At 41.1% G+C, this 144,179-nt stretch overlaps 4 protein-coding genes across 5 annotated transcripts in view; 1 reads left to right on the forward strand and 3 right to left on the reverse strand.

Annotated features, from left to right (window-relative positions):
• Positions 1-2,374: 2,374 nt before the first annotated feature.
• Positions 2,375-66,521, reverse strand: AFG1L (AFG1 like ATPase). The gene is made up of 13 exons (XM_059468986.1): positions 66,434-66,521; positions 59,783-60,006; positions 52,626-52,677; positions 51,929-52,030; positions 50,544-50,674; positions 45,270-45,369; positions 42,589-42,647; positions 27,094-27,176; positions 23,645-23,715; positions 23,288-23,388; positions 10,409-10,549; positions 8,567-8,680; positions 2,375-7,847 (listed from the first exon to the last, which is right to left on the reverse strand). The coding sequence occupies exons 1-13, from the start codon at positions 66,519-66,521 to the stop codon at positions 7,716-7,718; spliced, it is 1,398 nt and encodes a 465-aa protein (XP_059324969.1). The 3' UTR covers positions 2,375-7,715.
• Positions 66,522-73,119: 6,598 nt separating this feature from the next.
• Positions 73,120-90,701, forward strand: SNX3 (sorting nexin 3). 2 transcript variants are annotated; one of them, XM_059468025.1, is made up of 4 exons: positions 73,120-73,378; positions 85,981-86,076; positions 86,454-86,578; positions 90,019-90,701. In XM_059468025.1, exons 1-4 carry the CDS (start codon positions 73,217-73,219, stop codon positions 90,122-90,124), a joined length of 489 nt encoding a protein of 162 aa, XP_059324008.1. In that variant the 5' UTR covers positions 73,120-73,216; the 3' UTR covers positions 90,125-90,701. The 2 variants fall into 2 exon arrangements, with proteins under 2 accessions (XP_059324008.1, XP_059324009.1); XM_059468026.1 differs by lacking the exon at positions 86,454-86,578.
• A 2,923-nt stretch (positions 90,702-93,624) lies between these two features.
• Positions 93,625-110,968, reverse strand: NR2E1 (nuclear receptor subfamily 2 group E member 1). The gene is made up of 9 exons (XM_059468024.1): positions 110,944-110,968; positions 105,963-106,108; positions 105,195-105,282; positions 104,683-104,918; positions 103,233-103,379; positions 98,371-98,467; positions 97,836-97,985; positions 97,466-97,571; positions 93,625-95,078 (listed from the first exon to the last, which is right to left on the reverse strand). The coding sequence occupies exons 1-9, from the start codon at positions 110,966-110,968 to the stop codon at positions 94,916-94,918; spliced, it is 1,158 nt and encodes a 385-aa protein (XP_059324007.1). The 3' UTR covers positions 93,625-94,915.
• A 1,041-nt stretch (positions 110,969-112,009) lies between these two features.
• The window catches only part of LOC132070689 (collagen alpha-1(I) chain-like), a 38,368-nt gene continuing 6,198 nt past the window's right edge, over positions 112,010-144,179 (reverse strand). The window contains exons 6-7 of the mRNA XM_059467675.1: positions 143,995-144,032; positions 112,010-112,609 (exon numbers count right to left, since the gene is read on the reverse strand). Coding sequence (XP_059323658.1) covers positions 112,010-112,609; positions 143,995-144,032 — 638 coding nt within the window. The remainder of the gene's footprint in view (positions 112,610-143,994; positions 144,033-144,179) is intronic.

Below are 144,179 nucleotides of genomic sequence, written 5' to 3' on the forward strand. Positions count from 1 at the left end.
GCTTTGGACTGACATAGTGTGGTTGCACTCAGAGAATTTGAAGTCTTTGCTCTGGCAGCAGTACTCAAATCTGGGAATATAGGATTCGCATTGGAAAAGAGTGGATTTTTATAACTATTTAAATGAACAATTTCAGCTAGAGAGTAGATTAACAGAGCCAACTAAACCCTTCACCCTGACAAAGAACTGGCGGGAGGATTATAGAAACACATCCAAAATTTTACCAACATGAATGCAGAGTACTAGGTCAGTGAGAAGCATTTCTGTATTTTAATGGCTCTCTTAGAAATCAATTCAATTTTAAACAAAAGTTGTTTTACAAATATGTGGAGAATGCAGAAGGCTGGAGAGGGAGCAAGTGGCCTGCATCCTCCATCTGCTCCATCCTCCCTCTCCTCTCATGCTAGGAACTGCTACTGCAAGTCCCCCTTCTGGGCAGACACAGAGGCAAAAGCAGGCAGTGCCCTGAAAACAAGGGTCAGAAATGTCTCCCATTCTGCAGGTGCATGGATGCACCCCCAGACCCCACACCCTGTATTTTATGTGTGCCAGAGCTCCTGAGGCCCCAAGCCAAGCAGCAGGGAAGTCTAAGCCCAGGGGTCTGGAGGAAGCTGAGACACAAAAACCTGTGCTTCTCCATCAGAAATGAGGTCACAGAACAAGAGAATATTAAGTACCCCAGGATGAGGAGCAATCTTCATTGACAAGAGATGGACATTGGGGATTGCTCATTTCTGAGAGCAAATGGATCAGGGAGCATCCACTGGACAAACAAAGCTGCAAAGGCAGATTGGCAAAACCTGTTCTTGAAGAAATTCAGAAGAGGCAGCAAAGCCTAGAGACTTTTTTTGAGCAAAATTTCTAATTAAACCCTGACATCTTACTGCTGCAGGATGTTTGAAAGAAAAACAAGATCTTAAATTGATCTGGAGAAGGGTCCAACGTTTCCATGAGTGGCAAGGCATGCAAACATTTTTGGGGATACATCTTTTTCCTTCACAAATCTGTGTGAATCTGTAATGGGAGAGTAAGACATCCCATTCTGGATGCTCTTCTCAAACACTGGATACCATAATGCTGCAAGCAAGATACTGGAGCAAGTTGGTTGCTTGACTTTCAGTATTACAATATCCCTCTTCAAAAAACGGGAAAATACAATGTTTGCAGTAAAAGGTGTAGAAATAGACCCAAAGTTCAACCTAAAAATTTTACAGCCTGGTTTCCAAGTCCGAACTGCTTGCCATCTGCCAGCAGGACCTGTGTGTGTGCCCCTGGCATCCATGGAGGAGTGCCATGCTCAGCAGCGCTGTCCCGCTCCCAGCACTCAGAGGTGCTCCTTTGGGACACCTGCACTGGGGAGCTGCAGTGATCCTCAGACCCTGCTGTCAGCCCTTCCGTGTGGGGGCTCTCTGCCAGCCTCCATGTTAGCCAGCTGCTTCCCCAGCAATTCTCTAAGCTGTGCAGAACCTGTAACAACTAACCACAGAACTAACTGGCTGACAGCACAAGCACATCTTGTACAGTAATTAATTAATCCCCTCAAATTATGAGGGGAAAAAAGCACTTTAATTGTGGTTTGCATACAGTTATTTTGTCTCACCCTCAAGTTGTTGGAGGAAAGAGACAAAGAGGTAGAAAAAAGGGTTCCAAACCCAAAAATTACAGCTGCTGGCAGCAGTAACTGAGGCAGACAAATCTAAACTACTTCTGGAGGAGGACCTTTCTGACAAGGCCTGGGTATTCCAACCCAAAAGCTGAACCATGTGTAGGGCAATGGCTACAGCTTGTGCAGCCAACCACATGGCCAGAAACTGGCAGTGCTGCCAATCCAGGTTTCCCCCCTGGATACAGAGATCTAAGAAAAGCCATCACACTAAGTCATGAAGACCAAAGGGCTGGAGCACCTCTCCTATGGAGACAGGCTGACAGAGGTGAGGTTGTTCAGCCTGGAGAAGGCTCCAGGGGGACCTTACAGCACCTTCCAGTACCTAAAGGACACTGCAAAGACCTGGAGAGGGACTTTTTACAAGGGGTGTGTAGTGACAGGACTGGCTTTAAACTGAAAGAGGAAGGGCTTAGAGTGGCTATCAGGAATAAATTCTTTACTGTGAGGGTGGTGAGGCACTGGAACAGGTTTCCCAGAGCAGCTGTGGATGCTCCATCCCTGGCAGTGTTCCGAGACAGGTTGGATAAGGCCTTGAGCAACCTGGTCTAGTGGGAGGTGTTCCTGCCCATGGCAGGGGAGGTTGGGATTAGATCATCGTGAAGGTCCATTCCAACTCCTTAATATTCTGTTATTCTAATTAACAGTGGGTCTGTCTATCCAGAACACATATCTAAAATTAGCATGAGTAAGTGACAAGTTTATAACATCTGGTTTTATTAATTTTTATTACAAGATAAATTCTTCTCAAATAGCAGATGGATTTGACAGTGTTCAGTTTGTAATATACTAGATTCAAAATGACATATTTAAAAAAATATTCTCTATACAAGGAAAATCCCAACAGAATTTACAAAGCCACTGTATTTCAAATGTATAGGATCTGAGGTTTTTATAAATCTTATAGGAAATTCGTTATTACAAGTAAAAGAAAAACTACACAAATGGTTTACAGTTTTAATCACAAAAATCATTTTTTTCTTTAAATAGATTCTTAAAATAGATGCATTAATTAAAACAAAATCACTACAAAGAGGCATGTGGTGTTTAGTGGATGACATTAATTCTGTAACCCAAACAAGGAGACTAATCCACTCTGAGTAGCTAAATTATTTTTTTGCACTATTTACATACTTTACTGAAGTATTTTCATCCCAGAGCCTCAGCAAGGATCTTAGAATATTAATGAGGGAAGCCTGGCAGCACGCCAGAGTTAGCAAGTGAGAAAGTAACATCATTCCCATTTTATCAACAGGGAAACTGAGGCACCGGGTGTATTCAGACCCAGGAAACTGCAGAAAGAAAAATCCTGAACCTTAATTCTGTTAGCCATGTCATGATGGAGAGACTGTTCTTCCTCCTTGCTATGTGGCTGGTGACCCTGCTGGGCACTGTTTGAAACCTGCTCAGTTGCTTTTTTTCATGTTTAGATTGCTGCAAAATAGGTGACATCTATCCAGCTGTGTTGTCATCACAAACACCTTTACTAAAAGAAAAGCCATTAATGGTTTTCCTTTTCAGATCAAAACCCAGCACCAGCAAAAAGTGCCTCTTCACTCTCTCCAAAGCCTTTGGAAGACTGTCTTGTTCTACCCAAAATACTCCAATTGTTCCCTCAATCTGCACAGTAACAAATACTGAGAACCAGCAATTCTGAAAGACAGAATTGCGCTATTTATTATTTTGTTTAAAAAGCAGTTAAATTTTTGGGCATTGTGAACATTCTTTGGTCAATCAAGTATTTGAAAGAAGTTAGTTGGGAGATTCTCAGCCAGGATGTGACCTTTAAAAAACATGAAGTGTTTCACATGGTCCATAATCCCCAGGATTTTACTTCCTATGACAGCAAAATATTATACCACATCAATAAAGGTCACTTGAAACAACCTTTAAAAATAACTTGTCAAAAATGTTTACTGAACGTCTAAAGGAAATAAAAACTTGTTTCAGATCTGAGATGACATAATTTCACAAGGAAAACTTAAAAAGCCAGGACTTAAACTCTGGATAGAAGCATTCAGCACAAATCCAGCAATTTTTAAGGCGATTATGGAGCATGCATAATTTAGTCACAGGCATCTCCCTGTTTACATTTTGGGTAATACAACATCTTCACGTGGAATAAAGTCATGGACTGTTGCTGTCTCACAGCAGCAGGAGCAGGCCAGGCAGCAGGGGACAGGACAGCTGGGAGCACAGGTGGCCCAGCACCCTGGGGCACAACAAACCACTCTTGTCCATGGTGTCCAGTAGGATTCTGGCCAGCACCAGTTGCCTGGGAGGTGTCTGACCCCAGAAGCACACGCCCAACTCAGCACTGGAAAAAGGCTTTATACATGCTACAGCATCATCAAATAAGCAAATTGTGCCTCACTTTCTTCAGGGAGGTATATGGGCATAAATGTGCTGCTTCTGTGGTTACAGGGGCACCCTCTGCCCTGGGCACATCTGGGCTGGCTGAGAAACAAGTCCAATAAATTTTTCCTTGTGGACCTGACCCAAAAGAGGCAAACCTCCCTCTGCAGCACAATCACAAATACAGCACAGTGATTTAGGCAACTTTTCTTGTTTTCAGCCTTAAAACACTCTGGAATCTTCCCCATTTCTTTTCCTTGATTATTGCTAGTACCTACCAGGGACTCCCAACAGACAAATTCCTTGCTGGCCAAGGAAAGACTGCACTATGGTGTTATTTAGCAATAGGTCCCAGAAGTAGTGCTGGCTCTGGAAGCTTTTGGGGGACTTCCCTCCTGTGTTTTCACAGAGCTCACCTATATCCTTAGAGGCTTTCAGTGGTACATCAGTCCCACTGCAGTTAGGAGCTTTCAAAAACCTGGGGCATCTGAGTTTGGGGTGTGCATTCAGACTGCAGAAAAGCCTCAAATACCAATGGGCAAAGCAGCAGCAGTTTGAACACAAACAGGGATCCTGTGGGTAAAGGAGCTTTGTCATCACCCACACAGGCAGTGGAGAAACACCTCACTTCCCTGGCCTGAGGCAGTCTCTGTGGGAATGAAGAACCTGCCAGGACCTCCTCTCCCATGTGTCCCAGACATGTCTTGTGTTCTGCAAGATTGCACATTTCCCCTATACCACCTGACAGAGGAGGGCATACAGGCAAAACACAGTTTTAAAGCCAATGTAAATAAATATCCAGATGCAAAGTGCCTTAGGTTATCTACCAGCATCTCCCATTTTTCTACAACACGTTTTAGTTCAAGGCAGGAAGCATTTGAATGCTACTCAAAAAAAGTCAAGGCTGAAGCTTCAAGAGAGTTATCAGTCCCAGGCTGATAAGTATAGAGTGCCACATATAAATACAGAAACACACACATTTAAATTATATATATTAGTTTTATCTAGATTTATATGTACATGTATAAATTAAATATACATATGTATTTGTATATACAGACACACATGCATGTCAATAGTCCCTCGGCTGAGAAACCTAATCCAAATCTCTGAAAGCACACAACAATTATTTGGATAGTCTTAAGTATAAACAATGTATTCTGATTGGAGTTTTCATAAATATGCATTAAAATTCTCCATGGTAGACACCATTGTGGGAATAATAATAAAGTTCCATTAGTTGCAAACTATAAATATAGGCTTTAAAAATTATTTGAAGAGCAGGTATAGCCAGAATAAGTAACTTCCAGGACAAGCAGAAGGGACCAGAACAGAAAACTAGAATTGAAGATGTGGCTCCCTAACACAAGTAAGTGCACAGGACCTCTCCAGCCCTCTCTGCTGCCCAGAAGGCCCTTTAGGATGCTTTTTGTAATTGTGATGGGAGACAACTTGGTAACAGACAGAAAAAGGTCATGCTGCAAAATCCAAGAAAACCTCCTAAAGCTGGGGACAGTGTGTTATGTATCTCCTCCCTAGGACATGAGTGCAGTCTTTTCAGTCCATCTACATGCTTTTTTCTACTCAAAGTTTCTAAATATGCTCTTAAGATTACTTTATAAAAATACACAATAAGCCAATACACACAATATCATGTTTTGTTTCAGTTAGATTAAAATCAAGAATGACACCACTGCATCTTCAACTAAAATAGAGTTTACAACCAGAAACATGAGGATGGGTGATGTGTCTTGAGGTATCAGTTCCTATCCTATCTTTTCCATGAAACACTTTCCTATGGTAACATGATGAATTGCCTCAGTAGTAGTGAGTACTGCTCCTCCCAGACCAGGGCAGGTGTGTCAGCAGCAGTGGAAGGTTTGGTGTAGAAGAAGCACAAGGAAATTCAGGGTAGAGATGTCACTGGTGTAGAGGCAGCATATCCAGGCTTGCAAGAACCACAGCATTTAGGAACAATATGAACTTGCACTTATTGTTACAGCATACCCTGTCTTATCAAGGTCTCTTTTCTCATCCATTACTTAGATCTTAATCCTGTGCAGCTTCAAGTACCTTAAAGCTCCTCCTCAGGATTCTCTCTTGGTTAAAACCATTAGCTTTCAATAAGCCAGACTGAGCAACAGTCTGATTAAAAAAAAACAAAAACAAACTCCTGAAGCGTGAATGTCAACACATAGCTAGACTCAGAGAACAGAAAAAAACCCCAAACGAAAACACACTACAGAGGAGTTCCAGGATTCTAGCATGAACACTATCAGGAGTTTCTTAAAGAAGCATTTGATTTTTCTTTTGTGAAGCAGCATTATACACGACAGAAGCAGTGCATAATCATTCAAAGTGCCCACTTCATGTGACATCATAAAATGACTCTGCATAGCCCATTAACTTTGTCTGTAGACCAATTCTTCAGAAAAATTCTAATCCCATCAAACTTCCTGAACATCAAAGGTATATTTTAGAGAAACATTAAGGTTGGGAAAACACTCCATGATCATTGAGTCCAACTTCTGTCCAAACCTCACCCTATCAAATAAACCACAGCACTAAGTGCCATGTCCAGCAATTACTTAAACACTTCCAAGGATGGTGACTCCACCACCTCCCTGGGCAGCCTGTTCCAATACTAGACAACACTTTCAGTGAAGAAATTCTTCATCATGTCCAACCTGAATCTCCCCTGCAGCAGCTTGAGGCTCTGTCCTCTCATCCTGTCACTGATTGCCTGGGAGAAGAGTCCAACCCTCACCTCATTACACCCTCCTTTCAGGTGGCTGTAGAGAGCAGTAAGGCCTCCCTGCTGCTCCCCACAGGACTGATGCTCCAGAGCCTTCACCAGCTTCACTGCCCTTCTCTGGACTCACTCCAGCCCCTCAATGTCCTTTGTATAGTGAGGGGCCCAGCCTGGACACAGCGCTCAAGGTGAGGCCTCACCAGTGCTAAGTACAGGGGGACAATCCCTGCCCTGGTACTGCTGGCCACACTGCTGCTGATACAGGCTGAGATTCCATTGGCATTCTTGGCCACCTGGGCACAGCTGGTTCGTGTTCTGTTGACCAGCAACCCCAGGTCCTTTTCCCCTGGGCAACTTTCCAGCCCCTCTGCCCAGCCTGTGGTGCTCCCAGGGCTGTTGTGACCCAAGGGCAGGACCTGGCACTTGGCCTGTGTAGAACCTCATACAACTGGCCTCAGCCCATTGATCCAGCCTGTCCAGATCCTTCTGCAGAGCTTTCCTGCCCTCCTGCAGGTCAACACTCCCACCCAACCTGGCATCATCTGTGAACTTATCCCCTTGTCCATACCATGCATAAAGATACTGAAGAGGGTTGGCCCCTATACTGAGCCCTGGGGAACACCTCTGGTGAGCAGCCACCAGCTGGAGGTAATTCCATTCACCACCACTGCATGGAGCCAGACATCCAGACAGGTTTGAAGAAGAATAAATGAAGGCAGAATTTCACATGTCCACACACTGGTGGTACAGACAAATAATTGAGACCTCATGTCTTAAACTCAAAAAACTATTGATGAAAGAAAACATGGTCCAGATGATAAAGTGCAATTATTATTCAAGTTGTGCTAAAAAGCTTTCCAGTGCTTTTCTGAAGTTTTTTCAATTTTTCTTCTTGGTGATTTCATGCTGTAGTTTTACTTCTTGGTGATTTCATTCAACTTTTAATTATGTTTTTTTGCTTCTGTCCCCATCATTCCAGTACTGTTCAGTTTGCATTTCTGTGAGCCGTGAGAGAGTACGCTGAAAGGCAAAGATTTCCTCTTCTCCTGTAAACACGGAGAGTCCTTTGGCAGAATCCTACACCAAAACAGCACCACACACCTATGAGACTCATGGCTGTACTGAAATGCTTCCTGCCTAACTCCTTAGGCTCAGTGCTTTACAGGCTTTGACAAAACAAGACAGCAGCATGGCACCAAAATATTAAAACTGATGTCCAAAAATTAAAGAAAAGCACCTCTTTCAGCTAGGAAATCCCCTGAAGGAATACAGCAAAAAGAATAATTTGGTTTTAAACCAACACAATAACAGGTTAACTGTCTATTTTTCCTTTTTTTTGACTAATTGTACACCAATTAAAATATTTTAAAAGTCATTAGCAATAGCTGAGCTACAGGGAAAAAGAAAAACAGAATAAGCAACATGCAAAGCAGTACTGTTTGTGAGGATTCATGAGGCTGTTCTGTGGTCTAGGAACAGGTAGAACAAACTATCTTTTATTTCTGTATTTTAAATGTTGGTGCTATACTTAAATAAGCATTTTCATATATGACTGAAATATATGGTTAGTATTCAAAATAACCCTAAAACTTAAACAAAATGGTTCTACATATAGTGATGTTTTCTTTGACTATGAATAAGTAGCACAACGTGTAATTATCAGAGTGACAGACACTGCAAAAAAAGCAGCATACCAATAGTTAAATGTTTCCTTATTGCCCCTCTTAAAATGCTGTGCAATTATGAGACCAAACCCAATTTTGTTACAAAAGGGAGACAATGTTAAAATCATGTACCTGGCTCAAGTCCAAATCATCCATCAACACTCTGTTCTCCTGCAGTTCAGCACTGTCCTGTTTCACCTGGAACAAGCTTTGGAGAGGAGCTGCTGCAGAACAGATAATGCGCACCTGAGAGGAGAGAGGCAACAACGGTGTCATCCCTTGGGCTTTACAGGAATGGGGTAAAACACACCATCTATGCACTGCAAACTTCACATTAAATTGGCAGTGGTTTTTCCCCAATGATTTTCCTTTCTCTTATTAGCGCTGCTGTTACAGATTTACCTGACTTAGATGAACTATTAACCTTCCAGGATCTTTTTCTCAATAACAACTGATGGAACTTTTACTCAGAGAACAGAAGAACTGTGCTAGCAAATACCCAGAATATCTGCTACACAGGCAATGAGTTCACCACAAACTTTACTTTCTAAAATAACAGCTGTACAGTAAGCAATGCTTACTTTTCATCCATAGTGAGACTCCTCTCAGTGGGTAGATACACTGCACTATTTAAAAGAATACTTAAATTCCAAATTTCCAATTTCCATATTTCCAATTCCAAAATTCTAAGTTTCAGAAGACTGAGTGAAGCCTTTCCTGCCTCCATCTGTGCTACTCCAGTAAGTTATTTGCTAGTAAAATGAATGATGCTGTTTTCATGTCTGCTGGGAAGAGATACAACATGCAGTGTGAGATGGGGGCTGCAATGAAGACAGACTGAAATAATACTGTAGAAGGAGACTCTTGTTGAGAGTATGCAGGTAAGATGTTTGTGCTGTGGACAGGCACCCACAGATATACTCAGGTATTTTTCCCAACTACTTTTGATGGGAGTTTAACCTTGTATTTTTCCTATGGAGGAAGTAATAGAAAGTGACTGCTTGCAATTCTTACTGACAGCCCAAACACAGAGCAGACCATCCCCCTTTTCTAACCCATTAGTTTAATATTAGCATATTGCCTTAGCAAATATCCACTTCCCAACCTAAAGAATAAAGAATCTGGCTAATTTCAATGACACTGATTTGAATCTGGCTGATTTGAATGAGACTATTCATGCACTGAGTTAGTTCAACACCTTGCTGAGCCTTTCTGATCAACGACCCATGCCAGAACATCCTTGATAAGAACCAACCTCAAGTGACACTTCCCAACTGCATAAATGTTTAAGTGTGTTCAAATATAATCACATACAAGATAGTGTTTCAAACCTTCCATCACTTTAAAAAAAATCACCTTAAACAGGAACTTCCCTTTGTTTTAGTTATGCTGATTTTGCTTCCATGATTGAAATCTCTGTAAATCCACATGAAGTGCTGCATTTATCATTATTATTCCATGATCAATTCTGCAATCTAATGTAAAGCGTGCAGTGACTGTTTCCTTTAAACCTTATGATGTAATTGTGCTATTAACTCCTCTTTCTTGATCAAAAAGGCACTGATTCCTGACCAACTACCCATACAGATTAAAATCTAAAAAACTCAGTTTCATTCCAGCACATTTGGCAGCACAATCTTTCATTATTAAAATAATGACATGGCTTCTGTTGTTTTCTTCGGTTAGGAAAGAACATCCCCATTCAAAAAAGGCAAATGAGCTCAGGCTTATATTTATGCTCATGCTTAATACTCACAGAAACAAAAAAAAATCTGTTTATTTGCCTTTATTGAGATAGGACCCTTTTTTTTTTTTTTTGTGAAGCTGGAATGATGTTTCTTTGCAGTGCTACTTCATTCTGCTTATGTTTTCCAAACCATTACTATAGAAAGCCTTATTTCAAACCAATAGTAAGAGTCAGTTTTAGGAGTCCCAATATTATTCCTCTGCATATAGGAAAGGCTTGGTTCTCACCTTATGCTCATAAAAGGTATCAATAAGAGTAATGAAACGACGAGCTTGTGTCCTTTTTGCTACTGAAAGGAGTGGTATGTCACGAACAAACACTGTGTCAAAATGCTTTGATATTTCCAAATAGTCGCTGGCTCCAAGAGGCTGAAACAAAACAAACCATAAGCAATGGAAACCCATGACAGAATGACACATAAACTCTATATCTTCACATACTACAGAAACAGAAGAGAGCCTTAAAGTCCTGGTCATAATCTTATTTTTATTCCTTTGTATCTTGCTTGAGGAATGCTCGATTGCCCTTATGGACATAGGTACCTGGGGGTGTTCATACTCCTGGCTTTACACGAACACTGAGAGTGAAAAATGTGGCTCTTCTGCACTCAGACAACATTATGATCTCTCTCTGACAACCTCAAAAAAATATAATCACTATAAACCATAATCCATAGAAGACATGTGATTTCAACCTAAAGCATAAATAATTTGAATAGCTCTTAGGATGCTTTCTAGATCTTTAAAGATTTTTAAATGCAAATGTATAGGCTAGTTACTAAATCCTAAGCAGACCTGCATTTAGTTCACCCAGGACTAACCCAGACTGAATAAGTATCTTATTTTTTAAGTACGGAAAACAAGAGGAAACAGACAGAAATACAATTTTGCAGCAGTTCCTTTGTTCATGGTTTCTCCTGTAATGATGAAATAAAAATCTTCAAGAAGAACTCATTAGTTTCTCTTTCTGTATCTAAACCATCAACAGAAAATATGCACAAATAGTAGTAGTTCATTCAAGTACATTCCTCTAAAATTACTTTTTCATTACATGGAAGGTATTTTTTTCTGCAAGATCTGTCCTATCAGTACCACAGGCAGTACTTTATCATGAGCTATTAAAATCTGTACTCCTGAACTTGTTCCAGTTTTACTTGTACAAATACTTCAGAATCTTGTCTGCAGCTACTGCAGAGAACAAGTTCAGCAGCATTTTGGATGGTCACAACTCCCTTCCCAGGTAATCACCTGCACTATGTGCTGTACCAAGTATAATACTGTTATAAAGCACTACAATACTGCTAATACCTTAAAACAAGTAAATATAAAATATTTGCTTTAACTGAAATTATGAGACTAATTTGTTGTAGGCCAAACATAACTTCTTAACTAGAACATTTCTGCAAGAAGTTACTTTAAGCAATTATCGATAGCTGCTCATGAACAGGACTTTGGGTTTTGTTTAGATATAGAATAAAAAAAACTTGTAGAAATGGTCTCTACACAAGCACAGCAGAGAGAAGCCCTGATGGCACTCCAAAAATTCTTCTGAAAATTAATGGGACTAAGCTATACTTCCAGGCAGGTTCTAAAGCCTGTCACTCTCCACCAGTTCTCCCACTTGCAGTCGCAGGAATCACCCTGCTTTCCCATTCCAAGCACTCAACTTCCCTGTAGCATCTATGGAAAAGAATTATTACAAAACTTTTCCATTCTTTTGAGCAGTGTTTAAGAGTAATATATGCTGTATTCTCCCCTTAGAATTATATTTAATGCTTATTTTCTCCCTCCATTTAAGTCCCCTAGTTACTACTACGGACTTGGTCATTGGAAACCAAAACCTCATCATCATGAGGGTCACCAGCAAAGCTTCATGCAACACCTCTGAAAAAACCAAAATCCTATCTGGATAAACCAGAGTAACTGAACTCAAAATGTTCTGATGAAATAAAGCAGGAAAAGGTTCAAGAAAGCAGAAGGAACTGATGGATGGAAACAACACAGAGCAAACTCACTGGACACCTTGCCACCAGATACAAGTGATACATCTGATGGACACCCAGAGTATCAAGTGCAAAAGAAAAACAATGGAAGCACTAAAAGCAACACAAACAGGATTAAGATTAATTAATTAAGATTAGTGAGAAGCAAATAGTTTCGGTACTGGTAATTTGATTCCATACTTGGGACTGAAGCACTGTTAAACACAGAGGAGAGTAAGTATGCCTGTGTGATGAGTACCTGTGAGGGAGAACACCAGTGATCTCATTGTACATGAGAAAGGTAAGAATTTCTCATGTCTCCCCCTAGGTAAGAAATTAGAGAAATCACTGCTGTGCTGATTCATTCTTTTATCACATGAAGAGCCCAAGTAGTCTTCTGCCAAAACCCAAAACCCTGAGGAATTATTCTGTCCTCACCCAATGTGACACACTTTCTCAAACAAACCATACCAGTACACCCTCCCTATCTCAAAGTACCAGCTATTAAAAGGTGATTCCTAAAACAAATACATATATAACTAAAAATTGAAGTGTACAAACTTTTGCAAAATGGGCAAACTGAAGTGCCCAACTAATGAGCTATACAGCTAAGAACTTGGTGGGTATCTTGTTTGGAGGATATTCAAACAGGAGATTAAAAAACCTGGGTAGTCAGAGGGAAGAAATAGGTGGAAGACAAAAATAAGGCTAATGCATTTCAAATGGGAAGAATGGAAGATGTAATACTTATACTGCTTTTCATACAGACATAAAATCATGGTTCATAGAAGGTTACAATATGCATCTTTATCAGTCAAACAGGAATTCAATCTACTTCAGCAGTGCAAAAAGCAAGCAATTCAAGAATTCCTCTAATTAAGGGCATAAAAAGCAGAACATTTCAGCCTTTAACAAGAACTTCTGAAACATCTACAACACTAAGTGACAATATTCTGTGAATATTGGCAGAAATGTGCCTTTGGAGACTCCTAAATCTTACACTCAGAAAGATCTGACTCTAGCAGCCCGAGTACTTTACTAAAGTAAATTTGGTACCTCCCTGACAAGACTCAAGTCTAGTGAGACACAACTGAAATGCCAAATCAGCCATTCTGCTGTTACATATGGCTCAGCTGATACCAGCTGAAGTCCCTTACACAGAGGAGTTCTCAAAACTCCCTGCTTTTGGAGTTTAGAGACAGTCCTGGAGATGAAAGACAAAGCTTTTCATCTTGTTCCTAACATGACTTACTCTTGTCTTGGGAAGTCCTCTAATTTCCCTCTTACTCAGTGTAAAAAGAAGGAACCACCAGCAAGTTTGCAAATGCTCTGGTGACAGGTTAGAGCACTTTTATGTATCCCCCTGTCCTTGCTATAGGCCCAGTTTCCACGCTCCCTGTAATTGCTTCAAAGCTGGTCTAACCCACCAGCTAACTCAAAATGCTCCAAATGCAAAAGACCAGGGGCACCCTGACAGATTCTCAACTCACATTCTCACTGGCCTGGTGCCCCCCAAACCAGGCATGAGGCTGGCACAAGCACCCACGTACCCCCTCTGCCACACAGGAACAGACAGGGAAATGGGTTCAAGGCCAGATTGTGCCACTGCCAGAGCTCTGGCTGTGCAGTCCATATACAGAAGCCCCACCAAGGAGCAAATTCCTGCTGTTCCAGCAGCCCAGAGCCCTCCCCTACCTTCACAGCACTGCCTTACTGCCTTCAGGCCCTTCTTCCCTCACCTTGCAGCAAGCACTCTCTGGGTCCCAACTGGCAGCAACACCAGCTCAGACTAGGTTACAGGACTAGAAGCATGTGATTTTAGACACATAGCACTGTCCTCTGTATAACTTTCAGACTTTCCAGGTCTGAAATTTATTTTGTGAATCTCAACCAATCACAGAAAGTATTTCATTTTAGTTAGCAGCATACATGAAGGTATTTCTTCCTCTGAAGTTGCTAATGAAGCCACAAATCCTCCTAATACTGATACATATATATGTAATCCTCTTACTAAAAGTTTAGCCTGATTAATCTCATCCTCTGAATAAAATTGTAAAAATAACTTCATTTGGTGTGTGTTTCTGTTACTGTCTGATCTCTTTTGTTTCATCAATTATTGATCAAAACTCAATAGCAGAACAATAAGACATTTATGTAATGACTGTCACTTACCATTTGTTACCAGTTCCTTCATATGCTATATTATTTTAAAAACTCAAAACACTAATAGGTAAGAATCTTTCTTATGGTATTATTGTTTTTGCATGGGTATATATTGTAAAATTGTTGTGAGTTTTTGTCATTAGCTCTGATGCCAAGAGTCAGTATTTTACAAGCATCATACTAATGCAAAACACATTAGCCCTAACATGGTCTACACTCCTGACAATGTGTTTACTCCACTTCAACCTGCTTGACTGAGTTCTCACCTTTATTTATTTTTGTTTCTCTGTCTACTTAATGCATTTTCAGCTATCATCATCTCAGTTCAAGTAGGATGTTTATTATTTGGAGCTCTCTGTGTGCTGTTTTGGAGTTAGTCGTCTCCTGTTTCTATTATAGAGTTCATTTAATTATAGTATAAAGCATCTTTTTTCTTTGTTGACTCATCAGTGGCCCAGTATATCACCTTTAAGAGATTGTCTGAAGAATACAGAATGTTTTACATATGATAGAAGAGGATATGTCATCTCAATATGTATTTTTTGTTGATGCTGCAAGATATTCCAGTACCAGTTCCAGCCAATCTTGATGATGCATGACTGACAGTAACTATAATTTTGTGCAGACACTCCTAACTCTCCAAAACTTCTCATTGACAACACTCAGTTTAAGACCAGATAATATTTACAACTTAATGATTAAGTATAAACAAACAAAAGCTCTGTTGTTTCCAAATGAACAACACACTATCATTAGTGAGGCTCATAAAACAGAGCACTGAGATAATGTGTTAAGATCATAATTCCAAGAAAGGAACAGAAAAACCCAAGGCATGATATATGATGCCACAGCATGCTAAATTTTAAATAAATATGGGAAGAGGTAGGGCATGGCTAACTTGGTTTAAAAATTTAAGCTACTGATTGCAGTTAAAATCACAGAACCATAGAACAGTCTGGGTTGCAAGATCCCTTAAACATCATCTAGTTCCAACCAGGACAGCAGGAATATAAGATCTGTAAACCCTGGAGTGAAAGCCATTTTCTGTACCAAGCACAGCCCCTTGCTATCTCAGGTTATCTCACCACAGAATCCTGCTAAGAAGCAATTTTCCTTGTTCTTACAACAAAAGTTTTATAGTCACAGTTTTCATAGTGGAAAGTTGTTTCAGATCCTTGCTTTTCTGCTTAAGAAGATGCTTGTAATTTCCCATTCTTTTATTTATTTATGTATTTTTTAAAACAATACACTCAAAGCTGGTTGAATACTGGAAGCATAGAAAAGGCATGTTTCTGCTCTAAAAGCTCTCACTGCTAAATTTCCAGTTCCAACTCCAAAGTATAGCATTATCAATGAAATGGGCTCCAAAAATAGTTAAGGCTTAAAAAAATTATAGGGCTATTTAAGTGTTTACACTTACTGTTAAGATTTCAAAACCATGATCAAAAAAACTTTGAAAAAGAGAGAGAAGTACATTCAAGACTTTAAGAAACAGAAAAATTAAATTAAAAAGGCAAACCCTTAAAACTCGAATGAGCTTCAAAAAGCTTGTATTACCTGGTCTACAAAGTATAGGATATAAACCCTCAAGTTTTATGCAGCTTTCACTGAAAGGAGTGCTCTCTAAAAATTAAGCTCTGATACACATCAAATATAAAACAGAAAGGTGGTTTGACTAACAATGTAACTGTATTGCAATATTTCCAGCTGAAATAAGTTTCTTGAGTTTTTTTATAAAAATGCACGTGAATAAAATAAGCCAAATTTTTGGGGGATAGAGAGCCTGATTAAATCCTTAAAGCAAATGTAGCTAATAAAATACAGATAATAAATAATAAAATAAGCTCTCAATCTAGAGCTTAAGCTGCAAAAGCTAATCTCTTAGGAATAAAACTAAGATCACAAACTAAGGAAGACTATGATTCTAAGGTTATTGGAAATAGTGCCTATCTATGGTACATTTATTTACACCTATACCTGACAATCCTACAATCCTAAAGATGACACCAAATTATACTGTGGATACATTCAGCAGCTTTTAATGAAGATAAAACAGTTCCCTCAAAATTGCTCAGAATCATTAAACCCCAAATGCAGCTGAGTTATGTTGTCATGTAGGGCAGGTGCTCAGCTGACTCAAAAACAGACACTTGCATTTCTAATCACTTGATGCATTTGAAAATTGTGAGTTTTTTATTTTCTTTTCTTTTTTAAAAGGTTAGTTACATCTTTTCCTTTGAAGTGCAAGCTATTCAAGTTAAGGACTACATCTTCCTCCTGGTTTATACAATGTGCCTATTGCAATGGAACAACAACCTAATAGAAACTGTTCACCACTAATTTGTTGTGTTAATCTACATGAAAATTCTATTTTGCCGCTTTCAGAAACATTGAATAACTACTAGGAAAAAAATTCAGTCTGATAACCTTTTACAACGTAAATACTGATATTAAATTTATTTGCAGATTTTTAACGTATGTATGTTAGTCAATGGTTAGCATCATGTTAAGACGCTACATTCATTGGTACTGGGAGCGGGATGCAGGGATCTACTGGATTCCGTAGCGGCAAGCCTAGAGGACCCATGCAGCAAAGCAGCTGGGCTCGGGAGGAGCGGGCTGCAGGCCCGGGCGGCCGCAGCCGGCAATCCCGGCAGAGGGCAGCAGCTGCTGCGCCAAGCCGGGAGCACCGGGAGCAGCGAGAGCAGCTCGGCACCTCCCGATCCCGCAGCTCCACCGGGATTACACACCGCTGCCCGCTGCCTTATTTACAGCACATCTAACTGCCACTACTAACAATTTCTAAAGGAAAAATTTAAAAGGGAAGTGAAGATAGAGAGTGATTTTTTCTAAGGTGTAATGAACACTGTTCTTCATGAGTGAACACTAAAATGGGCAAGACTTACATTTGCACAATTGCGTATATACACACACACATATATATGTATGTATATATAGGGATTTTAAATTCAAGTTAATATATCCATTTTATTTTTAAAGGCATCTGGTGATCTTTCATTCACACATTTAACTCAATTAACTAATAATGTTTTGCAAGAATATAACACCACTGGTAGTGTTTCCCTCACTGTATAGATGGAGAAACTGGAAGAAATGAATTAAAGGCCCCCCAAAAAATGGGAGAAGTCAACATCAGCATTAAAATTTGGGAACTGTATGTCTCTATTCTGCCTGGTGGCTGTCCCAGCCTCCTGTGGTTATGTTTTATTTTGATGAAAATCAGACAGTGCTCCTGTCTGATTACACTGGAGAAGCACATTCACAGGGCTCCATTCTACTACTGGGTAACTACTTCATGCCCATGACGAAGACCAACACGTGCCACTCTGCCACACAAACCCTGGTGTGTCAGTCTGAAAATCTGTTTCTCCTTTGCTTTAAAGCAACCAAAATAGATGAGTATCCTCTCATCCAGTTTTTTGTTGGTTTTCCACATGTTCACATAGCTAGTAAAAAAAAAAAGGCAAAGTGTATGAATTTGATATTAACTAAGTTACCTAAAACTTGGGATTGTCCTCATCTGGGAAACCAGGATTTACAAATTGATGCACACAAGAGCTTAGCAACTCAACTGCATGTCATATCAGCACTGCATACAATATATATAATCTCTGTATTTTATTTTTATGAACATTAATGGACAAGAAGTAATTACCGGTATCTGATGCATTATTTTAGATAGAAGTAACTCTTTATACCTTGACATGAAAAAGTTTGATGCTAATATATGAAACAAGAATAAAATATTGTAATACCAGAAAGGTATCAAATCTTAATTCCCAAGGTCTCCAGGTATTAATTAATAAGAAGCTATTAATGAAAATTCTACTTAAGCTAGGAGATGTTAAAAATAGTATCAAGTTACCAACTGTTGATTTGCTATTTTCATCTATTAGCTAACATCTCATGAAATCGTGTGATATCAAAGTGCAAAATGTTTCATATTTCCCCTTAAAACATAATTTTGATTTTATTTTAAAGGAAACTGCAGTAAAAATAAAGGCTGTTCATATGAAATATTGTTTTACTAAAAATGTAAATTTCAAACACATCTCCTTAATCCTACACCAGCAAATGCAGATTTTTAGGTCTGGATATTTATCCCTTGGAATGCACTGTAACAGGTACCCAAGACCAGACTAGAAGACAGATTACAGCAAGGAAGTGAAAGCAGAGTCACTTGAGTGATAAGCTATTTTGCCAACAAAAAGCATCTATCGTTTCACCTGTTGAGTCTTGCAAAACTTACTCTTTTTTCTGGAACCCTTAAGGGTAATGGACAGCCAAAGGAATCAATTAACCAAGTTTTGAGTACAGTGTTGTCCACTCATGCTCAAATGATTACCAACACCCACATGAGCAGTGGTATACAACAGTTTCAGAAAACAATTTCAAAAAATACTCCTGCAACTCTAAGATAATGCTGTAACTTTTAAGTGCTTCCATGATGCAGACCAGAAATGTCAAATTTGGAAGAAAGGTTGCGTGGTATGAGGGAAATGCCCCTTACACTTCCTGTGAAACCCCCTCAAAGCCAAGGAAGTTATAAGCCTTGGATAAACTCAGTCTGAACTGACTGCACAGACTGACTGTAGACTAAGAAGCATTGCCCACTCCTAGAAGTATGAGGGGGATAAGAGCTGGTTATTCCCTGAAGGTGGACTGGGCACATTCCCCTGCTGGCTGCTGAACTTGTTCACTGCATGTGCAGGAGCAGTGAGAGCTGCCAACAGGCAGCAGGAACCCTGACTCCCTCACATCCCTACTTTCAGGCAATTTAAAACCAGAAAAGATCATGGGGTACTTCAAGTTCCTGTATTTTAGAGATGGCTAAGCCTAAAAACTAATAATTAGCTCAAACACAAAAGCCTCCTCCTAAAATGACATCCAGTTTTGACCCAATACACAGTAGAAGGAGGCTGTGTCTACTCTTAGATGTAAAAAAAACCAAAATGAAACAAACTCTCTCTCTAAAAAAAGTAAACAACCCCAACCATTTCCTCAAAATACCAGTTCTGATAAACTGCACAAAGCATTCTTGTCTTCATTGCTCCTTCCCCATACACATAGTACTCTGTATTTACAGCAAGTTTGTATTAGCATTTATGTTATATTCAAAACTCCTGGAGGAAAAAACCTGGTACATCAGGCTTAGTATAAAAATGTGGTCATTACAAATGCTACAAACAAAAAACCTTCAGCAATATTTCTTTTTATAGGTTAGTTAACTATCTTAGGAACCCATTTAACAAATACTTTCTTAAGACTGCATAATGTCACTTTCCTAATAAGAACAGCATCTTCAAAACTCAACACTTGCTATAAAGTCAGGGAGACTGGAGAATTAAATCTTATTTCCATTCTTTAGTCATCCATTGTATGCATCCAGAATCAGCTTCTCCATTACCCTTCCTGGACTAAAATCTCACCAACAGCCTGCAGTTCCACCCATCATCATAAGCATTTTACTTGTTTGTTTTTAATACTGACACATAGAGCATTCTTCTAGTGACATGGAATTTCTCTTGCACTTTAACATTTATAAAAATAAAAAGCTAGTCAGAGATCTCAGCCTAGTTTTACAGGACTCCAATGATACAAAATGTATTTGCAGGCTCTTTTTAACATATATTAACTATTTAGAGACTGAAAATTATTTCACTATCCTTTAATAAAATTAATATTTCACTCTACTTCACCTAGAACACTTACTCTTTGCCAAACCTTTTCCTTTTTCCACATCATTATTAAAAGTTCATCCAGCTAAGAATAAGCCAGTACCATTCAGATAATATAAAACATCAAAACTCCAATTTTACTTAAGTCTTTTATCTGACTAGACATATTTGCCCATGACCTTTATTTTATAATTTTCCTGCACTTCATAACTAGTTGCCATTCATTCTGTATTATTTGATTCTGTCTCAACAGTGACACAGGAGATACTTTTACTATCTTCCTCCTCAGAGTCCTTCTTGGGTTTGTGTTGCTCTTTTTTGTTGTTACTGTTGTTTACACTTCACTTTCCAGTTAGTCACACTTCCCTTCTGCTTTTGAAAATTACTCTTCCTGAACACTCAAATATGCAACTTCACTGTTTGGAATATCTCTCGGTTTCATTAAACATTAGAAAATTAAGATTATTCCTACACAACACAAATTTCTAGATTAATTCATCACTGTAAGCACCAGCCAAATGACCTTGTACTGGATGTAGCACATTTTAGGCTAGAAAATTATCATTTGCTGCTTTCTGGCTAATTACATTTCACCTTTTCCTGTGTTTCATCTATAGTGTAACATACAATGGTGTATTTTCTTTATATGCTTCTTATAGCTCAAGGAGCAATCCACCTCATGTTCCATATGCAAGAGATCCCTACAAGTTCCAGGTTTGGTAATTAGCAGACTGATATGTACTCAAGAACCTTGTATTAATTAACTTTAAGGCAGGCACCAGTACCTTCAATGTTGCACACTGTTCTCCACCTCTGTCAGCCACTCTGTCTTTAAGCAGGCTGTAAGCACCCATTTGTATTATTATTTTATGAATTGTCCCACAAGGTTTCAATAATAGCAATTATCTCTCATTTTCCCCCATTAATGAGAATTTCCCATTTATCATGCTTGTCACCACATCTTAAAACTGTTACAAAACCAACTGCAAATCTTGTTTTCAATTCTGGTACAAGTTTAATGAGCTCCTACAACACCAACTTTAGATTTCATTTATCTACCTGCAGGTTTTGCTTAAGCTGTCAATTAAGCTTCACCCTGGCTTCAACAGGCTCCAGCAAGAAAGATTTCCTGCCCCATGTCCCTTTGTACAATCTGCTTTCTCATGGGATTTTGTCCCCATGTCCTGCAATAAGAAATCTGCAGATGTGCTCCATGCAAATCCAAAAAATTCCCTTCCAGTATTTTCTTTTTTCAATCTTGCTTTTCATTACATCTTTTTCACTTTCTACTTTCCTTCTTTTAATAGCAGCACTTATGATGCCTGTCAACTTGTCTACCATTTGGCTTCACAAGAAGTAGCAAATATCTTGTTGCTATGTCCCTTAAAGATTTCTGCTTTATCCCTCCACAAATCACTCCTATTAGCAATCTTACTGGAATATATATATATAAAAAACTTTATACTTCCTGTCATGTTGAATGTCTCCTAATTTGGGGTAATTTTTTGCTATAAACCACCAGTGCACTCTTTTGGATCTTCCCTGTGTCTTCTGTGACATGAGTGGGAGCAATTTCCCTCTCTGACTGTTTAAAAAAGATACTGCATGTTTTAAGTTTTTCCATCAAAATTTAAAAGAATTCATGAAAAAAAAAAAAGAAGAGGGTTTCAAGGGTTGACAGCTGCATTTTTCCTTTTTTGAAGTTTTCTTTTTAGCAGATTTTAATGGCAGCAGGTCAGGCAAACAGAGCAATGGGGCAGGCAAGGTCTTAAACGCAGCATATACTGAGTGAAATTTTCTACCATTGCTATAAGTCATTGCAAAAGTTTACAGTAATGGAAAAAAAAAATCACAGTGGAGGCAACTCTGACCATCTAAATTTAATAGACAATTCTGAAGTTCAATGACAATATTTTTTTGCCTATGAAGGCAGCACACTCATACCCCTTACCAACATATTGATGTAATATTTATGAAGATGCATCAGTGATCTGAAGAGAAAAATCAGTGATAACTGAGGAAGTTGTCAAAAGAAAACCATTTACTATCAGCCATGTTGCTTTAGTTTTAAGTATGTGATTTTGCCATAAGAGACTACCATAACACATCTGCAGAAGGCATCTGATTTGAGACAGCAAGATTTCCTAAGTCCTGGGCAATCCATGTAAGAATGATCTGAACCTCAAATAATTCTTGAACAGGATGAGAACCTTCAGACCACTGACATGTGAGCTAATCAAAGCACTTCTACCTAGAAGCAACTTATTATCCCATTTAAGTACATAAGGCATTTCCTGGACTAAAAATTGTACTAGTATTCACTGACAGCATAGCTTCCCCATGCTTTAAGGGGCACAAAGCAGAAAAAGTCTCAAAACCTTAAGTGAAAAGCAAGCTATTCTACTCATGACACACTTCCACTCTTACAAATGGCTTACTTGTTTTGTCTGAAACAAAAACCAACTCCAGGTCTAAAACCTGCAGTCTGAAACGCAACCAGTGAAATTTCTATCCAAATAGTTATCGACTCCATAGCTGCAAGGAAGTGAAAGCAAAATGTTATCACCAAAAGACTGGTCACCATCCTGAATCAAAAGTGCTATTGGCCAGTTTAGTGTTGTGATCATTTAACAGCAAATGTAGACATCAGTAAAGAGATCACTGAAGTGCAGTGCAACTCCTGGGGAATTGTCTTCCAACCCACTGGAGGTCAAATACAAGGAGAACTTTTCAAGATTCACATCTCACATGTTTAGGCTGAGAATGTGCCAGTATTTAGCAAAATCTGGAATATTTTGAGAAGGCCTGGGATTAAACATTCCTTGTACTCGCAGCTGAAACCAAATCATGGAACAGTGTGTTACTCTAGTGGTGCCAGGATCACTGCTCCTTTGCTTGAGTATCAAACTGAAACCCCAGATTATAAAAACACCATTTGATTGCTATTTACATATTGAGATGTTACCAGCACTCATATACCAGCAGTGACGTTAGGCCAGGCATATACTGCAGTAGGATTTTTGAAGATAATCTGTGATACACCTAAGACTGAAATTACTATATCATTAAAAAGAAAATTAGTATGGTTCTTTTGAAGAAAGGGTTTTTCCTGTTAAATTAAAAATATTTCTGTTAATCAAGTTTTTTAAAAGCCTTTTTAATTCAGTGCATCTTGGGAAAATAGCAAGTTTGTGTGGTTTGAAATTTTTTTTAACTGTGAAAAGCCTGAGCATTAACCGATCTAGATTGGACTGGGTACTCACTCTGTCGCACAGCTCTTCAAACGTGAAGTCTGCAATGGTTCCACATGCTTTATTCAGCCCCAGCTCTCTGCCTTGCACTTTTAGAATCCTTGGTCTAGTTACTATGGGAACATGAACAAAGACTCAATCTTCTCTGGATAATTACTATAAAATTCATCTCTTACAGATAGGAAATGCATAGCTTCATGAATAATAGCACATGATTCAACACATAAATTAGACAAAATGCTGATACAATGACTGCCACTTGAGTGTGGCATCAACCCATATACAGCAATGGAACTTATTAATTGGTCAGTGGAGATTGGGCATTGTGTTCTAAATGTATTCTCTTTCAAGAGAAATTAACTTACGTACAATCATTTTGTTTCTGAGCCAGCTCATCAAACAACTTATCCATGACAGCCTCCACATCAGCTTCACTTGTGCTACAGTGAAAAGAATAATAGAATATGAAATTAATAACACTTGAAGCCAACATCAAACAGCTGCCTGAGCCTGCTTAGCTTTTTGCCCATAAAAAAAGAGAACAGGATGTTATGCTCTAAATACAAACATTACATTTAGAATACACTTAAAAGTAGAGAATATTAACTCTCAGGTAGATGATTCTGCCTTATTTGCATACACTGAAAGACTTCTGTGTTTTGAGCTGTTTCCAGTAATGAGGCAATGCAGGCAGAGCAGACCCATTAACACTATGTGTACACAATGAGTAAAAAGGCTTCTGGCTCTATCTTGCATGCAAAATAAGAGCAAATAGACAAGGCAAGGCAAGGCAGTCAAGCACCTAAAGAAGTATCCTTTGAAATTTCTGAGAGGGGACTTTGTGAAATTAAATGTTGAAACAGATTTTTCTTTTTTTGGAGGGGGGGGGGGGGGAGGGTGCTGCGTCAAGTCAACCGATTATATTGACCAAACAATTTGCAAAATTAAGCTGTGAAATTAAAAATACCACTATCATCTGTTTATTAGCAGTTTTAGCAGTTTCCCAACCTCTGTTCCTAATACTGCTTGGTAAAAGATCAACCACAGATGGTAAAATGCAAAATATCTGTGCTGATAGCTGAAGTAAAGTTTGCATTCATCTTCTGGGCCACAAGAATTAAAAAATCAGTCCAATCAGAAAACTTTTTTTTTAATCACTGAATAGGGTAGAGAGCCAAACTTTCCATGTTTTATTCTTAAAGATGAATTGATAGATAGATAGAGAGATAGATAAGATTTCTACCTGAGAATAGTAAATTACTATTACAGTAGATAACAAACTAGAACTAGGATATATAATGCTTCACTGAAGTTGGTGTAAACTTTTGGTGTGAAATCTTATAGATCTTGATGCACTGAAGTCACACTGCTTTACACAATTCTAGACATCCTCTTAACTGACAAATGATATCAGTTTGTTAAACACATACTCTCCTGCTCATTAGGCCTTAAGCACCTTAAAAATGTTAAGATCAGAACTGAAGTAACTTCTTTTTAGCTAAAGCTTAGTGATGACAAACCTTGTAGATACAAAGAATTTGGGAAAAAAATTAAAAACCCACGAACTTATACAAGTGCCATTTTGAAGACATGAAAAACCTTTTCTGACTAGGAGGTTACATAAAATTCTAGAAGCTTCTCTCAATATTGATATTGGTGTGATGCATTCCTCTGACAAAACAATAAAGAACAGACAACACCAGAAAAAAAAAAGGCCATAAAAGGGGGTAAAGAGTGTGTGCACGTGTGTATAAATATATTTATATATCTGTATCTATCTCAGAGAGTATGTGCATGGGCATACATATGAGTAACAGAAATTTCAACTGAAAGGCTACCAGAAGAAACAGGTGAATATTTGTACCTAATTGCCAAGAAAGTTTGTTTTGAAAATAGACACCTGAGACTGAGATCGATGAAGTTGCTTTGATCAGGCATCTTGTAATGGTGTTACACTGACTGCTCTCAGAGGAGTATGAAACAGTTTTAAGTAACCCTCAGTTACATGTTTTAAATGAAGACAGGACTACACAACATATGAAGCATTAAGAGGATTCTTTTAAAAAATCTGACAATGATACTACAGCCATTAATTGAAGAACATATACATGTTGAACAAGAACATTTTCTTTGGGAGACAAGACTGCTAATTAAATTTTAGAATCTGTAGCAAAATACTGGATGCAGTACCTAGTTTTAAAACAAACCAAACAAAAGGAATCCCCACATACTAAGCTAGCTCCAATGAACCAGTTTGAATAGAAGAATGAATAAGATTCCCTCAGAAGAAGAAAGGATAAAGAAATAAGTACCTAATTCCATTGGCAGCTATGGGGGTTTTTTAATAATTTTTCACCCCACTGCTTCCTAATGATTTACACATCAGGTTCTGAAGGCAACCAACATCTATCCAGTAAGAGAACATAAGACAGAATTATTGCCCATCTCTGCCATTCACTTGATCAGAAGTTTTACCACAGAACACAATGAGATATTTTGGCCGGGTACTACTCCTGGAATTTGCTTATATTGCTTCTCCTCTGAGAGCTGATGCCACAGGCACCATGTTTGGCCTATAACCTGCTAGAAACCACAAACATCCTTTCCTTTCTCCAGAGTATGGAAAACAATGTGGCAGGTGCTCTCCACAGTGCCCACCAGAAGGTCACAGAGTGCAGCAGGCCCAGGGAGCAGCACCACAGGCAGGGACAGCAGCACTCAGGAGGGCCATGATGAGCAAAGGTATCAGTGGTGGCTTCAGAAAGTTCTGCTGAGCAGGTGTGACAAAGCACTGAGCCAGTGCAGCCAGGCAAAAACACAGCACAAGAGCTAATTTTCTCAAGTTCATAGAGCCACAGTTTAAGGATACAGAACTTGCACTGGACCTGTTTTCCATATTTGAAATTCTGTCACTTCCTTTCAAAAGCGGGAAAAGTTCTACCAAGCAGTATTCCTCCTTCCAGACAAACAGCTACAACATCTAACTTCATTAAAAAGTAGCATGGACATACATGATTTCAAACACCCATCACAGTGATAAAAATACCCCACCTTTCTGGAAACATGATTTTTAAATCAGTATTTTAAAGATACAACTATTATAAATCTAATATTAAGTGATTGTAGTCTGCTTTGTTCAGGTAGTCACTGAGTAAATAATATTACAAGAGAAAATACAAGACAGAAAAATGTTTACATTGCAAAGGTTTCAAAGTATTAAAGAGGATGTTCCTATTAGGCAGATTTATGCTGCAAGCAGAAACACATCTGCGAATATATTTTAAAATACATTTATTTGCAAATATAAAGTGCTAAAGAAATTTTGTCATGATTAACAGAAACAATCTGTGAAAACATAAGGGAGTTGGGTTTTTTTAATCCACAGCATTGGAAACACCAAAAATTAAATAAATCCTTCTCATTGGATTTCTATAAATACTTAATTACTTAAATACAATAAGGATGTTATTCTATTATAAGAGAATTGTGCAGTCTCTTACAAGAGGATATTCATCACTTTCTAACCATCTGTCACTTCAGTTCTCCAAATACCACACCTCCCAAAAAAATCTAATTAGTTTTTATTCAGTCACACATTATAAATGATGCTAGTGTGGTTACCAAAAATGTAGTTTAATGAAGTTAATATCAAGGCATAATGGAAGGCGGTTTGCTGAACAAAATGGACCAGAAAGCAAAGAAAGGAAAAGTCACACCCTGCTAATTCTACTATACATTTTTCTTTTCCCACTGAATAGGAAATTATTGGCTAATAAGAAGGAAGAAGGAAGCTAATACAATATCATAGATAAACTTACAGGTAGTAAAGTTTTCCAGCAGCTGGAAGCACTCGTTTCCTGTAGTCTATTCCAGAATCAAGCTGGACTGTGCTGCAGTATTTCTACGGAGAAAAAAAAAAAAAAGAAAGAATAGCTTTCCTCGAGCCAAAGCTGTATTTACTATTGTCTGTGATACACAGAAGACACACTGCTGTAATAAACCATCAGCATGAATATCATCTGCAAAACTGAAATTCAAGATCTAAAAGCTGAAGTCTCATTTGCAATTATTGAAGCAAAGAAATAAGGTGAAAATCACTCACATATGCGAAACAAAAAGGCCTATCACAAGTCCATCAGCTAAAAAATTAATATAGATTAGAAGCACATGGGATGAAATTAGGGTGGATATTACTCATTCTCTCTAGGTACCACTTTGTTGCAAAAATTATTTTCACATTAAAATATATACCTTTTGAAATACAAAATTAGAAGCACTAGAAGTTTAATGGAACACAAGTTCTAGCAACAAGTGAAATTACTTCTATTTTATAAACTAAAAATAATTTTATCTTTTCCTTTTACTAAGAGCAGTAAAGATTTTGGATCTTGATACAAAGATCAAATCTATGAACCACAAGTTTTGCTGTAAAATGGATGAGGGGGGAATAAACAAAGCTCTGTATCTAAAAGATTTTATTTCATTTTTGCAATGTATGAATTTACTCAGAAAAGGATCCTTTCTGCTCTCCTTTAAACAACCTGTAGGATTCTAAGTGTGATACAAGATGCCCCTGAGTAGTTACAATAATTGCTTCTGTTAAAAAACTTAAACCCAGCTGTACCAAAGGGTGCTTTTTTTGATTCAAGGCCTGAGGCTGAGAGCAAGATTCTCACTACTATCAGCAGGACCAAGATTTTACCCCCCTCCTCACCCCAACAAAGGGAATAGCTCTGCTTATCTGTTTTGACTATTTCCAACACACAGAACTTCTGGGTGTTATATAGAGCAAGAAGCAAAAGAAGCCATAGAAGAAAGAGAGGAAAGTATTCGTATTTTAGAAAACATAGCAGTATCAATAATTTAATTTAAGCAATAAAACATTTTTTTTAAATGTAGTTCAACACCAGTAAAATTCTTCCATTTGCTAGAATCCACTAAATTAGTCTGCTTCTTCACTGCACTGTGAACTACTGGTTTATCTTTAATATTCTTGTTAAGCATTTCATATTCTGCATGTTTGAATTTTTCAAGGCCTCCTTGAGGCCAATCAAATAACAAAATTGGAAATGTCAAACCTCAGTCACAGCAACTACATTGCAGGAAAAATATTTAGAAGAACTACCATCAGTGATTTAAGGAACAATGGCCCTTTTGAACAAATGCATTGCATAGGACACAGATCACAAATATCTGCAGGAATTACTGTGATGACTCATTGCACTAATTTTTTGCCCTTGGCTATTAGTGAAAGCTCTGTACCTACTTTTAACCTCCAGCTTCTCTGCAAAGAGATACAGCTGAAGAAAGAAGGTAAAACAAAAACCATCCTGAAAGCACAGAATCCCAAGAAAATCCATGTATCTTTAATTCCAGTAAGTGAAAAAGCCATGCTAATCAAATCATTATCTTGGACTAAGGCTACTGCAAACACAATAGCACTGGTGCTACAATATTATTATAATCTATTCCCTTTCTTCTCGTGAGAGCTCACAAAGAAAGAGAATAACAGAGCAGAAGAAAAAAGTTCCAGAGGCATGTAATAAATAATATGCACAGGGGAGGGAGGATGTTTAAGCTTTTCCTCAGCATCAGTCTGGCAGCCAAGGCCAGAAGGAAGATTACTGAAATTTCACAGCAAAGTTAGTTCACTTAGTTTTTCTTTGCCAGCATCTTTCCACCTAATGGTTTATTTTTCCAAAGTAGTAGAATAACTTAAGTACTATTTTCTTTATGTTAGATGGGGAGAAACCCCACAGATTACTACTACAGATTTGAGGATGATGAAATTACTTAGGTTAACTTTAGATACTTGCAAGTTTAGTAATGCTATTAATCAATATGGCTTGTTTTTTCCTGGAAACAAGAGATGGGACTTTTACATGAATTCAGCCTCATCTATTTGGCCTTCAAGTCAGATTTATAAACTCTACTGCTCCCTCAGGGTGTTGTGTTGCACATAGTGAAAAGTGAACACAGACTCACATATACTTGAGAGTATTCCATGGTTATGGTAGAGCTGAAAAAACAAAAGCACACCTGAACACTGTAGCTGGTGTAAATTTGCTCCCTGATATTTACAGTGGTGCTGGAGGCCCAGCTGCCAATGACAAGCAGGTGTCCTGTGCACTCAGATACAGACTTGTACTGGGCTATGTAATGCAGGTCTGTGCAGCTTCATGAAACAGAAATGGGTGCCCAGTGCTACACTGTTTTAGTCCACTTGTGTTCCACTTACAAATTTGTCACTCCTTCCATGCACTGACAGCTTTTATGGCTCCATGACATAACACTGAATGAGTTTCAGAGGTAAGAACCATGAAACTGAAGATGCAAATACCACCAATACAGCTGAAGAGAAGATGCCTTTTTTTTTTTCTTTCTTCTCTTTTCTCTGTCTTTGAAGTAATTAGTATTATCACTCTTCAGGAAAAAACACTATAATTAGTGACTCTAGTTAAAAAGAACTTGTGTGTTCAAAAAATTATTTATGTTTTTGGACCTCTTTTAAGATACAAACATTGCCTAACAGAGATATTTCCTTCCCTACAAGCTTTATTTGTTATGTCTGTAATGATGTACTATTTTTGATTCTAATATGATACAACATGATGTAGTTTATTTCAAAAAACCCTGTTAGATGTAAGACCTTTCAGCCAAAAATGCAATAGCAGAATTCAGTTCAGAGATCTATAAAATATAATTAATATAGTCCAAGTGATTTTTTGCTTCCTTAGGAGGCAAAAGTCAACTGAACCAAATGTAAACAAAATGAAAAACCAGAATTCTGATGTACAGCAGTTTTCTGTAATGCACAGTGTAAGCATAAAAGCAGAGGACAGCTAACAGGAGCCAAGAAATACTTAGTCCTTTTGGAAATATCTGGCATTTTACTCCTGGGAAGTTCCTGTTTAATTGACATGTTTGGTCTCTCCAGACTGACGGTCAGTTCAGGAAAGTACTCTGGCCATTTAGAGATCATATTCTGAATACAAATAAGAGCCACAGGAACTCCCTAATCCTTCTACACGTTCAGGTGTCTATCCATACTCATTGCTAATTATTTTCACTGAGACACTTCAAAGCTCACCCACGCCTATTGTGTTAAGACACTCTATGAATATACATAAAATGAATGGCTCCTGCCATTCATTTCAAAACTCAAACATCATCATCTGAATCACAACACACTCTCAGAAAACAGCCCTTCAGGACATGATCCCTGCAGTTAGAGTATAAGCTACCTTTGCAGGGTAGGAACAACCTTTCCTTATGTGAATACATCACAAGTACAGATCCATAGGTGCTAATGGAAAATAACATAACAAAAAAACCCCAAACCACCAAACAGAAGTGGAAAATGTTATTTACACAAACTGAGCTCAGCATAGTAGAGGAGAGAAAAGGTGGGACAGCAGCAGCAGCAGTGAACCCAAGGGCAGTAGCAGAAGGATTGCTCACACTGCCAGACAATAACACCACCATCTCTTCTCTCAGCTACGAATGTACCCTTGGAGATAGCCCTAAAGGGAGATGCAGCACGTGGTGATCTTTGCTCACTCAGAAAGGTCACAGAGAAGTTATGTGCTGAGTAGAGATCCAAAGGTCTCTACTTTTTGGGGTCTCCTTTGTCAACAAGGATACCCACCCTGGTTCTTTATTTCTGCACACATAAGCATTCACTTATCTGTTTCACAGGAAGGCAGAAGGAAAAATATGCATATTTATATCTTTTTTAGGATACATGCTTTAAATCATCAGAGTACACAACAAAATAAAATAAAGCACACAGAAAAATTGTAAATGTCCAAGCTAAACATTTAAAATACTAGATCTGGAAAAAAGAAAACCAGATGCATGGTACCATGGTATGTAAAAACAAATCCTGCTCACAAGTGTAAAAATGAAATACTGAACATCAAAGAGAGTGCCTATGTGAGTATCACCATGCATCTTGTCTACCCTTCACAGGTACCAGCAACATTATTCTCCTGCATCATGGTACTAAAAAATCACTACTATAATTTAAAGATCCTGGAAGTTTGGAGAGGGGTGAAAGGATAGGCTTCTTTACTTTTTACCTTTCAGCTTCTTACAGCATGGGGAAAACCCCTACTAAGATTACATATAGAAGTTCTTTCTTTCTGCATCTTTGGACTTCCTCATCCAGCATGGGACTGATTAAAGCTATGGATGTCATTGCATTCTCACACTCATTAATCACCATGGAATCCTAATCAACAGACAAAGAACTAACTGGAGTGCTCAGGTTGTTAGCACTTAGTTGTCAAACCCATAACTATAACAATTGGTTTCCATTTCTTAAGATGGAGTTTTAAATTTTCAAATTTCATTTTGGGCTGAACTCCTTTTGAAATACATGCTTAATACTGAAGCTACAGTCAGCCTAGTGGAACCATCCTCAGTTTCCAACAAATTTTCTATTCTATTGAGATATTTAAAGTCTGACTTACCCTATGCAATTCAAATGCATAAAATTAATTAGTTATTATGTATTTATGTATACAAAGAGTAAATGCAATTACAGAATTGAAAATGCAATTAGTAAGTTAAAAATGCAGTGTAAGCATGGACTCATTTTGAGCCACTGAGTGGCTCAAAAACTTTTTATTTCAGAAGAGAAAATAAAGGTAAAACCTCATGGCTCAACTCAAGACACTTAAAACAACCACCTTTAGACAGAATAGATAAAATTAGACTGTCAAAAGATCTATTCTAGAAAGTTATTAAATACAGACTAACAAATACTTTTTTTCCAGTAAGCATCTCTGATATTCCTTTATTGCTGCAATCAAGAATGGTAGCTATTAAAATGTTTAACTCTCAAGAAATTAAAGCACATGACGGGATAGATTATTATGAGGAAAGAAACTTCAGAAAATTTCAAAAGGTAATCTACGTTAGCTGAATAACCTGCAAGTTCTCAAGTTTTAAGTTTTGGCAGTAAATATTGCTAAATATAATTTTTGCAATCAATCTTTTTCTTACACTTGTGTCACACATGTCTCCCCTGTGTCACAAAAAGCCCTGAAATGCCACAGATGGCCTTGCAGTCCACAACGAACACCACACTAAGTACCACGTGCCCTCTGAGCTCACTTATTGTGATCAGCTTGTAGCACTTGATAATGCAGGTGAGTAGACACTTCTTAACCTTGAAGATCACCCTAAGTTAACCCAATTATTATTCTCTGCTCTGAATTTTAATGGTATTAAAACAAAAATCCAAAAAAACCAACATATAAATCATCCTATCAGACCACAAGAATAGACAAACTAATCACCCCACAGTTCTAATCAGCAGCCAAAGAATTAAGAGAAGTGTTTAGATTAGCACTTAGCTGTGTCCATCTGAGACCTCCAGAGAAGGTGTAGGGGAACAGAGATACAAGAGTGCTTCAGTTTAGGAGGACTGTCACCTTAATTCCCACACGTGCTGAGTTTCCACAGCCTTTCATGCCTGGGTCAAACCAGACACCTGGAAAATGCAGTGGCAGCACTGCAGTATCAAATGCTCATTTTCCATATGAGCAAGGAAGAGTATAGTTCTATCTCCAAGCAGGCAAAGCTGCACAATTCATACTCTTGGTCTCTGAACAAGCCCATCAGAACACCCATATTAGTAACCATGCCTATCTAAGAAGTGCAACTTCCAGCCACTCTTTCTGAGGAAAAGGAATCACAATTTTCACATAGATCTCACCCTCCTTTTCAAATGCATCCTCTGATTTGGTTACAGGATCACTAATACTCCTTTTCTCCAGCAAATCAGAAAATAATTTGATTGTTCATTTGCAATCATTCTTTTCATACATTTACATTCAGCCTAAGGTGTTCTTCCACATCACACAACATGTAGATAAGATGAGAGTCACTAGCTAACAGAGAAAGAGTTCCTCAGGTAAACAAAGCTCACTAGACTTAACCTTTATTTTTCAATATTTGACTCCATGTAGTGCTAAATTATCAACTAGAGTATTATTTCTTCTTTCTTAATATTCTTCCTTAAGCAATTTAAAGAAAAGGCTTCTCCATCCAGAGGATACCATTACAACTACATTTTCTATAACTATGGCAGAACAACAATCATCTTCAGCAAAAACATGGTATGTAACGAATAAAAATATTACTGATATACAAAGCATACCCACAGGTTTTTAATTCAGTGTACTTTCAAAGTCACCAGAATGTGTATCTGGAGCTGGTCTGTCCACAACCTGCTGAGAGAAGTGTACAAGGCTAAGTGCAGTTTCCTCTCTGGTGCAGCTCTACAAGGAGATCAACCAGACTGTTAGACAGGAGCATGCATGGTACAGGTGAGGCACCTTCAAAGGGTTGCTTCTTTTTTCCTTTTGCCTTACTTGAAAACAAAAAAAGAACAAAAAAAAAAAAAAAAGGAAATTAATCAAGTTTGTAGCACTTCTAACTTTCTGCTCCACTAATCCTTGGGATTGAGATGTACTCGGGGAGAGGAGGAAGAAGAAAGGGAAACACCAGGTACTTGGTGGTGAAGAAAAACTTGGTACAAGCATTGTTGGATGCACATATAGTTTTTGTCTCCTTGTTCAGGTGTTGTTGAAACAGTAGATTTTAAAGAAAATGTCAATGAATCCTCATAAGCACTATACATGACCTCTGGGGTAATTAGCAATCATTCAAAAGCAACAAGACTAAAGTGTTCTATTCTTTATTACTGTCAGCTCTTTTCTTGATCAGCATTTTAATAAAGATGGTTCATTGCTAAGACAGTTTCATGAATCAGTCATAATTACATTCTGACATGCAGTGAATAGTAAAGCAAAACTAAGTATCACTTCATCAACCTTTCTAACCTTTGTGCAAGTATTAACTGTAAATAATTTTTACACAATCTTACAACAAAAAATCTGCCTATTTCTTAGCTTTGTACATACTCTACCCTAACTGAATTTCTTGTGACCTATACCTGAAAAAAAACCCCAACATTACAATCAGGAATAATTACTTATCTGGCATGGTATTCAGGTACTGCCTTTCACAGGCCAAATTAACTTCAAGCAGAAAAGGCTATTTGCTCTACAAAATAGTGCAATGCTTTACGAGGTTAACTAAAGATTTTTTTACAGTCTTTTCCCCTATATTCTTCAGCAATAATTAAATATGGGAAACTATTGTAATAGCCTCAGATACTTCATGTTTATCCAACTGCAAACACTGTAACAAAACTAAACAAAAAACCCCAAAGAACCACATGAACAAATTTTGAGGAAAACTTTCTAAATGTCATCCAAGAATCCTGTACAATATCAGGGAAAGCAATCACTCTCAAGTTGATTTGGGATAACAAACATTTTGCTTGCAAATTATTTTTCAGTGGACTTAGAGCAAAAATATCTGAGAAAATAAATATTGCCAAATATAACTTTTGCAATCAATCATTTTCTTGCGACAAGAACATTAAAACTTTGAACTGAAGAGTTTAGCAGAGATAAATTGAGAGGCAAAATTCATTCAGTGGAAGTTGCACAAGTTTACATTACAGCCTTCAAAACTTTAACAACTAAGAAACCCCACCATTCTTGCAACCACAAGGAACATACGATCTATTGTACAACTTTTCAATAACTTATTTTAATGTCTAGCTACAAATCAGCTACCCCCTAAGAGGAGGAAAAATAGACAATTAACTTGTAAAATAATGGTGCATGAATAAAAAGAGAGACTCTTAAAATGTACTGTTCTGTGAATAGTATTTCAGATATTCAGACAAAAGTGAAAGAATTCAGGAGGTACAGATGTGGCTGTGCTGGCTCGGAGACAAGTAGCCTCTCCTTTTTCCAGTCAGGGAACAGAAGAATGGCAGAGTAAACTTCCATGCACTAAGAATTACACTGAACAGTGCTCCCCATTTCCCATCACTTCTGAAAAAAATCTTCCTTGCAGAATAAGAATAAATACAAAAGGAAAAAAAACCACCTGCAAACCACAAATCACTGCATAACACCCAGTTTTGCTAAAGGACCAGTAATGACTGTAACTTTCAATCTCCTAATAAGCAAGCTGTGCCTTCTGTGAGAAACAAACACCAAGAGTTCACGCTGAATTTATAACATGATGTTTTGTAAGCTAAGGGTCAAATTCATCCCAATACATGTACTTCACTGGAATTATACCCTGGACAAAGTTATTTGTCTAGATTTCTTTTATGCTGTTGTTTTTCTTTTTAACATTTGATTTGTATTTCTTTTCCCCAGTATTAGCCTTTGCTCCTGCCAGAACTGTTGGCAGGCAGGAAAAAAAAAAGGGAAGGAAAAAAAAAAGTAGTCATGATTTACGAAACTGAATTTCCCAGAATAATAATAAAAAAAAAGTGATTAAGATCTAAACAAAGGCTAAAGATGGCTTACGCTTAGCTCTGATGAGGTCCACTACCTCATTACCCACAACTGAAAACTTCTGATGCATTTTGTTTCAAGGGAATCCAAAAGTCCTTGCTGTAAAGCAGGCTGGGGGGTGCAGGGTCCATTCACTCTTTCTGTATCACAACCATTATGTAAGAAGTATAAAACACTGCCTTTATGCTGCCAAACCACAATGACTCTTCTTACATCAAAGGGTTTTTGCCACTAGGGTTTTTTTTTTCCTCTGAAATTTATTCAAGGCAAGGGCAGGGAGACAACAATTCATACACGCTAATTACACCTAATTATCTATTCCTTTTTTTTCCCCCTTTCCACCAGCTTCGGCCAGTGTTATTTGCTATCTGGGTTTCTCACAACCTCCCCTTGCCCTGTCCATCCAACTCAACAGCAAAGTCTTTGAAGAAAACAGTTGTGGCTTCTTAGAATTTTAACAATATAAGGTTGAACTCAAATTAAATTATTCTATTATTAGTTTTGACACATTTATGTGTTAAATATGAAGGCCTCTTGGTTAATTTGGCAAATTCCTCACATCTCTTCACAACTAGAATTGCTGGTAACACCCTCTCTTGTAGGAGCTTCTCCTCATGCTTTCTTTTCATGATCTAAATGAAATGTTTATTGGATTAAAGTTCTTCTCTGCAGACCTCCACGGTCGCCTGTGACAAAGAGCTTAAAAGCTTTATTAATTGGCTCGGGCTTTTCAGGGGGAGGCAGGACCTCATTTCACATTACATCACAAGCAAACAGAACTGCCACGTGTAATTAGACTAATTTACCCTGATACAGCAGGAATCAACTATTCCATATCTATGATATGCTTTCATTTACTCATTTTAATCAAGGAGCAAACAAACCAAGCAAGAGCTCAGGAAATCCTAACAATTTAAGAAAGGGAGAAGGTAGGAAGCCCGGCACAGAGTTACAGTAGCAACTATTTAATCCTAAAATAAAGTTTTGATCTGCGCCTAAATAAACTGTCTAGGAGGAAGTGCCTAAGACAGATATAAAAGGTAAACAAATTGAACTCTTCATCTCTTGAGAACACAGTAAAGAAATAGATACATTATATAATATTGTAACAGTTACATGCTCTGAACTACAGAATTTCAAATAACCCTGCTGTTTAAATTTAACACACACACAGAGGCTTAGAAGGCTGAATGCAGAAGGGATTGGTAGCTTCTAATCTGACACCTTGCTTTCTATATACAACATTTTATTACTTGATAGTCTCACAAATTTATCAAACTAAGATTTCCCAGAAATTATACTGAGGCTCAAAAATACTTGCAGCACAAAATACTTGCAATCATGCTGTATTTCCTATTTTTATTTTTTCTATGTTTAATTAGGTACACTTCACAAAAGATGAGCACTTCTATTACTTGCACAGAGAGAGAACAAGAACAAATGCTCCTTCTACTTAGGAGTTTGCTTGGTTACATACTAAGAAGGGAAACAAAAGGCCCAACATCTTCAGTAATGAAAAAGTCAATTGATAGGCGAAGCCATCACAATATCAAAGGCCTAATCCCTGCAATTCTGACTCAGGTGACAGTTCACAGGGGTCAGAGTGGCTGACACTGACCTCAAAAGCAGGTTTTAACTATTCAACATACTGAAAGCTGCTGGGCTATCACACCATTAGACTGGAACAAACTGACAAATCAATTTCATCAAGGAGATGACTTTTTTGGGAGAGGGGGGAGGAGAGAGGCAGATCCGCCACTCAACAAATCCCTGCATTTCTCACACAGGTGGTTGGACAAAAGCTGACTGCACCATCAAAGACATTTTATATCTACCAAATGCCTTTGTACAAAACTAACTCCCACAATTTCCTTAGAGGCAGCTCTAAATGTTTTTAAAACAAGTATTTTTCACGTTCCCATACTAAGCTATTGAAAACTGAAAATGCTTTTCAATTCCTCAGTTTCTTGCTTTGTAGGAAAGGGTGCACTTTAATTAAAACCACAGCCAGCAACATTCTAAATAAATAATCATTAACTGATTTGAAGAAAGACAGGGAAATACAGCGTATAAATAATGCATTGCTTTCTGTTTGAGAGAAGTGTACAATGCTTACTTACGGTTAAAAGTCATTTTAACCAAACATTATTTAAAATAAATAATTATTTGGTCGCTAATAGCAGAAGGAAAAAAAGAAGAGAAAAAAAGATGCTGAAAGTAAATTCATGTCCTACTGACAATAGATTTCTAGCTGATTCCTCCCCTTTACTCAAAGCAAAATGCAGGTAGCCAAAGCCAAAGATTTTTTTTCTAAAATTTGGCTTTTTAAAGTTATACTCAGACTATGAAGGGCCCTAAAACTTTTTGACTGTTAGTTAAAATTTAGTGTAGTGCAAGTCTATTGCATGAAGAAAACCTGACAAAACACAGAAGTTACATACTCGGTACTTCAGCACAGCTTGACATTTTGAAGCCTCATGCTACACTTCCAGGAAACCTTTGGAAATGCAAGAATTGCTCACTCGAGTTACTGACTCTACACAACAAATTATTTGAGGGGCTTTCCTTCCTGACTTTCAGAGAATGAAACATTGAACTAGCCACTGAATTAGAGTTAGACTTCAGAACAGTTAAGGGTTGATGTAAATGTCTTCATTAAATGTCTGCCAAAATTAAAATGTTGCCAAAATTACTGCCAAAACAGTAAATTAAAAAAGCATGCTTTTTTTCCCTTTTTTTTTTTTCCCCCAAGATCCTCACATAGTATCTTACACCAAGTTGTTAAAGACCAGCACAATGTTGATCTGCTTGGGAGCAGGAAGGCTCTGCAGAGGGATCTGGCCAGGCTGAATCCATGGGCCAAGGCCAGTGGTGTGAGCTCCAACAAGGCCAAGTGCTGGGTCCTGCCCTTGGCTCCCAACAACCCCAGGCAGCTCCACAGGCTGGGGACAGAATGGCTGGGAAGCTCCATAGCAAAAAAGGACCTGGGATTAACATTTCTTCACCAAAAGGGTTTGTCAAGCATCGGAACAGACTGCCCAAGGAAGCAAGACACCATCCCTGGAGGAAAGACATGCAGATGTGGCACCTGGGGACATGGTTTAGTGATGGACTTGGCAGTGATGGGTTAACAGTTGGACTCAATAGTCTTCAAGGTCTTTTCCAATCTTAACAATTCTGTGATTCCAAGACACACAGCTTTATTTGTAAATCAGCTTTAAAACATTTAGAAACTTTGTATATTTCTTTTAGGTAGAGAGTATCAATTTTTAGAGTATTTCTGGTCTCTGCATTTGAACAAAGTAACTGTGAGCAATCAATGGTTTTCTCAAGAACTGTCTTTAAAAACAATTCACAGAGGAATTCCACACACTTTAAAATGCTCAGCAAGAGATCCTGTGAGATTAAAAGCTCAATCGGAACAGACTGAATCGAATAACAATTATAGAATTAAAAGATTTTTCTTCCTAATACTTCTTTTGTCTGTAAAGCTCTATCTTTGTAAAATTTCATGGATTGAAGACGCACTCTTATCTGTTGCAGAAACTAAACTCTTTCATAAGGAATACAGAGTCCCAAAGAATCATAGCCACAACTATGAACTGATGAATTCAGAGTTTTCCCCTGTTTATAAAGCTTTGAGTTAGAGGATTAAAAAATCACCGAAAAAATACATCTCAAACTATTTAATATTTCAAAAGAAGAGAACACTGGGATAAGATCAGAATTGAACTGGAAGCATACACAGGGCAAAAAAAGCTGCCAGTGCTGTTACTGACCTGCCCAATGACACAGACCTGAGGCTTTTATGCGGCTACCAGCTGTAGGACATGAAGTTTTCAAGTGGCTCTAAAAATTGGAACTTTTCAGTTGCAACCTCACACAACAATCACTTGTCCCAGCAATTTACCACCTAGAAAGACAATATGGACAAACTCTGGAAGATAACTGTATCTTCTTTAGAGTGCTATTTCACTCTTTTGCTTATTCCATAGAAACAGCTTTACAGTTATCTTTGTAAAAAACAGAACTCAAACACAGATATTGGAATTACATAGACTGTAGAAAATAAAAACAAAATTCAAGATGAACACAGGTAACTCTGTGATCTGGGGAAGAAACCATTACTTTTGATCATTTGAAGACAAGAAAAGATATTTGTGTAACAGTTACCCAGGTATCTAGAGAGTATGTATTCCACTGACAAAAATGAAAAGAGCCTGAAATATATTTCAAGTGAAGCATTTCTTCACAGAAATATACTGCCATTAGTTTCCATTCATTCCACCTTCCCAAGAAACTTTGAAGAAATTTGAAACTCCTGTGCTGAACTTGAACTACTTTTAGTGCTCAAGTCTTATTTTAAGATTTATGATCATAAAAGTTAATTACTGAAAAGAACAAACAAAACCAACCCAACCTATTCACTCCCACTAAACCCCAAACAAAAGCCCTCTGGGAGGCTCTGAGCCCAGGGAAAACTAAGCCAGGAGTTAGTCCCAGCTGTCAAAGCCAGTACCAGGGGACAGGTCAGATGAGACTGACAGACACACATGGCTTGGATTGAGGGAAAGGTTGAGAAGACAGTAAATCAAATATTTGCCAGCAACTAATGCAGTGTTTTCCTTCATATTTTCACAAAAATCCCAGAAGAAATCACATTTACATTTCCTAGTCACAGAATTACGCACATCTGACGCAGAAGCTACTTTATCCACTCACACCAATATCATCACACAGATTCTACACATTGGGGAGGCCTAAATCTGCATTTCTCAAACCACCAAAGCCAGAGTATCAATGTTCTATCCACACCTTTGTAATGTAAAGGTCAATGGTTAAAATTGTACTCTAGAATACATTCCAGTGTGGTTTTTAAATGCTGACTTCTGCTATATTGAATTAAAAATGTAGATTTCAATATTTTTTTATTAATAATTTTAATGTCATGCCCTTATCCTTCCACTTCCCAACCAGGGTCAGAAAAGTATTTTGTGAATACGCTTTCTCTGATCCAGCTTTTGGTCATTATGTCTTTGGGAAAGAATATTGTTACACTGGTAATATTTATTAAAGTGACATTGAAGGCACATATATTTAGAGCAGTGTAAAAACACAAAGGTGCTGGGAAAAAGAACAAGGACAGGAAATCCAGTATTTGCTCTTGTGAATTACGTTAACATTTGCTTCTCCCTTCATTCATTATGATGATAATATTCATCTGCCCCTTGTCTGGGTTGTGCTACTTGTTTCTTTTTGCAGTACTCCATTCTTTAGACTAAGCCACCTTTACTGCTTCTCTCAGCATTCCATCTATTTCCTACTAAAAAATTTTTATTACCTTCCCAGTCCTGATAAGGTGCTCTGATGCATAAACTACATTTCACATTTTTTTAATTCAGCTAGCTAAAAAGACAAAAAAGGAAACTATAAATAAGCATACATGATAGATATTCTTAAAGCCTGATGATCACTGAAATGAAAAAGTCTTATGTTTATCAGGGAGAAAACTAGGAGTCAACAAAGAAAGGCATATAGAAAAGAATGATCTGCCATGGTTGCTGCATTTCAAAAAGCAAATGCATATGAAACTACTTCTATGCTTGAAAATACTCTATGATTGGGAGTTCTCATCCTATGCAGACAGCTACAAAATAAACCCTTTTCAACAATTTGAAATGGAAGTGGTTGTTAATTTGTTTTTATGTTCCTTACTTCTCTAAAGCCATCCAGTTAAGAACCACTCTCACTGGTAACATCCCTGACTTCATACACAGCCATTCTGAGATGCACCCGAGTGCCATAATCATGTGAATGGCGTATTAACTTTTAAACCTGATAATTGTAAAAATGTCAACATTAGATGGGATTTTCAAAGGTTCTTAGGCAATTAAGCAATCTTATAATTCTGAGAGGGCCCACTGAAACTGCTAGGCATTGTTAGCTGCTTTACTGCTGACCATCTGAACAGAAACATCCAGTCAATGCATCAATTCAGCAATTCCAAATCTCCTATCAAAAAGCCAAACCTACCTAAATTCAACCTTACAGCTCTTTTATCCTAGATACCAATATTATTTAACATTATTTATGTGTTTATTCTAGCAATACTTCTGTGAAGTAGGGAAATGCTGATATTTCCATTTTACATGTCATGTCAATCCAGAGCAGGATAAGAGACCTGTATGTTAGCCCCCAATAACATAACAATACAATTGTAGCTTGGGAATAAAAAATATCTGCAACTTGTCCACAACTTCTAAGTGTCATTTCAGCTTGTATTCTTTTTAACAGCAAAATAAGCACCAATTGTGTTATTCACAGAGGAAGGATCCTCCATTTTTAAATTTAAATGAAGCAATTATAGTTTTTGACCTCCCACAATACAACATGCAGACTGAAGAAAGCTTGCTGCAGAGCCACTGCTTCTTGAACATTATGTGAAGCCTCACAAACAGCCATTGAAAAAAAAATACTTACAGAGGAGAGAGACCCAGAAACAAGGTAATTGAGAAGTACAGAACAAACCCGACTTTCCTTACATCAAAGTAACTGCAAGCTGCTACATTATAAATGTAAGATACCCACAAGTACAACACAGTATAAATATTAGAGGGACACTATGTTACACAGCATACCTGCACCAGCAGGAAAATCTTATCCAAACAAACACTTTCTGCTGCCTTAGTCAAAAAGATAATTTTTTGTCATGTTAAAAAAGTCCAGCTTTAAAAACATGTTAATTCCAGAAGGAAAAAGTCCCTTCTTGCCTTACCTTCAATTAGTTTTGTTCAAAATAGCTAAAGCAGATATATATAATGTGGAAACTTGCACTAAAGCAATCCTCTACAAATCTTCTACAAATTAATTAATAAAGCAGGCAGAATTGAAAAGCATTAAACAAGTGGCTCTCCTTACCTTCAGCACAGCAATGAATGGTACAAAATTAGCCCTCTGAAGACCATTTTTATAGAGATCTGAAAGAAAGGAAATCAGTACCATTTTGCTACTTAGTCTTAATAACATCAGCTTGTCTTCTAGTCTAGCAAATAAAACTCAGTGTTGCTGGAGACAGGAGGAGGAACAAAAGGCAGAAAAGGAGAGCTAAAATTCATTTATCTTATTTTACTATACAAAAATTCAAAACACCCTTAAGGTAGAACGGAACATCCCTAGAAATGTGAAAACAGCAGGAAGCAAAAAATTACTTAGATCTCTAATGACATAAAACCAATTATAGCAGAAGAAATTAGAGCAGCATCTGTTTTAAAGTAAGGGTTTAAAAAATATTTGTAATGCTGGGTATACATTGGTATCGATTGTAAGGCCAAACTATGCAACTGCTAAACCCAAGTATTTGGCAGAGGGCAAAAACCCCACACAAACTAAAAATATACAATTTGTCTTTACTAAGTTAGCATCATTCTTATTTGATGTTCTGTAATATGCTTTATCTTCTAGCAATTCTGCCAGGTACACTTCCTCCTCAAAAGCAAGAAAAAGGATCACCCCTAAGGCCAAAAACCTGAACATTAAATTAAGATGTAAACTTAGGCAAAGTTGCTAAAAATACAACTGAAGAAAGAAAAAAATAGTATATTATGTAACAAAATGCAGACCTGCATCATCAAACAAAATACAAATTAACAAAAACGGCAAAGCAGCAGTTTTCATCTTATCTCTATGTATTTATAAACTTTTCTTCCCTGGAAATTAACCAACTGCCCAACAAGTTCACAACAGAATGACTTCTCTGAAAACACAATAATTTACAACAGTATGATGATCTGCTCTGTTTCATTAATGTTCAGAAGCCTTATAAAAAGGCAGCTTAGCACCTGTAGCTGACAAAAGGAATGAATAAAGAGAATACAGACAGCTGGCAGAGATATCACCAAAATTCCACATAAAGCACATGCCAGGTTATGATTAACCTTTATATTCCTCATAAGGCCTGAAGGCCACAGCTACACTAAAGCTTTTATGCTTTACCAACACCTCACAGTGGACAGAAGATGCTGCATCCATGAGACAGCAACACGCCACCTACAGAATGGATTTCACAAAATTGGATATGTACGTGGAAACATTGAGAAAAATTAGCAGTAAAGATAATTCCATTACCCTAATTACTAAAAAAGTTCTAGGAAATCATGTATCATGCTCATTCCCAACTCAGCAAATCAGGATAGTCATAGATTTGTTAAAATATATAGCAATCAACTGCATATTTACTTGCAAAAATTAGTGAATATGTAACAGTAATGTAAGACACCTACCCCCATTAGTTCTTCTAGCTGATAGGACTGTGAGCTGTGTGTTATGTCTCTGTTTCATGAGATCAGAAAAATAAACAGTAATTTTGGAAATGCTGTTCTTGTCATTCTCTGGGGTACTTAATATAGGCGGATGTATTTCAGGTTGATACAGTGACTTAATGTATATGAAAAACACCCATACAACCATAAAGGTCACAAAATTACATCTTGATTTAAAGCACTGGCTACAATCCTCACGTTATGGTAAAAATTCTCCTGAACTTTAAAGAGTAGTCCTTAAAAATAACCCAAGGATGGCTCTCAAGTGAGTAAAGCACCAGCATTCAGTCTATCTGTAATCAACATAACTACAGCAGTTACAATTCCATCTTTTTTGTGCAGAAAAGGAAAATAAGCCAATGGGAAATAATTTTCTTCCCTAATAAAAACATTTGGGTGGGGTTTTTTTGTTGTTTTGGGGTGTTGTTTTTGTTGTTTTTTGCCAAGATAAAGTTCATTGTAGAATTGCCCATCGTTAGTGATTGTCTTTTACTCAATTAATTTGGGTGGGAAAATTAATGGTTGTTACAGTTAACAATTAAGGTAACTCTTCAGTATTTGAAATAGATCAATCTGAAATGTTATAAAAGTTTATGCATTATGCTAACTGCTAATGCTCTACAACACAAACATTTTTCTCCTTCACAAAAAATTACAGTTACTGAATGGTTAAAACCCATACAGATTTGGGAACTTTGTAGAAGGATCTACTCAGCTAATCACTAGAAAGAACTAGTCACTGCAAAAAAGAGGTAGAAATGGAAAGAGCTCTCCACTTAACTCTCTCAGACCAGCTTGTAAGAAAGTAAAAATGGCATCTTGGTAAGTGCCTCTCCTTCAAGCTGGTGGACCACATCTGCAAGTTTCTGAGATAGAAATTGGGAAGCAATGTGATATCATTTCCCTTCTTTGGCAGGATCTGATCTTTTCCTATCCTTAAACACATTCAGAACAGGCAATATTTTACCCCTCTTCAACTGCCCTGTGCCCAAACACCCTCTCACTGGTTTGGATAGAGTGGAGGAGATCAGAAAACACAGGAGGTTTTGAGAGTGATGGAGGAAAGAACACAGAGTTCAAGATACAGGAAGGGTAAGATTAAGTGAAAAACTTTTCCTTCTTTAAGAACAAGAAAAACTAGGGGACAAGCTGGAGTATCAATGATTCTTGCAGTCTATAGAGTTCCTTAGAACTAAACACTGTATGATATAAATATAACTGTTTTGTAAGATACTGAGATTCACTGGATTTGGTTAACACTGGTAGAATGTTTGTTTTTACCTTCTGGTGGCCTGTTGGATGTTGCCACAACGACAACCCCATTTTGGAAGAGATTTTCAAAAAGCTGCTTCAGAATCATGGCATCAGCAATGTCAGTGACCTAAGAAGACAACACATTTGTTATATCTTGCTTTCAGCTTCTGCTGCAATAGATCTGCAAGTGGCTTTGTAGCTAGGAAAATGCTTGTTAGTGAAAGCCATGGAAAAAGATTCTAATTATTGCTTGGTGAGAAAAATATAAAAGGGATAATTAATAAGCAGTGAATGTACCACAGTCTTTCAAAACTTGCCCACTCTTTATTGCAGAACTCCACCATTTCTTTACCAATTGCTAAATGATTCCATGTTAACTTCTATTATGAAACTACAGGTGGGAGACACAGAAAACAGACCTAAACATTTAAGAGCCTACTTAATTAGGAACAACATGAAAAAAAACAGAAGATAAAAAGAGATACACACCGGCTGTTTTACATTTCTATTACCTTTGAGGCAAAGGTTTGCAGAGGTGAATTTAAAATGGTCATGGGACTTCAGAAAATAAAGACAAGTAGCCAACTATACATAATCAGCTGCTGTTGAAAATAGAATGATATGACATAGATACTATTGTGTGATTGTTGCAAAAAACAATTCAACAGATGGCCCATCACAAAAATAAGCAATTTCATTGTTCTTTTTAAGTGCCTTCTATTACTGTCCATGAATAATCAAAAGGCAGGCAGTCACTTCCAGCACAGTCAGCCTCTTCTAACCTTCAGGCACAAAACACGAATGAAAAATAAAAATGGGTAGAACAAGAGATACTGGGGAGGGGTAAGGAAGAAAAAATGACTACAAGATAAGCCATTAAGTAAAATTTCTTTAAGCATCTTAATTTTAGCTTAACAAATTTGCTTTATAGTACCACGAAATAAAAGGATACAGGAACAATGCTGTAAAGAAATGCATCGAGTTTTTCTGAAAAACCAGCAATTCATATTTTACAGGAGTTCACCACCTTAATACATAATCCACCTTTATGATAATTACACTTCATTTTCCTGCAGACCCTGTGCTTATTATAAAGACACTTGTTGCATTTTGGCTAGCCAAAACAGACCGCAGTTCTGAGGAAATAAACCAGTGGTGGCATGCTGGGAGTTATTCCCATTACACAAGAGATTGACAGAATATTGAGCTTTCAGCACCTTAGATGAGTATGCTGTGATATCAACACATGTGCCATCACAGAAAGTTTACCCAGCATAATGTTTTCTTCTACTCCACACCCCTCCACCCCCCATAATTCTTCCAAAAGTAATTTCTAAATTACTTTTCAGTGCAGAAAAAAAAGAAAGGTAATACTACACTAGAAACTTAGGTAAAAGACTTAGGTTTCATTTCTGGCAGCTAGTTTTGAAGTGGTAACATTCTTAATGAACGATACATAAACACTAGCTTCCTTCTTCCAAAGATTTTTTCTATTTTACTCTATTAATGCCTTAATATGGATTTTTTTCTTTTATAAAAAACAAACTTTTACATAATTACACACACCTCAGATTTGCATCTCTCTGCTCCCTAAGAGCTGATAATAAAAAAAAAATAGTAATTCACTATCATACTGTAAGTTTTACACACTTGCTTATGTTTCACTTAGCAATAATTTATTTCTACCGGATACTAAAATTTAGTAATTTCTCCCATTCCTAAGAACACAAGACACATAAGGAATCACTACAGATGTGCATCTTAGGGGTAGCTGAATTTCTTGTACCACAAAGCACACCTAAAAGCCAAATTTTAAAATTCTATTATAGAAATAATTTTGTTACAAACCTTTTTGTTTAATAGTACTACAAAGCATGCTGCCTCTAGCAAGCGGGGAATGAAAGGGTAATAATGCTCACATAAAAAAACCCAGTAGCATTCTCCTATTAATGGGAATGGTTTTTGATGCAGAATTCTGAGCCCCATTACAAAAAAAGGAAAAGAAAAAAAGCCAAAACAAAACAAACCACCAAACAAACAACAACAAAAAAAAACCCCAAACCAAACAAACCTCTTGAAAGTTCTGTCAAAAAGCAAGAGCCATTTTGAGGACCAGGATGCAAATGTGAGCTCTTTTTATCTAATACACTTTAGGAAAGATAAACAATTTCTACAAGGTAAAGCAGGTAGAAGACAGTAACTACAGGACCGTAAGTTCTTGTGTTTTTTACTGTATCCAGCATTTACTGCAACTGATAACAAAAGCAAAGACTACAAATTACCAATAAGGAGAGCCTGCTAGAGGAGAGAATGGAGAAATTTCATTAGCATTTAAGAGAAAAAAGAAAAAAAAAAGCGAAGACACTAGACTAATAGTTAATTTACATGTTTAAGTGCCTGAGACTCAGTCAGCCACTGATTGGTACAGTTCCACGTAATGAATGACAAACATAAGCATGTATTATCAGCAATTAGTATTAGCACAAAAATAAGAGCCTAATTTTTATTAGAGGCTTTTAATAGAATGTAGGTTAGTAAAAACTCCCTAAATTGTTCATTCACTTTTGTAGTCCAGATGGTACCATTGGTACCTTAAGGTTAACACTGCATCATCTCTCAGCTTCCCAAGAAGGGGAGACTCTGGTTTTATTATCAATATTAACATAAGTTACAGTCCTGTGCCAAAATTAGAGCTTCTAACTACTTGTGTATAGTTATTTGGCTACTGCAAGCCACCCCTGTGCTCTGAAATCTCATCATTAGAAATGGCTTAATTTTAGGGTTTTTCTTCAAAATGAAGATATTTTCAGAATAGCTTAAGTGTTCTGTGATGAAAATAAGACTTTAATATTTCCAGTAAACTGTATGACAAAGATCAGTAAGACACAGAAATCCTTTAAGAACTTGATAGTCTGGGGCTCAGGCAACTGCTGACAAAACCCTGCTTCAAAATGGACAAACACAGAAGCATAGTGCTGTCACTGAGGTCCTGGCCATCACACAGTATTTGCACAAAGAAACACCAAAACATAAATTTTAACACAACAATACACTGAAACACAGAAAATTACTTTTAAAATAAGTACTGAAATATTTTTCTAGATCAATTAGTCAATTCTCCATTTGCTTAATAGTTCTCTGGGTTTTGCAGAAAGATTCACTTCAGAATACTTCTGTTCTGCTTTAGCCCATAGTCAATGAGGAAAATGCAACCTCAACAATGCTTTTGTCTTCTGAAGTTCTGCATTTGGTTTCCTCTGCAAAATGAGCATTAACAGTATGTTCTGCTGTCCCTGTTTAAAATACCACTCATCTATGTTTCTGTTCTTAAGATAAATGAATAATTAATTCCAAGTTATTCTCCTTTTTTTTTGTTCAGCAGGCATCTGAAAGCAACTTGAAGTGTTTAAAGCAAATCTCAATAGTTTTCTGATGTTGTTTCCACACACTATTATTTTGCCAAAACAACCTCACTTTTCATCTGTCAAAACAGAGATTTGCTTTGTCCACAAGTCAGAGCAGTGTATGTTCTAAGCCTGCAGCTCTTTCCAGTTTCATTTTATTCTAGCAATTCTTTAAATACTAGTAAATCAGACTGCAGGGAAATAAAGCCATGATCTCCACTGCAGAAATGAGCTGCAAACATCCCAAATTAAATATGGCTCCTTATTATTAATGTTAACTGTCTCACCACGTGAGTTTCTCTCCAGTCACTGCACTACTTTATGACTATTTAAGCAGAGGGTTTCTTATCCCAAATTCATTGCCTTCTGAAAAAATTCAGAAAGCTGGAACTCTGCTTATCAGGCAGAATCTGTGTAGAGTTCCATGTTACAGAAAATCAGGCAAGAAATCCAGCCATTCAGAAACCTGTGAATGTAGAATATTAGTATATCCAAACCAAGTAGATTTTTAAAATTCTCTTATCAATGCAAAGTCTTGGAAACACATTTAAAATTTATAGTTCTTGTATTAATTTCCCAACTGCAACAGTTCAACAGAACAGATGATTTTTACAACTGAAGTCATTGGTGTACCTCAAGCAAGTCAGCAGGGGGAGCAGGCAATCAACTTGGGCACAAAATATACCACAGTCTCTCCCTTTAAAATGTGGAAATATGACAGACAGTCTGTAATCACCACAGTACTGCCACATGAAAGCAGTGAGCATTCATACAGAAAAGCAGGTATTTATACTAATACATGGTAAAGCCATTTTCTACAATTCGAGCATTTAATGCTGGGACAACTAACAATTCCCTTTCCAAACCTTCTCATTTCTTCATTGTGTAAGTACAATTGTCTCTGTATTTAGATTTTACACTCAGGTTTTGGAAGCCCAGCATAACCATATTCACTGGACAGAGCACAAATTAAATGACTGAACATCAGCAATTGCAATGACCCCACACATTCTGAAACCACCTCTGCTTGAAAAATGCAAGAGAAATTTAAAACAAGAACAACTGTTACTTGACCAAAAGTCCCTTCATGGGAGCCAACCATAGACAGTTATTTCCTCAAGTGTGGAGGTTTGCAAAGTAATAGCTAGGAGACATAAACTGCTCCATCCATTTTAGAAATGTATTAATTTAACACTATAACAGACAATTTCACTTAATAGATTATTTTACTATTGGTGATTCGAGAACTAACACAGATCTGTTCATATCTTGCTCTGCATTTTCTCTCTGAATTAAAAAAAATATCTCAGCTGGTTAAAGCTGCCAAATACCTCTAGTTTTTTTATTAAACATTTTTATAAAGAATTTTACATTTAAGTTTGTGACATTAACATTCACAAACTGTGTAAAACAAATGAAATAATCAAGTTAGCTTGGGCAAAGATCATTTTATAAACTTATTTTTAATTTTCACATTTAATTCAATAGAAGTTTCTTAAAATCCTTAATCACATTGTGAGTGTTTGTTGCATTATATGAACTACAAAAGCAACGATCAGTGGCAAGCAAGCATCAGGTGGATGATGGTCCCTGTCCTGAAGAATTCATGAGCCTCTAGACAAACTCTAATACCTCCTTGTATGATCAACGACCAGACTGGTAAACAAAAACACTGCAAGGGGACTTACACTGCTAACCTGCATCTTGTCTGTTGTGGAAAAAAACCCCAAACCCTACCATCTTCAAACCTGTAAAGTGACTTCTAGTCTTTAACTTTTACCAGTCACTACTGGCCAGTGATTCAAATACTGCATTAGCAGTAACAGGTATCCTATTTTAAGATCAAAAGTAATTTTATGAAGTTTCCCTTGAAATGGAAGAGTTATCTATGACTTACCTGAAACTCGTCAAAACACAGGAGAGCAGCCTCTCTGCTTATTTCCTCTGCCACAGGTGCAATTGGGTCATATGATTTGGCCATAAATCCAGCTTTTCTCTCTGGTAAGTTCTGCTTAAGGCGATGTATTCCTTAGATGATAAAAGGGAAAAGAACAAATATTTCTTATTTCTTTTTCTAAGACAGGAAGAACAAATTACTTAGCTAACAAATAAAAAGTAAACTGGTCCAGTAAAAATAAGAAAGCTTCAAACTTAATCCAGTTTCAAGAGGCTAAAACACTTTACAACCACATCCACACAACAGTTAAAAGCTCACAGATTTTGTGATTCTTATTTTGTTTAGAAGGCTGTAAAACAAATGTCAAAAACATCTTGAATGCTATGCACTCTATCTTCTATAAACTGATACAATTTGGAGTTTTATCTTGCTCTGAAGGTATTCTTAGAATGCATTTAGCTAAAAGAAGGCAGATGTAGCAATGCAGTTATACTTCAACACGTGAAGATGATGATAATGGCGTACGGTAAGATAATTAAATCCATACTTTACTGTCTCGTGGATTGTATTGCACCTGACTATAAACAAAGATTCAGGAAAAAAAGGATCCTGCAGAAGGAAGATTAAGCACAAACGACAAGAAATGGAAACACAATATCTCAAGTGACCCAGCAACGATTGAAAAGTGGGCACTAAAAAGTGGCTTGAGTTATTTACACCAGTGAAAGCTTCCCAAGAAAAATGCAGCTGTCACAACACTTGTAAAATAAAGTAATAGTTAACAATTTGACAGTATTTTAAGGTCACAGAATTTAGAAACAGAAGCAAGTTTTAAAATCTTTAGAACAGCATCCCTGTCAAAACTAAGTGCCTTATTCAGCTGATCAGAAAATTTTCTGAAACTTGGAATGTGCTTCTTTCTATTGCTTTTTTCCTCTGAATTACTGACAGTTATTACTAAGTTACTCAACCAGAATAGGTCCCAGTCTCCTTGGCATTTATATCTGATTTAGTTATTGCTTATTCAAAACCTTTCCATTTTCAGTTTTAGCAATTGCCTTCTTCAGATTTCAGGTAAGCTAATTGGCACCTGGAAAACATTTAGTTAAGTATTTCATTCTAAGCAATATACTCAAGTTATAGATACAACTAGGTATGTATATTTTTCTTTCAGAAAAGATACTTGAAAAATAATATGCAATTAATATCTATGCTGGTATGATAAACAATGCTAGCATGCATTAACTTTTCTTTTTTTTTTTTTTACTTTTCTTTCGGCTTAAATATTTAAATAAAATTACAGTGATTAATATGAATATGAGACAGACTTTTTAATAGATACTGTATTTTATAAAATTCTTGTCAATACCTGTGTCTGCACTTACTCTGGTGTACATCCAACATGAAGCCATGAAAATGGACTCTCCTTTTCTTTTCTACTTCTAAGTGAGAATAGAACATGTCCATCACCATTGTCTTTCCTGTGCCTTCAAGTAAGAACAATAAAAATCACTCAAGAGGTAGTTAATTTAAGAGCAGTATGTACTGATTACAGTAATGACAGTTTGTCAGCTTGGCCCTAATGAAACTCTAATTTTCTACAGGCTAAGTACAAGACCAGACTGCTGTGAGGAGCAGTTATGTTTTCTGTTCAAAAACTTGGAAGAACTACATTTTTTTTTCTGTTTTAAAATAGAGACATGGCCCAAAGGTTGCACAAATTACTCCCCATACACCCATAAAACCTGTTAGTATTTCATTTAGAAAGCAAGTATGTTTTCATGCTGCACTGTTACAATTAGAATTTATGATCTCTCTCCCACAATTAGTTCCCAAATTCTTAAATTGTGTTCTTAAATATAAGAGAATGGGTAATGCTGAAAACAACTACACACAGTAATGTGGTCCAATCAAACAGCTTCCAGCATTCAGAGTGTAATTATATTAAATAACATCATAATGTTACATCCAGTAAGATCCATTAAACCAATAAAGCTACATAAACATACAGCTTTCAGACACTTCAGAATTCAAATAGACATGAACTTAGAAAAAATTCTATTGGATGCAAATGATACTTACCAACATCTCCATAGACATAAAGACCTTTTGGGGGGTTGGTTTTAGCAAAGAGCTGCAAGTCAAGAGAAAAAGAGTAAATATAGATATAGGTTAAAATAAAAGCAAGCACATGTCTGTGATAAAGTAAGAAAGAAGCTACACTTAACCACAACAGTAGCACTAGGCAACAAAGTGTAACCTTGACTAAATCATTAGCTCAGAATTCTTAAGTAATGTTCTCATTGTGCAAATTCTACATAAGAAGCAAAACATACATGTAAGGTTTGGGATTTGGGGTTTTCTTAGATCACTGCAAAAATATCCCCATTCCCAGCCCTAGCACATGTGCCTTTTTATCAGAACACAAAATGATTCAATGTTTCCAAATCCACCATGATCAAAACAAATCCTTTGCCTCATTAAGCCATTTGAGCATATATTCTTAGGAAAACAGGATATAAAGTTAAGTAGTATGGTACTATGCATAGATATATGCACTAAATAGCTATTAGAGCAGATCTGCTTAAGAGATAAAGTATTAGGACTCAGAAAATCAGTGCTGCAAAGCCCATGAACATTGTACATCCTATTCTCTCAGCTTTGAATATTAAACCCAAAATTATCTCTGGTTTAAGCGTGATTAAAATCAATACAGTCACAGTAAAAATATGTATCTATATGCATATGCATGTGTCCTTATATGTATAAATATATAAACATAAAAATATACTTTCAAAGTATGCCTTTTATTAACCTTTTTTTCAAGTGAGTTACTTTCATCTGGAATGAATATTGCTTAAAAATTTTAAATCTCTTAATATTATTCAGGACATACGTTATGACACTTGATATCTATTTTACTCAAGTATATATTTTTATGCAAAAACTTCCAGAAATGCTAAGACTTTCAATTTGGAATAGTCCTCTTTCCCTTTCCCCCAGTACTATGCACAGCCACTTCCAAGTACAATTCAAAAAAGAAACAGTTTCTAAAACACTGGAAATCTTACCAAAATTCAATCAAATCCATGAAACTGAATTGACATCCACAAAACACAATGCAGAAGAGTATTTGCTTATTTTAAAGTGCTCCACTTTCAGAGCTCTATGGGCTGAGCCAACACAGAAGAAAATTAAAATTGCAACTCTGTGGTCTCATTTGGAGCTGGGTAATTGCTAAACAACTTGAATCTAAAGCACTTTTTGAAAATACAGTGCTGTGGTAAAGAAATAGAGGAGTCAGTACAAAACACTAATTAAATATAAAAGAAAATGCATGACCAAAAAGTAGAAGGGTAATATCTCGGGTTTATAGTACCAGCTCACTCAGAAAATATGCAAGCATGGCTCTTACACAAGAGTCCCTTTTAGATTTAATATGGATCTCTATTAATAGGGTAATCAAAAATTTGTATCATCAATCTGTGGCTGGAAAGGGTTTCAGATGTTTGGAAATTATTCCATTAATTGACAAGGCTGCAGCTATTTGCTAGTACTTTGAAAGCATTGTAAGACAATTTAATTGTTGAATATTTTTCAGTGTGTACTTTTTAAAGAGCTTGTGCTCAATAAAACTACTGATGCTCAAAGTTACAGGAGAAAAGAAACAGACAAAAATCCAAATGAGACATTTTCAAAATAATTTCTTTGGATTTAGTTTTAGATTACCAACAATCAATGGACTATAAAATTCAAATTATTATACAGAAAGGCTGTATTACTGTGATTTGCAGTTTCACAAGAAGCAGCATAAAGCCAGAAAAACAAATCAATGTGTAGAGTACAGCTTCACCTGTTTTTGCAAAGGTTATATAAACAGAACAAATAAAAATGCCTACATTTTTATACCAATATTTTCATTGTAAAGCTTTTATTAATTTAATTTAGCTACTTAAATATTTGTCTTTTTAGGCATACTTATTTCCAGATAACATGTTACAGAAAAAGGAACTTTTGTTTTGACTAAAGGAAACAAAAATAATGGCTTGGCCTCCATAAAAGTTGGTTTAAAAATTTAAAATTGTTTCCCTTTGAAGGGAGCAATTTTTGAACGATATCTGCTATCTGCCAAAAAGCATGGATACTGTGGCAGAGCCAAGTATATTTGCTGATCATCTCTAAAAACAAATCAAATGTCAGAAAACTGTTTTTCCTGTTTCAGCAATTAAAGAAGTTTGTAGAAAATATTTTACATATAATTCTAAACATCGCACTATTGACAGCTTTAGGATAATGACTTCCTCATTCCAGTCAGATATTATATAACTCTAATAATTTATTTTTATATTCTTTGGTTGTTCTGGTTGGTCCTATTTTCTTAACATACATTTGATTTCAAAAAAGTAAAACTTTATCAGTAGATTTTTTTTTAATACTGACAACTCAGATATCCCTACCAGTCTCAAGCTATTTTGCATGACCATAAAATGGATTTTTTTTCTTTTTGTTTTAGTTATTCTAATGCATCTTCTGAAGCCTGGAAGCTGTCTAAGAAAAAGGGAAACCTCCACTAGGAGGTTCAATCATCAACATTTGATACAATTTAAATCACAGCAAGCAGCCAGTCAATAGTATGTGGTGGCAAAGAAAGCAGAACACTGATCTTGGTTCTATGCAAACATACATTCTGCAAGAAGGAGGGAGGAGATTTAAGGCAGAAAATCCTCCAGTCACCCTAAAATAAGGACACTTTATTTCAGGCAGGAAAGGGAGAAAAGTAGGAAATGTAGGAAGACAAACTAAATTAATGATTTCTCCTTGCTCATCTCCATATTATCCTGAGGTACATTTGGAGTCTCAGCATAACAACATTAAATTTGTTGACAATATGTTTTCTTTGACAACAGAGGTAAGATTTAAGTATGCTAATACATACTTAAAAGATACTTAAGTGATACACAAAATTTGAGTTTGAAGGGGACAACATCTTTAGTAACACGCAATGTCTTCCCACATTCTCCCCTGCTCAGACACCAGAAGAAAGCAACTCATTTCCTGGCAGTATTTACACCCTGGAAAAACTTGTAAGTGCAAATGCATGTCAATACTAAGATGGTTAATTAAAATATGCAAAATTCAAGACAAGTTTCCCAACAGCAGATTTTTATTTAAATCCTAACAAAACTGCCTCTTTCTCCCACTCTTTCAAAACTCCTTTTTGGCTGTTGTTGTAGCTGAAGACATTTTCAAGGTCTTGAATGGTGTTTACTATTGTTCATACCTCTTTTCAAAACATGACCTCACTTATAATTGAGCTTATTTCAAGTCATTAGTACAGCAACTCAACAACTCTTAAGATGTCCCAATTGGTATTATTTTGAAAAGCTGGAGATCTGAAATGTCTATGCCAACTCTAACAGCCTTGAACTTCAATTCAGAGGATCTCAAAATATCTCAACACACAAGGCCATGCTTTCACCAAGTTGAAGATCAAAGTCTGTGTTCAAATTTGAGGAGTAATTTTAAAAAACAGAAGCCTACTTGGTTGGCAGCAAGACTAATTGTTTTTTTCCCCCGAGATTCATTCTAAGCTGATGTCCCAAAAAACCTACATCATAACAAAATAGAGTTTATTAACATGAAGAAAATGGCGCCTGGTGTGTCTGTGTGCCCCAGACTACTCATTTCAAAAAGATTTGGCCTGTGAGGTAACACAAGTGTTCTGGGTAAAAAAAAAACCTGAAAGGCCTCTATTGTATCTGATATAAATATTCGCTCCCTAATCCTACTTTTACCACAGTTTAGTGAATAAACTATTTAGAGAAAAAGTGACAAAAGAAGAACCAAGCTAAAACCAAAGCAGACCACTCTTGTAACAGTTCAGAAGTGCAAGAAGTTTCTATTTCTGGAATAGTTTCTGCTGTTTTGGAAGAGGCTTCTGCAATTCTATCACAGAAGAAATCAAGCAATAAAATAAGGAATATCAGACTATAGAATAGGCTGCTAGAGAGAGGTTTCTCTTCCACCACCCCTTTTTCTTCACCACAACCTCTCAACCACATTCCCTTCAATAACAGAGCCAGAAAAATGAGCACACTTGAAATGCCAAGCACCACTATTTTTTAAAAAAAAGCTGCCAGTAGATTAATTTCTTCTCAGAACAGGAGGTTTCGTACTAAAAGTGGGCTATTCAAGTTTCTAGAAGCCTCTTGAAAAAGCAAGAAGTGAACTTACAAAATACTAAGTATAACTGATAAATTATTTCATTTTTTCAAAACATATCCTTAATTAGTTTAAAATACATCCATTTGTTTCATTTACATCTATTAAAACTCACCAAGTACAAAACAGAAAGGAAAACCAATGGTTTTATTACACAAACATGACAGTACTCAAAGTTACAAAGCGCCTGGCCTCCATGACAGGAGACTGCCAACAAGCCAGTCACAAATACAGGATTTACCTGTATCATTAGTATTTCCTGGAGAAGCCTTCAACTGGTCAGAATGAATTCCACCCATAAATCCTATTCAAGCAGGCCAACTCCAGACAGCAGTACTCAGCACCAGCTCTTCTTGGCATGAAAAGCCTTAGCTCTAACTGAACGAAGTCTGCAGCAGCATCACTACGCTGAAAGTCCATAGCAAAAAACCAAGTATATTGCTTACTTAGGAAACCCCTCAAGAGATACAAGCATATGATAAGCATATGATTTTACAACTACCTAGTCACATTTGTGACTTATCTGGGGAAACCTTCATTAAGATGTTGATTACAACTTTGCTGAAGCAAAAACTGGCCTGCACTAGAATTTAAACTATCGTCTGTTTGGCTTCATTTTATCTCATAAGGAGCTCTGTTTGAACTGGCAAATTGCTTTCTCAAATACAGCAGAAGAGGAACAAAGCTGTTGTGCTGACTTCTCTCTGAATCATGATTTCAGTTTAACTACACAAGCTAGCAGACATTGACAGATTCATGCAGAAGTCACTGCTCTCCTTTTCTGGGGTTTTGACGTATGGCATGGCACTATAGTGCTCAACCTGTTACCAATCTTAAGATTTCTATACAAATATCAAACTCCAGAAAAAAAACCTCAAATTGCAGTAATACTTATCCCTGTAGCAAGTAGTTCTTCAGCTGCTTCTCACTGACTCATTAGTTCATCAGTGAGCCATATAACAATTTTCAAAAGTTGGTTTAAAATTAAAGCAATGTTAAATGCAGAAGTGGAATGCTTTAAAGAAATTGGTGAAAAACATATTCTCAAGTAAAAAATGGCATTTAAGTAAGAAAGTGTCAGTCTGGCTTTACTGCAATTAGCTCTGTTACATAGGGACATAGCAGCATCATATTTCCTAAACAGAGAAAGGCTGATAATTTGTTCTCTGCAATACAGGCTTTCTTTGCTATTCACACTTCCCAGTCAAAGAATCAGTAAATAACAAACCCACAGAATGCTTGATCTACAAAGCCATGACACCAGCTCTAACAACTAACAATGATTTGGGGCACTCCAGTTAACACAACTCAGCTCTCAAAATTATTCTCCAGGGCAGTGCTTTTAGAACTTTATATCCAAATGTCCACAACTTCTTGCCAGAAAAGATCAAAATATTCTAGCCTACTGATCCCTCAGGTTTGGCAGTAAAGGCAAAGCCTTCATCATAACATTTTTTTCTCAGGCTTTGGCTCCCCTTATCTCGTGCTACATCACTTAGTCTTGCCCTGCAATCTGCAAACATGACAGTATTTGTGCCAGGTAAGAGAACAATTTGGTATGGTTAGGTAACAAGTTTAGAGTAGCATATTTAAATTTATGCTCATGAGATGAGGAGTGTGGTGCAATGAATGCTTAAAAAGGCTGACAAGGAGATTTGTTAGCAAGGACTGCAAAAGACATTTTTGACCATAATGTTTATTATTAAGACATTTATTGACCATAAATGTTAAAGTTACTTCTGATGAAAAAAAAAAGCAAACCCTTAAGTGATGCAAGAAAAGAGTGAAATCAAAAGAAAAACTCAGAGTCTAGCTGGGGAAAATGCTGATTCCCTCCTCCCAGGGACAAGGAGGTCTCTCCAGGCTGGGAAAGTGCAGGTGAGACAGCAATGTATATTTTGCCATGCTTTTTCCCCAGCACCATACTTTTATCATCAGACTCACTCAAACACCCCACTCTTGTTGTTTCCTCCTACCACAGCTTACAACTGTGCTGACTGAAATATGTTAATCAGGTGCAAATAAAGCACATTCACTGGGCATTCAACCTTTGTGCACATCTATGCCCAATATTTAGCAACGAATTAAATGTCTTATCTGCTTTTCTGGGTGCTACATTTAGTTTTCTGGGATATAAACTCAGGTCTACAAAACAAGAGGCAAGGAAAGCTGAAGAGGGAATTCCCACATCAGTTCTAGTTGCTTCCCATGAGAACGTGCCATAGCAGTGCTATCAATACTTGCAGGTGCAAGGCCACCAGAGCAGCAATCTAAGAATGACAACAAGAGATGTGGAAAATACTGTGAAAGACATGACAACAAGAGATGTGGAAAATACTGTGAAAGAGAGTCTAGAAAACATTGTGTCGAGAGCTTCAGGGAAAAGTTACAGAGATGCAACAGCTGGCTAACAGCACTGTAATTGTTAAGGCAATGTGCAACAGGGATGCGTTTAAACTTTTGTAAATCCTTTGAAAAGAAACTGCGATGCCCCCAAAAACACAAGGGTGCAGATTGTACCAAAGCCTTCTTTCCTTACCTCACCTGGAAACTAGCGACATGGAGAAGAATTGTTTTTAAAAGTCATGTCTGATACATATTATAATGTGGAATTATTTGTGGAATATCTGTTAGAACACAAACCATCAGTGTTCAGTTTATCTAATCCAAACACACAAGTATAATACCAGTGCTTGAGAATTAAAACCTGGTTTAGGCCCCTCTCTCCTAGAGCCAAATGATGTTTTTGGAAAAGTAGGCAGCGGACATAACTAAAACCATATTAGATTTTCTTACAGAATTATTTCAATATATCTAATTTGGCTACTTCTAGAGTGCCACTGGATTTTACAAACCAAAAAAGAAAGAAGACATATTGAAACATGAAGAATCATCTATCTGGAAAGATGTATTTGCAAAAATAAGATTTGTGCTCTTGACAGAAATTTATGCATTTTAAGCACATTCTTAGGAGGAAATATAAATGCAAAAAATATTTTTATCATTATAAACCTCACCTGAGAAAAAACATTTTTCGAATCAATGCTGTAGCCTTTAAGGCTCTCATGCAATTTCTGCAGGCGCTCCACAACTCTTCTTTGTTGCTCATCATTCTTCAGCTCTTGATGCTTAATCAAAAAGTCATAATGTTCTAAAGGTCCATTGCAAACCTGTAAGGCTCTGGCATGAACATCTGTAGGAGAAGCAGGGCCTGTCTTCTCATCTGCCTGAGCTGTGTAGGCTGTTAAAGTAAAAGTAGCCAATTAATAGAGAAGTTCTTAAAAGAATCTCCTTATAAACAACACATATTCCTAACAGTTTACACAAAGACATATATACATGACAATGACTTACCTATATAACCACTGGTTACCCCTTCATTTTTCATTAACTCAATTTCTAACTTTAATGTATGTTTACAATTCCTTTACTTTATTAACAAGCACACATTCTAAGAGGTCCAGCTACAGAGTTGGTAAGATTTGGCTGAGCTGTTGCAAGGGAAGTTTTGACCCTTTTTTTTTTCCAAATTGGGGTAAAACCATTTACATTTCCAAAGTGCATTTCTCTAAATAGATAATCTTTTTGGTAAAACTTCAGAAAATACTTAAAAGTCAGCAAACAAGAGACCAAAGCAGGAGTTCTGTAAGGAATTTGAAACAACCTGTCAAACACCACACTAAGCAAGGCAGCAGCTGTGAAGCCCTGAAATGCCACAGCTTGATCTGCTCCCATCATCTTCTGCCTAGAAGAGACAGGGACAAGCCCAGATAGGAATACTGTCAGAAACAAGATGTTAAAAAAAAAGTCAGGATTGCTAGACATAAAACAAGACTTAACTAGGGAAAGAAACAATGCATAAGATTACAAAGAAGGCTTGCCAAGTCATTAATATCAGAAACAATGGCATGCACTGGGAAGTTGTTAAATATCTTCTTTGCTTCCAGTGTCATTTAACAGGTTAAATATAATAAAGAAAAATATTACTTCTTAATGGGTAAAGGAATAGCATGTTAATTGCAGTAACACTTTTGTCCCACAGCATTACCATCTATAAAGCAGGAAAGAAAGTTGCAAGTGAAAGTACTTTTAAGCAGGTACAAAACAGCTGGAAAAAGGATATGTAATAAATAATTACTACACTTAAACCACGTGTATATCTGCAGTAGAGTTTCATAGAGGGCTCAGGATCTCATCTTGGTGCAACCCCAGATTCCCATTCATGCCATATATGGAAAAATAAGGTAGACAGACTGGGAACACAACAGAAATCAGGAGAGGGGTGAAGACACTCTGCAAGGCAAGTAAATTCTGACAAACTGGACAAATAACCTAATAAACTAGGATGTAATTCAGCAGGGACAAAGCATGTTATTTAGAGGAAATAACTAACTCAGGAGATGGGGAATTACCAGCTAAAGAGACAAGACCTGTAAAAAAGGATCCAACAGCTACACTGGATCACAAAATGCCAGTGAGACAATATCATAACACTACCAGAGGAAAAAATAAACTAAAATAAAATAAACACAAGGCCTCAAATATAGATACACACAGAGAAAAAAAACACCCTGTTCTATTCAATGCTGGTACAGTCTGCCATGGAAGACACTTTTCAATTTTCACATAATATGTTACAAGAAGTATGAACCAAATGACAGTAAATGGATTTTTTTTGGTTTGTTTTTTAAAATATGAGTCAGAACCCACAAAGATGCCATAAAAGGCATGAAAAGAGTTTTACACAGCTACAAGGAAGATAGAATATTAGAAAACAATGAAACTGAACTAGCAGATCAAATTATGATTACTTACTGCAAATAACAATTTCTCCTAAAAAGCCACTGTTTATATCTGCAGCCAATAACTGCACCAAATTCTCTTGTTCCTGGAGGAACTGAGTTGTTGCTTTGAATTAAGAGTAATTAGCTCATCTCTATCCAAAGAGATCACATAAAGAAAGGTGAGTTCAAAGTTTGTTATTGCAAAAGTATGAGTAAAACCTGTAGAGAAGGAAAACATACAGCTGTCTCCAAATACGTACAGTGTACTGAGAAAATGGAAGGATATGGTATTTACACAGATAACTTAATAACTGTAATTAATAGTCTAGAAGCTGTAAAACTTCCAAAGATTTGGGGTGAATTTTAAAAATAAGTTTGAGGAAAACCTGTCAGGAACAGGTCAGCAAAACCCGACCTGCCTCTGAAGGGAAAGGGAAAAGGAAAGATCACACAATTATAGAATGGCTTGGGTTGGAAGGGAGCTGAAGTATCATCCAGATCCAACACCCTAGCCATGGGCAGGGACACCTTCCACCAGAACAGGTTGCTCAGATGAACTCTCAAAAGTTTTTCATCATGTTTTCTACTATTCCACTCCCAAAAAAAGTGCACCAAAAAAAGTCCCGTGATCCATACCTCTGAACTATCTGTGCCCTTGCAATACACAGAAGTTGATGGCCCTAAGAGCTCCAGCATGCCCCCTTATATCTATATATTCCGAAGTTCTTAATGCTTACCACAAAATCAAAGGAAAATAAATAATAAGCTGATTTAGGGGTAAGAAAGGGTTTGTGGCTCATGACCTTCCTGGCCATGGACAAAGCACATCAGCAGCAGGAGTGCTCAGAAGCATGGGGTTTGTCTCAGATTACATGTTCTCACAGCTAACCATCCTGGGAGTGGGAGAAAGTACTCTGTCATTAACATGTGACAGAGGTGGAGACTATGCCCAAATGGCCATAGAGGGTGTCCTGGCTGTTCTCACTGTTCTCCTAATATAATATTGAACACTGGGATTTAAAGATCACGGGAATACACTATAGCACACCATCAGGAGACACCCAGTAACTGGTTAAGTGATAAACTCACACCTGTAGCTGCAAAAAAAAGGCCGATGCTACTGAGGAGCATGTGGGGTTTTAGACATAAGAGATAAGTCAACAGAAGGTACAAGTGATACAATATTCTAAGAGACAGAAAAAAATGTGCACCTTCCATTCTAACCTGCATTTTGTGGAACAGATTGTAAAATCTATCACTCAATTATAGGAATCACCTACGATTCAGTGTACTAACTACAGTCCTACAGCCCTTTTCTCCACACTGCAAAATAGGGATTTTCATTTATTCCTTACTGTTTCATTATCTAGTCTTTGTATTACAGAAACTTCAACTCAATTATTTATTATTTTCCCTTCTTCAAGTGTCACACACAGGAAAAGCGTCCTCCACACCTATGCAGTGTTCTGGATACAACTATAGAAAAGCACAACATCAATTCACTGTTCACACAGTTTTACACAGAACAGTGTGAAATTAGACATGGTTACCCATAACCTACCTTTCCCACCTTCAGGGTGCAGGACAGTGTAGGATGTTACCACATTTAAACTGATGTCACCTGCTTCTTTAGATTTGACACCAAGCTGCAACTTTTTTCCTAAATTCCTGTTCCCAAAACATACATATGTCAGTATAATCTCACTTTATTTCATACCATGTAATTAGGTCTTTGCATGTGCCTTTCTGCTTGCTCATACAAGGATCACAGACACAGCTGCAGTGAAAACCTACCATGACACACCCAAAAAAGAAAGAAATTGGAAGGGAAAATCTCACCAAGGCAAAAAAAACTTGTTTTTTAAAATGCCAATCTGGAATTACAAGAAAATTTCTTTCAAGTAGGGGACTTAAGACATATTTGGTAAACTGACATTAATTTACCACTGCAAAGATAATTAATGCCTACATGAAATTATAAAAAGTGTTCTTAACTCCAGGGACTTGCTGACCAGGAAAAAAGCAGCAAATTGGAAAACTGATCAGTGTGTTGTTGAGTTTTTCCACTGCTACTTAGAACTGATGTCTGAGATGACACAGAAAAAGGGATGTGAGTTTCAATGACACATCTTATGAAAGCAACAGTCACTTCTGAGGCAGGCACTAGAGTTATTTATTTATGCAAGAAGACAAACTGAAATGGAAGTTGAGTTGTGGCATACCAAAACTGATCCTGACAGCAGCCAAGAGGTTGAGAGCACAGAAGGGTAACCAAGCTATAAGGCAGAGAATTAACATTTCCCCCTTCCTTCTTTGCTGTTAATTACTGTTTGTCTTAAACATAGAGAACATTTCCAACTGCAAAGAAATGCAGAACTGCAAAGAGTTGTGAGAACTGCATCTAAACCAAACCCATGTAGGTTACAACTGCACCAAAATTCAGTACCCCAAAATCACCCGAGCGCCACCTTTGCTGACAGTCACGATCAAGAAGCTGGAATAGCTTCTACTAAATCAGTGTTAATGCAAGGTACAAGGATCACATCTGCTTCATTACTGCTCTGCCAGCACAATCTGCCTCGAGAGCTTTTCACAAACCCTGGAATTTGTGTGGAGAGAGAGGAAAAAAAGTCATAGAAACCAACTTTTAAAAGCTGTCATGCATTCAATAACCCAAGCTGAAGTTCAGAATATCAGTTTGGGTCACAATGAAGCCAAACTGCTTCAAACCTTGAAGCTCTTAGTGTAAAGCTGTTAAAACTGCCTATGAAACACAACTGCCACGACAGAAAAAGAGGACTTGGGAGTCAGAGGGCACTTTCATCAACAGGCTGATGGTGGTATCAGAGACCTAAACTCAAGATTAAGCCAGTAATAGAAGTGCCGTAAAATGTTTCCTTCTTAGATGACACCACAGTGATGAGGAAGGGCAATGGTAGTCTTGCAGCTCCAAAGGTTATTTTCCTCTCTGAAAATAGGAGCAAAGGTAGCAAAATATCAGAAAGAATTTTTTGTCATGTTAGTATCTGTAACCAATAATAATGTTCTCTTGTCTCATATTTTATTAAATATATATGCAAGTTTGGCAGAATCAGTCTCAAACAGGTAAATTGCCCCATGATGTACAAGGATTTGGATAAATTAAATGTGTGTTAAAGTTAAGCTCATGAATAAACCTGTAGAAGAACAAAGACTTATCATGTAAGCTTCTTGGGAAAGAGATCATGTGCTAGGTATAAAGCTAAAAATGCATTTATAGTCCTATAATATACAAATGCTCCTTTCAAAATATTGCACTATGATTAATGACAAGAATGCAAGAGGAGGTGGTCTGAAAAAATTATTTACTTTCCAGTGCTTAACAGAAAGCTTAAAAAATCAAAATCCAACCAACCATATGGGGGAGGGTGGGGGGTAGGGCATAAACACTAAATTATCTGCATGAATTGAAGATGTTAGGCCAATATCATGTAAAATTCATAAAAGCCCCCCACATGCTGAAATTAGTGGTTCAAACCAGAAGAGGCAGCTTGCAACTAAGACACAAGGACAAGGATTGGCATTTTTGTCCCATTATATGACCTCAGATGAATCACTGAAGGCCATTCATTCAGGCAGCATATGACACAGTATTTAATCTTCTAGAGAAACATGAGCTGGAACTAGAATTCTACTTTTTGCATACGTGCCTGATACATTATTCTGCTAGATTACTTGTATTTTTTCCATGCACACTTCATTTCACAACCTGACTGACAGATGAAAGTAGGGAGACACAAGAGAAGCATACCAGTGAAACTGGGACTTTACAAATAATACTTGTCATGTCTTTACTTAATTAAGGAAAAGGTACACAACTGCGGAAAGCAAATCACAAAAACAAAGAAAAGACTATAAACCAGATCATAAACCAAGATTATAAATCAATTCCATGAGGGCAGCCCATCCCTGCAGTCTGATGTCCTCAAACAACATATGCAAGGGCTACCTTTTCTTTGACACGGAAGCTGACTGAAACCTCTAATTTTGCTCAGGTAACTTTTTCTAACCAATATAAAATAAAACACTTGCACCTACAGAACAGTACTAGCTGCAGTGCTTGTCTATTTTTCTTAGGATGCATAAATATTTTACAATCACAACATAATGTGTGGATGTGGACTTTTATCAATCCTGGGACCCACCAGTCACCAGCTGAATTCTCACACCTTGGCCAGACTGGCAGAGGACGAAGAGCTCTCACGGAGGAAAAAAGATCTCTGCTCCTAACCTAAGCCTCAAGTTAACAGAACTCCATAAAGTTTTGTACTGAAGAGGCTTTCAGAGCAAGGCTGTGAAGGCACAGCAGTCGTTCGTTACACCCCGGTGGGTCCTTGAGGGAGAACAGCCCCCGAGACTCCCAAGGCCCGGCCGAAGCGCTGGCAGCCAGGGCGCACTCGCCGAGCCCGGGTGCAGCCGCAAGGCTTTCACCGGGCAGCGCACCGAGGCCCTGTTTGCCAGGGGAAAGGCGGCATCACCAGCTCGGGAAGCCACGGGCCCCCTTCGCGGGTCACCCGGTGCCCGGGGCCGACTCCCGGTGCCACCCTGGCAGGCAGGTTCCCTCCGGGGCGGTGTGGCGGACAAGCCCCGGCCGGGAATGCGAGGACACCGGCAGGTCATGGCAGAGCGGCGAGGCCCGTGCGTGTCCCGGCGGTTGCCGTGTGGCCTGCCCGGCACCGCCAGCCCCCTTCCCTCCGCCGGGGACAGACCCGCGGCACGACGGGGAGGGAAGGCACGCACCGCCTCCTGCGACCGCTCCTCGGTGCCCTTCCTGCGCGGTGCCCCGGCAGCTTGCCGCCCGCCCGGGCCTGGCGAACCCCGGAGAGCCGCGGCGGCGGCACTGACCTCTGTGCGGCGGGAGCAGGCGGCTGCGGCAGCCCAGAGCCCGCAGCAGGCAGCGCGCAGTAGCCAAGGGCGACACAAGGGCCGCCATCTTCCCGGCGCGGCGGCGGCGGCCAGGGCGCGGGGCGCGCTGGGAAATGGAGTCCCGCGGGGCTGTGGGCGAGCCCGTGCGCGGCCGGTGCTGGGCGAACCGCTCCCGTTGGGTCACGGAATCACAGGGGTCGATTCGATTGGAAAAACCCTCTGAGATCATTGAGTCGAACCTATGACCTAACACCACAATGTCGACTAGACCATGGCACTAAGTGCCACGTCCAGTCTTTCTCAAAAACCTCCAGGGACGGTGACTCCACCAACTTCCCCGGGCAGCACATTTCAATGTCTAATCACCATTTCTGTGGAGAAATTCTTCATCATGTCCAACCTAAACCTCTCGTGGCACAGCTTGAGGCTATGTCTTCTCACCCTGTCACTGGTTGCCTGTGAGTAGAGGCCAACCCTCACCTGGCTACCACCTCCTTTCAGGGAGTCATAGAGAGCATTAAGGTCAGTCCTGAGCCTCCTTTTCTCCAGGCTAAACACCCCCAGCTCTCTCAGCTGCTCCTCACAGGACTGATGCTCCAGAGCCTTCACCAGCTTCACTGCCCTTCTCTGGACTCACTCCAGCCCCTCAATGTCCTTCCTGTGGTGAGAAGTACAGAACCAAACACAGGATCTGAGGCACAGCATTGCCAGCGATGAGTACAGGGAGACAATCCCTACCCTGGTGCTGCTGGCCAGGTACACACAGCATGCCAGTGTCCTTCTTGGCCACCTGGGCACACACTGGCTCATGTTGAGCCACTGTCAACCAGCACCCCCAGTCCTTTGCTGGTCCCTGGCTCCTTCCCCCTCCTTTTCCCCCAAACTGTGCTGTAGGCAATGTGGGAGCCCCCAAGGAGCCCACCTGCCTGGCTGCCCCTGCCTGGCTGACTCTTTACACAGCCAGTTGGTACAAATCCACTTTCCAAACCCACTTGGAGCCCCACACAACACCCTACTGCCCTACCCATGCACTCCAGTTTCCAAACTGAACTTCCTCATCCACCTCAACACAAGGAAGAGCTTCTTTACACTGAGGGTAAAGCAGAGCTGGCAGAGCACTGGAACAGGCTCCCCAGCAAGGTCATGGGCTCTTCCTCTCTGCAGACATTTAAACCCACCTGGACACGTCTCTGTGTCACCTGCTCTAGGTGCCATGGTCGAGATGATCTCCAGAGGCCCTTTCCAACCCTAACTATTCTGTGAGTCTGTAATTTTTGTATCATACTGCATTGGGTGCCACAGCTGTCATCAGGGAGTTTTGGCAACTGAATTTGCATTTGTGGATAATTTCTGTCTTGTGCTATTTGCTTTTATCTCTAAAAACATGGACCATGAAATACTAAGGATAGATATTTGTAAAATATTAAGGACAAATATCCTTGGCCAGAGTTACAACCAATCTGCACATCAGCAGTATCAGTTTTACATCTATCAGTATAATTTTTATGCCTATGAATGTGTATTTAGAATGCAACAAGAAGATATGTTAACATAAAAGCAGATTTCTCTGGAGATAATTCAAACCCTAGAGGCTGATTTAGTCTCAGTGTCTGCTTAGTATACGGTAAACCCTGTCTTTGGCATCAGCTCAAATACCCACGTGGGATTTCTGAGAACTCCTCAGGAGATTGCTGACCATCTTCCTCCTTTGGTAGGTACCTGACTGTCTTATCCAAGCACCTCCACTGCAACTACAAAGTTCTTTTGACAGAAAGGCACAATGAAAAAAGCCTGCACTCTGAGGGAAGGGCACTGGCACTCAGGAATCACTAATCATAACATTGGCCAGCCTGTAATTCCTGATAGAAATGCACCCAAAGGCCAGGATGGGGCTTCAAGAGATGTTGTGTGCAGAGTGAATTGTGCAAGAAATAGTTTACAAAGTGTCTGTTCCTGGTAAAACACAAAGGAAGTGCTTAAACTGACTTTTGGTTTTGTAACATCAGAATTCCTAAATGTCATTCTAGCATTTAATTTCTGAGCAACATGAGAAAGTGAGCAAATAGTTTTCATAGAATATCAACGAACTTTTTTTTTAACAAAAGTATTGAAAAATGTTGCTTTAGGGAACTATAGAACAGCTTGCAAACAAAAGTTGATTATATCCTGAATAGTATTGTTAATTCTAAAAATAATGTTTATGATCTTGAAAATATTAGCAGTCATTGAAGTTGCACTCTAACATGTTCAGCTGTTTAAAATACGTGGTTGCTCCAGACACATCTTCAGCGCTATATACCTAATTAGATAGTGAATTAAAGTGCCTATTTATCACATCCTAAAAGAGCTGTTTTCAGTGCATTTTCTTTCATCTTTCCTCTATTGGGCATTTATTGGTTTTGACTCATTCCAGCATATTATAGCTATCAACACCTGTGCCCATTTAGGAATGAATTCCAGTACAAATCATAGTGAATTGAATAGGCATCTCAAAGATGCATCACAATTGTTGCAATATATTTAGAAACTCAAACAAGGAAACAAACAAATTCTGTAAAAGTGATTTAAATAACAAATAAGTTATCTTTATAAACAGCTTATCTCCTTGAGAACAAAGAATAAACAAGGCAACAAGAGCTGGGTTTTCTTCCATTATTAACTCAGATCACAATATGAATGGGTGAAATGTCAAGAATAATTGGAGAAAATGACAGTATAATCTTCAGCAAAAACATCTGATTTATTTAAATTGTCACTGTTTTTTTCTTAACCTTGCTATGCAAGGCAGCATAGAAAAACTCATTTGGATCTTTTCGGACATCTTCTACTTAAATGAATAAAGCCTCTGCAATGCTATGAACCTTCTATACACTGGCCAACTGAAATGCCACCATGCACTGCACTGCACATCCCAGGAACTCACTGTCCTTTGGCTGTAAGCACTTGGCAAAAGCAAGTTTTGGTGTTAACCTAAACAAACAGGACGTTCAAGTACATTTCTGTAGATTACCATGGTTTATGTCCTGTAACAGGTACAGATCCATCCTGTGGTACATTTGTACCCTTCATTTCCTGTATCTATGCCTTTGCCCACCTTCAAAAATGTGACACTGAAACTGTGTAGAAATTAAATTGGCACTTGTTCAACTCTGCTGCATTATTACTCTGCCAGCTAGCCAAAAGTGGCCTGCAGCATGAATAAAACAGGAATAAAAATGAGGGGTAAAATCAAACCACTCAAAGTGTCTTCTCTGGCCTTTGGTGGTATAAATGCACTGCTTTTAGAAATTTGGATGTGCTGAAGCCTATGGGGATGGGTCCAAAAGTCTTTGGGTCTCTTCAAGAACCATTCCGAGTTTCTGGAGGGCTGGGTTTACCTGACTGCAAGGCTGCAAGATATTCCCACCATGGGAAATATCTTTGGTTCCCAAACAAAAAGACACTTTTGATATAGAACTGACCATTCAGCCCACTCTGCAAAAATGGATTTTGTGGGTCGTTTTCATCAACACAGTTCCATTAAAGTAATTTTCCTGGGATTATGTCAAGACACTTGGGGGTAGACTTGATATTAACCTCATCTATTTTGAGACAGTCAAATACACTGTTAAAAGCCTACATTGCTGATAAAGCCTCAGGTTAACAAACGTTCCCAAAATTATGGACTTACAGCCCTTGTCACTATCTGTTTACTGTTTGCATCTCAGTCAGCTCAAATAGCTCAATGTGTTAGAAATTCACTGCAGTGTTTCAGCTACACTATCTTTCAGAATAGGAGTTCACAGTAAATGGATGTATATATAAATGTAGATATTACAAATTATGATTAGAAGCTTAATATTACTGTCTTGCAGGCAGGGGCACAATGCAGACATTCAAACATCATGTTTCAAAGCACTGGCAGCTACTGCAGGGATCAGGAAGTCATTTTTCCACACAAGGCATTTCACAATTAGTTCAATGCCTTGTGGGTTTTGCCTTATCCTGAGTCAGCATTCCCCACAAGTTCTAACAAAATATGCCTATGCTGTCTAAAATGTGCTAACCTGGACACTTGTCAGAAAGGCTGGAGAGTCTTAACTGGATAATGGAGAGATTGGTTCACTTTCCTGTTAAATGTGACTCTTTCTTTCAAAAAACAAAGAAAGAAACAAAAAAAAAAACTACTGGAGAAGTATTACTGCCCAAAATCCCAGGAGTAATCATCCATTAATATTGCTTATATCAGTTTGTGCTGTGAGACTCTGGTATCCATTTTGCCACTTGAAGTTATGCCAGAAAATTTTTGTGTCATGGTTTAATAAACAAGGTGTAATAACAAATCATTGAATACCTGATTGTTAAAGAATTTAGGTTCGCTAGGATTTTCACTGATATGACAGAATATACTGACTTGGAAGGGACCCAGAAGGATTGAGTCCAATTCTAAATGCTTGACCTAATCTTTGAACCTACAAACACAGCTGACCTCTCTCCCTGCAGATTTGAAATTTGGCCCAAAGTGCATGTCAGAAACAGAATTAAAACTTTCTGAGTTTTTGCTCACCTTCATGCTTAGAAATGAACCTTTCTAGCATGAAGAAACAACTACATTTAACATAACTCTAGTCTCATGATCAAAAAAAAAAAATCCCTGGAATATGATTCAAAGTAAACAACTGCATTTTCTGAGGACTGGAAGGAAACAAAGGCTCGAAGGACTCTGCTTTTCCCCTACCTTCATTCCTTCTCCTTGCCCCATTAGCCAGTGTGGCATTTATGCTTTCTGATGATGTAAGGGGGGCTCGAGTCATGAAGCTGGGCATCTTCCTCTTCATCTCCCAGGTTAGAGGAGTTGTATTTGACTTCAGTGGGAAAAACAGAGATGAGACACCTCATCAAATCACTGCAACCCCTTTATATACCCATACTGTTGACAAGTGGGGACTAAAACAGTCACTCCCTGTAGCCTCCACAAGGCTCTCCACCACCAGTCATCCCTGACAGGAAAAGCAGAGAGAATAGTGGCACTGAGAAGGTGTGCTGTGAGAAAAGAATTCAGCTTAAGCCTCACTCTTACTAGCTACCCAGCATGAGAACAAATTCTTTATTCATCACAGATACAGCAACTTCCCAAATGTGCAGCAGTGAACACTTTTTTGTTGCTTTGAACAGGTAACAAAACCAGGTTTGGCCAGGAGAAAGACACCGTATTATAGTTAAGACAACACCAGTGCTCTGTTTCTTTTTCACATTTGCAGTCAGATGTGGCAGCATAGGTTGTGTAACAAACAAAAGCTTTTCCAGATGCATCTGTCATCTCAGTAGGATTAATGAGTTTTTTCTTGCCTTGCAGCACAACCAGTTTAATAACTAGTATAACTCAGGTAAATCTGCCCTTCATTCCTGCTTTGTAAAACTCGTGTCAGCCTCATTTCTGTTTATAATTATAAAGTGAATAGTTGGCAGCTAGTAGTGGAAGTAAGGAAGGTGCTCTAGTATGTGGGAGAAATAACACTGAAGGACTGATGACAAGGAAATTCACAGAAAAGTTACCAAGCAAATAACCCATGGTATACTGGTTATGGGGATGAACTATTTTTGAACTTTGGAATCATTTCTGCTTTTTGATTACCTTTTTATTAACACAGACAACACCTAACTAAACTTGCCAGATGTTAACTTTGATGTGATTTGTGGGCAGCCTGCCATTTTACCTATTGCCTACACAGATTTTTGGAAAAAATATTACTAGTTTTCACACAGTCTCATTCCACCTGGATAGTAAAGGAACATTACTAGAACTCTTTAATAAGAATAAAGACAGAAGGAAAGTGATATATGCATTTTATTATTTTAACAGGTATTTAAAAAGTCTGAAGTCTTCCAAGATGATAGAAAAATTTAGAAGTAATAGCGGATTGATATAAATTCAATTCACTGACGTTCTAGGTAAACATTGCACTACTTTCAGAAATACTTCTTTTATCGTGACATACTGCTTACTTAATCAGATAATGAGAAATAAAGACCTTATGTTTTGGAAGGGGACAATTCTGTCAGCTGTGCTCCCTTTCTCTCACTCTTTCTTACTCTCTCAAGTCATTTTAATAACTTACTCTGTAAACATTATTTTCCTTTCCTATCCTTTAAGAACTCTAGCTTTGCAAGCCATGAGAACATAAAATCTGAGCCCGTTGGTAATGTTATTAAATGTGTATAATTTGTTAAAATAAAAGGTTTAAGGCTACTACAAACAACGGCGTCACATCGATTGCAGCTTGAGTCAGTGACTTAAGACTTTGCTCTCAATACAAAGCTTTTGGTGGGGATCTCCACCAGCCTACGTTGGCAGTGGGCTGACTCCTTTTGCATAACACCTTGCACATACAGCATTTCCCACCCAGTCTTTTCAATCCCCGAAGAATGAGGATGTGCGGGCAGAGCAGACCCACCCTCCACAACTCCCCGCCTCCGCCACCCGCACCCGGCCGACGGGATGGGCGGGCCTGACAAATCAGCGCTCTCGGCCAGCGCGGCGCGCTCCCAGCGCCTGCTGGGACGTGTAGTTCAGAAGGCGGGAGGCCGCGCCAGGCATGAGCAAGCGGGGCCGCCCTCAAGAACTACATTACCCAGCGTGCCTTGTGGGCGCGGGCGGGAGGCGGGTGCGCGTTGCCGGTCGGTCAACTGGGCGCAGGGCGGGCGGTCGGGCGACGCGGGCGGTAGCGGTGGCGGTGCTGGGGGCTTGGTCGCTGGCTCAGGCGAGAAGGCGCCCGCTCCGCCATGGCCGAGACGATCGCAGACACCCGGCGGCTGATCAGCAAGCCGCAGAACCTCAACGACGCCTACGGGCCGCCCAGCAACTTCCTGGAGATCGACGTGGGCAACCCGCAGACGGTGGGGGTGGGCCGCGGCCGCTTCACCACCTACGAGATCCGCGTCAAGGTGAGCCGGCCCGGGAGCGAGGTGGCGGTATCGGGCTCTCGTGGCGGTATCGGGCTCTCGTGTCGCCCGGCGCTGGCCGGGGTGGCGGTGACGGGCTCCCGCCGCCGTGTCCTTCAGGACCGGTGTCACGGCTGCTGCGGTGCGGGGCGCTGGGGGGCGGTGGCAGAGCCGCAGTGGACTCTCCATCCTCGGCCTGGGGTTGATAACTCTGTGACGGGCTCCTGGTAGCTACGGCGGTGCAGCTCGTTTCAGATAACCAAAGGACAAGTGCTCTTTCGGCTCCGCTGTGTACAGCTTGTCCTCAGACTTGAAATACCGCTGTACTCTGAGCCATTGCTTGTCTGTCTCCAGGTAAATAGAGGAGAGCAAACTCTCCACTCTCTGAGATGGGGTAATATGGGTAGATCTGCGCTGAAGGAGAGGTCAAGTTCAGGATTCCAGCGGCTTCAAAAAGTACATAGAGAAGGTGTAAATAAGTGTAGTTGGCACACGCGCTTAGATCAGAGCCAGCTGAAGTGATAAGGGGTGTGTGTATGGAGGAGGGCTTCCTGGTTTTTCTTGTACCTGAAATAAAATTGTAGTGCCTAATAAATAGGGCTGTTTCTCACGATGTGCTGCTGTCAAATGCTTCTTCTTAGTAACACTAGAATCCTTCCTAGCTGGAAGGGCTGTGTTCAGTGGCTTGCCCCAAAGGCTAGTAGTCTTAAGCTTGAGAAAAGCTATGTGAAGTCATTACTGTGTTCCCTGGTCTTTAGGGTTTCATAAACAGGGCCCAGAGGAATGGTGAAAAAATGCAGTGTCTGCAGCACAGTCCTTGCCTGTGTCTGGTAGGGTCTTGAGGAGGGAACCCTTTTTGGTGTACAGGGCTAGAAATAAGCTGGGTTGAGGAAGTTGGATACTTACAGATAGGTTTTTTATAGTTCGTAGTTGAGTCTTCTACCTTGTTTAGCTTTGCTCTGTTATAATTTTTCTATGTTATATATGATTGAACCTGGTCAGTTGTTGCAGTCAGTAATAAAAGGTGAAGCTTCATTGATTTCCAGCACACATTCTCTGCAATATGCGTTCTTCACAGCAGGGAAGGATACAGCTAAGGGCTGCTGCCTTGGTCACCGAAATTCACCAGACAAGACTTAACCTTGTGTGAATTTTCTGGTTTTAAAGGTCTAAGTCCCCAGCTTGGTGTAACCTTACTTGAAAAAGAAAAATCACCTGAAGTGTAAAGCTGCTAGGGAGGATACTTTATTTCTGATGCTTATAAATTGTCATGTTCAGTAGCTATTTCTGTGTTTCAGGATGTGTCTATGGGGCAGGAAGAATAAACTAACATGCTTGTAGCCTATGTTTGGCCTCTGTGTGAAGTCAAACTAGAACTTGCAGATTTGTTTTGCATTGCACTGCCCTTACCAGAACCCTAGCAATCCACTTAGAAGAAAGATGTAATTCTATCTTGCTGGAAAGTATTTGCACCTTAAGTTCCTGATGACGTTTCTTTCCATGAGATTGAGTATTTGGAATGGTTGGATCCAAGGAAGATGATCCAAAAGGAACTTGGCCATGATATGGCCTTGAGAATTATGTCAAATTTCCTGTGTTTAAAAAAATAGCAATTTTTTTAAATACTCAGCTGAAGTTCTTCATCAGAAAGGGAAGCAGAAAAACAGGTTTTGAGACAAGTTAGTCTTAGCCCACCTGGTGTTTGGGGTAGAAAATTCTGGATTCCTGTTGTAATGAAGCCCAAGAATGATTTGAACAAAAGTACACTGTGACCTTCCTCTGTTCTTCCTCCCAGACTGACTGCTGTGTAAACATTGCATCCTCCACCCTCCTTGCTCACATCTGTACATGCTGGTGTACAGGACTGTCTCCTGATCATTCCCTTTCCAGCTGTGCACTGCCATACACATAGTTCATAGCTACCATGAACTGTAAATTTGAGTTTTATGTCTCTTATGCTGGAAGGCTACAGAGCAGGTAATACAAGACATGCAGAGTTATGTTCACTGTCTAAACTTGCATCAATTAACTGCTTCTCAGCAGAACATGGACCATATTGCTAATATACAAATTTCAGCACAGAGGGAGAATTCAAGCATGGATTGCTGTGGTATTGTATTTGTGAAAGATAGGCCTAGTACCATAGCCTGCTCATTGGAGTGTGGCTTCTGTGGTTTGACAAGTGCCTGTGGTCACAGAAAGTAAGAAAGTAGCAGCTGATATGCAGTTTCCTTCAACAGTGCTGGGAGCAGCAGAGGAGCAAACCTGAGAAGATGGTGTGAGTTACCTGTATCATATCTGGAGAGCTGTGTCTTCAGGTAACACCAGCAGTAAAACATTAAGTGTGCAGAAATGGATGGCTTAACTGCTGCCAAATGCTGGTGAAAGCTAAAGGACTGCAGCCTCATGTTACAGCTGGAGAGCATTCTAAGCTAGAAACATTGTCAGAGAGGACGCTGAAATTCAAGTTTGTGTTGAGACAGTTACACTTGTACCATGGTGTTTACAGACTCTGTAATTCTATCTTTGTCTGAATCTCAAAGCTTCACTTTTGGGGTTTTTTGGAAAGACTGAGCTTGCTAGCTGCCTCTTGAAGTGATATCTGATGAAAAGTGTCTTGCAAAACTTGTATGTGAAATACTGCAGAGTTTCCCCAAAACTTTTATTGGCAAGCTTTCTGCTGGTACTGCAGTTGAAGCATATCTGTTGTCTGGAAAGCAGCAAGTGGAACAACTTCATGCTTTAGTTCTTGTAATGCTGTACTCATCAAGTTCTGGTGGAAGTCAGAAAGCTTGATGGGGAAGCTGAAGTTTTGGGTAGACTGCTCAGCAGTACATTACTGCATAAGCAAGGCAGTAGTGGTTTGGAGCTTAGGAAGGTTTGTGAGTGTCTCTGTGCAGGGTGGCTGTGTGCTGGGGTAGTTGAGTGGTGCTTTGACAAGCATTTAAGGAGTCTTAAATGAGAGGAGTGCTGCAGGTACACCCTATGCAGCACTTCTAGCCAGGCAGCTTACTTCACAGATGGACAGTTGGCCAAAGTATTGACTTTCTGAGCCTGAGTCTGTGCATTAAATAACAGTCTGTTCTTGGCAAGCTGGACAAGGTGATGACAGAAAGCTTTCCACTGTAGCAACCACTATAAGGCACACAGTGTGGCAACGTGCCACTACAGTGCAGCCTAGCAATGAAAATCAAACATCTTGTTTGGAAGTAAGTGATAGAAAATGCCATCCTGCTGTGCTAAAATAGCAAATTTGCATGGGTCATGTTTTTGACAGGGTACTTGAGAATTTTCTTTCCATCAGCAGCATCACACAGAGCATTTCTACCATCCTGAGGTGTCCCTTGTGTGTGAAGGCTCAGGGTGAGCTAGACTGGGAATAATGTAGCAGGGTATAAAGTTCTAAGTGCTTTGTCTAGCAAAATAAAACTTTATCAAGTACTTACCTCATCTGAAGGTATCTGTCTAGGTGATCACAATATGGTGATTGTGCAGCATTTAAAACTAACATAATCAACGAGACTGCCTGCTAAAGGAATACAGTAAACTACTTAATTACTCTTTCCTCTTGAGGAAAAATGTGAACCAAAAGTCGGGTTCTCAGTGTAAATACCCCTACATGCTGTTTCTCATAAGTCTTTATTAGCTCTTCTATCTTTATTATTAAACCTTTTCAGGGTGGGCTTGTTCAAGTCAACATTCATGAATGAGGGCATGGGAATACCTTTACTATTTATGGACTAAAAACCAGTTCTCTCTCTGAATTCCAGGAAGCAAACAGAACAAATTACAATTATCATATTAGCATCCTACATGTATTTAGTCCTCAGTCCAGTTCTAGGTATCATTTGTCTTCTACTTTTCTTGATAAGTGGGTCAAAAGGAAGGTCTGTTACTCAAGCAGATTCTGTGCAATAACTTCAGTTGTTAAATCCTTTAAGGAGACAAGACTTAATCTTTACAAGCTGACTGATCCAGTGGCTGGTGTCACACGTCACAGCTGTACACCCATTGTAAAGACAGTGCCACGGGAGATAAGCACTTTGTTTAGAATACTGTCAACAAAGGGTATCCAGGAACTTGCTACATTTTGGGAAGTATCCCTTTGGCAACCCTGAGAATAGCTCATTTAGTTAGAGCTTGGTGCTAAATAACACCAGGCTTGTGGATTCAATCCCTGTATGGGCTCTTCTCTTAAGAGTTGGACTTCATGATTTTTGTGGATCCCTTCAAACTCACAATATTCAGTGTTCTGGAAATAAACTGTTAACACTATTCCATCTGGTTTTGTTTCTGTAGAAGTAAAAGTTACTTCTGTGCTGCCCATTTTGCTTGGGTTTGTTACCTAGACTGAAGGGTTTAATCATCTGTTCATGGTTAGTGAGAACTTGCAGAGAAGTCATTGATATTCAAACTGATAGTTAGAAGTATAATAAAATACCTGTTACAGGAACTGTTAGTCCAAATAGTTAAATAATTCTTTTTTGTCAAACCAAAGCCAAACTAAAAGCCTTTGTCATCTTAGCTCTGTTCTTTAATGTTCAATAACCCCTTGCCTCTAATCAGTATTACTAAATTTGGCCCTAAGGCTTACCTTAGCTTTTTGATATTCCATAGTGCAGTTGCTTGTTTTGTGGTATAAAAGGGAATGTCTTGCTGTGCTTGCATTGTGAAATGCAATAGTTGGGTGGTTCCAGTGCTCTTTAGGGCAGCAGTCAGGTTTCCTGAATGTTCTGCAGACCTGCAGAGGTGCTCGACTGTGTAGGTCCGCTGTGGGGAAGGAAATGAATACACAGGCTGTGAAGTGCCTGCAGTATTATGAGTAGTGTTGGTTTCCAGGGATTGGGGAAGTTTATCTGAGTTCTGCTGAACTTGCATTGCTTGTGAAAGTCCTGTTCTCTCCTTAACCAATTTTTTCAAGACCTAGTTTGGATACAATATTGACATTTCAGCATGTTTATAGTGGTATGACTTGTGATTAACTGATTGTAGTCTGACAGCTGTGATCAAGTCAGAGTAAGACAGAAAATGAACTGAAAGTCAAACTTGCTCAGAAAGCACTTATCTTGTGCCATGTTTTGCAAAGTAGTGCTCTTGAATGTATTTTGCAATGTTTTGTCCTTGAACAGTTCCAAATGTCCTGACCTTCATGTTTGAAGCTGCAAATTCTTCCCCCACCACAAAAATAATCAAATCAGCCATTGCTGTAGTTGACTTCAGCATTGTAGAGTTTAGTAGTTGAAGCCTGTGGTGGAGTCATGACTAAACACTGACTCAGTGGGGATGTGTTTACAGATGCATAATCAGCAGTAATTCTCTATTTCTCTACTACTACAAATCTTGCATAACACTGCAAGTCTGCCCTAACTATAGTAAATTGTGCTTTTAAAACCCGTTCTAGACACTGCTACCAGTTACGTATTCTCAAACTCCTCTACAGAGAATAAAAATGCAGTGATTCAGGTGAGTGTTTTTCTGTTCTACAGCCTGGGTACTGCATCCTCACAAACATTAACTATTCCTTCAAGCAGTAATTCAGATAAAGATAACTGGAAGGCTAAGAATTTCCAAGGACACTGATAAAGGAGACAGAGAAGTAGAATGGCTTGGATTTAAGAAACTTCCAAAGCACGGAAAGTGGATTTACTGTTGAGCAGCTGTTTTTTTTTCTGTAGAGGTTTGTAATTAAACTAGGTTCAAGAGGCTGGTCCAAAGGTTTGAACTAGTTTGGCATTGATATCTGTTACTGTGTAAGTAAAATAACCAAGTTTCTGAATAGTGCTTCTTATTAATATATTAGTTTAACTGGTGACTTGCACTCCTTTTATTTTAGAGCATACAGAGCAGTCATGTTTTAGGATTGCACTCTAGTACAGTGCAGAACAGACCACATCAAATGGAACAATGACTAATCTTTATAGGACGGATGGCTGTAGTCCAGGTAAGCATGTGATGCCAGAGAGTTTTGATACGTGTTTATTTTTAGATGGCTTGCTGAAAAAGTGTCAGCTTGAACTTTAGAGCAGTCTGGTCTCTGCTGCTTTTCATCTGGGGAAAAATGATGCAGCAGAGGTTTATGTCTTCTAACAGTAAGGAAAGTATTTTATTTAAAGTTTTTTCACTTGGTAAAGCAATGCGAGTTGCACTACTGGAGACTGTTTTAACAAGTGCATAATCCAAATACCCTGTGGAGCTGTAACACTGAGTAAAGGGCCTGAAGTTGCTATTGTTGCTCTAACTTCTAACATAAAAAGGATGGAGAAGCCCTAAACTTCTAGTCAAGGTGTAAAAACAATTGTTCTACCAACTGAATATAGGTCCATGGTTTGGTTATGTCTCTAGAATCGAATTCAAAATCTGTGTTATACCCCAGAAGATTCTCCAATATGACAGTATAGTTTGTGTTGGCCACAAAACCTATTTGAAAGTATAACTATAAGCTAGTGTATAGCAACTTTACTCTAAAATCCAGAAGAAAATGAAGCTATATATTAAGTGGTTTAGAGCCACCTCTAGACCTGGAAATAAAGCTTAGAGATTATTTCTATAGGCCTAAGCTGTAGCACCCTCTAAGTGTTAAGATATGCTGCAGATTAATGAATAGGAGTTGGAAGCCTTTCTATAGCTTTTAGTGGCTACTTAGGAGTGTTGTGTTACTGTTCCAGTAAAACTGGAAATATGAAGAGAATTTTTTACTACTTTGTACACTCACTTTTAAGGTAGTTAACTTACTGCTTTTTTTTCTTGTATATTTGAAGTATAGGGATGCTAGACAGTCTCTAGCCCACAAAGCATATTAAAAGTTTAGTTTTTGATAAAAAATTAGCAACTTCAGCAATTCACTGAAATTTTTTTATCCCCATTTGACTTTAGCTGATAGATGTCAGTAATGATGCTAAAGCATCAACTTAATGTGATCCCTTTTCAGTCATTCCTGATGAGGAATGAGTAAGAACATTAAAGTAAGTCAAATCTGAGCCATCTGGCTGTTGCACCTTGAATTGTGTAAAAGTAGCAATCCCTTCTCTTTCAAATCAATATTTGGCATTTCATAGGAGGCTTTGACTTGCTAACCCAAATCTAGTTACTAGTTCTGTCTGGGTGTTGTAAAAGTCTTTGTCCAAATGTGTCCTCAAAGCAGGCTCCAGTTTTTATTTTTGGCTTCTGAGCATGGAGCCTGAAGAATTAAGAATCACTAAGCAATCTCTTTTTCTTAGCTTACCCTATTCAGAGTCTTTTAACTGTGGCATACCATAATTCAGCTGTTCATGATGTTGTTGAACTTGTTCAGGTGATGATAGATGCTTTTGGGCAAAAATATGGGCATCCCTATGCTCATTTTTCAGAGAGCAACTCTGGACTCAAAGCACTGGATTTGACAAAGGTTATGATAGTCTCTGTCATTATGTTGCTATTAGGATTTCATTATGTTGCTATTACTGTTCAAGGTAGAAACCACCTTGGCCCCATAGCTTCAGTGCTGCAGAGTGGGAAGCTCAAAAGTTCATGGTATAGTTTAAGTCAGCATTGTTTAAAACTTGCATGGTCAGATCTTTGTGTTCTCATAATTTTATTATGACGTACCTTCAGTAGATCTGGACACCAAATGGAGAAAGGGGAGATAGCACTCTGTTTTGATGAGAAGGACTGAAACTTAGAAAAATAGCAGTCTCTAGTCCGACATTTTGCAGTGGGGAAAGAGCTTTCCTTCAGTAATATACCCACCAAAAATCTAAACTTCTAGAAACTGAAGTTTAAAGCATGTTTTCCTTCTTTCTTGCTTTTCATAATTGTAGGAAATTGAGTGGTAGCTGCTTATGTTGAATTGGGAAGGAAACAAACCTCTGGCAAAGTTTCTGCAATAACAGTGGACTGCTGGAGCCAGTTTCTTGTACTAAAGGGCAGCAGGCTCTTATGTTAAGAAAATCATAATGCTTTTTTTATCCACTCTGAATGCTATTTACTGCCCCAGAGCTCTCTTTGACTGTAAATGTAGTCAAAGAGTGTAGGCTCTTGACAAAGATTACAGCTTGCATGAGACAGTCAGGATGCTTGAATTTAGCTTCTGAGAGTCAAAGCCACAAACTTTTATCAAAAGTGAGCTGTGTGCTTTCTTTCGCTCTATTTTAATGGAAATAGAGTTCTCTCAAGGCTACCATAACCTACTTGAAAAGATGACATCAAAGTAGGTGCTGTGGCAACAGTGCAGCTTTATTCTCAGTCTGTTAGGAGTGGGAGACGCTGGCAATGCAGTGCTGCTGCTGAGTGGTATGGTGGCAGATGAGGAAATTAGCCAAATTTACCTCAGACTATGCTGAGCAACAACATCTGGGGAATTTGCTATTGTGGGGATGGACTGGGCTGCAGTGTCACACAGTCTTGTGGAGTGTCAGCATGCTCTTTGAAGGAACCCAGATGCCATTTGCATTTGATTTATGGCTGGAAACCAATTTTTAGGAGCAAGTCTGACTATTTGCAAGACTTTTCCACTCAGTGGATAAACTAGTCTAAAAACTAAGACTTAAAAATACTTAGAATTATTTTATTAATTGAAACTAACTATAAACAAATAAAGTAGTGTAGTTTTCCTCCTGCATTTAAGGTAATTTGTTTACCAGAATGCCTGCATTGGTGACTGTATCTGATGCTGAATGGACAGTAATGACTAGTACTCAAACTACTTGCATTCTGCTTGTGAAATTCTCTTCACTTCCATACAGAAACAATTTTTCAGCTTCTGACTGGGCCTAGCTTGGGGAGTGACTGTATTAAGAGCTGGAAGCCTGTTATCTGGTTATCTGAGCCACTGTCTTAGGATTGTCTTTTGCTTCTGAGGTGAACTGTCTTTTGCTTCTGAGGTGAACTGGGAATCTCCTGAATTTAGAGTCAGGCTCAAAGTGGAATATGTTATGGTAACATAAATGAAGCTGATGAAACATGCTTACAGGGAACGTGGACTTTGCCCTGAAGTCTGTTAGTGCGGAACCACTGCTTCCCATTTCTGGTTTGTCAAGCACTAGCCAAATGACTGTAGAAAATTTGTTTGACATCTGAGTGGAGAAATGCAGGAGTGACTTAAGGATCTGAGTTTGTCACCTGTTGTTTAATTATGTAATGTAAGTTGGCACCAATTTTGACAATATTTATTCTGGTGTACTGGCTGGCCATTAACTGCCCCAGCAGAATACAGGCTGTTTGACAGTTGTCACAGAAAGCCTCATGGTGTCTACATACAGTCTAATAAAGGGACAGTGCTACACAAAATCCATCTGGACTTTCTTTGGATTTTGGGCTGTGTGTAACTTCTGCAGAACTGATTTGTTTGTCTTTCTGCAACAATGCCTTATCTGCAATTCTGACTAGTGATTTACAATTGTCTAACATCTTGGGTGATGCCTAATCCTTTCAGGTTGCATTCAAACTGCTAAGCAGCATGATTTTGGACTAAGAAGCTGTTGAATTTTTTTCAATAAATTTTGTAATTATTACACAGCTGAAGAAAGAATTGCTGCATAAATTGTGCTGAAATTATTACAGGAATGAGCTGTGCTCCAGGGGCTGTTCCATGTTTCATGCTGTCATGAGTTCTGTGATAGTAGACTTAGCAGCTCAGCAGGCCAGAAAGTTGACATTATAATGCTGAATAAGCATGGGCAGAAATACTCATAAAAATGAAACTAGCCTGACTTCAAGTTTTGTGCCTTACTCTGATCTCTATTCTAGCAGACAACCAAAGCATGGGAAGCGCTCAGAATAGCTGGTGGCACCTCAGTGACTGAACAAGGATAACTCGACGTAAAATGTCAAGCAGAGAATAATACATTTTTGATAGTCTGCATGGTCTTGAAATGACAGTTTAATAGAAAATGAAAGTTTCTGTTGGCTCTTCAGGATTGTCTCCTACCAAATTCTTGTCCAGTGAAAGCCCATGCTTCAGGAGGTGTCTGGCTTGCTTAATGAAAATTGTCTATCCATGGGAGATGGAGGCAGTAGGGCATGCAGAAGTCCAGCCTGCTGAAGCAAAGGGTGCTCTGCTCAAACAGGGCAATAATCCTTAGTGATAAAGGCCCATACAGCAACTTCAGATGTGAATATAGCCTGAATTAAAAATAGGGACCTAAGATGTAAATAGGTTAAGCAGTATAAAACCGGACCCTCAAATTGCATTTTTAAATAGATCCTTCCTAACAGCTGCTTACCTTAGGAACACTGCTCTGTCAGTACTTATTTCTAGAGGAAGGAGAATTACTGCAATTTCTGGGTTTAAAGAACATAAGGTTTAGAAATTGATCTCAGTAGATAGCTCTAGTATGTATCCAGACCAGGTGAACATGTACTTTGTTTTGGAATATAGTTGTCAAGTTGTGACTTGCAAGACACTTAATTTAGTCTATGCTTTTTGACATACTTCACAATCTGAGTATTTATGGTACTTATGATGAAAATTTGAGACAATTTTTCAATTGACAGGGAAAGCAAAGAACTCTTGCTTTTTAGAAACAAAAACTCTTTCTCCTACTTGCTAGCTGAGCTAGCATGTCAAAAGTTGAAAAGGGAATGTAGAAGGTAAAGTGAGCTCAATTGGCACTTCTACCCCCACATTGTACTTGTAAGCCTGATATGTTGTTCAGAGATTAACTTTATAGACTACATGCCTCAAAGCATGAAAAGAGTTCCTGAAGACATGGGAACTTAAGTTTTTTAGCTGCTTTCATCCAGTTCTAATCCCTTTTTTAGTAACTTGAGTGAGAAATTAATATTTTCTGCAAGTGAGAACCTATATGTTAAATATTTTAAAGGAGTTTCTACCAGAGACACTGACAAAGAGTTGATGTTGTACTATGTAATGGTGAACTTGGTTAAAAAAAACAATAGTTGAAATCAGAGGAGAATAATCCAGTACTTAACTTCTGGGAATCTCCTTCATGCATTCTGGGGAACCTAGCTGTATTCACTCTTGAGTAGAATATTCTTACCATCAAGACAAGAGTGTTTATTTATAAAGCCTGATGTCTGACGTTAGTCTTAAACACAATTTTATTATTAGTCGCAAGTACAGTCAACAATATTTTACCTGGGAAAGAGAGCTGGAATACTTTCAAGCATTTAGCAATAAGATAACAAAATATTGTTCTAAATTTTATCACCTGTAAATTATGAACTAACTTGCATAATGTGAAAGTACACAACTAACTTATCAAGTACTATTGTGTGACTGGCTGGCAGCAGTACAATGACCCAAGTCATGGACCTGCCCAGTGCAGGAAAATATATCTGCAATTAAACCTGTTTTGAGCAGCCAAAAGTATTCCCTAGTGATAGCTTAAGCATAACCTGCTACAAATGATATTGCACAGGGATATCTGCTCAAACAATGAGCAGATCCTGAGTTAGGTGGCCTACAAGATAAAAACCAAAAAACAAAAAGTAAAAGGCAGTAGCTGAGAATGGCTGCTGTGCATCTGCCATCAGGACAGCTGGAGGTAAGTGTAGCCCCAAGTGAACGTCAGTTTCCTAGAGTGCTTCTCAAGAGGCTTCTTTAAAAGTATACAAAGACTGTTATTGAATTTGTAGTCTAACAACAGTAGGCATTATTCTGTGACTTCTGGTTGTGTATGGTAATTACAGGCTCATGCTCTTACTTTCAGGAGGTCATAACTCCTATAAACAATTTTGTAGTGTTCTAGCCAGGGTTTCATTAGGAGAGGATTCTCTCAGTGTGTACTTTTAAAATAATGTGCAATTGGATTGCAAAAGTGGGATAACCCTGCACCACAAGAATGAGCAGAGGTAATGCAGGCTCTCACACAAGTTAATATAAGGACTTGTAGCAGGATCTTGTGCAGAATTATAACCTTGCTCCCATGTGATATCCCTTTCAAGGGTGTTAGGTTTGAGTGCTGCCTCCTAGCCTCGTTCAGCAAAGCTCTCCCTAGTCATGCTCTGTTTGGTTTAACTCTGTAGTCAAATAGTTTGATCTTCTCAGCACTGAATGTTGTAATGCATCTCAGCCTTGTTGCCTTCTCTGTAGCGACCCAAACTTGGCAGCTTGTGCTATCAAATCATCGTCAGTCCTGAATGGATTCACTGTAAGACTTACAGGTTTTGATTTTGAAGGTGCTGGAAGCCATGTTGTATCAGGGAGTAGAAAAGTACAGGAAGTTTGGTTAATGTCCTGTGCTGATATCTGAAACATTCCCTTGAATGCAGTAAGAGAAACTTGTGTGGAATAAGAATTTCTTCCCCCTTCCCACCTCCACTTTTGTATATATTGGGAATCCAGCTGCTGAGACAATAAGAATAGCAGATGCTTCTGCAACCTCAGAAACATCTCAAGTGGCCAGCAGATCAGATATTCTGCTTGGTGATATGATGACAGAATATCAGTAATTGGGATACCATTAAATGAGGCTCATGACTGTGGAGTTCAAGGCACAGCTTACTCATGTAGCTTAGAGCCTTATCTCTATTTCTGTATCTTGAATGTTTCTCAGTACTACTGCTGTTGCTTAAATGGAACTACTGTGTAACAACAGCTTGGTTCTTGTCTCTGCTTATCAGAACTTCTAATCTGTCTAATCAATAGCTTGTGTTCTTGTTTTCAGACAAATCTACCTATCTTCAAACTGAAAGAATCTACAGTCAGAAGAAGATATAGTGATTTTGAATGGCTAAGGAATGAACTAGAAAGAGAAAGCAAGGTGAGTAAAGTGAAAAGTAAATAGAAGTCTGCATAGATATGCAAAGAGTCATGATGCTGAAATGTTTTCATTGTGTTAGAAAGCATGTATCATATAAAGCAGGTACTGGGGTTGAAAATGCCCAGAAATAAACCAGTGTGTCAGTCCTTTTATCAAGCCTCAGTGCTGCACTGCCAGAGGCTTTTTGTTTTAATAATTTTGAGTTAATTCAGAGATAAACTACTTGATTTCAGCTTACCCATGTGGGCAAGTACTGTTCTTCTCTGCTCACGTTTTATTACTTCACTAAAAATGTGGTGAGTTGGGTCTTCTAGGAGGAAGAGGTGGATGAACTTGCTTACAGGCTGCACATAAGGACACTTGTGTAAATCTTTCAGGTTGTGGTACCACCTCTACCAGGAAAAGCTCTTCTCCGCCAGCTCCCCTTCCGAGGAGATGATGGTATATTTGATGATTCCTTTATAGAGGAGAGGAAGCAGGCCCTTGAACAATTCATAAACAAGTAAGTGTCGGATCTAGTTATTTAGAGAAAAACCTGGAGCTCAGCCCTGGAAAACTGAATTGAAGCTACTAATCCTCCTAAGGATGGTAACTGCACTAGGCTCAGAATATTAACTTTCACATAATCTTGCAGTAGGATGTACTAACATTACTTATCCCATGCTTAGTTTGGGTATCTTAGTGCTTACCTGAACAGCTGAAATGACTGTTAGTGTTGTTGTTAATTTATGCAAATTGCTACTGAAATTATAGTGTTCAAAATAATTCTACTTTATAATTTCTGGAAAGATATCTTCCAACTGGGTGAACAGTAGAGCTTACAGTGGACTTACAGCAGTTTACTTTGATTGCAAATGTGAGGTATTATCAGTTTGTGTGATGATGCATGTTTTCTCTGATCATCTTGAGAATCTTTCTGAAGATTCTCAAGTAAAAGCACTACTCGAGGCGTGCACACGTAGTTTGAAATAGTCACTGGATTTTGTCCCTGCCTTTCAAAGGGTGAGCAGAAATTATAGTAACAAAGTCTTATGATTCTTTTTCCACCATCTGACACTACTAACCACTGTCTGTACACTGACCTGAATAGCTGGTTTAATCTCTTTAACAGTGCAGATCCAAACAGTAGGTAAGGAGTGTTGTCAATTAACCAGCTCTTCTGGTTAATGCTGTTCAGACCAACTGGATTTGGGACTGCTCCCTCAGGGAGTTGAAGCCTGTCAGTTCCCCTGGCATTCTAATCTTGTTCAAATAGTGATGCTGTTTAACAGGAACAGAGGATGCCTGTGAGTTATGCCAGAACTTACAAAAATGTACTTGTCAGTTACTGCTAGTTCAGGCATGTGTCTTGGAGGTGCAAGTGACTAATTCACTAGAACTGTCTGTCCTGTACAAGTAAGTGTGACCATATGAAATTTTTCTTCACATAGTTGCTTCTTAACTCATTTTAGAATGGTTCTGAACGGGTAAAATGCTTCAGACTGCTCTTTTTGCTGTTCAAAGACAAGTGGAATGAACTTCCAAGGCATCCAGTAGTAAGATGGACTATGTTTGAGTTTGCTGTAAAATCAAGGCAGTCATGGCTGTAAAGTAAGCCTTTATCCATGCAGACTTGGAACTCTATCTTAAATGGAGCAAAAGTGCATTTACTGAAAGTTTTGTATGCTGAGTCTAGCAATATGCATGGATGAGAACTATTGGTGTTCTGAAGCAGCTGATGTGAAACAGTCATCTTACCCTGTCTCTCTGAAAAACTCTGTATAGCTGACAGAAATGGAATGACCAGTTTATCAGTATCCGTTTTTCAGTCCTCCTGCAAGTAATAAATTGATTTTGTGGAAGTGTAAAACTTCTTGGTTAATTTTTCCTCCTTTGAAACATAAACTGAGATTAATGTAGATATTGATGTAGTGGTGGAGTTGAGTACATCTGGAATAAAGCTTTCCAGGCACAAATCATAGCCATTTAACTCATCAGTGTATTCTAATGGCATGACCAACTCATTAGGAAATTGTTACTAAAGTTTTGAACCATGTAGAAGCTTTGAGGCTTCTGCCAAGTACTCTGGGCACTAGTGAACTTATACCTGAAGGTCCTTTGCATAGTACATTCACATTATTGCATAATCAAAATTGTTCTTTGCTTCTGGAATTAGAGTCCCTCAGATAACTGATGCCACTGGAACAAAAAAAATCTTGGTGCACCAATGCTACTTCTTAATATTCAGGACTGTGAGATGGATGTTATGGAGAAGCTTTGTCCCTCTAAATGTAAAATCTGAATCACAAGAGTGCAGCTTGAGTCAGTTCTCTTGGGCCAGTTTGCTGGCACCACTATCAATACTACATACAGTGACATTCACAAGGGTGGTTATGCCTCAATACTTATCTGCCTCAACCTGACTTTGAAATAGATGAAAATTCTTCAAGTAGCAGCTGCTATATGTAAAGGTCACCTTGGTGAAAAATACTGACCTAATGCAGAGTAAGGTATTCCTGTGAAACCAAGAGCTGAATCAGAGATCAAATCCAGTCTTGCAATTCAGCCACCGATTTTTCAACCCTTCCTGAAAGGAAGAAGGAATTTACTGCTGCCTCATCCTCTCCTATATATCTTTTCCTTGAAGTTTGACATCAGTAACTTCATTCTGATGGGGTAAGAAACTCAAACTAGTTACTCTAGACTGTCATCCTTATGAACTAGTGCTTGAGACTGCTGGCCTTTTTCTAGAACCTGGCAAGATGGATACGTTTTTATAACTGCTCTTGAAATAATCCATCAATACTGAATAGGAGGGCTCAGCTTCCTCATTACAGGTTGCCCTTAATGACAAGTGAGTAGTGACAAGTGAGTATGTTCTGTGATGAAATAAACACTAATAGATACATTTGGAGAAGATGCACAGAAGTGCTTGGAAGTGGTGCTGAGCCACTGGAGCTGAATGTGTTTTGCATGTGTTCAGCCAGATGAGTATAAATGTTCTGATAGATGTGGAGGCCACAAGGCTTACAGAAGCTGCCCTTGGGACTGTGGTGGACTTTTCTCTCCTAAGAACAAGTGTGTCTTGATTGACCAACTGGATGTAGTTTTTTTCAAACCAAACTGTTTGAAAAAATATTGTACATGAATATAATATTCGTGTCCATAAATTATGAACTTTCAGCTATCTGATTCTTTTGGATTTTTACCTGCGTGGTAAAAAATGGTATTTTAAGGGTTCAAGTTCAGTACCTTGTGATTTTCTTCCAAGTTTGTGAGTGTCTCGTAATTCAGTTTTAGCTCCTTTACAGTTAAAAGCATGGTTTTTCAGCTTAAATTAAATTTACAGTAGAGATGCTGGTGTCCCCTAGAACAGGCAAGCTCTGTCTCCTGTGTCTGCAGAAGGCCAGTAGCCGCTGGCTGTGTGCAGTGCTGCCCATCCAGGCCAGGACGCTGGTTAGGGTCCAGTCTCTGTCTGGAGCAGTGCCTGAGCCTTTGGAAAACCTTCACACCCCCTGCTGGAGCCAGGCTTCAGCTCTACTGCGACGAGCTGCTGCTCAGTGACGCTGAAAATGGAGGGGATAAGTGGCCTTTTAAAGGGTGTCCCATGGCAAAGGTGTTAAGACCTTTTTTTAAAAAAAATCCTCTTGCCTTTCTTAGCTCTAGATTTCCTAATGCTAGAATAAGCACTTACTTGGATAGTCCCATCAATTGCAGGTGACAGATGATGTAACATGCTTCCAAGGGATCAGAGGTAGCTCAGGGTTCCTATGGACTAACTTCATCTTGGGAAGCATGATAAATCTTGCTACTAGACAGCATTCTAGTTGCCAACAGTGAAGTGAAAGTGGGATCTGTGCCCAAGTGCAGAACAAGAGGTTATTGGTGCAAACCTTGATCTGCAGGATAGCTGCAAGTAGGCTCAGTTGGGTCACACTAATGCTTGGTTTTTTTTCTCTCCAGGGTTGCAGGCCACCCACTGGCACAGAACGAGCGTTGTCTTCACATGTTCTTACAAGATGAAGTAATAGATAAAAACTACACACCATCCAAAATAAGGCATACTTGAATTTTAAAAGCATCTTCTCAAATATTAGTGGTTCTTATGCTTGGTTTTAAGAGGTTGTAGTTTGTCTTAGCATGCTGAGGATGAACAGGCACGAAGTCTCCACTAACACCAATACACTGCTTGGTCTTTGCATATGCTTTATAGCATTTAAGAACTCACTTGTCTTCTAGCTAAATCCCTCTGAATCCTTGATTTAAGAGTATTATACCATGAAACCATCCACCCCTTGCAATGTCTCACAAACCTTTCCACTATTATTTGCAATGACTTAACAATGTTTACTGACTTGGCCTTACTTGAACTTTCACAACTGTAGTGTCATGTGTTCACTTGTATTTGACTAAATTGCTATGCTGTTTCTGAGGTAGTCACCTGTCTGAATGTCTGTAGAAAGACTGCTTTATTTCTGATATCCTGTATGAGAAACACTTATGCAATTGTCTTCAAGCTTGTAAAACACTTTATACTGAAGTAATGAGGGAATTATCTTTATATTCTGTAAGAGGAAAAAAAAAGAATTTATATACTAAAGTAACTTGTCTAAAGTTTTGAAATAAAAGTGAAAATGCACTTCAAATGTTTTGTCACTCTTGACCTTGAGTGTGCAGTATCTCTTGCTTTCTGAGGAGGAAGGGTTGACTATGCCAAGTGAACTGGTGTTACAGCTTCACTGTGATGCTCTTCCACATTGTAGTTGTGTATCACTAACAGCCAGCACTAAATACTCTTAGATGCTGGCACCTGCTCTGGAAGCGTTCAAGAACACATAAAGGTATAATAGGCTGTTCCTGTGTTGTGGAACCAAAGCTGGAATACCACTCATGAGAGGCAATCAACAGATCTGTGTCTTTAATAACTTCGGGAAAAGGGTACCTTTTTGCCTGGCATGAGAAGCATCAATCCAGCTTCAACTAGGTAGTGAAAACTATGCCATCCTATAGAAAAATGAATGTTTTCATAATTTATATTATGCCATCATGCCTAGTTTAAAATAGCTCTGCTCTACAAATGGAATTAGGAACATAAAGTCCTACAAGTCTGGTGTAAGATGTGATCATAGACCACATAGACCAGCATTGTGCTGGTTTGACCACTGGTGCAATGCAGGTGCTGGATGGCTGAACTGCAGTTCACAGGCAGCACTGCTGAAGTTGTCTTTTATATAGGACGGAAGTGAGCTAGTGAAGCTTCCTTAGTCTTCAAAATATGGCATGGAAGTTGCCTGTCCAGATGCTCTTGACAGCAGATTCCAGGATATTCTAGTAGCAATCGGCTCTAGAGTTTCATGCTATTTGGTAGCTATGTATTGGCTTAGACTCAGGTCTGCTTTTTTCCTTCTTATGACAATCTCTGTAAAGAGCATCCTAAAACTTTCTGGCAAAATTAGCAGCTTCTTTTAACTAAGACCATTAACCTCATTTATGGAAATCTGAATGTAAAAGACTGAAGTGACAGGGCAGTGGTGGCTGGCTGAATTACACGTAGTGCTATTGATTAGCTGCACTGAATAGATAGATGTTTGAATAATTGCTCTGCATAATTTAAATTTAGGTGGAAACCTCATACTTAACTGAGACTATGCTGATTCTAACTGTTCTATTCATGAAACCAAGGACCAAAACTGACAGTCCATTTGCAGCCCAGGGCTGTCGCTTTTCAAGATGTTTTTGATAATGTAAATAATTTCCGAATTTCCCTCTCCTTGTTGAATCACCCCTAAAAGTTGAGTTATTCTTGAAAAGGGGGAAGTAAGGTTTAAATATATTGAAGTTTCATTATGTAGGTTTAGATACAGAGTAAGTTATTTTTCTTCTCTCAAATGTTACTTTGATTTCTGGAAGAAGCTTCTCTAAGAAAATAAATGCCACATCTTAAACTTGAAAGATGATGACACAATCTCTATCATTGGCCATGAAAGAAAAACTAAAATATTTAAGCTGAAGAGGGAAAAGTTGCATGCTTGATGTCAAAGTATTCCTATTTCCAAAGTGAGGACTTTGGAGCATTAGTCTCTTAGAATGACAGGGCATTTGCATAGCACTCTGGGATCTCACCTAGCCTTAAGTCCTTCAAGGCTAGCTAGAGACCCTAATCCTAGTGGAGTGGAACTGATTGTGCTTCAGTGCAATGTGCAGCAGTGTGAGCAAAACACAGTCTGAGATTAGCTGTGCCTAAACCATAGGGATCTGGGCCTTGTCCCAGCTTGTGAGTCTGCTCTGCAGCTGGGCCGGGTCTTGCAGGTGAGAGGATGAGATGTGGGTGTGGTGCCATTGCCCTGCCTGCTTTGCCAGTACGCTCTGTGTCCTCTGGCCTGGGCGATGGAGGGACTGCAGCAAACTGCAGGGTGTGATTGCCTGGTTGTCTAGCAGGGTGGATGTAGTTCATGCTCATTGCTGCTCTGTGACAGCAGCATGAATCTTACTGAAATGAATGTTCTGTGATGGATTCTGTGCAGCGCTGGGTTTTATTTCTCTAGCTCATAGACTGAATTGTCACAGAGTTGGAGAACTGCAATTGATTTTTTTACCCTATTAGGTTATTTTCAGTGTAGAGAGCAGAAGGTAGTTGGAGATTATTATAGTTGCAGGAAGAATGGATTATAAACAGTTTGTTGGTTTCTTGTTAAGAATGTGCTCTGCTTTGTGGTAAGTGCATTTTTAAGTGCTCCAAGCCAGTTTGTATAGAAGATACTTTGAGGTCCCATAGCCTGTGACTCATCTTGTGTATTTATGGTCTGTCTGTCTTGGAAAAGATAGAATGTGAGACCCAGCAGACTGCAAATGGAAGAGAGCTGGGGTTAAAACTTTGACCTCTGAAACATGTGAGATTTTTGAGCTTGGAAGTCAGCAGAGCTAGGATTTCACTTGTGACCTGTATTCCTTGACACTGCAAACCAGTGAGCTATCAATACACACAGTTTATTTCTACCTGTCATTTTAGCATGCATGGTTCTTCAGTTACTCATTGCCATATGTACAATGCATTTCCCTCCTACTATTGCCAAGTTGTTGTGTTGATTAGGAGTTGTTTCCCTCTTTTTTTGGTGTGATTATGCAGTTAGACACCTTAATAAAATCTCAGTCTTTTTAATTGAAGCGGTGCTTTTGTACTCATCACCTTTTGTTACTGCACGGTTCACTGGTACTAAAAATTGTAATAACATGCAACGGAAGGCACATACTGTGGTAGACCTCTGATGCACGTAGTGTTGTATCCTAGAAAAAGCTACCTGTTACCTTGAGAAAGAAGGTGGTATTTATTTGGCAGCTGGTATTTATTTGGATTACAGAAAATAGCTCCATGTAGGATCTCACAAGGCAGGATCACCTAAGCTACTCCTTTAATGTTTGTCTAATCTGTTATTAAAAACCTCTGATGATGGAAACTCCACAGGATCTAGGGCAATCCATTTTACTAAAGAATACTTCTATTCCCTGGTAAGTAGGGGACAGTGAAAGAAGCTGATTAAGGACAGCGGTTGAAAGAACAGTGGAAATTAATTTAAATTCAATATATTTTTATTCTTTGTAAATACAATGAGTACAACTTTTTAACTTCACAAATCAGTTAATCCATTTTGTACAGGAAAAGTTTTACTCATTCTATGATAGTTCAAGTGCTGATCTTTCTCAGTGCTAGTTCCTAATAACAAATCAAATTTTGAAAAGTACAGCAGCTATCTTTAAATGTTTTTTCTTTCTACATTATTCGTACATCAAATAAGCAGCTTATAACGTTTTTGTGTGTGAGAGGGTGTAGGCGAACAAGGCTTCAAAATTAGAACCTGGAGTTTTCTAAAAAGGCATTGGAGACTTTTGGAAATTGTTAGCATTGTATCAGTCAACAACCTTTATTTCTTTGAAATAAAATTCCTTCCATTGATTTTTTAATAGTCATTTCATTTCTCTGCACATCTCATTGACAAAGAGTTTGGCCACCGTTGCCTTTGGTTTCAGCACTGTGCCAACGGGACAGCCAGCAGATCACTGAAGCGGTCATCTCCATTGTATTTGGTTTTGCTGTTTTAGTCTTCCTTTCTTGTGTTGTCTCTTTTCAGGTGTGTGTGTGTGTGTGTGTGAATGTGTGTCTGTGTGTGGAAGAAGAAGGAGGGAAGGTCGGGAAGGAAATGTATAAAGCTCTTCTGTGTTTGAGATGTTAACCGAACAAATTGTGGTGACATCTGCGTCAAAGATCACCAGTTCACTTTGTAGGAAGAATGGAGCTGCCGTCATAAGCTACCTTTTAATCAGTTCTGAAGGCCACTTCATGATGCATTATAGCAGAAACAATGTTTTGGTAACTTGGTCTCAAATGTTGCCTATCTTATTAAAAACATTTTCCCAACATAGGCTACTTTTAAAACAATTCTGAAGGCCACCACATCTTGTGTTACAACAGAAGCCAAGTTTGGTCACCCGGTTCCAAATACTGAACAAGCTAAAGTACCTTCTTTCACATTTTGTCTCAGATCTGCCAGTTGAATGAGAGAATAGCAGAGTCTTTGTTAACTATGACTGGCATCTGAATTGCCTCCATCCTGTAGTAACAGGAATAGCAGCCAAATTCCAACCACTTTCACTTTTTCTGTCGAACAAAACATTCTCTCCATGATCTAAATCACTCTGTTCAGAGCAGCAGAATCATATCTACTGGGGTATTTTTTGTCAATGAGTTTAAGGACTAAACATTCCCAGGCTTATGCTTCCTGTAGATTTTGTTAGTTGAGGCTTATTCTCCACAGATAAAAGTCCTTCTCAAACTGTCCATCCTGATTGTTTCTTTTAAGGTAATTTATATGTCACTGGATTTGTACATATCTGAAAGCAGTCTTGTAATTGGTACATTCCCAATGGTCTTTTTGAAAAACACTTCTTCTATTGTAGATGGACTAATTGAACGTAAAGCTGGTAAAAGCAATAGAAGTTTTCCAAAACGACAGGGTTGTGTGGGATACCTAGAGACAGAGAGAAAAAGAATTTCACTGAAGTTTTAAAGTATTTTTTCAAAGGAAGGACTTTATTTTATAGAAAAAGACCAATATTTACTAAATTGCACAGGTCATGCTACCTATGTGTCCCAATTTGAGGCAAATTTGGGAGGAAACACCATAAGCTCAACCTAAGTGCACTCTGCATGGTCTAGATTGACTCAGAATCTAGTGGGATACTATTGTCACCCCCGGACAACTGTGCCAAAACCCTGTGTTTTGTACTTGTGTGAGCAACAAGGTTGACTCCAAGGAAAACTCTCTGTGGCAGTCAGCAGAACATAGGACAAGCTTTCTGAGTTTTGTTTAGCTCCTTTTTTCATTCCCCTAGAGCAGTAGGAATACAAAAACTGGACCTGCTCTGATGTGTCCCTCATACAGCAATGTTCTCAATGCAATACAGGGAAGAGCTTGAGTTGTAGTAACTGCCCTGTCATTTGAAGTACAGTTTAGAACTAGCTGGATTGTCATGGTAATCACCCCCTTTTGGTTAGCAGATATATTGAATACCAACTGACATTTGTTAGGAGAGTTTTAGTTAAAGAAGCTGTGCTTTTCCCCAGGTAATGTGTTTTTGTATAGGATGCTTTCTGGCCTTTCTCCCAGCTTTTGAAGCCAGCACAGCACAGGATGTGCATTTTTAGCTGTGCTTATGCTGTCTTTACAACAGTGATTCTCAAACTTCTGCTTACAGAGGTCTCCCTAAAGTGAAGTGTAGGTTGTTAGGAGAAACATGCTGCTTCCCCAGACTGCCCTCCCTTGCATCCTCTTGAGAGCACCTCCACTGGGATCAAAGGGCTGATACTGCAGTGACATTGGCAGGAGGGTAAATTCAAGCCTGAAGATGAAACACACAGGCTGAAAGCCCTCTCACAAGGGAGTCTGAGTGAGAGTCCTGTCAGCGGACTGCACTTTTCCCTTGTAAAAGGATATTGTTTACAACATACACTGGGTAGCGCAGTATCTAAATACTTCTGGCAACACAGAAATGCCGTGGAAAAGTTGATTCCTTGGAAGTGGCTATATATTCCTCCCTGGCTTCTCTCTCCAACAGGCCCTGTCTCACTTAAGGTCTCCAGGGAGCAATCTTCATGGAAAAGGCCTTCCTTAAGAATAGGAAGAGACCACTATGCAGCAGTTACTCTTTCTGCTCTGAAGCAGCCATAATTGGATGGAATTTGCATTTTTACTTCCATCCCCAGTGCAGGCCATTCCCTGTAGACTAATAAAAGTGCTTCAGAGACTGCTACCATCTAATCTCTGATACTGATAGGGCTTCTGCCTGACAGAGCTACTATGACAGCAAATCAAAGTTTCAGAGGGAAAAAAATGTATAACAGTTCCTCTTCCACTGCTCCATCTTCAACTATTTTAGTCTCATGGACTTCCACTGCAGCTAAAGGACTTTGCTGCAGCACCATAATGGGATTCACAAATTCTGGGGTTTTCATTTGAACCTGATCACAAACTCCGGGTGACATCTTGGAAGAGCCACTTAAGCTCCTTGTGTCCTGATTTCTGTGTCTGCAAAATGGAGGAGGTTATATGGGAACTGGAGATCATGTATGAAAGGCACTCATACTGACTGAGATGCAATGTTTTGAGCATCACTTTTAGTGGTATTTGATTGAATATAACATAGAGAAAATTTAGCCCTCTGAACTGCAAAGTATTGCCCAGCCATTATCACTTCTCAGAGGAAGAGATCTCCTTTTAACACCTTTCTGTTTGTTTAAAAACACCCAAGTGCTGGAGCACACTTGAAGAGGAGCAACAAAGGTGGTTAAGGGTCTAGAGCACAAGTCCTGGTTAAGGATCTAGAGCAACAGCTAAGGGAGTTGCAGTTGTTTAGTCTGAAGTAAAGGAGGCTGAGGGGAGGCTTTATCACTCTCTACCTGAAAGGAAATTGTAGTGACGTGGGTTTTGGTCCCTGCTCCCAGTCACAAACAATAGGACAAGAGGAAATGGCCTCAAGTTGCACCAATGGAGGTTTAGTTTGGATATTAGGAAAAATTTCTTTCCCAAAAAGGTTGTCAAGCATTGGAACAGGCTGCACAGGGAAGTGGTGGAGTCATCATCCCTGAAGATAGTTAAAATGTGTACATGTGGCCCTTGGGAACATGATTTATGGTGGACTTGGCAGTGTTAATGGTTGAATTGAATAATTTTAAAGATCCTTTCCAACATTTTCTATGGTTCTATTTCAGAAACCCCAGCCGGCTGGCAGCCAATGTATACTCTCCGTGGCAGCCTGGTCCCCATTTCAGTCAGTGCAAATGCACTGACTTGCATGCAATGAGAGCAGGATTTCAGCCCTACAGCTGCCAGAAGCACTGGCAGAAGCCACCACTGACCTGGTGTGAATGTAGCTGTTCAGGGTGAGCTGGGCTTCGTCTTGAAGGGCTGCTATGGCAGCAGCATTGCGGAAACTCCTCAGTTCAGAACCACTGTGTGTGGGCACTGGAAAGCAGATCAGTTACTAGTTCAGCTTGACTCTTGTGTGGATCAAAACAGTTCAGCTAGTGCTATCAATGGAAATTAAACGTTCCCATTAGTTCCCCAGCACTCCACTGTCAGCCCTTTCAAAATGCAGCAATGACTATTGGAATTCAATACGGGGAAACCTACTGGGTGATTCAAAGCTGTGCCTGGTTTAAAACATCACTTTAAAGCAGCAGCCTCACAGTTATCAGACCAGACAAGTGAGAGATCCTTTTTGCTTACCAGCTTTAAAAGTGACAATGCATTTGAGACAGGCAAATTCAGTAGCATCTAGACGAAGTTGTCTAAATCTAGCCACAACCTCCTGTAAGGCCTGTATTTCTGAAATAATTTTATTCAGCTTCTGAGAATCTGTATTGTCACCGTTCATGCCTGAAACAGAAACAGATGAAATAAATAATATTAAAGGCATTTGCTTTATTTCATATTGATTTCTGACAAAATCCTCTGTATCAATGTCCTCTCTATTGTCACACTTGTCTATCTAGTTCCATGTAAACTGACTATATTGTATGAAAGTTAATATAAAATCTTCTCTTGGATGATAACAAACACAGTAATTTGCATTTAAATGACAATGCAAGCAGTCATGAATACAACAAAACAACATTATTTGCATTTAAATATAGATTTATAAATGACAGGTATGCTCTATTGTTCAGTAGGAATTTGTTATTCTTTACATGTTGTTCTTTTTTCAGTAATGTATTTTTATGGTAATTTTTGTAACAAAGTCATTAAATTGTGCAATTCTTACCAGATACAGCCAGTAGAGTGTTAGCATCAACTGGAATGGCCCATTGTGCTATTCCTAGAACAAACAGTTCTCTCCAAGCATCTTCCAAAAGCATCAGCTGTCATACAATAGATGTACAATATAACATAGTGTATAATTTATAGATTTATAAACAATTTAAATATGTAAATTTCTGTTATTTTAAAAACTACTTTAAATGCCTGTCATGGTATTTCCCCCACAGCATTCATTAGCTCTTCTCTTAGCCTTTTGAGAAGGTGTCTAGAAAAAAGTCTATGCATTGTAGAAAAACACTGAGGGTTGGCTCACTGTGCACCATGTTGTGGACCAAAAGGGAAAAGAAAAAAAGAGAGAATTCTTTTCCCAGAGCATTTGCTCACAACATGAATACACCTGCTTTCTCAGCATGATATGGGTTCTCTTCTCCTCCCCCTCAGCACTTATATGGCTGTTCTAGGACAGGTCTTTCCTCTTGATCTCTGGAGATTACACTCCTTTCCCTCCAGAAGGCAGGATTTTGTGAAGAAAAGCCTGGATAACATCCTGGATCAGTGTAAGGAGCAGTGCTTTAGAGCACACATCCATCTTATAACCCCTTCCTTACTAAGCCACTCTCTATATCTGTCAAGCACAGCATCTGAACACACAAACATCAGTGTCACTTGTTTTTCTGTTTTTTTTTTGCTTAAAATCACTCAGAAATTCCAGGCAGTAAAAGCTGTTTCCTTTCAGAGATGAGAATATCCAGGCACCTATGCTGACAGCATTGCTAGTTCTCTGCAGTTTTTGCACATTGCATGCCTGTATGGAGGATGTGTTTTTCTGTGTTTTCCCTGAGGCAATGCTTGTGATTTCCCTGAAGAGGCAGTGGTGCATCTGAAGAGGAGACAAGACTTCTGGAAATGCAGACTGGCAAAGCCAGAACAGACATATTTAGTCTGGAGGGCATCTATGGGTTGTTAGATTGTTAGCCCAGACCAACTCTTAAGAGAGGATTGGAGGACCTCTGGTTCAGCTGAAGTGCATGGCCAAAAGGCACGTGGTGGTGTGTACATGTTGCTGAGACCTTGTGTCACAAAATAGGGTGGGAGAGATTTGAAGAGGTGAGAACTGTAGTGGGCTCAGACGATACCTTCTAGCAACTCCATGCAGTGAAAGCAGATTGCCCAAAAAAATGAAGCCACCAAACCAAAACCCCAAAACCTGCAGTCATTGATGTTTCTATGGTCCCTGAAACTACCAGCAGCTTAGCTTCTTAGGAAAAGAGGAAGGAGGGTATTTGAAGTATGTAAAGAGTCTGTAAAGAAGAGCAAAGTAAAAAAAGATGCTGTACCAAATGAATGATGATATCCTTGGAATCAGGTATGTGAAAGTAGTGGGTGATACAGAAAGCATCAATAAGAGCAAATCCTTCATCTATGTGCAAACTCCTAACAATACTGCTGTTCAGAACAGTGTTACTTGTTGCCAGCCACTAGGACACCAGGCAATGGACAGAAACTGCACAGGAAATTCTACCTGAATATGAGGAAAAACTTCTTTACTGTGCAGCAAGCACTGGAACAGGTTACCCAAAGTGGTTGTAGAGTCTCTCTCACCAGAGATATTTAAGAACTGCCTGGACACAGTTCTGTGCCATGTGCTCTGTGATGACCCTGCTTGAGGCAGGGGGGTTGGATCAGGTGTGATCCCTTCCAACCTGATGCCTCCTGTGATTCCATGATTACAAGTTTTAAACCATCCTCTTCCAGTCTGAATTCTCAGAGTCTCTGCTCTCAACTTGTCTCTGTGGGGTTATGTCCATTTCATGCCTTTTTGCCCTTTTGTGTGCTCTGCAGAACTTCTCCATAACATAAGGGAAGTGTGACAGGAAGGTACTTGTGTCTCTGCATACAGCTGCTGTTTGAAACACTTACATTGGATTTTGCAGTACCAAAAACTGCCCAGATTATTGCCTGAAATGGAGACAGGGAGGGGGTGCTGTGTCCAGAGTGTGGTCCCCATCTCATCGTTCTTCTGAGAGCAGATGAACCTTCCCTAAAGTTTCTTAACCACTGCAGCCTGCAAACCCAGTCTCTCCTCTGGATAACCCCACCTGATGGATGTGCGGGTGTCTGTATGACACAGAATGTTATTTGCCAGCCTTTCATTTGCTTTTGTCATTTGCTTTCATTTGCTCTTTTTTTGTCATTCATTCATGCAGATACAATGGCAATGAATGGTGGTTCCTGGAAGATATCAATTTCATTTTTTTTTTCCCACTAAGCCTTTAAAGTCAGAAGACTTTAGAAATAAGAGACTATTCCAATAGCAAAAGCTTTCTTCATGCCTATGCATAAGTCTGTAAAACCACCAATTAAAATAATTCATGCTGAAGTCATACTCAGCCCTCCTTCTTCAAAGAAATAACAAACACCAGGCTTTCTGAACAACTGGTTTTGCTTCTTAATCAACCCCATCCTTGCTGTGACCTTTTGCTGGGGACCTGCATTGGGCCAACCTGTCTCACAGATAATGTGGGCAGGTGTGCAAGCCAGCAGCACTAGAAGCATGGCATTCTTTGTTTTGTGGTTTCCAGTTCAAAATGGACTTAATCTGTATGAATCTAGGGAAGGGACACCTTCCCAGACACCTTTACCAGAGGTAAAAATGCAGCAATGCTCAGACGCTCAGACTTGTGTTTTATCAGCAAGTCGGTTTCTATTTATTTCCCTGCCTTCAAGATAAAACTGCCCCAGAGTTCTGAAATTACAGTGCACTTGGCTTTTTTAGAAGACCACAAAAAAAAAAAAAAAAAAAAAAAAAAAAAAAAAAAAAAAAAAAAAAAAAAAAAAAAAAAAAAAAGCAAAAATCAGGGATACCAAAAGAGAAATGCAGACATTTACAGCTGGGCCATTGTCATATTAAATAAAGCAATAGCAATGTTATAAAATTCAACTGTACGATTATTCATGAAATAAGGTGATAAAATCAGAATTATTTCTTCTCCAGCTCTCCTAAGTGTGATAGGGGAATCATGCAGGAAGAGGCCCAAATCAAAGCTTTTGAGCTGAGCCGCTCTGAGTTTTGAGGAAGCTGACTTGCAATGAGCTACAGCAAGTGAAAGTGATGTTAAGCAAAGGCTGAGTTTTTAATATGTTACTCACTAAGATTAGTCCCTGCTATGAAAGTGAAAGAGGCAGTGGGTTATTTAATGGGAGCACTGTGGTGCCTATGGTAGATAAGCAGGCTGTGCTTGGTCACACACCAGGGAGATCTCCCCTCCTTGCAGATCCTGCTGCCTCCTCCTCTCCACACGAACGGAGATGATGGTGTGGGAAATGCCTCCCTGTTATGTCAGATAAACCCTTTGCCTATGGAGCCTCCAGTGGACATCACTGGTCCAGAAATGGACCCAGTCTGCTCCTGTGTGCTGGGGCTGCTGCTGGAGCACCTTCTTCTTGTCCCTGACACTTGAGCCTGTTTCTTTGGCTGCTCACTGTGACAGACCCAGTGCTCCACAGGATAAGTGGCAGCAGAAGACACGATTAGAGAGCAGTGGGATGCCACACTGGGATTCCTGTCTTCCTACTGGCATGTGTGACCTTCCAGGCCCTATCTCATCTCTCCTCTCATCCTCACTGCATAGCAGGACAGCAGGTAGAACTGAGCAGCATTCCTCTTTGACTAATTTCACAACAAGGATTTCAAGACGTGGGTTTGGTGCTAGAAAATGAGCATTTTTATACACCTTAGCTTTATAACACATTGTGACTATCATTATTTACCTTTAGATTGAAAACATTATTGGTTTTCTAGGAAGCTCTTTTCTTGTAGCTCAAAATACATATTTGCATATCAACTGCAAAACTTGTAATGTGCTTCTGGGGAGAGGAACTAGTTCCTCTGACGACTGCTGTGTAACATCTATGGCACAGTTTTTCTAGTTACCATTTTGGTAAATTAGCTCAATCATATCAAAGTAATAGACGTCTTTTATGACTGGAGCTTTGTGTAGATTTCCACCCTTCCATTTCACAATTATCTGATTACTTTTTAAAAAATTGGTGCATTATACAAAGCATACTGAGTCCTCATCAAGAATCAAGTAATTAGGAAATTGTTTCATCTTGTATGGTTCACCTATGATTTACTTGAGGCAAAGGGAAATTATCATAGAGGAAAACAAAACATATTAGGGAAGATTTTAATTAATGGTAAAAATATTGGGGGCTGGCCAAATACTGCTTCCACCATATTGACATAATTGCAAGCCAAGGTGAATAAGGAAAAAAATGTGTTCTGCATAAACAGTTGAGAGGAGAGGAGAAAAAGAAGAGGAGGAGAAGGAGGATGTGGAGAGGAGGGGGAGGAGGAAAAGGAAGAACTGGTAGAGGAGGAGGAGGAGGAAGAGGAGGAGAATTGGTCTTCAGAAACAACCTCAGTCATATCCTGAAACCATAAACTTAACTAAGCATTTCTCATCCCTAAATAGCAAAGTAAGATGCTATTCCCCATTTTATGGAAAGAAAACTTGTCCTACAAGTAGAAAAACAGTTTGGGCATACTAAGTTTGGTCTGCAGCCTGGTGATTTCTCCTCTAGCATTTGTTCTTCCATAATATTAGTTCTATGTTAGATTTCTTTTTCCTGGATTTCCTTGATTTTTCACTTGCTTCACAAGATAGAAGTTGGAGGAAAGCAGTTTCTAAATCACTGCCTGGTTTTCAGGGACACACTGAAACGCTGCACTGAACTTCAGAGCCGCTGAAGTCCATTACGGATTTCAAAGTCTAGGACTGCAAGCTCAGGACCCAATGTGAAGTCTGAGCCTTCTTTAACAGACAGGCCAGGCCATTGCCACTCCCACTGCCACTGCCTTACCTGGTCTTGTAAGGACAAGGTGGAGAAGGCTGGGACACTTTTGGCCCACTTGATGCTCATGAACAGAAGTCTGGCTGCTGACTCGCAGACGGATTCAGTGGCCACTTCGTACAGATACATCGGGGTGCCGTTGACTTCGTGTGGGTACTAATGGCAAAGAGAAAATAAAGCCATCTCATACAGTGCCACCAAGGCAGCCTGGTCTTCCTCTCCCCTACATCCAGTGCTCTGGTCATGCCCAGTACAGTGTGCACTCTCCTGTTCTGCAAGCAGAGGGCATTGCTTGCAGTGGGCTCATTCCAAACTGCTCCTTGCTGCTTATCCATGTGGATGAGCTGTACTACAGAAACTGTTCAGAGCAGGAGCTTGAAAGGAGAATGAAATTATTGCATCAGAAGGGAAAAAGCATACCAAAATTATGTGTCATGCTTTACCCTGTTACACAATAGAACACCTCTGATAGCGGAGTTAGAAGAGTAAAAATTTGATTAACAACATGTAGTTTGTAACCTTGCTTCAGAAGCTGATTTAGCATTCCAGCCCTGCTCAGCAAAGCAGTAAATATTCATTTAGCCTAGACCTTCATCTTGCTCCCTGACTGCAGCAGTTTGTAAGTAGATGCACAGAGCCTAGCATAACTATCTAGAGGTTGTGTAGGGTTTGAATGGAGTTATGTTTTCAAGGGTGTGCTGAATTTTCTTGCCAAATAAATTCTGATTCAGCATTTTTAAAAGTTACCACATAAAACTGTATGTTGTGACCACGTTTATGAAGGATTCTGCCAAGCTATGTACCAGCTCTGAAAATGCAGAACTATTTAAGCAGTTTCTTCTGTGATTTTCTAGATGCTGTGAAGACACAAAATGCCATTGCAAATGGGCTAATGAAAAACATCACCTTTTAGCTAATTCCTGTGCAGTCGAGGCCACAGCAGTGCTTCCACTGGGCTGCTCAGGAAATGTCACAACCAAGAAGTGCAGAGAGCCAGCTTAGCCAAGTTTGAGTTTTGTGTCTGTGGGGACAAGCTGCAGGCTTTGGTCAGTACACAAAGTACTTTCTGAACTACACCACCATGGAGACTGGCATTTCTCTGAAGAAAACTCATTCACAGGGATTGCATTCCTTGTGAAACAAGGTCTAAAACTGACTTGTGGATGGGCTCCAGGCAGGAGGAGCATTTCTGCATCCATGAAGGTATAAGAATGCGTGAGACAGGGTTTGTATGGAGCAGGTTATCAGCTGCTCCTGCTGCATACCGCTTCTCCAGAGGGATTGCACCTCATCTCCTCACAGCCTTTAGAGATGTAACAAAAGTCCCCACCACAACCCACAAAGCCTCAAGCCTTGCTGTTTTTGCCATGTCTACCCCAGAGGCAGGAAGGAGGTGACAGGTTGCAGGCACCTCAGCAGCAAGGTTTGCAGCCCGCGGGGGGCCGGGGCAGGGGCTGACCTTCGGGGTGGGCTGTGCCAGGCCCACCAGAGCCTGTCTCTCCGGGGTGCCGGTGACAGCGGCCAGCTCCAGGCCATGGGGCTCCAGCTGGGAGACGGCGGTGAAGAAGGCGGGTGCCGGCAGGGCGGCGGCGGGGAAGTGCGGGGCTCCGCCGCTCTCCTCCTTGTGCCCGCGGAAGTAGAGAGCCACCTGCTTCCGGATGGTCGACGTGCGGGGGCCCCGCTCGTGCTGCACCGCTGTGGGCATCAACGAGGGCCGAGGCAGTCACCGCGGGGTGCCCGCGCTGCTCGACCGGCCTTACCTCCCTCCCTCCCTCCCTGCAATTTCCTGAGGCCAGCCCTGTGCCCCCCGCCCGAGGGTGCCTGGGGAGAAGTGTCTGAGGGTGCCGCAGGATGGGATGGTCAGTCGCGGCCGGGCCAAGGAGACACCGGGGTGACTCAGCGCTACTCAGTTCAGAGGATCTCCCTCCGGGTGCCCCGCCACCCCAGCCCCGGGAGAGGGGGAGCAGGTACCATCTTTGTTCATGTTGACCTCCAAGCACTTCTTCAGCCGGCAGGCTCGGCACTGGTTCCTGTGCGTCTTGTCCACCGGGCAGCCTCCCTGCAACACAACCAGCCGTCGGGCCGGGGGCAGCAGCGCCCACCCGCCGGCCCCGGGAGGCGCGGAGGGGCCGGCCCTGCGTGCACCGTGCCGGGCCGGGCCAGGTGCTCGGCCTGGGGGCAGGGCGGGCCGGGCGGGGCGGGCCGGGCCGCCTTCAGCACCCGAGACAGCGACGGCGGCGCCGCCCCCTCGGGGCTCCCGCTGCACCGCGCATCCCTCCGCGATCCCAGCCTCACATCCCCGCGGGGACGCTCCCGGAGTGGGAAGGAGAGCGGCCGGAGCAGAAGGGGAAAAGCGGGGCTGCCTCCGCCTGGGCGCGGGTACGATACGCAGTTTGTAAACCCATGGTTGTCCCTCGCCTGGCTGTTCTGAGGCTTACCGGGAGGCCGCCCCTCTCTGTCCTCCTGTACCCAGGCGATGCGCTGGCTCTGCCTTCCCCCTGCCCACATCCCTCCTTCTCCCTGCACATCTCTCCCATCCTCTCCGGTGCGCTGGGGCGGGGGGACGTGCACCCAGCGCCCGGCCTCGGCCCGGGACCCGGCAAGGGAGGGTGAGGCTGCGCGGCTGCTGCATCTCTTGCTGCGGAGTCTCTCTCTTGGCGGGGCAGGGGCAATGCGAGCCCCTGGGGAAATGCAGGGTAGGGGGTGCAGGCGGTGAGGGGGCTAGGCTGCTGGTGGTACCTGATTTCCTGATTTGCAAACATAGGTCCTATTCCTCCTGATGCTCCTCTTGAAAAATCCCGAGCACCCATCGCAGGCGTAAACCCCATAGTGCTTTCCGGAGCTGCGGTCCCCACACACTTTGCAAGGGATGTCTAAAATGCGACCTGAAAGCAGAGAAGGGAAAGAGGGAGAGAGAGAGCTCTCAGCAATCTGACCTCCGGAGGGATTAGCCCCAGAGCCGCAGTACAAGCAAATAATGAAGTGATTTTATAGCCAACTTTCTTTTCCTTGAGCAAGTGTCAGTTTTCTACAATGAGCATTATTCATGCCCCGCTACGTTTATTTGGATCTTCTATAATCGCCAAGACCTATTTTGGAAGGGAAGATTACAGCAGCGGGAGCAGCAGTCCTGCCTGCGAGAAGTGAGGATGAGGGGGAGGGGAGGGAATTCGGGGGTTTTGGTGAGGAGGGTGTGTGTTTCTCTGGCTTTCTGGCACTCGGCAAACAGGACGGCGCTTTCCCTGGGCAGGAGAGCAGTCAGGAGACCGATGCACAGAATAAACCAAACCAAAACAAAATAAAATGATTGGGAAGCCAAGCAACCTCCTCTCCCCGCTGGCAACCCTGGCGAAAGGGGGCTGATTTTCACGGCAGGGAAGGCGTGCCATTTTCTTCACCCCGAAACCTGCAGCAAAACTTTCCGCCTCTGTTTCTTGCGCGGAGGAGTCAGCGGAGCTGTGAGCCTGGCGGGCGGGCAGTGTCCCCCGTCCCGCTCCGCTCCGCCGCAGCCCCCGCTCCGCCGCCGGGCGCTGCTTTCGCTCCGGCTGCCACCAGAACTGCAAATACTCTCAGGGAGATGGAAAAACTCGTGCAGAGACGATTGCAGCCCCGTTTAAGAAACCCGCCAAAACCCCGCTCGGCTTCTGCCTTTGCTCCTTTTTTTTTTCTTCTCTCTTCTGCTGTTTCTTTTTCTTTTATTTTTTTTTCTTTTCCTTTAATTTTTTCTTTTTTCCTTTAATTCTTTTCTTTTTCCTTTAATTTTTTCTTTTAATTTCTTTTCATTTTCATGTTTCTTTTCCTTTTCCTTGCTCTCTTTTTCTTTTTCTTTTAATATTTTTCTTTTCTTTTTATTTCATTTTCCTTTCCCTTGTTTTCTTTTTCTTATTCTCTTTCTTTTCCTTGTTTACTTTTTTCCTTTAATATTTTTCTTTTCCTTCTCCTTCTCTTCTCTCTTGTCTTCTCTTGTCTTCTCTTGTCTCTCAAACAGCCTTATTCCCTCTTACCAGACCTTAAATTATAAATTCAGTCCCTCTCACCAAGCCTTGGTCTCCAAACTCTAATGGAGAGCTCTCGGGCCGCTATATATTTTTGGAAGTAGTTCAGGGACAGCCCGGGCTACGAGTGGGTGAAGATGGAGGGGGAAAAGCGGCAGCGTGCGGAGCAGTGCTGGGGGGCGGGAGGGGGCAATGGAAACAGGCCGCAGGAGCTCCTCTCGCTCCCTAGAGAATTTAGGAGTCCGAGATACTTTCAGACATGTCTGCGCTAAGGTTCTAAGACAATGCCTGCTGGCAGACAATAGGGACATTAGATAAAGTGTTAACTTAATGATTTTCCCCATTGAAACTCGTTTGACTGCCTCCAATGAGCACAAGCTGCCAGCTTCTCCCCTAAATGAAACCCGACAGCTGCTATACACAACACGGCGAGAGGGACGGGGATTAGGTTAGGGACTGCGAGAGGGAGGGGTGGCGGAGGGAGGGAAGGTGGGACGGGGGGAGAGAGGTTAAAGAATAGAAAACTTTTGCGCAATTAATAAGGAGCGCAGCTGAAGGATGCCCCCCCCGCACACCATTGCCTGCGAGCAAACCGCGGCTTTGGAGCTGCAGGTAGGCGCCCGTGAGGAGGGCTGAGGCCAAGGCACGGTTTCTGGGAGTGTGTAATTACAAGCCCTCCTTGCCACCTGCCTATTGGGGCACCAGTGACCCGTCAAAAAGTGTAGCATGGGAATTCGGATATCGCACAATGCAAACGGGGGAAAGCGCCCGACTTCCCTCTCCAGTCCTTAGCATCCACGGGGAGAGAGAGGATCCACACGCACGCACACAAAGGAGGAGGAGGGAGGAGGGGCAGGCTGGGGGTGGGGGCAGACACGCTGGAGCGGTACGTGCAGCGGTGGTGCATCCCGGTGCCGAGCCCGCACTGCTGCGCTGCCCCCGCGCACCCGTCCCAGCGCCGCTCCCCTTCCCGCGGCTCCGGGCCCGGCCTCGGCCCCGCACACCCGGGCCCGCCGTGTGACCGCCACCCCCCGGGGCACCGGGCAGCAACACGGTCCCCCTTGCCCGGCCGGCCTGCGGAGCGGGGCGGCCGGCTCCTCTGCCGGCGCTTAAGTGGAGACGGAAAAACTTGTGATAGTTTTCCCCACACAGATTTTAAGTTTGGGAGCCGCTTTGGGAAAAAAAAAAAAAATCCTATGCACAATGTAGTACATATCCACAGCATGCATATAAACACATGGCCCATGTACTCCTTACACGTCCCCGTATTCCTGCCGTAGATGGCGAGCACCTGGAGCACCTCACTAAACCCACACAAGCACCTGGAGCACCTCACCAAACCCACACAAGTCGGTGGCCGCTCTGCTGAGCCCCGTGGCCCCGGCGAGGCGGGGACGGGATGGGGGCCACGGCGGAGGGAGCGGCCGGAGCCCCCCGCATCCCGCCTTGGCGGGGCCGCCCCGTCCCGGCCGCGCTCTGCCCACCCCCTCCGAACCCCCAGCCCTGCCCCGCGGGGGCTGTTATGAGAAAACTTTCTTGCTGGGCAAAATATGAAATAAATAGACGGGTAAGAGGCAGGGCGGGGGGTGGGAAGGGAAAAATGTAAGCTTGACACGGGGTCATGCGATAACTGATTAACTCTGTTTAAAAGCGCTCCGGTTCCCCGAGGTACTGCTTCGTCTCAGAAGTTTTACCGCTAAGAAAATGGGATTTCTGTTCAGCAGGAAAACCGTTTTGAACATCCCACGACAGGGGGTCCTTGGGGGCTTTTTTTGTGTGTCATAATTGCTTAAAGGATATATGGCAGCCCCGATTACTGTAATTACCATCAGAGGCTGTTGAAAGAAGTTAGTCTGGGCTCGGGGGACGGCGGGATGGGGTCTTGTTACCACCCAGGCAGACATCGCAGTTGACATCGCCGGGCGCCCACCGGCGGGCAGAAAAGCCAGGACGCAGCCCCCTCGCCCGGGAGCCCCTCAGGACCCCCGGGACGATCGCCCAGGCCCTGGGACTGCCGGTCGGGCTTTTGCATGCGCTGCCGAGGCCGGCAGGGCTCGGGCCCCGGCGCTGAGGAGACCCAGCGTGTCCCCGTGCCCGTGGGGTTGGACTGAGTCGGGCCTCGGGGTCCCTTTCGGGAGGTCCCCAGGGGTCAGGGGGTCACCAGTGAAAGCGGCGGCGGTGGCCGGGGGGTCGCTCAGCGCCGTGGGGCCGGAGGAGCGATCCAGCCTGGCGGGTTTTCATCTCCGCAAAATGTCTCCGGCAGAAGCTCCGCCGCCCTTTGGGGACAAGACTCCCCGGGGCTGCCGGCCCCTTCCTCATCACTCAGAAACCTGCTAGGAGCCCCGGCAGGTCCCGGCGCGGCTGCCCACGGGCCCGATCCCGCTCCGGCAGCCTCGCTCGAGCCGGGCAACCTAGGGAATGCAGTCGGCCGAAGCAGCCCCGACCGCCGCAGGTTTTTTAGCCCCCGTCCCCTTCCCGGGTTAGCAGTACCTTAGCACCTCGACTACAATTTTATTCCCTTCCTAGCGGGGCTGGGGCAAAGAGATGCCGCACTCAGCCCCGCGGAGGAAGAGGACAAGCCAGCGACGCCGAAGCGGCGGCAGCTCGGCCGCAGTGCCGGGGGCTCCGCGCCGCCGCCGCCTCCACGCGCGCCCTCCGCGCCGCGGCCCCGCTGCCCCCGGCCCCGCCGCCGCCCCCCCGCCCTCCTCCGGCTCCCCGGCCCCCGCGGACAAAGGGCGGGCTCGGGTCAAAATAATGGAGGCAGAGGCGAGGAGAAGGCCGCGGGGCTGGCGGGGGGCGGCCGGTGGCAGGTACCGCGGCGGGAGGGAGATTTGCCTCCCTTGGCCGCCACTCCGCAACCCCGGGAGCCTGTCGGAGCGCAGAGGAAATAGCTGTCCGATCCATCACTTGTCAGACATTAAATTGGATTGGGTATTTTTCCCCCCTTTGTTACTGACTCCATCCATATTACAAACTCCGAAAGTCCCATTGGGATTATACGAATTGAGCCATTCTGTAAGAGCGGTTAGTCATGCTTTAAATTCCCCAGTTATGAGGTGCATGGATTTAGGATTAAGGAAAATGTGACTTTTAAGTTGTTTCTGCTTTCCTCGTTGCAGGATTATTTGTTGTAACTAGGAATGGTGTGCAAAGTATTGCATTTAAATCCTCCTTCGACTGAGTTGCTTACGCGATTCCGTGTAATTGAATGACCGGAGTTTCAAACTCTTAAAAAGAAATCATTATGTCGCAGAAGGTTGCATAAAACCCGTGAGAAAACCAGCACGTTTAAACGCCGAAATGCCTTTTAAACGCAAACCTTCCCCCTTCACCCCTGTGCCGGAGACCCGCACGGAGCCGGCCGCGTCCCGGCGGGTCCAGCCCCCTCCCCGCCGTCAGCGGAGTCGCCTTCCCGGGTGCTCGCTGCCCACGGGCTTCTGCCCCGGTTCCCAGCCCGGAAAGCCGGGGCACGCAGCTGGAAAACGGCTTTTTGTAAGCCCCAGGCCCAAACTCCATCGGGGCGACCCCGAGCCTATATATTCGTTGCCACTCCGGTTGGAAATATACACTTCTTTTTCAATTGGGCGCGGGGTGTGGGGGGGTGCAAACCCAAGCCGCAACCCCCCCTCCCCTTCCTCTCCCTCCCCTCCACCTCCCGCCCCCCAGGCCAGGCTGCAGCCGGCCTCGGAACGGCTGCTCGAAGCCTCCACCGCGTTATTACCCACTTGTTGATCCCGCCGGCTTGCTCATGCTCGAAGCCCCCGTGAGTCGCTAAACTCGGGGCGAAGTGTCGGCGCCGGGGCGAGGCGGTGCGGCCCCCCCGGGGGCCCCCCGGCTCCGCGGGGCAGGTGCCTCCCTCGGGTGCTCACTGCTGGCTCCGCCGCGGGGGCCGGCACATCCTCGCCGCAGCCCCGCTCCCCCGGCGATGTCCTCCCGAGGGAAGGGGACACGCTGCGGGGACGCGGAAAGGGGGTGGGGGGCGCGGAAAAAAAAAAAGTGGAGCAAAATGAAAAAAAAAAAAAAGAAAAAAGAAAAAGAACAACGAAGTGACTCAAAGTCGGCGGCCGCCGGCTGCCCCTCTCCGAGTAGATGCCCTCGGGACCCTGGGAGGGTGCTGGGGGTGCGGCTGTGCTCGCCACCGCGCTCCTGGAAGGCAAGCGAGAGCCACAGCAGCCAGGACAACAATGAGGCGAAGGAGAAGGTAGGATAGGGAGCGGGGCTCTGCGCCGAGCGCTTCGGTGCAGCAAGCAGGGAGATCAGAGCCTGGAAAAATAATGGAAGGGGGGAAAAGGCGTCAGAGGAGGCAGTCTCTGCCTCTCAGAAACTGAATGGTATAAAAAGGGAAAGGTTTCCAGAAGTTCATTACACTGGCTGACTTCGCGCTTTGAGCTCCAGGCTTCGGCCCCTATAATATCAGCAGAGAGGCAGTGACAGGCAGCGGCGGGGAGGGGAGAGGGACGCCCCTTGCCCACTGAGCTTCCCTCGCTTTCCCCCCAACTCCTGCCGCCGCGTGACGTCACCCCGCGCTGCCAAGGGGAGGGGGCAGGGAGGGGGTTAAATGCTAATGATATTAATGAACCCCCGAGCGGCTTCCACACAAAATGCAGCGGCTGCCGAGACGATTCCGCCTCCTCACTCGCCTTGTGCCCTCGCTGTCATAAAAAGCGACAACTCCCCCCCTCCCCCCCCCCCGCAAAAAAACCCAAAAAACCCAACAAAAACCCAGAAAAAAAAAAAAAAAAAAAACCAACAAAACACAACAGAAGATAAAAGGAAAGCAGAAAGAACGGATCAAGATCCCGTTTCTTTCGCATTTTCCTGTGCTGAGGTGGAGCCCGCCTGCGGTTCGCCCCTGCCCTTGCCCTTGCCCCGGACCGGGCAGCGGTTGTGCTGGCAGCCGGCGGCGTCGGCCGGGGTGTGAGCCGGGCCGGGCCGGGCCGGGCCGAGCCTCCAGCCTTCCCTCAGGGCAGCCGGACCGCCGTCGTGCCCCGGGAGGCTGCGGCTGTCCGGGGGGAGCAGGGCCGGCGGCTCCCTGAGGCTCACGGCGGGCTGTGCTCCCGCTGCCCGGCGCCGGGACTTGTTGCACGGCGGCCGTGCGAGGAGCCCGCCCGTGCCCGGTGGGGCTGCTCCGAGCCCCGGGCACCGCCGCCCTCGCTGCCCTGAGCAGCGCGGCACCGCCGAGCGTCCCAGGAGCGCTGCCAGAGCCGCGGTGCAGGGGGCGGCGAGGGGCCAGAGGTGGGACCCTTTCTCAGCTCCGGTTTCACCGAGACGCTGCCGAGCTCTCCCAGTCCTGCTGGGAACTGAGAGGTGACCGCTGCTAGAGCAGCCGAAGGATGGTGAGAGGTGCGCATCTGGGGAGGAAGGGAAGGCTGTCTCTGCTGCCGATGCAAGCTGGGCCGGAAAATGGCACCAGAGAGCGGGGACGGCAGGTGCTGTCCCTCGGTCCCTTCTTTCCCATCCCTGCCACTCGTGTGAGGTGTTGATGCACCACAACTGACTTCCCTCTTGTTGGTGGTGATCCTGGGGGAATAAGGTGTTCAGCCCAAACACACTGTCTTGGTCCTCCCGCACTTCATATTTTGTCCTTGTGTCATTCTATCTCAGGTTATGGGAATTCCTCTTGTACTGTAACTGTGTCGCAGGGCTGCATGACTCTGGGCAGTGCTGGAATCACAGCGACCTTCTGCTCTTTGCTCCCCCTACAAGACCAGTGCTTCCACGACACAGAAGGAAACCTTGAACCAGGACAAGCCTGGTCCTGCCTGACACTGAGGGACATGGTCCAGAGGGCTGGGAAGTTGCTCAGGGAGATCTCAGAAAGCAAAGACTTTCAGGGATCAGGGAATGCAGACAAATTCACTCCAAATGTGCTTCCAGGGAGGCAGGAAAGTTCACCTTCTTGAGCAATGTGAAAAGCAACAGGGAATGAGATGCTGCATTAGCGAGGTCTGAAGGCCAAAGGAAAGAGGATTAAATGGCAGCAGGGCCCAAATCTGGCCCCGGGCATCCCCTGCTCTGGAGAGGCAGATCTCTGGCCTTATAGCAGCCACAGTTGTTTGTGTTGTAAACTCAAAGCCACCTCAAAAACACTGCAAAGGCTGAGCAGACCATGTCCACAGGTTTCAGATGCACCCAAGAGAGGCTGCTCTGAATGCAGACAGGGCTTTCCCTCCCATGCACAGGCTCTGCCAAGAGAAAAAAGAGAGCTCAAACATCCCACCTCTCCACCCAAAACTCCACTAACATAACCCAGACACCCAAAGCTGGCTCTGCATGTGGGCTGAGGCTGTAGTTGCTGTAGAGCAAACCATCAGCTCTTCCCTGTTCCCTGGGCAGTGCCTGACACTGTTTTTGTAAACCTGTACCGGCTGAGGTTTGTCCTTTGTCTCTTCAGAGTGGTTTTTGTGATGGACAGAGATATCTCAGCCCAGAAAAAATGAAGGCAAGAATACTTCCAAGAGTGTAGGGAAGAGCTTTTTGCTGCTGGTTCTATCAAAGCCATTTCCAGGGCCATTTGGACAAAAAGTATTTCAGCTTCCAAAAGATGAGAAATTATAGTTAACATTTTGTACTTGGAATGATTATTGCCATTATTGCCATTTAACATTTACCATATTGTCCTGGTTTTTGATGGAGTAGTAATTTTCTTAGTAGTAGCTGGCATAGTGCTGTGTTTGGGATTTAGGGTGAGAATAATGTCAATAACACACTGATGTTTTAGTTGTTGCTGAGCAGTGCTTATACTAAGTCAAGGATTTTTCAGCTTCTCATACTGCCCTGCCAGAGAGTAGGCTGGGGCATGCAAGAAGATGGGAGGGGATGCTGCTGGGACAACTGCCCCAAACTGGCCATAGGTACATCCCATATCATACAGCATCATGCTGAACAAAAAAGCTGGGGGGAGATGGCAAGAGGACTGGCTGGGCAGCAGTCACTTGGTGGTGAGCTATTGTACATCACTTTCACTGTATATCCTTTTATCATTATGTTACTTTCCCTTCCTTTTCTGTTTCTTTAAGCTGCCTTTATCTCAGCCCACAAGTTTTACCTTTTATTTTGATTTTCTTCCTCACCCCACTGTGCTAGCAGTAAATGAGCAGCTGTATAGTGTTTAACTGTCTTTTGGGTTAAACAGATTTTGTTTAATGAGCAAGCCTACATATACAGAAGATACTAACACAGCAATGAAATTTACTGTCTCCTTCTACGGCCTTGGAAATACAAATAGTTGTCTATCCTGTGACAGGAAACAGCATGTGCTCCCTTCCAAGTGTATCTCCTCCAGGACCCTGGACTCTACTGTTACATGGTGACATTTCTTAGCACTGTGCCATGGTCTCTTGCCAGGTATATTTTCTTTTCTTGGAGTATTAGCAGCAAAATAATCCAATGTGTGACCCATCTGCAAGTACAGCACTCCTTCTGCCTTTATCTTGCTTTTCTCCTCTGGCCTTTGGATAGGGAGCCAAAAGGTCTTCAGAGAATAAAAGGAAAAAAAGGAAAAAGTGAAGAAGGTCAGGTGAGCAAAAAAATTTAAGATGCCAGAAGTGTGTGGATATAGCAGCAGAATATATGGAAGTGGAGTTTTCATCTGTTTCTCTCAACAGGAACCAGGTGGGTAAGATAAGGAAAATCTAACACACCTGTTTTCTTGGGCAGGTGATAAGGAGGGAAAGGATAGAGGTATTTTCTCCTGGGAGGAGGAGCTTCTCTTGCTTTGGGATACTTGAGAAGCTATCTCCAGTCCCCTCCTTTGGTGCATGTGCTGGGTGATATGCAGAGATGCCCCTTGGTGCCCTAGGCAGCCCTATGCGGGAGCTTAGTACAGCAGCAGCCTTGCAGCATAAACACCTTCAGGGCTTAGTTCTTTCAAGTTACTGCAGAAATCTGAGGTGCCTTCCCTTCTTTGTAGGTCACAGTCTGTGGTTTGCTGTCACCACCACAAATCCCTTCTCTGTATCTCCCTGCCTGCAGATGGATGGGCAGCATCACTGTGAAAGCTGCTGATGGGACCATGCTGCTCCTTGGCTGTCCCACCACACTACTGGTCTGTGACATGGCTTTGCTAGGTGCCCAGCTCGGGCTGCTCCCTGCATGAAAATGCACTTAACAAGCTCTTTTGTGGTATTGAGTTTTCCTTGCAAAGCCCCTGCCCCAGAGATGTGTTCCTGGGAGGGCCCTGCACTGTACACCCAGCAGTGGTGGCATTGGCCCTCCTCTTGTCCTTCCTGGGCTATCTCACTGTGCTGGTTTTGGCCAAGGTAGGTGATTTTCTTCACGGGAGCTGGCATAGACCTATGTTTTGGATTTGTGCTGGAAACAGTGTTGATAACACAGCGATCTTTTCATTACTGCCAAGCAGTGTTTGCACAAAGTCAAGGCCTTTTCAGCCTCTCCCCCATCCCACCAGAGAGGGGTGAGGTTATGTGAGGAGCTGGGAGAGGATACAAGACCCCAACACACTAAAGGGATATTCCAGAGCGTATGGCATAATATAAAGCTGGGGAGGAAGGAGAACGGGGAGGGTGTTTGGAGTGATGGCATCTGCCTTCCCAAGTATCTGTTATGTGTGATGCAGCCCTGCTTTCCTGGGGATGGCTGAACACCTGCCTGCCCATGGGAAGCAGTGAATGAATCCCTTGTTTTGCTTTGCTCACATGTATGACTTTTGCTTCACCTATTAAACTGTCTTCATCTCAGCCCATGAATTTTCTCAGTTTTACTCTTCCCATTCCCTCTCATGTTCCACTGTGTGGGAGTGGGCAAGTGGCTGCGTGGGGCTGAGATGCCAGCTGGGGCTAAGCCTCACCACACACCCAAATTAGCTGATCCTGGTGGCTGAGGATGCTGTGTGGCAGCTGCCCTGGCAGCCACCATGGGTGCCTTGGGGCCAGGTGCCTTCCAGGGCTGCAGGAGCATGCTGAGAGCCCCAGCTAACTAACAAAATCCACAACAAAATAAAAATACATCACAGTTTGGTGCTGTGAGTTTTCTGCAGGTGAATCAAGAAAAGGCTTTTTTCCCAAAATGTGAAAATCTAAGGCACAGAAAGATGATCTGGTGAAGTCTGTCCTGTGAGCACTCCCTCTCTCCTGGTGCAAGATGGATTTCCCTGTGCTCATGTGCCCTCTGTAAAGCAAAACCACCTTCTGGCTGCAGCTGGGGATGACTTTCCCTGAGCCGGTGGCACCATATGTTCCATCTCTGCATGCTGAGGTGTCCCACAGTGAATGTAGCAGTTACCTCTGGAAGGTTTGGGCTTGAACAAATCCCAGCCCATCCTCCAAGTGGGGTAATTTATCCAGCAGAGCTCTGGGGAAGACCCGTGTTCCCTACAGATGCCAGTGAAAAAGTGGTGAGTTTCTCCCTTGTGTGTGTGCGTGCTCGATTAAGTAAGATAATGACTGAGAGCAACAGTAACTGTACAGCTCAATTTCCACATGTGCATCTGGAGTGCACACCAGCATTGTGCAGAATAGCAGGGAAATTTATACCTAGGAAAGATAACTGGGGAAAGAGTATCGCTGTAAGCCATGGCACTTCTCCTCAATACTTGTATTCAGGGGTGGAACAAGCCTGAGTTCACTTGCAGCAATGAAATGCCCCATTAATCACGTATGCCTTTGAAAGGGATATGTCAGGCTTGGCTTATACGCCTACATTGGTACCTGATCCCATCTAGACAATGCCAGACAAGCGCTTGACAAAGCGGCTCTAGTTAGTAACTTGACTTATTTGTTAGTTTGCTAGTTAGATATAAATCAAAGTGTCGTAATAAGCCAATGATGTAGCAACAGCTGCAATCTAATTTAGAGAGAAAAGGCGTCATTTTAGTTTCCCTGACATGAACACAAAAGACAGTATCAATACTGAAGCTGGCAGAGACACAGCTGTATAAAAGAAGTGAAAGGTCCAAATAAGAGGGCAAATAAATATATTATAGAACTAATAAAAGAAAACTTAAAATAAGATTGGTCTTTAACAGTTTTAATTTCTCAGCAAAAGAATTCCGACTGCAAGGAATAAATACATCTTGGAGCTATGCTGTGACATTTAAAAACCATTTTATGAGTATAGCAAACAAATAGCTCTGACTACGTCTTAAGTACTTGGATCTGCATAGGAAAGACTTGCCTCTATGCAGCTATGACCCTGATTCATTGTCCTTTCAATGTAATAATTTCTGTGGTAGACTGGCCTCCCAAAGTTTGCTGTAGAAGCCTATTAACAAGCTGACCTTTGAGGCAATTGCAAAAAATACTGTTAGTGGCAGCAAAGAATGCTCTTAGGAAGGGCTGTATTTCTGGCTGCCAATGTAATGGCTCAGCTCCATTGATTTCAATTTATCTATATCTCTTGATTTTGGCTGGAGGCCAGATCTGTCGTATCTATTTTGGGAAATGAATTTAAAAACAACAACAATAAATACTTCCAGATGCAGCATTGAATCAGCATATCATATTCAGTGCTGCTTGAAACTATTGAGTCAGTTGATGCACAGAGATTTTTTAAGAAGACATGTACAGTTTAATGACTGACTAAGAAATTTATAGACAGGCTTGGTTTATCTCTTGCTTCATAAAATATAGGTCACAGAAGTATCCTTGCAGGTAGAGCAATTAGTGGCAAGTCCAAGCAGAGGAGAGCACAATATGCATCACTCTACAATTAGCTAAATGTATTATGAGGTTGTTTGGGGTTTTCTGCCTTTTGAGATTTCAGACATTGATGAGAGCAAGATGGTGAGCTTGCAAACCAGTGGCCTGAGCTTGTGTAGCAAAATCTAGCACTCTTACCTCTAAGAAAAGTGGAAAGCAGAGGTCTGCCATGTTCCTCTGTAAATTGAATGAACCCTGCAGCTATTTACGCTTGTCCTGCCTGAACAGAAAATGAAGTCCAGTGAAAACACACCGCTGAGGCAGATTCTGATCCTACAGTCTTCCCTCATAAATATGAAATAAGTTGTATTTTAACCAACTTTGTCAGGATTGCTGGGGTGCACAAGAGCTGAAAATGTGACGTGAACAATCAAAGTTTTAGGCAGCCTATCAGAGTTTTTCCAGCCTGACTGGAAGCGTCCTGTCAGTCCTCAACTAAGATTTCACCATTAAAATTCAACGCATATCCTTGAACTTGCAATATATTTTGGTGATTTTCAAACCCCGGTGCATGGAGTGCTTTCTTCAGTGTGGGGCACTCAGATGCTACCAACCCAGGGATTCTGAGCTTTAAGTGGTCTTAAAAGAGACTTCAGATATTTTTACTCATGCCCTCACATGATTTTGCCAGATACAGTTCTGCTGCAATTGTCACAAAAACATTTTATCACTATAAATATCAGAGAATTGCAGGTGCATGTGTATAGGAGATGATTTTCTGTGGTGAGGTGTGATCCACTATCTCTGTGTCCTTCTTTTTTATGAATCATGGCTCTATTAACCAAATATAAATCAGGGGAATGTGTTATGAGAATGCCAGGACAGGGCTTTACCTTGTGACTTTGTTCTTCATGCTGCAACACAGAGCACAAAGTGTTGAAGCACTGAATCAAAAACTCCGAGGATTGGCATGGATTCCAATCCACCATGGAATGGTGCTTGTGGATTGATAACAACTAGTAATGCTTAACTGTTAGTAATATCTTAACTAGTAATACCTTAACTGCTTTTCATAATTACTCTGTTCTGTGACACTGCTGACCCTGGTAAGCAAAGCTGTGTGGCAGATCACTCAGCAAAATCAGTAGAAATCCAATGTACAGATTATTGCTCAACAACTGTTTTATTCCAACTACAAGTGCAGAGATTATTCTCCATAGTAGATCATGATGTTTAGGAAACCCCAAGAGTGATCCAAATACCGTAGTTTTGCTGCAAATACACATGGTAAGTTGTTACAAACCTACTGTGTGGTTGGTCAACCAGTTTTCTTCTGTCAGGAGCATTTGTTTGATTCTTATTTCAATTTTCTATATACTGCCATTACAGTCAGTGTTGGCTGATGTTGCTAAAATCCAGACAGTCCTTTTGCTGGAATGAGGTTGCTGTGATTCAGAACCTGACAGGCCAACAGTGGAAATGAGATCTTCTTCTGTTCTTTTTACTATGCACATGGTAAGCACCCTGCAGCTAGTAGAATATTTTCTGTCTTATCTAGTAGTCTTTCTTTTATTTTATTGAAAATCATAAGCAAAAATACTACTAAAAAAGAAGAATTTTGGTCTTGGAATCCCATCAAATTGATTGATAACCAGGGCAAATCATGCTAAAGGAATAAAGGATAGGACAGCTAAGCTTCCTCAGGAATACCATTGTCCCTAGTATCGGTGTTCCTCCCATGCCAGGAAGGAGCAAATGGTAGTTTCCATGTGCATTTCCACCGCAGTTGAAGGAGTGAGGCCTCCACTGGAGAGATGCCATATGGAGAAAGCTGTGTTTGCATGTATTTGCCATTGCACTGCTTGACTTTCAGCTCATCTCAGTGCACTGTGCCATGGCAAGTTGTGTCCATCCTTACTCACCCGCCCTTATGGTCTCAAAATTCCTCTGCAAATGGGGAAGGTCTTAGCTCCTACATGTGCCTTCTGGGACTGAGGATGCTGCTGCTGCTCTGCAGCTCTTTGTTCCCTGGGGTGAGAACCTAGAACATGACTCCCACTGGTGTAGATGTATCTTGAAGTGTAGAGACCAATGTTTCAGTTTTAACTCAGACTTTTAAGTCAGTTTCAGGTTTAACTCAAAGCATTCTAAATCTCTTGGAAACCAAATAATTTGAACAAACCTAACCTAATAGTGAATAAACCCTGCTTCAGGCTGAGTTATAACTAGGTTGCAGCCACTTGTGCCTTTTTCCTTTTCCAAGAGCAGGTGTAAGCAGGCCTAGGGGAACTTGGTGGGTAAAAAGCAGGCTGGGGACATTTTTGATGTCACTTTAAACTCAGTCTTCATATCTTTAACTTTCAGGAAATGCCTTGGGAAGGCCATCAAATAAACAACAGTGGGCTGGGCTATACTCAGACAATGAGGTTCCTTGAGTAACACAGATAAACCCCATTTTAGATACAGTGAGACAAAATACTCTGAACAGAAGTGCTGGACCGCCTGTCACCCAGCAATGGAGTTTCCAGAGTTTGCTTCAAAATTTTAGGGCTATGTAGCTGCCTTGCATCCACTTCTCATGCTTTCCTTTTGGTCAGATGGTTGCAGCAGATCTACATGAGCAAACTGGATTTCTTCAGCTTGGTTTGGGCAGCCAAACTGCCAGAGTGGCAGCAGATAAGCACTAAGACTGCAGCAGAATCACTTGATCTCCCATGAATTTGGCTCCTTTCCCATGCAAAGGCCTCTGGGGAAGAGCAGGCTATGCTTTCAGGGTAGGTGATTTGATGATGGTTTCTCATATGCAAAAGGCAATTCGTGTCAGGCTGAACAACCTTTCCCAACCCTTCCTAGGGAAAAGCAGGGCTCTAGATTTCAGCTCACAGGCATGTGCTAGCCCCTCACCTCCTCATCTGCTCAGCATGTGTAACAGAAGGTGGAGTCACAGGTGAGAGTAGACATATTTTTTCCATTTTTTTCCAAAATTTTGGCTATTAGAGAGATTGAGAACTTCCCAGTTGCTGCTCTCCAGTGTGAGAGCAAGGCTGCAAGAGTCTGTCTGTACATGGATGTGGATCGGCTGGAATCCACAGTGTGGAGAGAGTTTTTTGCATGTTTTCCTGTTCTCATTTTGCAGTATGGGAGGAAGATTAGTGGGGAAGAGCATGTTCCATGTGTAAGCCAGGAATATTGGGCAGTGCCATGCTCTGAGGGTGGGAGCAAGAGCAGTCAGTGCCTATGAATAGCTGCAGTTTGCAACAGAGCAGGTTTGACTCTGTGCAGACAGATCTTGAAGTGCAAAGGGTGTACCCATGAGGAGTGCAGCAGCATCAGTGTGGGAAACACACATGTTTGTTCCCCCTTTTCCTGCCTGGAATATGAGCCCCACTGCACTGTGCATAGGAAAAGGTACACAAGCCTGTTTGCAAAAGAATTCTTGCATTGGCTTAAATGCAGTTTTTGGTGGCAAGACCATAGAGAATGAGGCCTGCTCCTCTCAGGGTTGAGCTGCTGTTGGAGTATTTGAGGCTGAGAAACCCTGGCCAGCCTAGCACATTGCTGTGTAGCAGGCATGACAATGCCATGTAAAAGAAGTTCCCTGAAGGCTTTCAGAAGTCAGAGCTGCTATGCAACAGCCTGGGAGCTTGTTAGCTCCCTTGCTACATCTGCCTTGAGATGAACAAGAGCCCCCATCAATGCCATTTCACCCTTCTGTACCTCAGGCCTGGCACCCACCCCACCTGCTCAGGACAGGCTTCCAGACAGACAGACAGACAGACAGACAAGGATGCACTTGCTCTTCCCCCTACACTTCTTTTTCTCCCCTTTTTCCTTCATGGCTTTTTGCTTTTAAAGGTTGCTGCTGACAAATCTATCTATTTGGGGCAAATTGTCAGTGAGAAACTTCCGCTCGAACTCTTTGGGACAAAACTGCCTCTTTGAAAGGGTAAATCCCGTTGCATGAAGGTCTGAACAATGGCCAAATGTGTTGCTGCTACTGCTGCCGCTGCTGCTGAGGCCGGGGCTGTGACAAAGAGCGGATTAATTGGTGCCGCGGCTGACTGGTTCGAGATGGCTCCACTCAGCCCGCGCCGCGGGGAGCCCCATTGACTGGGCCCCGAGTCCCACTTTTCACAAACTCCAAACAAAAGTCAATTTCTTTTTTATAAGGCGAGGGAAGAAAAAAAAATCAGTTCATGTTTGAGCTCGGGAAGTTGACTTGTTGGATTATAGGGCGTCATGCTCTCTCTGTCTGTCTCTCCCATGCTTTAAAGTTGCTTCTCCCACTAAGAGAAGAGTGAAGAGGGAAAATGGAAGCAAAGGGGAGAGGTGAGCATGAGAGTGGGCTCTGGGAATAGAAAACTACCAAGGACCCACCCTGAACTATGCAACTGTGCTGGGAACCAAGCAGGGCTCTTCTTTGGGAGTTTAAACTTCTTCAGCCACCTGGTGCTGTTCTGAAAGGTGTCTGGGACATTCAGTCCTTAGGCAGATAGTCCTGCCAGGGAATGACACGGACACAACATGGTCAAAGTCAGCATATCCATGTGGTACTTCAAGACCAGCAGTGTCTCCTGCCTTTTTCCATCAGGGAAGGTTTTCTCACGTGGGAGTGGGCAACACAGATAGAAGTCTTGTGTCCTTCTTGAATAGCCTTTGACTTCCTCTGACTCTAAGCAAGTCAAACAAGGAAATGTAGAATGAGGTTCCCAGGAGGTATATTGCATGCACTCAGAAAAACTACAATGTATATAGGAGCAATCAGAGAAAGGCAGAGGAAAAAAGAAAGAAGACTAGGGGATTACTCTTGTGCATACAGATGTTAATAACCATTACCAAGTTGGCACAGTTTCTGCAGCTGAGGTTATACTGGAACATTTTGGGGAGTTAATCCCTGTAATTGCTTTGATAATCTTGTGGTATTTAAGGTATCACTTAATCAATATTTAGCTTTTCTTTTAGAAAATAGTGATCACCAGTAAAAGAGAGAGGCTATTATCAGATGTAACTGCTGACCCTCTCCTCCTGGAGGTGGTATAGTATCAGATCTCCAGGTTACCTGCAATTTATTTGCATACATTCTGTCTTTGCAGGGGGATATTTCACACTGGATTCTATTTCTCCTTTTTCTGCAAAGTGGATCCTTTGATCTAACTCTCACTAATTGTTTTGACACACAGGGGAGGGAGGAGGGCATCCAACAGTTAAAGTTAATTCCCTTGATTTTTTAAACACTGTTTTCTGCAACTTATTCTTACTCTAATGGAAAACACAGTGTGATTTATCATCCACAGCTTTGCCGCAGACTATAAAGAGGAAAACAGCTTGAAGTTAGAGCAGAAGAGTACAAGAGTGCAGCATTTTTATCTGAAGTCAATGATAATTCTTGTGTGTTATATCTCTGTGCACTTTGCTCATGAACTTTTCGTGTTTTAAGGTCCATGTAAGGTGATTACAGGTTACATTCCGTTTATGTTTTAAGTAGAGCAATCTTTGTAAAAATGGGTACAGCAAGAGCCAAACAGTAGGAACATCTGTTCACATTATCCATATAGCTCTGCATGTATAGCTTAACTTGAAAAGAGCCTCTGGCTTCACTACTGAGCTGGAGGATTTAACACCACACCACACACCCCCCTCCCCCGAACCTTTGACTGTGACCTTCGCTACGCCACTGCATTTGCTTTTGCCCTCTGCACGTTCTTTGACTTTTGGCTAACCTGACACTGGAAAGACTCAACTATCTTCCCAGGCTGATCCTCTTTTTTTCTGTTTTATATATCTGTATATAGTTCTGAATTAATTCATCTCTGATTTTATCAGTGAACAGAGAAAAATTGGTATCAACAGATCTGTAGAAAGGTGAAATGATTTGTTTCATTCATTTTCCTTTTTCTTTCTCCTTACAAAACTACATCAAGGAAAATACAAAGATATGAAAGTGAAATTTCCTTTATTATACATTAAATCTGGCATAGAGGTCTATAGGAAGCAAAGAGATCCTGTGCTGGAGTTTTCCCTACTGTTGGGTATGCCCTTAAAATTTTCATGGTTTCCTAAGAGGGGCTTCATTAGTGTGCAGAAGACAATAGAAAGAATTATCGTTTTCATTGTGCCCCTATTCTGGCTGCCAGCTACCAAGCTCTTGAACGAAAGGAGGCAATTTTCAGCACAGCAGCTGAGTTGTGGGGAACTCCAAGGCAAGGAATGGTCTGATACGTCAAAGGTGTTGGAAAAATCAAAGGGAAAGGAACTGGAGAAGAGGTGGTTAGAATTGACTAGAAGGACATCATTAGTGATTTTAGAGAGAGCAATTCCTGCAGAGTGAAGTGGCTGGAAACCAGACTGCTGAGTGTCAGAGAGGTGAGTTCAAGAGAATGGGAGTAAACTGGTCATTTGAAAGGATAAGAGGGAAGGAGATGAGAAAGGCATAATGGTATGTAGAGAAGGGTTGTTTTTGCAGAGACTTCAGAGGCTTTTTTGAAAACAGACGAAGAGGGTGATCCATAGAAAGAGTCTGCTGGTGAGTCTGGAGAAAGAAAGTGCTAATGAAAGAATGAGTAGTAATGGGGGAGGCTGAAGGGACCCTAGCAGGGAGTGGGTGAAGAAAGGATTTTTTTCCAAGCATAAATGCAAAGATGCAGAGGACGAACACAAGGGTCTAGAGAAAATCACCAGACCACATGCCTGGATGAAATAAGGCAGGATAGAGGCTGGAGGAGTTAGCAGTTAGTACATGGGGAAGGGCAACGATGGAAGCTAAGAGAAGAGCTGGGGCTAACTATTGCCAGGAGTGACAAAAAGGAGGGGGAGAAAGGACAATCAGAGTAGCCAAAAAGTAATTGGACAATGCACAAGGTGTAAAAGCAGAAAGACCTATGCAGCGAGGTCTGTCACTCTCTGTTGGGCTAGCAGCTGAAACTGGAGTTCTAAATATGGGACTTAAGCTGCAAAAATCAGCAGGAGAAACTAAATCAGTGACAGCGAGGATGAAAAGGAATGGTTACCAGTATCACACTGTAAGGCAGCAGATAAAAGAACAGGAGAAAGGGACTGGCACCACAGCTGGCAGACATAATGGAGGCCTCAGTGAGGCAAGGAGAACTGGGGACACAGCAGTGCCATTATGTACAAGGGATTTTGACATATTAATCCAGTTTGAGGTGTGGCCCTAAAGGCTTCCAAAGCCCATGGTCCTGATTCAGTTGGTATATTTGGGAAGTATAAAGGATGTTCTTAAAATGAAACAATGCCATACAGGGAAGAATCTATGGATTCCCTTTTCATCCATATAAATCCCTTGGAACCCTCAGAACTTGTCAGGTATTTGGATTTGGATCTTGGACAGATGGATCTGTCTTCTGAGCCTGTCATTTTTGCTTTGTATCTAGAGAGTTTAGAGCTCAGCAATGGCTCTTGCACTAGGACTGAACAAAGTCCTTTCCTCTCACTCCACATTTTCTCTTCAGTGCCCAAGATCAGCATACAGGTGCCTATATCAACTGGGAGGCACTTAAAAACATTATTTTGTGGATAAAGCATTTACTTTTCTTTCTGTCTACTATGGGACGATGCTGAGCAGCTCAGACACCCTTCTTGTGTCTCAGACTGTAAGTCTAGTGCAGCTCATGCCCAAAGTTCTGACACTGTACAGGGGCCTGTGGAGAAATAAAAAGGAGAGTTGTGCTTTCTTCCATCTATAGAGCTGTACAGGTGGTTTTGGGCTTCTAAGAGAAGCAGACCTACTCTATTGAAGCTTTACAATGGTGATCTGTGCATGGGCACTATGCTTGCTGGTATCAGTTAGGCAACAAGGTAGAGCTGATCTTTCATACCTTTTTCAAGACTTCTGCCTCTCAGAGCCCAGGCTGCTTCTGCCAGAGTATCAAGCAGGGAACGAAATACTATATTTTTCCTGCAAATGAAACATATTTGGTATGAAAACCACCAAGAAGCAGCAAATGTGCAGCCTTGCTGTGCTTTGTGTAAGGTCACGTTTGAGAGTTGAGCTCACCCTAAAGTTGCAGAGGACAAGGTCTGTCATCTCTCTTTCTGCTAGGTCCATGGGCTTCTCACCCACAGAAAAGTTCAGAGGACAGAGAAAGCCCATTCAGACCTCCTGGGCTGGGAAGCCATCTCATCACACCCCTCAGGGCTGAGAAGGGGGCAAGGTGGAATTTCTAGTTCAGGCAATAGTACTGGAGCTGGAACATTTACAGTATCTCAGGTCCAACTCCAATCTTGCCAAGGCAGTGCATTCAATGAGCTGGGATGGAACTCACTCAAGTTTGACCTAAAAAGGACCATGTTTCTGTGGTGACAAGAAAAATTAAATGCATTTTAGGTGGCCTGGTTTACATTCTCTGTCCATAAATCCTTTTAATTGTTATTTCTAGATGATATCTGAGCATAATTTAATTTAACTGCATAATACCAGGATCTACACTTTCTGGTAAAAATAATTGATTTCCTCTGGAAAATGAACTGCAAGGAGGCATCTTTCACAAACTGTGAATAATTACTTTAATGTCAGAGTCAGGCAGGTAATTCCAGTTCTGGGTAGACACAGCCCAGTATGTTGTGTCAAGAAGATAAATAATGAGTGTCCTAGCTGCTGTGAAATATTTCCACTGATCATTCATTTAACTTGAAATAACAAGTTTTAAATTGTTATGTTCATTACTGAATGTCCTGGTTTTGGCTGTTGGAGAGTTAATTTTCTTCCTAGTAGCTGGTACAGTGCTGTGTTTTGGATTCAGTTTGAGAATAATGTCGATAACACACTGATGTTTTAGTTGTTGCTAAGTAGTGTTTACCCAAAGTCAAGGACTTTTCAGTTTCTCATGCTCTGCCAAGAGGAGATGCACTAGAAGCCAGGAGGGAGCACAGCCAGGACAGGGGACTTGAACCAGCCAAGGGGATATTCCATGTCATAGAACGTCATGCTCAGTATACAAACCAGAAGGAATTGTCTGGGAGGGGCTGGTAGTAGTTCCAGGATGGATTTGGATTCGGTTAATAGGAGTAAACAATTGTATTGTTCATCACTTGTTTTTCTTGGGTTTTATCTTTTTCTCTCTTTTCATTGTCTCCCTTTTCTTTACAATTATTATCACAGTGTTATTATTATATTTTAGTTCAATCATCAAACTGCTCTTACCTTAACCCATGGGGTTTAACTTCTTTCTGATTCTGCTTCCCAACCCCACTGGTGGGAAGTGTGTGTGTGTGAAGGCAGCTGTGCAGTTGTCAACTGAGGTTAAACTGTGACACTGAGAAAAATGTTTTACATTTTTTTCTACTGAGTATTAACTAGATTTTCTCAATTAATTAGTCATTGGATTACTTAAGATGCAAAGAGCAGTTCAATGAGTATTACAAGAAATTGAAACTATTTTTATCAGAGCCCTCTGTTGTGATTGGTACTGTATAAACAAACAGACGTGATTAATTTTACTTGACTTTAAAAATCCAAATTGCAGACTTAGTTATGTTCACCCCCTTTGTGCTGAGAAAAAAAAAAATGTACTGTGATGCACTTCTCAGATCTATTTTAGATTTTGAATTTGGATGAAATTACTTGCTTCATAAAAATAGCAATTTAATAGATGCTCTAAAAGTAACTGTCCACTTCCTGTCAGGTGAATTCTAGATAGGTCATTGAGGGTCTTACTGTTTAAGAGGGGAAAAAAGGGCAGAAAATGGAAGAATGGGAAAATCATCATCTCCTTACAGATGGGAAACAAAAGTAAAGAGGGACTGAAGGTGGGATTCTTCTGCCCTCAGACAGCCATTGCATTGCTAGCTGCAAATGTTCCAGTTTTGTACGTGGATTTTTCATAGTTGATATTGGGAAAACTCTCCTGGAGCACAGTTTATTCTTGCTGTACAAGACATCCAAAACAAGAACTTCTTGGTTAGTAGTTTTATGATGTCTTACCTTCCATTGACTCTCAAGGCATTCAGTCCCACAAGGCTCAGGTGCAGAAAACATCACATGGGTATTAAAAGTCAGGTGAGATGAATCCCCCTGAGTTCACACCTCATGGGAGGTTTGTCTTGGTGTCTGAGAATGAGCCCAGTTTTCCTGAGAATTTAACAGTGATCCCCTTCTCTGAAGACCCCTGGCTTTAGTACCAATACTCCTTCTGAGGGAGAGCCTGATGTTGGGGACCCTGGAAGTTTCCAGAAGCTATAAAGGGCACTACATAACCACTGATGTGGGGTCGCTTGTCTCTCCTCTGAATGGTCAGGAAAATCATCACCTGGCTGTGGTGTTCAATGGGGACAAGGTGGAGCCCTGGGCCTCCAGTAGTGCTCCAGCTCTCCAGAGATGAGACTTCTAGAGGGATGGAGGAAGAGTGAATTGATTATTTTCTGTATATTGATCCTATACCTGTAACTTGATTCTTTTCCCCCATCAATCAGTCACACATGATGCCAAACATCCTTCAGGACACTGCAGGCAGAAACATACAAGGCATGTCCAGCTGAGGATATTTTTGATAGGTGCCATGATTCAAATATTTTCAGAGATTTGGGTCTTGCTTATCCACAGCCAAGACATTTGTAGGGCAATCAAGGGACCCTTGGGAGTGTGATTAATATACTTTGTGCAACCTCTCTGGAGAGTAAAGAGCCGTAGATGTCAATGTACTTGCCAATTTTTCTACTAGAAAATATGTACATGGTGGCAGAATCAAATCATCAAAATAAGAATTTCAAGAACTCTGACTCTTGGTCAGGCATGTTGCATTTTGCATGACTGCAGCTTTCACACCGGATTAGTTCAAGGCCTTTTGGGTGTTTTTTAATGCTACTTCACTGACATATAACTTCTCTAAAGAGGGAGAAACTGCATCAAGGTCAAAGTTGACATATTCCACTGTGAACCAATGGCAGTGAAGGATAAGTCAGGAGAAAGCCTGATTTTCAGGCCTGTTTTAATTACTATGACATGCTTCTTTGTCAGTTAATAAAAAAATTTCTCTAAACCATACTGTTTCAGACTTTTTGCAATGTCAATTTTAGGCTCAGTTCATTCTGTCCAAGAATATGGGCTGTAGAGTCAGAAATTTGTGCAGGGATGTATGTTTATATTGGGGAACAATTATTACTCTCTTCTATTCCTCTCTGTTGTCCTCTGCTGAGTAGAAAAAACTAGGAACAATTAATTTCATGTCTCTTCTGTAAGCCAAAGAAGCACTCAAATCTTTACTTTCAAGAAGCAATTAACTTCAGGTTTATTAGTCAAGTTATGCTATGAAGTTTCAGTCTTTCATTGTACACTGTGAATTTTAATTACAATTTATTAAAATAATTTAATTGACTTCAGTCAATGGGCGTGAATGAGGGCAGAATTTCCCTGAGAAAGCTGTAGACAGAAGAAAAGGCCACCCATCCTAAATGCCTTCTGCCTGCCCTTTTTTGGGTTGCATCAGACTGTTTGAAAGAGGGCTGCATTTATCATCTTTGATGCCTCCAGCTCAATGGTCAATTCATATTAGATTCCACAAAAGGCAGTGAACCAAATTCATCTCTGATACAATTCCATTGACTTCAATCGTCTTACCACAGGGATTATTCTGGCCTAATATTATAGTGTTAGAATGTGTGTGTGTGTGTACTATTAGCCCAGGCTCTTTGCTGGAGATCATGCCGTGTAAAAGCTGGTGGCTGTTGCAGTTGCAATTTGCTCAAGAAATCCAATTCCTTTTGTTGACCCACTGAAGTTCTCATTCAAAAAAAAAAAAAAAAAAAGACAACCAAAAAACCCCTCCAAATCTCTAATCAATTTAGAACTGCAGCTGAATTTAGATGTATATTTGCTAATTTGGTGCATTATGCATGCAAATATTGGTATAAAAGGTGTTTCAATTATTTTCTAAGGCAGGGACCTATGCATTCTGCTCAGTCACAAAGAGTTTAAATGGAGTTATTTTTCCCTGCCTATAATCGTTCTCCCTTTTAAGTACCCAGGCAGAAAAAGTAAGTTTACTGCTTCTAGCACAATGGCTCTCTTCACTTTTAGGTTTGGGAGACCTGGGTGACCTACGAAAGTTAATTAGAAGGTTAACAAAGACTAAGGCAGAGTAGAATACCGCGCCTCTCCTCCAGCCAAAGATGTCATCCATTAATTAGGGAAATCGTTAAGGTGGCCTTCATTGAATCCATAGAAAATTGTCAGTTTGCCGTCGACAGTTTTGATCAGATTTTCCTCTCCCCAATAACACTGCCCTTAACCGTAGGAGCCGCGGAGGGCTCGGGATGGGCCGGGAGGGGTGCGGGGAGAGTGTGTGCACATAGGGGGAGTGTGTGTTTCAGCGACATTACAGTTAAACAGCCGCCAATTGTGACGGCTTTGATTCTCAGGCTTACATGGCATACTTATTCCATGATGTAATCTTTATTGAACCTGGAAGCTTGGGGGTGGGGGGCAGGGGGCAAGTGAAACTCGCTGCTGCTGCCGCCGCTGCCTCTCAGCCGCAGGAAGCCCTGGGAGTTAATATTGCAGTCATCATAGGCAGAGCTCGCTGCTTTTGCATGGTAATACGCTATCTGACTCCCCTCTCCTCCCCACTGGAGAGTGTCTGCTCCCAGCGACGAGAGCAAACAGCCATCTGCACAACAGACCCTCCACTTCTCCAAGAATACGTTCGCTTTAAAGTTGAAGGGCCTTTTTTGTAGATCTTGGGGTTTTTTTTTATACTCTCTTCTGCAACTACAGTACCAAATTGATGTTGCTATGGAGAATTTCAAGTGAAATGTTGGACAGTCCTGGAATTTTAACATGTATATTTTTTAACCTGCTGGGAGAACTGGCTAGCTGGAGCTTTTACTTGTCTAGTTGTGACAACTTTTCCTACACATTGAAGGAAGCTGTGTCAAGGACAGTGGCTACAGCAAGTCCAGCCTGTTGAGTGCTGAGACCAAGAAAGTGACCTAGCATTGAAGAAGTGTTTTGTTCGGACATGGGAAGCCATCACTTGCCAGGGGAGGAATGCAAAGACAAGGGCTACTGCAATCTGGGATGTTTACATTTAAACAATGCTGTCCTAGCTCTAATGTGCTGGAAACTATTGCCTGGACCCATTGGTTTGAGGGTTTCAAACATGAGGAACCAAGACCTGTTTGGATATCTGCATGTCTACATCCTATGCAGCATGTGGCACATAATGTCTCAGAAAGATTTTAAAAATAAAACAATTATATTAAATATTATTAATTATGTTAAAGAATAATGCTTTGACTGATTGGTTTTCAGGATAAATTAAGCACAATTCTGGGCCATTAAAGACCAACGTGCTATTAAAAATATCTTGCACTTATTCTTGCACTTCAAATTCTGGTAAAAATCTTCTTCGTGTTAGCATGAATTTCTCTACCAAGAAGAATTTGCATGTAAAATGCCAAGAAAAAGCAAGTTTTTATATATACAGGGCACACATCTGCCTCATTGCCTATAAATTTCTATACAGTATATTATTTATACGTATATATAATGTATGTATATTATAATTCAAGCTCTTTTATAAAATAATTTAAGTTTGTGTTTTTAGAATGCAGAAGATGTCAGCACAAGTATCAGCACAGAAACAGTAGCAAAGAAATGCTGAGTTGCTTCTGGTATGCTCCGTGTGACCCTCAGATTTTCTGCATCCTTCCTGTGCCTAGAGGGAGTGTCCTGGTTTAAGCTGGGACAGAGTTAGTTTTCTTCCTAGTTAGTTTTCTTCCTAGTATCTTGTACAATGCTGTGGTTTGGTTTCAGCCTGAGAGCAATGTTGGTATCACCCTGATGTTTTAGTTGTTGCTAAGTAGTGCTTACCCAAAATCAAGGACTGCAGTTTCTCATGCTCTGCCAGCAAGGAGCACAGAAGAAGCCAGGGGAGAGTGTAACCAGGACAGCTGACCCAAACTAGCCAAAGGGATATTCCATGCCATGTGTATAAGATGGGAGAGTAGTCTGGGAGGGGCTGATTGTGCTTTGGGAACAGGCTGGGCATTGGTCAGTGCATGGTGAGCAATTGTGTTGAGTATAATGTGCCTCTCTTGGGGTTTATCTCTCTCTTTTTGTTGTCTTTCTTTTCATTACTACTACTGTTTTAATTATTACTATTATTATTTTATTTTCAGTAAGAATAGTAAACTGTTCTTATCTCAACTGACGGCTTTTATCTTTTTTTCCTATTCTCCTCCCCACGCCACTGGGGTGAGTGTGTCTGTGAGTGAGTGGCTGCCTGGTACTGGTTGCCATCTGGAGCTAAACCATGTCATGGAGATGGAATGAGACATATTCCATGAGCAAGGCTTTCTCCATGTATTGAAGGGCTCCCAGAGACTTGTGATTTGAACTGGAGAGGCACTGTGCTCCCAGAGTTCTGTTTTGGACATTTTTCTGGTTTAGGCTAAGAGACAAACTGACTCACCCATTGTGTAACCGCTGAGATCCCCAGATAAAGTGCTGTAAGAGGGCCACACACCATTATTCTTTTATTAAGGAGCAGCAGAGGCTGTACAAGAGTTACATTGGATTTTTATGTTTTCCTACTTCCTTTTGTCTTCTAGAAGTAGTCCTGTGGCTTTGAGAGCTTTGGACTCTGACTAGAGGCAGGTTCCTAAATTTAAGGTGGCATCCCTGGGAGGCTTTGAAAGTCATTCTAGGGTAGGGCAACATAGGTCTCTGTTGCTTAGACATGTTTTCATGCCACTACATATTCCATATGGACAGGTCATGTCAGTGCTAGGCAAAGGGACAATTTCTTTACACTCCTATGCCACCAACTGATCCGAGTTTTTCTCCTGCACTTCACAAGGTGATGCACAGGAGTTTGCTCTTTAGAAATCTGCCTGAACTGTTCCCGTCCTTGGGAATATTATTCTGCAAGACAAGATTTAAATCAGCGGCAACTTTTGCTGGGCACTGGAGCCATATATTTATGTCTGGGAAACATGCAGGGCTTGAGGTGGGTCACATATAAGTGGGCATATAACATATAACTTGGGCACCCCTGCAATGAATTTTCTGGCACTATGGAACAGCATTTGTACAAAACCTCTGATAATCAGTGCATTACTAATGAAGGTGTACGAGCAGGATCAAATCACAGGTGTGAGAGAAACTTATTGTACCTACAGCCATAAGAAATATACCAACCAAGAGATTATAATGACTTAGAGATAATTTTTTTCTCAGCTGATGGTCCTGGAGTTGCAAACCAAATTTGTATACTTGGTATGGAATTTAACTGCATTTTTGTGTGATTTTTTTTCCCCCTTGGCAGCTGTGACTGGGAGCAAAGCAAACAAAAATCATTGCAAACACAATTTTACAGTGATTTCAGTTAATACAGCTTTGAGAAGGTTGGTAAAAGATGCACACTAATATTGCTTTTAAACTATATTCTATATAGTAACACTTAAAAGTGACAGAGAAGTCTCTGGCTTTGAGGATTTTTTTGCTCAAATTTCTTAAAATGGCACAGGAAGGAACCAGTTACAGGAGACAAGTCAACAGAAGGCCAGTCAAAACTGATGGAAGTTCTCTAGAGCCTGGTTCTGGCTGCTTGTGCAGTTTCACCCTCTGCCGTCTTTAAAAGCATCATGGAAGGTATTTCAGGGAATGTCTGAGTATCTAGAAAGTAGATAATTCTACTTAACTATAGTCATCTGCTCTTGTTTTTGTGTCCTGAGTGTCTTTTTCTATTCACAGTGGGCGGGGGACCACTTGTAAATCTGACTATTTCAGCCTCCCATGTCAGGATAAGACAAACTGTGCCCTGAACATGCCTACTCCCGTTCTTGGAGTATAAAAAGGATCTGGAGAATTCATCTGAGTTAGGCTCATTCTTGAAATTGAGTGCTTCATCTAAAGCAGGAGCATTTTCTTGTCAAGGAACTCCTGAATATAACACCTTGTGGGAGGCATGAAGGACCACTGCAGAGCTATGAAGTGGAAAAGGAGCTGGCTAGAGAAGAGAACACAGTTGGCTGTGCTGGGGCTATGCTGGAAGGAATTTCATTCCTGGAATATTTCAAGATTGTTTATAGTTTTAATAAATGGGTGGATGCAAAATAGAGCAGCATCAGCTATAAAGAGTAGGACAGGACTATTCAGGAACAGATTAATAAATAACTCTTTTATATATATTTATAATTCTTTATATATTTATAAATCCTTTATAAATAAAATGGAGATGGTTTGTAATTGTGCAAAATGCTTTTAAAGGTGCATCAGAAGCATCTCTGCTTGAAGCCAGAAGTTCATTACATAGAAATGCAAAAAGGGGAATAAAAATACCTCCTTCTCTAACTCACCACACTCTGACCATGAGACTCCAAAGTTATAGGGTTGCCAAGTAGGCAAATGCAATTCCAGTTTATATCAAATGAGCTGTTTCCAGTAGAGAAAGGAAAACAGGAATGCTGTGCTCTGCCATGCACTGAGACTTCCTGTGGAATTCTATGAACAAAACCTGCAGAAATGGAGGCTATCACAAGCGACTAAAATAAGGTCTAAAGACCCAAGAAAAGAGCATGAGACCTTGCAGAAGGGATTAAAGCAACATCTGAAGGCTTTGCTGAAAGGCTTAGGAGATGGCCTGAGACTGGAGGTAAAATTTTTTAGGGGCAGCAGAAGCTGGAACAAGTTCAAAATAAATGAATAAGGAACCAGTAACCAGATGGCTGAGGACCAGCAGCTTTTCCGGGGACAGAGGAGGCCAAGGAATCTTTGGCAAGCTTGGAGGTTACTAACTGAGCAGGACAGCAGTGAGGATTAAAAAAGCTAAAAATACCAACAGCACAAGGAAATCAAAAAGTTGCAAAAGTCAGAAACCTGATGTGGAATTAAGTTTGTCAGAGGACTTCTGCTGCTTAGCTTTATAACACTGTCACTACTGCAGAAACAGGAAAGAAAGAAGTCAAACTGTACTAATACATAAGAAACTGGTTAAAAAATTGCAGTGAATGATCTGAGAAGGCATGCCCAGAACCCTTGTGTCAGAGAAGATGGACAGCAATAGTGTTTCCCAGGAACCAAATAGGTCTGAAACATTACCTGCAGAAAAAAAAAAAAAAAAAAAAAAAAAAAAAGAAAAAGAAAAAGAAAAAGAAAAAGAAAAAGAAAAAGAAAAAGAAAAAGAAAAAGAAAAAGAAAAAGAAAAAGAAAAAGAAAAAGAAAAAAGCTTTGTTTCCAAACTGGAGCACACATTCCAAAGCCAGAAACCATCCCAGGAGAATGGGACTCACTGGGGTCTCAGGGAAGAGAAGGGGAGAATCTACCCAAGCTAGGAATAACCTGGGGAACCTTCCCTCCTGGCACACCTCCAGCAAAGTCTGCCAAGATGCTTTGGCAATGGACCAGTTTAGAGGGACTCAGCTGGACTTGGCCTGGCCTGCAAAGACCAGCAAAAGGAGGCCAGAGCCATTCTGAAAGGTGCTGGAATTTGTCACGGGGCTCAGCTGCAGCTGTGTGCTGAAAGGGGACACTGCTGCGGAGCAGAGAGAGAGGAGCTCAGTGCTGCAGACACCAGGAGTATGGGCAAGAGTCTGCACACAGGATGGGAATCCTCCTTGTGGCACTTCTGAGTGATTAGAAGGAAGGATAAAGTTGGTTTGTGCGAAGGGGAAAATGTTTGCTAAGCCCGGTTAACTGCTCATTTTAAGGCAGCAGGTAGAGAAATGGCACAATAACTACAGACTGGAGTGTGACCAAAACAGAGAACTGGTGGTACCCAGTGAAAGCCCTTGCCCAGCTTTGAAGGGGAAAATGGGCAGCTTATTGACCTGAAAGTACAAGGAAGCAGAAGGGTCAGAGATGGTAAAAGAAAGCTGAGGAGGATCCAAGATGCACCTTGAGATCTGGGAAACCCTGGCAGTGGATGCTGCTGTGCATCAGGGCTGGTGCCTGCATAGGCAGACTGCTTAGGAGCAGAAGTGCAGGTTTGAGGCTAATGCTGTATGATTCTCACTCGCTGCAGGCTGGCTCTGCCACAGAGCCTCCAAAGTGCTCACAAGATCATCTCCTGTCAGAGAACACCACTTGGGCAGCAACACTTGTGTAGTGGGCCAGAGAGAAGCTGGCTAAGTGTTATATGAAGGAAACTCCCCCAGGCTGCAGGCAGTGCAGATTTGGAGCCCAATAATTGTTGCAGTCCTCTGTAGAGCCAAAATTCTTGCTAACACCAACAGAGCCAGACCATATGGTGATTGTGCAGTTGTGACTTACGGGCAGCAAACAGAGAGAGTGTGAGTGCTGGGTCAGATGTCTTTTTAATGACTCTAGTTAATGAAAAAACTGTGAAGCTCTGCCTCTGGTAAGGGATCAAGGATAGCTCCCCTGAGTCTTGAAGTCACTCATTCTGCTTCATAATGAAGACTCAAGGCTCATCTTTAGAGGCAATGACCCATTAAACTGCCCCACACTGTCTGGGGAGAAGGCATTGTACAGACCACTGAAGACCTAAAGGTGCCTTCAGCAGTGACTTGGACATCATCCACAGTTCTGGTGAGGGGAGGTGGCACTGTGTGCCCTGGGACAATGTGGAATGTGCTGAAAGAGGTAACACCACTGTAGGTGCAGTCACTGCCGTGAGAGAATAAGAGAGTAACACCTTGGATATTGCAGCCTGCTTTCCATACTTAGTTTTAAGAAGAGTTGGCAAGTGGCAGTGGAAGCAAAGAGCAGGGCTGAAGGGCAGGAGACAGCATTTCTACTGCGTCAGTAAGCAGCACTTGAAAGTGCCGGCTTCTGGCTGACACCGAGGGATCTTGGAAGCAGTCACTGCAAAATGGGTCCCTCTCAGCCTGTCTGCTCTGCCGAGATGGCTCAGGGCACACTCAGAGGCTGATGGTAAGAAAGGCTGCATTTACAACCAGCCTGGGATCAGATCAAGGCTAGCACTGAACTTGAGCTTCCTGAAATGAGAGTTGCTCTGAAAAGGGGCTCCTTCTCATGGACACACAACCTGGCAAGAGAGTGTTTTCTCTAGCAAAAGGAAAAATATGGCTGTACACAGGACTGGGCAATTTCCCAGGCAGTCACAGATGTGCAGAGTTTTGTGGGGCTCTGAATTTACTATGAAGACCTTATTTGTGGGTTTGCCAATATTGCAGACTCACTTTATAAACTGGGTAAGAAAGCACCAACTGCAGTGGCATGAGAGATTTAACCACTTCAGAATTAAGGTTTCCTCTTTCTTGGCAGATCCAATTTTAAAATGCCATAGGAGGTTTGTAGCCCATCTGGACCCAGAAGCAGGTCCCTGCAGATGGGAAGCTGCTCTGAAAAAAAGAATATATAGGTTATATCAATGTGAAAATGGAGTATTTAATTTATAAAGTTAAAGATCTAATATCAAGGATAGTCTAAGTAATCAAGAACCTTAATAAAGAGGAGTTCAGAGGGGCAGGTTGCCAACAAGTGGGAGAAGTAGTAGCATATATAGTCACACCCAGTCTTTGGAATAAGTAAGGTTCTACAAACAACTTGTCCCAGCTGCCTGTTGGAAGTCAGTTTCAAATGTTTCCCTGAGCCAGATTGGGGCACTCTAGAAGAGAAGACAGCCTCTTGACTTCCATAACATGGTTGAAAGTTTTCCAGTGTGTGCCCTGAAAACTACTCTAGGATCAGATATGCTGGAGAAATGTAGATACATCCCAAAGATTCTGCTTTGGATGTAATATGTTGAGGAACTAGCAAATTTATTGGCAAATGCTGTCATCCCTGGGTACTGGAGAATTGTCACCGTCAAAACTGTCATTGTCTCATTAAAGAGGAAAGTATATAAAAGGCAGGAAAACTTATCCAGAAATGGTTCTGGTACAAGCCAATGATCCTAAATACCTCACAGCTCAGTCCTGAGTTATACATGAATTTTTAAACTGCCAGACATTTGGAGAATGCAAAAAAAAATTTGGGGAAACTATTAGAGGATTTGTGATCAGTAAAACACCAGTATAAGGCATAAGAAATTGCACAAGAAATGAACTCCTTGCAATAATTAGGATGCTGGGATGGAATAAACATACAGAGTAAGGAAGAAGCTGGCTGAACAATTTATTAGAGAAAGGATGCAAAAAGAGAGCCTGTGAGTGTTTCAGTCCCCTGAACTCCTCCTGCAAACAGGGACATCCCCAATGAGGAAGACAGTCTATTACATGTTGTACGTGGCATGTATTGTACAGCTGAGGACTGTAGGTCCCATCATCAGCTGGAAGAGAGAAGCTCAGCTTCATTTATTTCATGGAGCAGCACCCGCTCCCCCAGCTGCAGATTCACCTCCTCTGTGCTCTTCTGCTCCATCAAGGCAGCAAGTTTTTTCCCTGTAACTTTGTTTTCTGAGGGTTGCTTCTTGCTGTGAGCACTGGCAGAAGACTAAGCGGTCCTCCAAGGGTGGACCTTGGAAATAGTTGGAAAAATAACTCCTTACACAGCCACTCTTTGCCAGCTTCTCCTGCACCTGAGGTGAACCTAGCATATTTGGTTGGGATAGTTTTCTCACTTTCTCTTACTCTGCTTCAGAGAGGGATCTGTCCTCCTGACTCCTGCCATCTCTGCAGTGTGTGTAAGACCTTCATATCAGTCTCAGGAAGAGAAAAATTTTGTTTGCTTTTCCAGCAAGTGAAAAAAAAAGCAGAGATGGGTCCTCAAAAGTTACCTATTTCTTATCAATCGAAGTCCCTGTCTAAACTTCCAGACCACATAGACAAACTACACTCATGAATGGAGTGAATAAAATGTAACCCCACCTGCTGCAGTGGAAATGAATGAGAGGAAAGATTGGGAGGGGACAGGATAAACTGAGAATATGACATAGGAGACAAAGAAAGGCAGAGACCAGTTTGTACCCTGCATCCTGTACAGCACCTTGCCCAATAACTCTGTCTGCTGAGAGACTCTGGGGCTTTTCTATGGCATCTAAAACTATGGAGGGGGTTTTGATACGCCCAAAGATATGGAACTGTGTCCCTTGAGCTGGGGAAATCTGGGAGGGGCAGGAGCACCCACAGGGAAGGGAACAGAAGTTGGTAGGTACAGGCTGAGGCAGGGTGGGAGGTAGAAAGGCAATGAGGTCATGTCACGTTTGCAGCAGTAAGAGACAATTCTGGGGATGGCAGGGGCCCAGCTGGCGTGGAAAGGAGAAATCTCTGCTTGGAAGGAACATCTTCAGGAACATCAATGTCTCTCTGCTCTGAGTCTGTTCAGCAATGTCTTTTGGTCCATCAGGATGGGGGAAGTAGTGCCATTGGGAAATCTCCTTACCTAGTCCTGCAGGACTTACTGCCTCAGCACTTAGTCCTTGATCTGGAGTTCCTGTACGTCCTAGGGGAGTGAGACCCCTCAAATGTACTGGGGATAGGGGAGAGTGTTGCATACCTGGGAGGGCTGTCCTGCTCCAGGGAGGCCCAAAAGAGATGGAGGCTTGCCCTGAGAACTTGCTACTTCTTGACCAACAGACCTTGCTTGAACAGCCCGTGGAACAAACGCCACTTCTTACCGTGCCATATTGCTTACAGTGTTGCCACATAGCAGATAAACTGAAATTCTAAACTTCCCAGGTCATGAACTCTGGGCTGTCTCAGGCTGTGCCAGGGCACGGCGGGGCTCAAAGCACAGCAAACCTCCCCAAGCAGCGACCACACCCACAGCCCCTGGAGGTGGCTCGCTGCTCCCTCCGCCGGGGCTGCTATCCAGGGAAGCTGAGCAGGATGTGCTCTTTAACTCTGGTGGGCTTGGGGTCAGGTTCATATTCCTTTTGAAATCCTTGCCACATGTGCAAACAAGTTGCACTGGGTGGTGTAATTTGAGAACGAAATTAAATGAAGAGGTGACGTGCCAACAGCGTACACAAAACAAGGGGAGCGTTTCCAAATCACAAGCTGCCACGGAGCAGCGAGTTTTTACATAATAGCAAAATTAGGGTTTGGATGACTGGTATTCTTCAACAAACTTTTCAGAAATATTTCCTGGAGCAAACCCAAAGAGAGAATCCTCATTTACCCTATTCCTTTCATATGTAATTGAATTCACTTGTTTAGGGTTTCTGCCTCCTCCACCTTTCATTCAGTGGCAATGTGAATTCTGCTAATCTCTCTACAAAACAGTCAATCTCCTCTAGTCTCACTAACCATCATTCAGCCACCCAGTAATGAAAAATTGCTTTGATCCTCTCTGTTTGCTTCATCTCCAAAAAATATCTCCATTAAAAAAAATTAAAAATCTTTAATAAACTCTTCCACCCAAAGGAATATGTATGATTAGTTCAGTGGATATTTTTTCCCCCTTCAGTGAGTTGTTTGAGAAGCCCTGAGAGCTAAGAAGATTGCAAAAGTGGCTCAAAGCTTCAGGAATGGGTATACAGCATTAACATGAGTGTCCAATGGCTATGCAAGCCACAGAAAATTACATAGAAGAGAGGAGGGAAAATGCAGGGAGCGGATTAGTAGGCACATTTTCTTTCTGGATACCATATTTATGAGTAAATGTGGGTTACAGACTGCAGCCGTCCTGCTGCATGCAGCTACCCAGTGCTGTATTCACAACGTATTAACTTGGATAAGCAGGATGGTGCTTTCGACATCTATTCGGGGAGGAGATCTGAAAACCATCTCCCCAGGAGATTACATTACTTGTCAATCATCTCTCCACAAAACAGAAAACTTTCCCCACATTTTGGGATGGGGGGGGGGAAGGGGGCAGCTTACTGCAGCCTGTCCATCTTCATTGAATGTGTACTTTTCTACTGGTTCATTTTCCACTATGAATTTTCACAACAATCGGCAAAAATTAAAACCTGTTCAGGAAAAAAACACATCCACAATCCTTCTTCTTTGTTCTCCTTAGGAAAAGTACAGAATTGCAAAAGGACTGAAAAACATTGCACTTCTGTCTGAGAAGAGATAGATAAAAATTAATGTCTCCCAGTCCTCTTTTTCTCTGGTTCAGTGGAAGCCACAAACACAATAATTTCTTCACTGGTGAAAGTAGGTGTTTTTGTCTCATTCATCTTCCTCCCTTGGAAGAGAGTATTCCCAGCCTCGTACAGCACAAATCTCCATTAATTTCCGTGATGAATTTACAGGCTGATTTCCTCCGGCTTGCTATTCTGAGCCATCAGGTCCTGAGATCTGCTGCTGTAGAATACTCTGTAACACCTGGAAAAAAGTTACCGCGCTTTGAAGTCATGTAGCACTCTTCAGGAGAGAATCAGAGGCACACTGTAAACACTTGGAGCCAGATCAAGAGAACACTGCTAGTGAGTCATTTTACTTGAATGAAACACACTTCCATTCCCCACACAAATATGTGTCTATATGTGTGCTTTTATTTTCCTAGACACATTAGTTTTAGTTATTTACCCATTTGTGCTCCAGATAATTACATGCTGTGGATTCAATTGGATGCAGATTTATTCTTCACTTCCTGTCCTAAATTCTCTGCAATTAAACAGCTGCTGTGTGCTTGGTGTAATAAATTTACACAAAATCTGGGATGGTTTGGCATAGCAGAAAGGTTGTTTGGCACGGGCTTAGGATGGCTACATTACGTGCAACTGGCAACCCCTGTGCAGGTTATGCTTTCTCTCCCAAATGAGAATTGCCCCACTGCAACCAGAACAGGCCATTTGCACGACAGAAATGTTTACAAATTTATAACTTGTTTTGCTTGGCTACATAGAATATTATGTCCCAACCTGAAAAAGAAAATTTCCTTAGCTTTTCTGAGTCTAAGTCTTTCAAACAACCTACTTGAAAAGGAACAAGGAGAACAGATTCTCTGGAAAACCTCTGTCTGCAGAAATACCTCCACTTAATTTTATCAGGTGGAGCTTTCTCCCACTACTGTTGAGAAGGATGGGAAATAGAAGAAAAGCCTTTTTTTGCTTATTTTTGTGTATGCTACAGCACACATATGTATTTTGCAGCATTTTGCACTGTCATTAATCAAACACACAGATCAGATGGTGATCTCATCCTTTGCCAAGGCACTCGCTGGCTTCCATCCTGTTCTGATCCACCTCCCTCAGGAGCAGTTCTCACACCTCCAAAGCAGGCATCTCCCCTTTGATGTGTGCCCATCATCCACACAGCATCCCCATCTCCTGTGGCATTTGTGGCCTCAGATGACTGTGGTCTGTGTGCCAGTGTGAGCAGCACACAGCTCTTTTGGGGGAGCAGATGCAAAGTCTGCTCTAGTGGGGCCTGCAGACTGGAATTAGAGATGTACTTCTGTTTATGAGTTAGCACACGTGTCTTTTTGTTTCCTGATACCTTCTGCATAATGAAGTCAATGAGAGTTAAACTCCTCAGCTGTGATTCACATATTCATTAATCTCCTGCAGTAACAAGTACAAATTTTACAGCACATACAGTGAGCTTATTACCAGTGTAAACAACTTGCTGCATCCAAAAAAAGTGTTGCGGGAATTAGGTCCCATTGTACTGAACTGAAGGAAGGAAGGGTTAGAAAAAAATGCTGTGCACTGCTACCTAGGCTCAGATGGCTCCAATCTTGTTATTGCATGGCTGTAATTCTGGACCTTGGAGTAAGAGCTGCCCACATAATTTCCACAAATGTCATTGGGGTTTACTGGGGTCCCACAGGAATTAACAGGGATTTAGCCAAGCGTGGGAGTCACTAAAAAATGCCTAGAGAAAAAACATATCTGAATGCAAGAAGGATTATTTATTGAATTTATCAGTTTGGGGGTGAAATAATGTCGAGGCAAAAGTGGAGAGCAGATCATGTTGTGTTTCTTCAGCAAGAATTCCTAAGGTAGACTACTTTTCAGGGATCGCCCCACAGGCTGACTTTTGGAGTCACATGCCGAGGTATATCCCTTCTCAAAGGGCTCTGATGGTATTTTTGTGCTCTATCTGCTCCCAGCCCATCTTCCCAGAGCTGAACGATTGTGGTTCCCTTCACAAACCCACACGTGGTACCCGTGCAGCTGCAGGACTGCAGATGCCTCTGGGATTAAAGAGAATGTGACATACCCAGGATAATCTTCCAGAGGAAAGGCAGAAGAAATACTCTTCTTTTCAAGAAGAAGCATCCATCTCATTATTCCCACTCTTTCCACAGCCTGTGACTGTGTCTACCCCTTCCCTGATAGCATCCAAGTTGCTTTGACTTAAACAAGTCAAGCACTCCCTCAGCCATTTGAGAAAGGATCATTTTCCAAACCACTTTGACTCAGGTCCTCTACAGGTTATGGAGGATTTTCCCTTTTCTTCCACCTCTCCATCCACTGAGTTGAAGAGGAACAGGATCAAGCTCATTATGTGATAAAATTTTTTTTTTGTGTTTTATGCTTCTCAAAGGTTCAACTCTAATCCACATTTTCTTCCTCCTGTGAAATGCCTCTGATTCAGCTTAGAGGGAGCTCTGAACAAGATAAAAATGCTGAGTGGATGGTAGCAGGTAGCAGGTTATAAGCTTGAGGTTGCCTTTAAAGATTTATGGAGAGGACCATCTCTGCAAAGGAGGCTGACATGTTTAGTGACATAAAGTGGCTTGACTGTTAGCTTCTTTTTTTTTCCTTGCTAAATGACAAGACAAAGCCACCAAACCACCTCTGCTCTCCTCCAACTCCCCTCACCCTCCCAAGCCATCCCCTTCCCCCTAGATGCTTGGTGTTTCTTCTTTTAGAGGGGAAAAGAAAAAAAAAAAAAAAAAGAAAGAAAAGAAAAGAAAGGGAGAGAGACATTTTCTTTCACACAAGCCCTCAGAATTACAGTTCATGAACTATTCAGTAAACTGACCGGCATGAACCTCCCTTCAACGGCCTAATCTAAGGGGTGGATCTATGTGTTTTGTTGCTTGTCAAAAACAATCACTGCTCGGCCCATTACATTTACAGCACGTCGTCCTTTAATTGGTGTAACACACTGAGGGCTGAAAGGAAGAAAGTCCTACAAAAGCCCCCGAGTGAATGAACCCTGACTCACACAAAAATACTCTTCAGAAGTTCAGAGCTGGGCACTAACAAGGGAGGTAGAGAGTTAGTTTGAAAAGGGGTTAAGTTCAGAAATGTGCCACCTTGAAGACCCTCCATCAAAGCCATGATAGCATTGACAAGATGCAGGGGGAAAAAAGTTAATATTCCGGCCTTTCGGGTTTGAAGGGAATGCGGGAAAGCACTGAAGACTCCTCCCGGCTCCCCTTCCCGGACTTACCCTTTTCACTTCGGTGCCGTTCTCATTGTGTCCTTCCACTGCTTAAGAAAAATACGACAGAAAAAAAAAAAAAAAAGGGAAAAAAAAATGAAAAAGAAAAGCCCCACGAAAAGCGAAATGCAGCCCGGGCCGGGCGGGCCGGGTGAGCGCTGACCCGGGACAGGCGGCATCTGGCCCGGGACAAA

The sequence above is a fragment of the Ammospiza nelsoni genome, chromosome 3, assembly GCF_027579445.1.
Source record: "Ammospiza nelsoni isolate bAmmNel1 chromosome 3, bAmmNel1.pri, whole genome shotgun sequence".
NCBI lineage: Eukaryota > Metazoa > Chordata > Aves > Passeriformes > Passerellidae > Ammospiza > Ammospiza nelsoni.

Excerpts from the sequence above, each read along its gene's own strand:
- AFG1L (XM_059468986.1), bottom strand. The coding sequence starts at position 66,521 with ATGGCGGCCCTTGTGTCGCCCTTGGCTACTGCGCGCTGCCTGCTGCGG. Across the intron at positions 60,007-66,433 it reads CCTGCTCCCGCCGCACAGAG|CCTACACAGCTCAGGCAGAT; the intron begins GTCAGTGCCGCC and ends TTACTTTAACAG. Across the intron at positions 8,681-10,408 it reads ATACCTTTTATGAGCATAAG|GTGCGCATTATCTGTTCTGC; the intron begins GTGAGAACCAAG and ends CTCTCCTCTCAG.
- SNX3 (XM_059468025.1), top strand. The coding sequence starts at position 73,217 with ATGGCCGAGACGATCGCAGACACCCGGCGGCTGATCAGCAAGCCGCAG. Across the intron at positions 86,077-86,453 it reads AACTAGAAAGAGAAAGCAAG|GTTGTGGTACCACCTCTACC; the intron begins GTGAGTAAAGTG and ends TAAATCTTTCAG. Across the intron at positions 86,579-90,018 it reads CTTGAACAATTCATAAACAA|GGTTGCAGGCCACCCACTGG; the intron begins GTAAGTGTCGGA and ends TTTTCTCTCCAG.
- NR2E1 (XM_059468024.1), bottom strand. The coding sequence starts at position 110,968 with ATGAGCAAGCCGGCGGGATCAACAA. Across the intron at positions 103,380-104,682 it reads TGGCACAGCCCACCCCGAAG|TACCCACACGAAGTCAACGG; the intron begins GTCAGCCCCTGC and ends CTTTGCCATTAG. Across the intron at positions 97,572-97,835 it reads CATTGTCACTTTTAAAGCTG|TGCCCACACACAGTGGTTCT; the intron begins GTAAGCAAAAAG and ends TCTGCTTTCCAG.